The 113,586-nt window shown below is 53.9% G+C and overlaps 4 protein-coding genes and 1 long non-coding RNA gene across 20 annotated transcripts; 2 read left to right on the top strand and 3 right to left on the bottom strand.

The window, feature by feature from the left end:
- The first annotated feature begins 4,501 nt into the window (after window positions 1-4,501).
- KIFC3 (kinesin family member C3) lies at window positions 4,502-42,442 on the top strand. 8 transcript variants are annotated; one of them, XM_072826932.1, is made up of 21 exons: window positions 4,502-4,613; window positions 8,683-8,887; window positions 11,763-11,905; window positions 16,623-16,746; window positions 19,726-19,928; window positions 30,084-30,149; window positions 30,647-30,790; window positions 30,935-31,174; window positions 31,614-31,787; window positions 32,416-32,563; window positions 32,657-32,787; window positions 34,068-34,179; window positions 35,449-35,630; window positions 36,568-36,672; window positions 38,248-38,378; window positions 38,916-39,039; window positions 39,235-39,364; window positions 39,462-39,691; window positions 39,907-40,041; window positions 40,846-40,954; window positions 41,752-42,442. In XM_072826932.1, the coding sequence occupies exons 2-21, from the start codon at window positions 8,722-8,724 to the stop codon at window positions 41,775-41,777; spliced, it is 2,823 nt and encodes a 940-aa protein (XP_072683033.1). In that variant the 5' UTR covers window positions 4,502-4,613; window positions 8,683-8,721; the 3' UTR covers window positions 41,778-42,442. The 8 variants fall into 8 exon arrangements, with proteins under 8 accessions (XP_072683033.1, XP_072683040.1, XP_072683036.1 ...); XM_072826935.1 differs by lacking the exon at window positions 8,683-8,887 and adding an exon at window positions 8,937-8,994 and having other exon boundaries at window positions 4,538-4,613; XM_072826931.1 differs by lacking the exon at window positions 4,502-4,613 and adding an exon at window positions 41,543-41,571 and having other exon boundaries at window positions 8,707-8,887.
- Window positions 42,443-43,315: 873 nt separating this feature from the next.
- KATNB1 (katanin regulatory subunit B1) lies at window positions 43,316-63,997 on the bottom strand. 6 transcript variants are annotated; one of them, XM_072826953.1, is made up of 20 exons: window positions 63,974-63,997; window positions 62,397-62,695; window positions 58,097-58,227; window positions 54,975-55,092; window positions 49,495-49,595; window positions 49,075-49,116; window positions 48,411-48,494; window positions 48,080-48,210; window positions 47,590-47,661; window positions 47,271-47,421; window positions 46,959-47,149; window positions 46,712-46,842; window positions 46,242-46,292; window positions 45,254-45,321; window positions 45,024-45,143; window positions 44,783-44,932; window positions 44,457-44,533; window positions 44,302-44,376; window positions 43,950-44,066; window positions 43,316-43,720 (listed from the first exon to the last, which is right to left on the bottom strand). In XM_072826953.1, exons 2-20 carry the CDS (start codon window positions 62,434-62,436, stop codon window positions 43,588-43,590), a joined length of 1,983 nt encoding a protein of 660 aa, XP_072683054.1. In that variant the 5' UTR covers window positions 62,437-62,695; window positions 63,974-63,997; the 3' UTR covers window positions 43,316-43,587. The 6 variants fall into 6 exon arrangements, with proteins under 6 accessions (XP_072683054.1, XP_072683053.1, XP_072683056.1 ...); XM_072826952.1 differs by lacking the exon at window positions 63,974-63,997 and adding an exon at window positions 63,891-63,973; XM_072826955.1 differs by lacking the exon at window positions 63,974-63,997 and adding an exon at window positions 63,836-63,971 and having other exon boundaries at window positions 48,080-48,195.
- LOC140633831 (uncharacterized) lies at window positions 63,940-66,646 on the top strand. The gene is made up of 2 exons (XR_012031422.1): window positions 63,940-64,950; window positions 65,112-66,646. It is a non-coding gene; the product is annotated as an uncharacterized lncRNA (long non-coding RNA).
- A 451-nt stretch (window positions 66,647-67,097) lies between these two features.
- Window positions 67,098-83,891, bottom strand: DRC7 (dynein regulatory complex subunit 7). Of its 4 annotated transcripts, none has more exons than XM_072826943.1 (19): window positions 83,781-83,891; window positions 82,662-82,708; window positions 82,307-82,529; window positions 81,807-81,981; window positions 81,390-81,515; window positions 80,425-80,583; window positions 78,136-78,294; window positions 76,984-77,202; window positions 75,817-75,945; window positions 73,706-73,778; window positions 72,401-72,529; window positions 72,084-72,212; window positions 70,920-71,140; window positions 70,084-70,299; window positions 69,436-69,546; window positions 69,241-69,351; window positions 68,181-68,375; window positions 67,451-67,590; window positions 67,098-67,358 (listed from the first exon to the last, which is right to left on the bottom strand). In XM_072826943.1, exons 3-19 carry the CDS (start codon window positions 82,492-82,494, stop codon window positions 67,265-67,267), a joined length of 2,574 nt encoding a protein of 857 aa, XP_072683044.1. In that variant the 5' UTR covers window positions 82,495-82,529; window positions 82,662-82,708; window positions 83,781-83,891; the 3' UTR covers window positions 67,098-67,264. The 4 variants fall into 4 exon arrangements, with proteins under 4 accessions (XP_072683044.1, XP_072683041.1, XP_072683042.1 ...); XM_072826940.1 differs by having other exon boundaries at window positions 80,425-80,619; XM_072826941.1 differs by having other exon boundaries at window positions 80,425-80,619; window positions 83,766-83,869.
- A 3,127-nt stretch (window positions 83,892-87,018) lies between these two features.
- On the bottom strand, window positions 87,019-111,051 carry ADGRG3 (adhesion G protein-coupled receptor G3). Its single transcript, XM_072826956.1, has 12 exons — window positions 110,895-111,051; window positions 107,126-107,300; window positions 100,383-100,518; window positions 98,764-98,910; window positions 97,807-97,941; window positions 97,217-97,256; window positions 96,962-97,062; window positions 96,715-96,827; window positions 94,387-94,667; window positions 94,100-94,193; window positions 92,697-92,980; window positions 87,019-90,197 (listed from the first exon to the last, which is right to left on the bottom strand). Exons 1-12 carry the CDS (start codon window positions 110,953-110,955, stop codon window positions 90,085-90,087), a joined length of 1,680 nt encoding a protein of 559 aa, XP_072683057.1. The 5' UTR covers window positions 110,956-111,051; the 3' UTR covers window positions 87,019-90,084.
- Window positions 111,052-113,586: the final 2,535 nt, after the last annotated feature.

The raw sequence follows: 113,586 nt of genomic DNA on the forward strand, positions 1-113,586 counted from the left end.
GGAGTGCTAGGAGAGTTATCTGCCAAATTCTTTCTCAGGTCATGAAGAGGTTTCAGGTTTCCCTCACCTGAGAGCCTGGGGAGGCACCGAGGGGTCCAATCTCCCTGGCAAAGGCAGAAAGGTAGTCACTGTCTGGAGATTTTAGGGCAAGGTGGTTTTACTGAGGGGAGGGTTGCTTGGTTCCCTGCAGGGACCTTTGTGAATAGGAGGACTGTTGCCCTTGTTAATAGAGCTCTTAGAAAGAAGGCAGGCCCCCCTCTGGGCAGGGATGGGGAAGGCCCAGAGGGAGCTGGAAGGCAGAGGAGAGAGAAAGGTATCATTTGTTCATTTATCTGTTGAACCCCTGGTGCTTAGAAAAGCTTACTGTGGAGCAGAGAAAGACAGGAGCTTAACCAAGAAGCCAAGGGTTCCGTCTGAGACCCCACCCCTTCATGTCCATGAGGGGCGTGGTTTCCTGAAAACTGGCAGGTGGGAGCAGAGCCAGTGCCCACCCCCACCCCTCCCACCTCCGCCTACAATCAGAGATTTAGTTGCCAAGTCCTGCAGCTGGGAGTCAAACTCAAGCTTGTAGGGCTGAGTTCAGAATCCTGCCTGTTCCCTCCATGGGACCCTCCCCAGCTCTTTCTGCGATGTCCATAATGAACCATTTCAGGAGTATTGGAATATGTGGATTCAAAACAGTGGCTAATTGAGTCAGGATTACTTAGTATTCAACTTCTTCCCCCAGAATGTTGTTCTTCAACTTCAAGAAACTGTTAACCCAGAATCGTGCGAGAATATGTGTGTGTGTATATATATATACACACACACACACACAACTGCAGGGTGCTCCTTACTGACCACATTGAAATAATTATTTAAGGATCTATTTCTTACCTTCTTTTGATAAGAATTATCATTAACTTACACAAGAAGAAAGTCTGTTTAGGAGTGCCTGGGTGGTTCAGTCAGTTAAGCGCCTGCCTTCTGCTCAGTTCATGACCTTGGGGTCCTGGGATCAAGCCCTAGTCAGGCTCCCTGCTCAGCGAGGAGTCTGCTTCTCCCTCTCCCTCCACCCCTCCCCACCGCTCATGCTCTCTCTTTATCTCTTTCAAATAAATAAATCTTTAAAAAGAGAGAGAGAGAGAGAAGAAAGTCTGTTTGGATATGCTTTAATATACCTGTTCTTCCCCTCTGAATTATACATGATCTATTTATTTAGTCAATGGAAATTTATATGATACTGGGCACTTGCGGAGGATTTCCTTGTGATCAAGTCAGAAAAGTGCCCTGCCCTCCAAGAGCTATTGCTATAGACAGGAGAGGCCATTACAATCCAGTGTGGGGGTGGGGGCGGGGGGGGGGGCGCGGGGAGGGGGTGCTGGGGGAGATGGTGCCTGGGAGGGTCAAGGAGCATGACTTCTAAGCTTGAAGGACTTGTAAAGCAAGAGCAGAAGTCAGCCAGGGAGAGGTGGGTGGAGGCATGTGGGAGTGGGGGAAGGAGAGAGGCTTTTCCCGGGTGGAGAGAACAGTATTGCAAAGGCCTGGAGGTGATCAGATCTTAAGTTAAATAATTAAAACTGGAAAATCATATAAATCTTATGTGGTGCTTTACTCTAGGTTACTGTGAGAATCAGATCAAACATAATCCATGTTATTCCCCCCTCTTTCCTCCCCTTTGGGCAGTAGACCTCTTGGGCCCCAGGCTACCTCTCAGGTGGACACCTGAAAGTGAAGGGGTTTCAGGCTCTTTGAACACCCACTTGGGGGACAGGGTGGATATGGATACGGAGCTGCAGTGTTCTGGCCACTGTGTCTTGTGTAGCCCTCCCTATGTTTTGGTATTTCTGCCAGGAGGTGGGCAGAATGTCAAGACCAAAGGTTAACCCAAGAGTCCTCATTTATTGATTCAGGACCTCAGTGTTGGGATGGCCAGGTTTCTGGCAAATCTCTAATTTCCCTGTGGCCAGGAGGCAGTTGCTAGCCTCCATATAAAACCATCAGTGGATTTTCTAGGAGAGAAATGACCTTGAAGTCATTAGTATGTAGTTCCTGGTAACACTGTACATTCTCAAGCTAAATTCCAGCAATCATAAAGCAATTTGCTTTTACATTCAAGTCAGATTTTTGCAATAATCTCAAAAATGTCTCCATCTAATACCTCAATTTTCTTTTTTCTTTATTAGTGCTTTGATCTTAATAAACGCTTGCATCTGATATCTGAAACTCATTACATGTTAGTACTATCTGTGTGTACTATGTGTACATACACATATACCCATTGGGCTCATATCTCAGCTCTGTCACATTCTCAGTTTATGAATGAACTGTGGGAGGCTCAGTTTCCTCTCCAGAAAACTGGGGATATAATGGTGTCCACCTCATTGGGTGTTTAGGGTTAAATGGGATCTTGTTTATAAAGAGCTTAGTACAGTGCCTGGCACAGTGTTAACTTTGTATAAATGGTAGCTATTATGTGCATACAAAAAAAAAAGGACTACTAAAATGTTGGCAGCATTTATCTCGAGAGGGTGGGATTATGGTTACAATGAACATCTATTACTTTTGTAATCACAGAAAACGAACAATAAATGTTATTATTAATTTAAAAATCAGGCTTTGGCTTTGTCGGAAGGAACCTGCAGTTAATGTCACTGTACCAGCCAGCGAGTAAGACAAGGCCTCCAGGTCTATATCAGGCTTTACAGACAAAACAACTTCCCTTAGTCAAATAATAGAGAGATACTTGGTCAGGATTCCAGAGACATTCTGTCCTCATCCAACCCAGCAGTCTCCTTGACCACTCTTGCCTGGGGAGCAGGCAGGGGTTTCAGAGAAGGTAACTCTCAAATTACTACCGCCTTCTCTCCTGTTGGGAGGGTTATCTGGGGTTCTGAGTTGGAAATCAGTAACTCTCCAAGGAATCATTCCAGGAGAGTGACATTTATCTTCTACTGGGCCTTCACTTGGGTGTCTCAGTTAGAAAATAAAACACACATTAGCCCACTCCCAGTAGGGGGATTGTGAGTGTCCTGTTCTGGTGTCCAGAACAATCTGAGGCCCAAGACCTTGGCTCTGTTTCCGTGGAGATTCTTGACTGCCAGCCCAGTGCCTGGGCAGCAACAGGAGACGCAACCCTCATTGATCTGCATGTCCCCCCTCCCCACCCCATCCCCTCCTTGCACCTCTTGGGCCACCTGCGAAGTAGGAAAGAGCCAAGTGCCCACCCTTCTCCGATTATCTGTGGAACCATCGGCCTGCACTGGGCTGGTTTCTGAGCTTCTTTCCTCCTCTTTCTGAACCCTGGAGGGGACTATGACTGGAATAAAATGCCGCCTCTGTTTGGGAGACAAAGAACAGAGTGGCTCCTCTGGATCAGCTGTCTCTCCTTGGCTGCCCAGCTCCCTGGCCTCCCCTGTGCCTCTTCTGAGACGTCCCATAAGGAAGGACTTCTGGGCTACACTAGCAGCTGCTGCCTGCTCCTGAGTGGTTGCACTCTGGACATATTTTCACTGGAGAGCTTAAAGGAATATTTTACCATAAAAAATCCTAAACTCTGGGAGATGTTAAAATGGGCCATGTTAAAATGTGGCCATGGCTGAGGAGGCAACCTGGCCTGTGTAGAGCTAGTGAGAGCATATGTGTGTGTGTGTGTGTGTGTGTGTAAAAATGAATGATAACGTGTGACACGCATGGTATGTTGCATGCTACCTGGAGTGAGAGAGCGTTTGAGTGAACGCGTGGACTTGGGTTTACAAGGATGTGTATACTACAGTGTGAGAGAACGAGGCATAGAGCATGTGAGAAAATGTGTGTGAGGGAGAGCAAATGTACGTGTGCAGTAAGGAGCACGCGAACCATTGCACGTGAGCCATTGCACTAGAACCATTGGCGGGAAGCACGTATGAGAGTCTGAGCACCGGATGATCATGTGAGTGCTTGTGTAAAGGGTGTGAGACTGTGGAGGTGAATCCGGGTACCACCCAGAGTGTGTGAGAGCATGTGTGTCAGAAAGTCAGAAAGCGTGCTAGTTTGTAAGTGTGAAGGACAGCACGGGAGAAGTGTGCATGTGAAGGGTGACGAGTGTGTGCGAAAGTTCCGTGCTAGGGTTAGCAGATGCACATGTTGGAGTGTAAGTTGAAGTGTAAAAGCACGTGTGTGAGAACGGAACGTGTTCGTGTGTGCGGACTAGAGCACGTGTGAAGGCATGTGTGAGGGACGTGTGTCCTGGCTTGCGAGAGTCTGTACTCGAGAGCGCGAGCACGTACGGCGCTGCGTGTGCACTAGTGGGAGTGCGCGCCCGTGTGCAAGGCGTGTGCCGGGCGTGCGCCCCGGGGCCCAGCGGGAACCCCCGGGCGGGGAGGCCTCGGGTCAGCGGCCCCGCGGGTGAGCAGGGGGCGCGCGCGGGAGGGTGCGCGGGAGCGCGCGCGCCGCCGACCCCGCCCGGCCGGAGCCGGTTGCCATGGGAACGCGCCGCGGCCCGAGTTAATCATTTCCTGTGGAAAGTGTGCGGGAGGGGCGGGAGCGGGGCGGGCCGAGGAGGCGGCGGCGTGGAGCTGCCTCCCGCCGGCGGGCCGGGCCGGGCCGAGCCCCGGGCTCTGCGGCGACGCCGGGATCCTGCCTCCGCCAGGCCGGTGAGTCGGGCGGGGGGACCCGGGACCCGGGCGGGCGGGGGAGGCGGGCTGGGCTCTCGGGGGTCCGCCCTGCCCGGGTGCCGGCCCCGCGTCCGGGCCCGCCCTGCCCGCGGGACCCCCCTCGGCTGCCCGGACCGCCGCGGGGCGCGGGGCGCGGGGCGCGGGGCGCGGGGAAGGCCGGGCCGCGGAGAAGCAGCCCCGCGCTCGCCCGCCGCCCCCGCGCCGTCCGGCCGGAGCCGAGGACCTTGCCCCGCCGCACGGCTTGGGGCGGCACGTCCCCCGGGGTCGCAGCAGCCTCGGGAACCCCTTCCGATCTCTTGGGCCCCGGGAGAGCCGGAACCGACCCGGCAGCCGCGTGTCCATCAGGGCCTCCCCCTCCGCTTGCAGAGACCCTCCGCACCCCCAGGGATCCCTTGAAGGCTGCAGTTTCGAGCCCTCCCACCGCGTAGGTTCCCTGGGCAGTGCGCTTCCCCCCTCACAGGGCAGGGGTGGGTAGGCCCGCCCCGAGGCTGAAGGAGGGCCTGGGCCAGTGCCCTCCCGGGCAGAAGGAAATTGAGCCAGTGACAGCGGCAGCGGGGGGAGGGGGACCCCAGGGGGGAGGGTGAGCCAGAGGCCACCTCCTTCAACCCCCTGTTGTGAGTTAGAGGAGAACTCTGGCGCAGTGAAGGGCCTGGCCCTGGGAGGTTTTAAAGAGGAAGCTGAAATTCTCAAGTATGCCCCCAACCCCCAGCATATCTGTCTCAAGGTTGTGGGTCTTGGCTGTCCCGGACCTTTCACCCTCCCCTGGCCCAGGCCGATGGAGCACCTCTCCTTGCCCAGGCGCACTTCCTATGCCCTTGATAAAGTAGCTATCTCCTTGGTTGGGAAAGTCATTTGCAAGGAATGCAGCCTCCAAATGGGGCCTTGTATTTGCAGTGACTGGACTTTAGGGACATAGGGTGATAAGTTCTGCTATTCTTAGGGGAGCAGAGGTTTTGAGGGCCGCGTTGTCCTGGAAGACCCAGGAGGTGTGACTGTGTGCAGGGGAGAGCCTAGCTCCGGTCCAACCTCCCTGACCTCCTCTCCCAGGGGGACTAAGCCCTCCTCAGAAGCAGTATCTGGGCAGTTGTCAAATCTTGTCCCTCAATCATTGCAATATCCCTGGTCTGGGGGAGAGAGCGGGGGTGGGGGGGGGCTGCAGCTATGGCTGTGGCGTAGACAAAGAGGGGCAAATCTGTCCCCCTTGCCAGGCCAGCCCCTCTGCATTCACACACCACTGGAAGGAGGGAGATCCCTGAAAAATAAAAAATTTGAGTTCCTTTTATATGCCATCATTGTTCTGGACACTTTATATATGCATTGTCTAATTCTTACGCCAACCCTTTAATGTGGAGTTCTCCCTTTTTTCAGATGGGGATAATGAGGCACAGAGAGGCAAAGTAATTTTCCCAAGGTCACACTCCAGTAAGTGGCAGAGCTGGGTCGGAACCAGCTTTTGGTTATAGCCACTCCACTACATGTCCCCTTTGTCCCACCCCGTGAGTCCTATGTTGGTAGAAGCCTCAGCCTTGGACTTATTTGAGTCCTGAATACTTTTGACTTTCCCACCCTCCTGGCTACTAAATTCAGCTGCTTTTTCCTCTTCAGGATCTTGCACACACCCTTCCTCTTTCTTCCTGCTATCTTCCTGGCTGCCTCTCCGACTTCCCTTCCAGAAAGCCGCAGGAGTATTGTCTCCTCCGGTCCCTGTCTCTCGGACTTAGCTGATCTCCTTAACAGTCTTCTCCCTCAAATGTGGAATCCACCTTTAATGCCCATCTCACTTTTCCAGGAGCTTGGTATGCAGGTGGAACCTGGTTCTCTCCCTCTTTGCCCCGTTAGGCCAGCTGGTCTTTGGGGTTGGCATGTGTCCAGCTCTGTGTCAAGCAACCTGGAGAAAAGGGCATCTGGCTGTTCCCCCAGCCTCCCTCTGTTCCACACTGGTCCATCTTCGTTCCTCAGTGGAGCTGGCCCTCGTATTTGGATTAGCTTTCTCCTCGTCCTTTGGCCCACAGTCCAGTAGCACTGTACCCAGAAGTGTCCTCTGAGCTGTCTTCCTCAGTCAGGGAAGGCAGAGAGCACGACTCCCTAGCCAGTAAGCCTGGCATCCATCCAGGGCTCAGCTCCGTGAACTTTGGTCACCAGATCTTCTGCTACCCATCCCTGCACTCTGACTTCTTTTGCCTCTCCATGCTTCAATCATTCCTGGCCCTGTCGACCCAGCAAGCTCAGATCTCTCCTATTCTACACACCACATCCTCTCAATTCAGCCTCCCCTCCTTATCCTGGCCAAACTTCCCCACAGAGAAGGAAGCATTGGCTTCCTTTCACCCTACCCACCTCTTGGGCCTACTCAGCTCTCTCCTCTGCCCGGCTCCATTAATGTGCTCGCTCCCTTTCAGAGCCTCCAGGACTTTCTTCTAGTTTGACCTCTCCACGGCATTGTTCACTGGGAACTGACCATCCTCTCCTTCCTACTTGCCATCCAGTCAGAGGTGCAGAGGACTCTGCACCTGCCTAGTGTTGTTGCCACCTATGACTGTCCTCCCAACGTTCCTTACCACCCAGAGTGAGCTCTATCCTTGGTTACTTTTGGTGATTATATCCTTGTCTGTGGCATTGGGACCCTCCCCGCTCTGAGTCTCCAGACCTGTTCTTTTCCAAGCTTCAGTTCTTTTCCAAGCGTTCAGGGAACGCTTATTTCAGGGCATTCACCTATCAAGGCATTGCCAGGGGTTTGGTGTGGGTGTTGTTCCAGCTCCAGGCTGGTTGGTATAGGGCTGCACAGATGAATGTGCACGCACACGCACCTGCCATGGAGAGCCATAGAGAGTCGGGGGGATTGGACACTGTTCGAATAGGTAATCTCTACTGTCTGGTGGAAAGCAATCTGCAACCCAGGTAGCACCATTAGGAAGTTCTTGGGTGCCTCAAAGTCCATTTTAAAGCCAAAAGCAAATTCCACATTGCCTCTCTGAGCTGACTTGGCTGCTTCTGTTAATAGCATCACTGTCTGAGTCTGGGACTGTAGCTTGGTACTTAAATGCCCTCACAGCTGCTTTACACATGATAGGTGTTCAATAAAGATGTGTGTAAGGAATACTTAAAGTCTGTTCTATTCATCTGCTCAGTTCATGAGAAACCTACGCAGCTTGCTTTCTTTCTTTCTTTCTTTTTTTAAATATTTGTTTCATTATTTTAGAGAGCACAAGCAAGAGGGGCAGAGGGAGAGGGAAAGAGAATCTCAAGCAGGCTCTGTGCTGAGCATAGGGCCCCATGCGGGGTTTGGTCTCATGACCCTGAGATCATGACACAACCAAGAGTCAGAGGCTTAACCCACCACACGAGGCAGGGGTGTTCTATCCAGGCCAGTGCTCCCCACCCCCAACTTCATTCTCCCATACCACCTGGTGCCTCCCTGCATCCTGTTCTGATTGTGAAGGTTTGTTGAAGTGCTTACCTCCCTCCTGACAGGGAGCTTTGAGGCCCTATCTCTCCTGATCAAAGAGGACCCCTGGCAGGTGCCTGGCACAAAATAGACACTGGATAAATAATTATTAAATGAAGAAGCAATGAATCTTTGTATCTTACTGCCTGCCAAGTTGTAGGCACAGAGTGAAGGCTAGTTGAATAGAATGAGTGGACTTTAAGAGAATTTGATCTATATAAGCCACTGTGTCACTGGCCACAGTCAGGCCCCGTCTGATTAGAGTTGCTGTCGACCTGTGCGTCCTGTGTGTGGGGCTGTGACCTGGCGCATCTTCAGGCTGCCAGGCTTCCAGCCGAGGGGCTGAGATGGGAGGTCTCCGCAGGGTGCAGCTGACACACCGGGTGGTCTCTTCACCCACTTCTGAGCTTCTCTACTTGGGAAAAAGCCCCCTGAAATGGTGAGGGGCTGTGTTGGATCGCGCAAGGCCAAGGATCGCTGCGGGGGGCGGGGGGCTGCCGCTGCGGGTATAGTGACCCTGTTGCAGGCGGCGGGCTCCCTCCGAGCTGCCACCCAGGTGTCGTCGGTCGCCGGCTCAGCCTCGCCTCCCCGTTCTGTCCGCAGGCCGCCCGGCGCCCCGAGGAGGCCGCTGAGCCCCGGGCCATGGTCCCGTCTCGCCGGCCGTGGAACCTGGGAGCCACGCCCTCGCTGCGCGGCCTGTGGAGAGTGGGCCGGGCCCGCGCGCCCGAGCCGGGGATGGCTCGCCCCGCCCCCGCCGGCCCGGCCGCCCGCCCTTTCCCATACACCGGCCCGGGGAGGTTGAGAACTGGTGAGTCCGCATTTTTAAAATGCCTCTTTATTTCCCTTCCTTCCTCCAGATAGCAGCGATGGGGCCGGGCTCTCTCGCAAGTTCCTAGGCTCGGTCAGGGCTGTCAGGTAATTACAGGGTGCCGGCAGCCCGCGGGCCGGCCGAGTGGGAGTCGGGGCGCCAATCTCGCCGGCGCTCCTGCCCGGCGCTCCTGCCCGGCGTCCTGCCCGGCGTCCTGCCGGGTGCTCCTGCCCCGCGACCTGCCCCGCGTCCTGCCCGGTGCTCCTGCCCCGCGACCTGCCCCGCGTCCTGCCCGGTGCTCCTGCCCCGCGACCTGCCCCGCGCTCCTGCCCCGCGTCCTGCCCGGTGCTCCTGCCCCGCGCTCCTGCCCCGCGCTCCTGCCCGGCGTCCTGCCCCGCGCTCCTGCCCGGCGTCCTGCCCCGCGACCTGCCCGGCGTCCTGCCCCGCGCTTCTGCCCCGAGTCCTGCCCCGCGACCTGCCCGGCGTCCCGCCCCGCGCTCTTGCCCCGCGCTCCTGCCCCGCGCTCCTGCCCGGCGTCCTGCCCCGCGCTCTTGCCCCGCGCTCCTGCCCCGCGCTCCTGCCCCGCGCTCCTGCCTGGCGTCCTGCCCCGCGCTCTTGCCCCGCGCTCCTGCTGGTGGAGAGACGTCCCGGGCGCCGAGTTAGACCCCGGCGCGGCCGCCGAGCGGGGGGCGGGCGGGGGCGCGTCCTTGGTCCCCCGCCCAGCTCGCAGTCTCGCTCCGGTTTGTGCCCGCAGCTGGTAAACAAGGTAGGTGAAGTGGCTGCCCCGGTGCCCCGTGCGGCGCGGACACCTGATCGCGGCGGGTCAGACCGCTGGGGGCGCGAGGAGGAGCCGCGGCGCCGGCAGAGTGTGGGTGCCCTGAGCCGGGTTTCAGGTGCTATGTGGGGCGGCTCCCGCAGGGTGGCCCACAGCAGGTGGGGGCAGTGAAGGAGCCCGCCTGGGATGCTGTCAACACCAGCTCTCCTTTCTGGGTCGCGTCCCCTGGTGCCTCACAGGCCAATAAGTGAGCGGCACCTCTGATTTGCCTGTGGGCTGGGTTGTCGTTGGGTCTGGGCAGTTGCCCCACGACTGCCTCCTGAGGTGAGCTTGGGCAAATCTATCTGGAAGTGTGGAGGGAGAGAGGGTCTTCAGTCCAGATGTCATCAGACGCTTGCTGTCTGTTGTTCCTGACCTAGAGAAAGAGGTTTAGATTACCAGCCTGTCTGAGCTAGCAGAGTTCCTCTGGCTATCAGATCCAAGCCCCCCTGGTACACAGAAGGGGAAACTGAGGCCTAGAAAGGGTACACAGCAGACTCCTGTTCCGTCTCCTCTCCCACCACATTTGTGCCACTGGTGGGCACCAGAGTGATACCCTCCAAAGTGTCTCTGCAGGGGACAGTGAGGCTGGGGATGGCACTGGGGGCCTCTGGGAAAAGCATAGGCTTTTGGGTCAGGTAGCCTGAGTCATCTGGAGGGGGATGAAGACGGTCTCTACTCCACATGGTTGTCCTAAGGATTACATATGTAATATGAATGAGTATTACTTTTCTGGTTAAACAAAAAAAACAAGACAAAGAAAAAAAAAACAAGCAGAAGACAAAATATGTTCCCTTGGAAAACTAGAAAAAATAAAAAAATAAAACCCAGAAAAGTATAAAAAAGAAAATAAAAATCACCTATAAGCTTGTTAGTGAACATCTTATGTAGTTCCTTCCGATCTTGTATATGTGGGCATGCATATTGGTCTATTAAATGAGTATCATGAAGATTATATGACCATACAGGCTTATCTGCTTTTAAAATTTAAGACAAAGGTCAAATGAAATCGTGTGAAATGCTAAGCAGAGTGCCTAACAGTGAGTAGGGCTTCAGCCAGCTTGTCACTCCTAGCCCCTCAGCCCCCACCCCGACTCTTGCCTCTGTCTTGGGAGGTATAGGCAGAGGGTGAGTTAGCCCATGGGATTGCAGGACTGGCTCAGTGTGACCCTGGGCACGGTTTTAACCCTCCCCGGTCGTGGTCCTAATGGCCTGCACTTATGGCCAGTTTCTGTGTGCCTGGTGGAGAGTGAGCATTTTAGGTGTGTCATTCCATGTAACCCTCAGCACAGTACTATGAGCTTGGTTCCTTATCCCCATGTTATTGATAAAGGAAACTGAGGAACAGGCAGGGCAGTAAGCACTTGGCCGGCTGCTGGCACTCAGGATACTGTCACACCCCCATGAGGCTGTACTCATTCCCATCCCATGCTACCCTGCAGGCTGTGGTGGGGGTTGAAGTGGGTGCATGGGATGTCCATACCATGATCACCTCTCTCCCCTGTCCAGTGAGGGAGGCAGTGGGTCAGAGGCTCGAGGGGATGCACTTTAGCTGGTGCTGAATATGCTTTTGGAGGCTGCTGGGACCAGGCCACCCAGCATGGCGTTGGTCTTTATGAAGTCAGGGGAGAAATTGCCACCTAGAGGCGGCCTTGGTAATAAAGCCACAGCCCTGGGGTGCTCCTCCTGTGAAGTTTAGTGCAGCCAGGTTGGCATCGGCTTCCCTTTGCTACTCTCTGGAGAGGGAGTTCATGAGCAAGTGTCAGCCCAAAAGCCACTGTGGAGGGTGGGGAACACATGTACCCCAGAAGCTTCCGGTGCCTTCCCAAAGGGAAGCTCGGGGTGGCTTTTGGGAAGAAGGGAGCACAGCTCCTGCCTGGTGCCAGGCCTTCCCTCCGAGTAGGTCAGGCATGTGAGGGCGTGTGAGTCCCTCCTGGCCGCGCCCGGGCTGGCCCAGCATGTGGGGAAGCGGAGCTTTGCCACGGCCCTAGTCAGTGGTCCTGGCCACCAGCCTTCAGCCAGGGGCCTAGCATCTTACCTGCATTCTCTGTCCTGGAACAGGGCGTGGAAAAGACACCCCGATCAGCAGTGACGAGGACTCCGGAGCCCGAAGTGCAGCTCGCCCAGCCCTAGCTCAGTGTCGAGCCCTCAGTGTGGACTGGGCCGGCCCTGGGAGCCCCCACAGGCTCTACCTGACCGTACAGGTAAGCACTGGGGCCTTCAGAAAGGTGAGGGGCCGAGCCAGGCCGGTGCACCTTACTTAGCCCTCTGAGCTGCTGCAGCTGGGTCACTGGCAGGCTCTCTGGGGAAGGAGCACGGAGAGAGAGCCGGGGACCTGCCTTGTGCCTCTTTGCTAAGCTCCTCATGGCACATCTGCCCTGAGCCTGTGTGGATGGAGCAATTTGCTTTATTAGGTTATCTCCGGGAAAATCTCACAGGAGATGACAGAGACTTTTCAGCCACACCCTGGCTGAGGTGTTAAAGTCAGAAATGTGGGACCTTCACTGAGAGGCTATTAGGAAAACAGGTTTGGGGTAGCTGTTAATCCCCACTCACACTCAAGCATGTTTGTCCATGGGGCAATATTTGTATTTCCTATTTAATGTGGGAATCCAAAGCTAGACAGAGGGTTTTGCTAAAACTTTGATTCTTTCCTCTTGCAGTTATCACTAAATGACTTTCTAAAGACAAATTTACGTATATTTGTGCATTTGGTCATAGAATACATAATGTTAGTAACAATAACTATGATTTATTGAACGTGGATGTTGTACCAGGCACTGGTGCCATGTGTTATATATCTCACCTCAGTGCTCAACAATCTCAAGCCACAGTAACTGTTTTATTTGAGATGTATGCGTGAAGTAATGGAGGCTCAGAGAGGTCAAGTCACGTGCTACTGATCACACAGCAAGCCGGGATCTGCAGAGCTAAACACGACAAGCTTTCTAACATGGTGTAAAGAATCGCTCGGGCATGGAACAGTGTCTGGACACTGAACGCCTCCTATATCCCTATATCTTTAAGAAATCCACAAGAGTTAGGTGTTTATGTATTTGTCCTATGTAACCACTGAATTATATTTATACAATTTTGTTATTTATTGGTACATACTGTTTTGTGACTAGCTCTTTCCCTCAACTTAAATCTTGATTTCTTTATGCATGTCAATATACAGAGATCTACCTCATTCCTTTAAACTGCTACAAAATCATCTACTTTGGGGTTTACCATAAATCATCTAACTGGTCCCCTATTATTTCTGATTGCAATGAGCTCCTTGAATAGCTATGCATCCACTCAGCTATGGCTTGGAGCAATGTTAGGGCGCTGTACTTTTTAATGGATACATTTGTTAACATATTTATGGGCCCGGTGCTAGCCCATAACAAAGCAGAGATATAGAGCTGATATTCTGGCCGAGGTGCCAGAGAATAATCAAATGATCACAAAAGTGTGAAGGCAAAGTGGGCAAGGACATTGACACAATGACGTGGGATGAAGGACCAGAGTTATTTGGGACTGTTGCGAAGGCTCCTGCCCAAAAAAGATTGTACACGACAGGCTTACTTTGAAGGGACATGAGCAAACGGGGGGCAGGATGGAGTGCAGGAAACCCAGGTTCCCTTTGAGGGTATATCCTCCCTCATGCAGTTGAACGTTCTGGGCCCAGGCGGCATGGGGCCCCGAGTCCCGAGTCCAATCTGAACATGGCCCAGGGCTTCGTGTTGCTTCAGGGCCAGTCTTGGGCTCCAAGGCTTTTCTCGGTGCTTCTTGTGTGGTTCATGTGCAAACTGAACCAAACGGTCCTTCTTTTATCTTAGGATTTGCAAGAAAAGCAGGTCTGGTGTGGGAACAGTTAAAGAAACTGGAGAACCCATTTTTTTCCCTCTGCCTTGAGCCCTGGGTAGTTAACTTGGGAGGTGGTCAGAAACCGGCTGCCTTGAGTTGGGCGGTGGCTCTGTTCTTGCATTTTGATTATGGGGTGTTGGGTTGTGGTTGCTGCTGAGTCCTGGGGTCAGCAGATCTGCTGAGAATCTCTGAGAAGCTCCTGTCAGCAAGCAGTTTCCATGTTCGTGTCCTCCTGGGCCTTCATGAAGTTCCATTATGTTTCTAGGTGCTTCGAGGTGAGGGACGTGGGGGCTGAAGGAGGGACCCAGGCACTGTGGGGTGGCATAGTAGGCTTAGTGAACCTCCTCCCTGCCCCAGCCTCCCAAGTGTTAAAACCTGAGATGCTCCCTTGGGAAGTGCTGCAGAAATTCCCAGCCCCCCCCTCCCCGCCCTGGGGGCCCGGCTGCCCTTCCTGTGGCTTGGCCAACAGGCCAGAAATAGCATAACCTTTGCTCCGGTCGGCAATTGGAAACTTCCAGCTGCTGCCATTGCTGCCACCGCTGACAAGCCTGCTCGTGATGGTGTGGCAGTTGGTCAGAGGGTGGGGACAAAATAAAGTTGTTGGGGGGGGGGGTTGTTTCCTACATGTGAGACCTGGTGCTTGCCACCCTCCCTTCTCAAGCAGAATGTGAAGTCAAGAGAGAGAGGGAGTCAGAGATGGTGAACAATGAGGCTGCTGGTATGGCTTTTCTGTTGGGTTTGGGGTTACAAAAGTAAAAAAACAACAAGAAGGAGGAGTACAGAAATAATATAATGCTAATGGCTACCCGATATTGAGCTCTTTCTGTGCGCCAGACGCTTTGAGAACTTTGCACAAGTTCCCGAAGTTACCGTCCACACCAGCTGCATCAGGTGGCCATTATCATTTCTATTTTAAGAATGGGGAAAAAGGGCAGCACAGGTGGCTCAGCCTTCAGCCCAGGGCGTGATCCTGGAGACCCTGGATTGAGTCCCACGTCAGGCTCCCTGCATGGAGCCTGCTTTTCCCTCTGCCTCTCTCTCTCTCTCTCTCTCTCTCTCTCTCTCTCTCTGTGTGTCTCTCATGAATAAATAAATAAAATCTTAAAAAAAAAAAAAAGAATGGGTAAAAATGAAGCTTCAGGGAAGAAAGGTAACTCACCCAGAGCCACACAGCTCACACAAGGCATAGCCAAGGCTTCACACCCAGCCCTTTCTGACTCTACACTCAGAGCATTCTTTTATTTATTTTTTAATTTTAATTTAATTTTATTTAAATCCAATTAAGCATCATACAGTATATTATTAGTTTCAGAGGTAGAGTTCCCTGATTCATCAGGAACTGTGTGTAACATCCAGTGCTCATTAGATCACATGCCCTCCTTAATGCCCATCACCCAGTTACCCCATCCCCTCACCCCCCTCCCCTCCAGCAACCCTCCGTTTGTTTCCCAGAGTTAAAAGTCTCTCATGGTTTGTCTCCCTCTCTGATTTCATCTTATTTTATTTTTCTCTCCCTTTCTGTATGCTCCTCTGTTTTGTTTCTTAAATTCCACATGAGTGAAATCATATGATAATTGTCTTTCTCTGATCGACTTATCTCCCTTAGCATAATACCCTCTAGTTCTATCCATGTTGTTGCAAATGGCAAGATTTCATGTTTTTTGATGGCAGAGTAGTATTCCATTGTATATATATATCCCACAACTTCTTTATCCCTTCATCTGTTGATGGGCATCTGGGCTCTTTCCATATTTTGGCTGTTGTGGACATTCCTGCTATAAGCATTGGGGTGCAGGTGCCCCTTCAGATCGATATGTTTGGAACCTTTGGGTAAATACTCAGTAGTGCAATTGCTGGGTGGTAGAGTAGTTCTATTTTGAACTTCTTGAGGAACCTTCATTCTATTTTCCAGAGTGGCTGTACCAGCTTGCATTCCCACCAACAGTGTAAGGGAGTTTGCCTCTCTCAGAGTATTTGTCTTTTGTTTCAAATACAGGAGGCAAAAATGTGTCTGTAGGGGTGCCTGCCTGGCTCAGTCAGAAGAGCATGTGACTCTGGATCTCAGGGTCAGTAGTTGGAGCCCCATGTTGGGTGTAGAGATTACTTAAATAAATAAAACTTAAAAATTAAAAAAAAATGTCTATAATCCCCCTTCCCAGATTATTTTTTGTTGACCATAAAAAACAAAACAGAACACTGTAGATGGTTATAAGGCTGAAAATGCAATGCCAAGGAAAGGTTCAAAATGAAATATGAAGACTCCTTTCCCTATTTCCCACATTCTCATAGTCCGGTTTCATTTTTCCTCGCCTAAAAGTTTGAATGATGCACGTTCTCCTAACTGCTGCATCACCTCACCTCCCAGAGGAGGCCTGTTTTATTTCTCTTATTGTCAAGTGGAATTGCACTATACATGTGGTTCTGTGGCTTGCTTTGTATGTCTTTCTATGTGAGCTGCAGGTGATTTTCCCTGGGTGACTCTTTCTGTCCTTCCCCGACCCTCCCTGCCTGTCTGCTGGTCTGTTCTACCTCAGCCCCTGGTTTCTCTGTGACCAGGACATGGGGGTCAGGGGTGTAGCCTTCCCCTGGTTGTATGGATCTGTGTGCCCCGCCCTTGGCAGTTCTGAGCTGGTGCCATCTGTCGGTGGGGGCAGTCGACATCATGGGGGGAGTTACCCTGAGATTGCCATGTGCCCGGTGGGGCTGGACAGCCCTGTGAATGGTGGGACCTAAAGCAGGCAGCCCACTGCACAGGTGGCTCCAACCCCACAGAGTCTGCAGGGACAGCCCAGTGAGCTTCATGTGAGACCTTCTAGGTGCCCAAGAACTTTCTTCCCTGGTGCAGATGCCTGGCTGCTAATGGGGGCCAAGAAGACGCACTGCTGCTGTCTTGTGGGCACATTTCTTCCAGACCCCATGCCTTATTGTCCTCACCCACTCACACAGCGAGGGACGGATCCCTGGGCCCAGGGGGCTCACCAGCTTCAGGAGCACAGGATCCTTAGCCTCAAGGGGGTCCTTCCCCACTGCAGTCCCCTTCACGTGAGGATTCTGGTTGTGTCTTGGCAGCAAGCCCTGCTGGACAAGAGTCAGGGGACGAAGGAAGAGAAGCTCTCGAAGAGGCAGGCGCCGGCCCCCAGGCGGGCCCGGGAGGCCCACGAAGCCGGTGGCAGCATGAATGTAGAGAAAACAGGTAAAGGAGGTCTGCCCGCCAACCTGGAACGGCCCTTGCTAAAGCTGGCCCTGGAGGGGAGGCTGCTGTGGCATTTGAGCTGTCCTCACACACCGTCTCTTCCCCTGCAGGTGGCCCAGCCGAGTCCTGGCCACCTCGACATGGAACTCGGGGACCCCAGGCTGCCCATCCCTACTCCAGGGGTTCCCCCTTCCTGGTGATCAGAGGCTGTGGCCCTTGTGGGTTGCGGTTGAATTTTGCTGCTTTTTGTCTTTTCTCCAGTGCCTGCCAAAAGCAGGCCAAGGGTGGCAGCCTCAAAGATGCCACGACCTGTAGAGAGAGGCCTGAACCCCTCCCGTTTATCTGTGGATCCATCAGGGACCCAGAAGCTCTAGGATAGGACCTCACTCTGCTGCCCCAAGGCTGGGAGAGTGGAGTTGGTGGCTCCATTCTTCTCTGTCCAGGATGACTGGTTCTGGAAGATTCTATGGGCCCCCTGCGTGGGGTTCCCTAGCGGGAAGCCCGAGCCCCAGCAGTAGTTGAGAAAAGGCAGCCTCAAGGAACCCAAGGGGATGGCCAAGAACACTGGAAGAAGAAGCAGCTGGTCTTTGCTTGTTTGCTTCCTCCCATCACCAGGGGTTGATTTATGTTTGTGATCTTGCTGTGTGGTGAAGGAGCTACTGCGTCCTCTGGGGCTGTCCCAGAGCTGCAGTCTTCTGGCTGGCATTGGGGGGCAGGTGCCAGGGGCTGGCCGAAGTGTGGGCACATAGGCCATAGGCAGGGGTGCACCGGCCAGCCAGTCAGATCGGCTCTCCTACTTTGTGGAGAAGAGAGAGACCAGCTCCTGTCATGAGTGAGACGGAGTCTGGTTAGTGGGGCCGGGGTGCCTGAGCCTGAGTGCCCTGAGGGGCAGGGTGCAGGCAGGGTCTCTGAGGCACCATCCCTTGAGAACTTGTGCTGACTTGCCTACTACGAGGCATGCTGCCTCCTCAGCGCCAAGGCCCATTCGGTCCCTCGTCCTCACGTGCGCCTCTGGTCTCACCTGTCCCTCCTCCTTTGACCTTCCTTATTGGCTTCTTCAAGGACTCTTCTCCCTTAGCAAGTGCTCAAGTGCTCTCCAGGCCCCGTTTCAGCTCCCCTGGCTGGGCTCCTGTGCTGAGGTCAGGATGAACCCCTGTGTGGGCTCCAGGGTGTCTCAGAACCTTTTCCATGTCCTAGATGAGAAAAACTATTCCATGTCTCATCCTAGCCCTGTAGCCTCTTGGGTGACATTCATGGATTCCAGGCTCCTTTTACACAGTTGCCTCTTAGGGCAAGGACCAGTGTCCCCATTTCACAAAGGAGGACCCCAAGGGCCCCACCCTCCTGTCTCTTAAATGGCAGAACTAGCTCCGGGGACCTGGAGTCTAGTATGCTCCCCACCACACCGTGGCAGGCTGCAAAGGGCTGAGGGCCATGCTGGTCACATGCTGCTCATGGCAGCCCCGTGTGCAGGCCTGGAAGCATCCATCTGACCTCACTCTCTCTAGAACAGATAGCAAAAGCTTGGCCCACTGTGTGTGATGCGCATGCTGTGTCACATGCAGGCCACATGGCCAGGGCCCCTAGCCAGCCGGCGATGTACTGGCTCCAGCTCCCTGGAGCATCTCGAGTCGCAGCTATTCCAAGGGATTGGGAGAAAGGGAAAAGCCAGCCTGTCTGTGCTTTGCCTGCTCTCTCGAGAGCCGGACCTGAGACTTCTCAGGGTCTCCCCTGCTGCGGACAGGGCTGAGTGAGATACCCCACCCAGCCCGGAAGCTATATTTTGGCTTCTCAGAAGTCTCAGTGAGCACACTTGCTGTGTCCTGGTGGGTCGAAGTTGCCAGTAGGGTGTGTGACTTCAGGTGCAGAGTCTGGGAGCCCCCAGGAGTCCTGCCTCACAGCTGTGCCTCTGAGATGCAGTGTGGGGGCACCCAGAAGCCCGGCTGCCCTCAGAGTGGAGGCTTGGAGCTAGCAGGTGCTGCTTGTCACACTAAATTCTTGGATGCTACTTTCTGCCTCCTGGGGCTTTGGCCAGGTCTCCGTTTGGGTGACCTGGGGGGAGAGGCAAATCTCCTGCCCTTACACCCTCCCCTCTGCCCATGCCCACACACCCCAGCTCCTCACCAGCTCTGCTACTGCAGAGATGGTGACCATTCTCAGTGTCCTCCAAGCAAGCTATGACAAGCATCCCAGTCCCTATCAGCGGGTCATGGCCCTTGATTCTGTGTCTTTGTCCTTCCGTCCGTCTGTCTGTTTCTCTCCTGCTCCTGGTGACAGGACAGTGGAAGGCCGAGGGAGGAGGAGGACTCTGGCTGAGGCACCGCCCCCCCTGGTATTTATCACTTCCTCATGCCTGTGTGGTCCCTGTGCTCAGTGCAGGTGTCGGCCCTGGAGCGGGCCTGGCTGTGTTCCTGCTCACGTGCTGTGTCCGTCCCCATGTGTCCTGGTCTGCCTGTCCCTTGCATACGCACACCCTCCCCTCGCCCCTCCTCTGTGTACAGGTGACCACTCCCTGTGGAGGTCAGGGGACAGGCTGGGGAGCCTCTGCGCCTCTCTTCTGTACTCTAGAGGGGGTTTGGGGTTTAAAGAAATCATATTCTCCCAAGAATAGTGTTTTCTGGGGAGAGGACCCCAGACTCTTAATCATCTGTTGCCAGAAGCCATGTCTTTCTCAGCTATGATTTGTTGTGGCCTGGTCACGGAGAGGGGATTGCCCATCAGACTTAGGACACATGCTTTGAGGGGGTATAGGGTGAAAGTTGCTTTCCTAAGTCCCGACCAGGTGATTCTGACCCCAGAAGCTCCCCCTGGAGCCCCGCCCCCTGGCTAACCCGTGCTGCTGCTGCCCCCAGCTCTTGTCCCATCAGCTTGCATCCCCTTCCCCCCTCCCGATGGTCTGGCCTGCCATGACGAGCCCCCTCTCCGGAGCCGGGGTGGATCCTCTGCTGTCCTGCTGATTGGCCACTACTTTGCTCATAGGTGGGCGGCTCTTTGGCAGCGGGAGGTGCTCGAGCCTGGGGGGGCCGCCAGGTGTGGCCCCCATGGTGCATAGGATGGTGGAGGCCATGTCCCAGCTGCAGGAGGAGAAAGCTCGGCTACAGGAGGAGCTGGCAGCCCTTCAGGAGAGGCTGGCCCTCCAAGACAGTGACCAGCAAGCCACATCCACCCAGCTGCAGAACCAGGTACTGGGGAGGATGGGATGGGCAGAGGCTGCTGCCTACTGTGGAGCAGGTTGGAGGACACTGCTTGGGGCCCTGGGAACCAACCCACCAGGCCATCTGGCTTAATGGATGGACAGATTGAGTCTCTTCCCTTGGCTCAGGAATGCATGAGAGGGCAAGGTGGCAAGAGTCAGAGGCTTGGGTCTTCCGTCCTACTCATCCTCGTGCCCCAATCCCCGTGGTTCCCAGGGGCCAGGACCTATTTCTCCGGAAGTAATAGACTGTGTGTGTAGAATGGGAGTGAAGCGGGAAGGTACGGGATGCTTCTAGGATGCTTCTAGCCTTAAGGCTAGTACTGAGGGCACCCCATCTTATTCAGTGCCCTGGACTGGGCTGTCCAGGTAGACAAAACTGACTACGGAGGTCACCCCAGGGAAAACCAGTAGGAAAGGAGAGGCTGTATGACTGCATGTGGGAGGAAGAGCTCTCAGATCTCTGGAAGCCAGGGAGAGCCTCAGGTTTACACTGGCCAACAAGGACATGTGCAGACTGTGCTGCATGCCCCCTGGGGCTGACCACGGGCCCTCCTTCCTCCGCTGCATGTGGGCCTGAGGCCCCTGTCTGGTCCCATACCTGTAGTCAGTGTTGTCTTTTGTGTCTGTCTGACCTTCCCTACTTCCCCAAAGTCCCCCACCCTGTCTGTATATCATCTCTGCCTCAGATTCCTGCCCTCAGCTCAGGGCCCAGGGCTCTCTGCTTTTTGAAAAGCCTGCCTTCTGGTTGGGCTAAATTCTTTCTCTGGTTACTCAGCACGTGGAGCTCCTCCTGCTCGGGGGAGCTTCACTGAATACGATGACCTGTTCTCAGTTCCAGAAAGCAGTAGATTATTTTTATGCATTTAAAAAATATTTTATTTATTTGAGAGAGAGAAAGAGAGAGGGAGAGAGCATGAGCAGGGGGGGAGGGACAGAGGGAGAGGGAGAAGCAGACTCCCCACTGAGCAGGGAGCCCAATATGGGGCTGGATCCCAGGAGCCTGCGATCATGATCTGAGCTGAAGGTAGACACTTAACCGAGCTACCCAGCCACCCTACTTTTGTGCATTTTGTAAATGTAGCATTTTTTTTCTAGCTTACAGGTGTGTCCTCTTCTCAAGAACTATGTGTACTGACCACCTGCCCCTTGCTGAGTTAGGTGGGCCTCCTTGGGGGGTTGTGTTCCTAGTGCCCTGTGTCTCCCTCTGATACACTGACCACATTATTTGTTGCCTCTGCCTCCCTATCGGGCTCCTGTAGGCCCGGTGACATACTAACTTTGTCACTCTTGCCTCCTGCAGTGCCCACCTGCCTCCCTCTCTCAGACTTGCTGGGTACCTGGTATGTACTGGGCACCAGGCCAGCCCCTGGGGACGTCCAGGTGGGCAGGCATGCCCTGGCCGATGGGGGTTGTGGTCTAGGGTAGGACAGACTTTTGTTACATACACCCATGTTAAGTTAGAAGAGTAACAAGGGCTCTGCAGGTGGGCACACACACAGGGCATGAGGGCTTGTACCAGAGGCCTTTGTCAAGGACATCAGGACCTGTCAGGGAGGTTGGGACAGCCTCCTTGATAAAGAGGTGCTAGAGCTAAGGTCAGGCACCAAGCAGAGGAAGTAGGTTCTGAGTTGAGAGAATAGTCTGTGCAAAGGGACTGTGGCAGGAGGAGCAAGATGAGTATAGGGGCAGAACCAAGGTTTGGGTAGCCCTGTGGGGCTGGGACTGGTCCAGGGCTCAGCCTGCAGGACATGCTTGGTCCATGGCAAGAGCTTATCAGCAGCTCTTCTTTCCCTGACCTTCTCTAGTTTAGGCTGTCCTGGCACTCCATTTTTTGAAAAAGTTTTTTTTTTTTAATTTTTTTAAGAGCTTTACTGAAGTATATTTCACATACCATAAAATTCACCCCTTTAAGGTATTTAAGGCATACAATTTAAAGTTCTTAAGTAGATTAAGACAGGGATATAACTACCACCACCATCAAATTTCAGGACATTTTCATCACCCTAAAAAGGCCTATTTAGTTACTCCCATTTCCCCTACCGCTACAACCCCTGGCAACTAGGGATCTACTTTCTGTTTGTATGGTTTGCCTTTCCTGAGCATTTCATAGAAGTGAAATCATAACAATACGTGGCCTTTTGTGACTTTGAACAAATTAAAAAAATTTTTTATTTCATTTTTTAAAAGGATTTTTATCTATTCATTTGAGAGACAGAGGGTGAACAGGAGCTGGGAGAGGGGCAGAGGGAGAAGCAGGCTCCCTGCTGAGCAGGGAGCCCGACACACAGGGCTCTATCCCGGGACCCTGGGATCATGACATGAGCTGAAGGCAGACTCTTAACCTTTTAGGTGTCTTTATGCCCTGGCTTTCCATACATTCCCAGCCCCTGTCCTCTCCCATCCCCGGCTCCCCTGGAGATTGGGAGAATTCAGCATGGTTCCTCATCTTTGCTCGTGTATTAACTTGGACCTTCTCACTCCTCAGAAGTTTTCTTTTCTGAAAATTTCAGAGGATGCACCTGAAGCTCTAGGTCTTTGGGCTGCTCTTCGGAGGGTCCAACACATGGGCCAGGAGCTGGGCTCAAATCCTGACTTTGGGCACTACTCAATTAGCTGTGTGACCTTGGGCTCGTTAATTACCACACTGCACCTCAGTTTCTTCATCTGTCGAATGGACATCATAGCACCTGGTGAGATGAACCCATAGCGTTGGTATTGATGCCACCCCCACTGTCTTTACTGGGAAGAGTTTTGGGATTTGGAATCACATAAATAGGATTCTAGCCCTGGTGGGGCTGCGCCCTAGCTGTGCAGCTGTAGGCAGTCACTGGCTCCCTGAGCCTTTGTTACCATTCTCTGGGTGGGGGCTGATACATGTCGCGTGGTTATTAGATCAGTCATGAGACTGGGCGGAAAAATGGATGGCCAACCATTAAGTGCCATGCCCTGTGAGGTATCGCTTCTGTGTGCTCAGCTCTCCCGTTGGCCTCACTGTGGTGTGACCTGGATCGACCTGCCTGCTCTTCTAAGTGTTGCTCACCCAAGAAAAGAAATGGGGGCCGCTCTGCCTCACGCTTATGGTGCCTTGTTCCCAGCCTTGTCCAGACTTGCCTTCTGACGAGGTGGATGCTTTTCTGTGTTGCTCCTCCTGAAAGGCACTGTAGTCCCGGTAGTTGAGTTTAAGGGCCCTGTGGGGGTCCCCCAGACCTGAATTTCCATCCGACGTCCACTACTTAGTGGTCCAGTGACCCTGAGCAAGTTGCTTACCTAAGGAAGCTTAATCTCTTGGGAGTCTCAATTTTTCTTTCTGGAAAGTAGGTAAAATACTCGTATCTACCTCACAGAATTGGGGGGTTCAGAGTGATGATCTGAGGGAGTCCTGGTGCCCTGCTGGCAAAGCTGACTCAGTAAATGGGGCTGCCATTATCCAGGCTGGGACCTGGGCTTGTGGGGGGCTGCAGGAGTCTTTTGAGGCTTACCTACTGAGCACGCCGTGCTCCTTACGGGGAGCACTCTAGCTGTCCTAGGCCACGGAAGTCACTGGTCTTGGTCTGGCAACCAAACTGTGGCTGTCACTGGTCTGGATTACCCTCCCCAACGTTGGCAGCAGCCCCCAGCCACATCCTGGTGGCCTCAAGCTCCCCTCTCCTTTTGTGGATGTCCCTGGAGCAATGAATGGCCTCCATACCCCCCCGGGATCCTGCCACTGTGACATGTGCCCACGCTGCACTCCCCCTTTATTGCCCTGGGACCTCAAGATAGAACCTTAAAATTTTATGCTCAGAGACCACAGGCTCACAGACTAGACTGAGCCGTCAAATGTGTCTTGTTTGCCTGCTTTGTTTCTTCCTTTTAACCATTAAAAGAATTGTGATAGAACACACATACCATAAACTTGACTATCTCAGCCATTTTGAAGTGTATAGTTCAGTGGTATGACGTATATTCACACTGTTGTGCAACCATCACCACCATCCATCCCTGGAACTCTTTTCATCTTACAAACCTGAAACTGTTCCCATTAAATATTAATTTCCCCACTCCCCACTCCTCTCCCCCAGCCCCTGCCAACCCGCATTCTACTCTGTCTCTATGAATTTTGCTATTCTCGGCATTTCATTTAAGTGGAATCATAATGTTTGTCTTTTTGTGACTGGCTTATTTCACCTAGCATGAACCTTTCCAGGTTCAACCATGGTGTTACAAACAGCAGGATTTCCTTCTTTGTCCATCCAAGTCCTTTGCCCATCCTGAATTGGTTTTTTTGTGGTTGAGTTGTAGGAGCTTTTTTCTATATTCTGAGTATTAATCCCATATCAATATATGATTGGCAGGTAGTTTCTCCTATTCCGTGAGTCACCTTTCTACTCTATTGATGGTGTCTTTTGATGCACAAAAAAGTTTTATTTTTATGAAGTCTAGCTTACCTATTTTGTTTTTTGTTGCCTGTGTTATTGGTGTGCCATCCAAGAAAGCACTGCCAAATCCAGGGCCATGAGGGTTTCCCTGTACGTTTTCTTCTAAGATTTTTATAGTTTAGTTTTTATGTTTAGGTCTTTGATCTATTTTGGTTAATTTTGTCTGTGGTGTAAGGCAAGGGTCTAAATTTGTTCTTTTGCATGTGGATGTCCAGTTTCCCAGCATTGTCTTTTAAAAAGACTGTCCTTTCCACATTGAATGTCTGGGCCCCCTTGTCAAAAATCAATGTGAAGGTATTTCTGGGTGGTCTATTCTATTCCATTGGTCTCTATGTCTTAAAGACATGCCAGTACTTCATTACTTTCTTTGCTATAGTTTTGTAGGAACTTTTGAAATCAGGAAATGTAAGACCTCCAACTTTCTCTTCTTTTACAAGTATGTTTTGGCTATTTGGGGTCCTTTAAGATTTCATTTGAATTTTAGGATGTTTTTTTCTATTTCTGCAAAAAAATATCTTTGGAATTTTGTTGGGGATTGCATTGAGTCTGATGCTCACTTTCGGTAATATTGACATCTTAACAATATGCCAATCCATGAATGTGGGATGTCCTTTTTTTTTAAGACTTTTATTTATTTGAGACAGACAGAATGAGCAGGGAGAGGGACAGAGAGAGAGGGAAAAGGAGGCTCCCCAATGAGCAGGCAGCTGACATGGGGCCTGATCCCAGGACCCCAGGATCATGACCTGAGCTGAAGGAAGACACTTAATTGAGCCACCAGATGCCCCAACGATGTCTTTTTATTTATGAGCATCTTCTTTGAGTCTAGCAACATTTTTTACTTTTCATGGTACACATCTTTTGCCTCTTTAAATTTACTTCTTTTTTATTTTTTTCTGATGCTATTATAAATTAAATTATTTTCTAAATTTCCTTTTTGGATCATTCATTGTTAGTGTGTAGAAGCACAACTGATTTTTTTTTTTAAAGATTTTATTTATTTATTCATGAGAGACACAGAGAGAGAGGCAGAGACACAGGCAGAGGGAGAAGCAGGCTCCACACAGGAAGCCCGATGCAGGGCCTTGATCCTGGGACTTGATCCTGGGACTCCAGGATCACGCCCTGGGCTGAAGGCAAGCACTAAACTGCTGAGCCACCCAGGCGTCCCACAACCGATTTTTTTTTTTTTTTTTAAGATTTAATTTATTTATTTGAGAGAGACGGTGTGTGGAAAGGAGCAGAAGAAGATGGAGAGGGACAAGCAGATTTCATGCTGAGCACAGAGCCTGATGTAGGACTCAATCTCATGACCCTGAGATCATGACCTGAGCAAGAACCAAGAGTTGGCCACTTGACTGAGCCACCCAGGTGCCCTGAAGAACCACGATTTTTATATGTTGATTTTGTATCCCATGACTTTACTGTGTTTATTTGTTTATTTCTTCTAATTGGTCTGTTTTTTTACTAATCAGATTATTTGTCAATTTTTAAACCCTAGTTAAGGTCACATAAAAAATCTGGACTTCCCATTTTGTCAGAAAATATTGGAAGATGTGGCATCTCTGGGCTGCCATTCCATGGGGTACCTACTTCCTGGAATCTCATAGCAGCTCCTACCTCTGGCAGAAATGGGCATCCTTCCTCTGGTGCCCCAGTGGTGCCCCAGCCTCCAGCACATTTCCTGCCCCATGCCCTGCCTGACAGCCTCACTCAGAGACCCTGCTCTACCTGGCCCCTCGTGCATTCAGCATTCTTTCTACATGTGTTTGTTGAGTACCTGCTATGTACCAGCCAGTGTCCTAGGCACCCACACAAGAGACAAATATCTCTGCCTTCAGGAGCCTTCATTCTAACAATAGAACTCATTAAGTGCTTTACATATATTATCTCATTTAATCTCACTTAATCCTCCAGACATCCTCCTAGGGGTAGCCTCATTATCCCAATGAGGAAAGCAAGAGGCGTGGTGAAGTTGAGACTTTTCCATGGTTATCTAGGGGGTAGGGTAATATCTGTATTAGAAAGTTGGGCAGTCTAGCCTGAGAACCCATGTTCTCAACTGCCCCTCAGTGGCCGAAGGACTCGAACGGAAAACTTGGCAGTGGGCAGGGCAGGGTGGATGGGGCCAGACGGGCACAGTCAGTGCTCATGTAGCCAGGCATCAAATGTCTGCAAGGGGACATGTGTTGGGGATGCGATGGGGTGCTTCTGAGAGCTGCCCTCTGGCCTCTGGTTCCTTGAGGTGTCCTGGATTCCAGGACCTTGTGCTTTTTCAGCTCAGCAATGCCTTGGTCTTGCCATTGGGAGAGCCCCCTTTTTCTCAGAGGACAGCTGGTGATCAGGAGCCAGGCTTGGTGGGAGGTGGGAAGGTAGTCAGCAGGCTGTCTCCTCCGATGGGAGCAGACAGCCGAGAACACCCACCTGTGCAGGGCAGCCCCACCCTCTGCTGAGCCAGCTTCTGCTGAGAGATGTAAATGCAGGTTTGTGTCAGACAGGCTCCAGCTCCGCACTCCCACAGCGGCCCTCTGCATCGGCCCATGACCCAATTTTTTCTGGCTGACAAGGAGCCTGGGCCTGGGGAGGGATGTTGCACAATCCCAGCCCCTTCCTCGGCCCTGGGGTTGACATCAGCAGCCTGCCAGGCGCCTGCTTCTCCTTTGGCCTGGCTCTTTGCACTCACAGGTGTGCATGTTGCTCCTCTGCTGTTACTTCAAGTGTTTATTGAGTACCTCCTGTGTGCTGGGCACCTGCTGGGGCTGGGGCTTCTGAGGAGTAATAGAGAAGGTCCCTCCCCACTTTGCCTCCAATTGCAAGCACCACTGCTGACTCAAAGCTGGGGCGGATGTGTAAAGGGTAGCTGCAGGGACTCTTTCCCTCAGAAGGCCTTGATCTCTGGTCCAGTTTATCCCCAGCACCCCACTCTCTGCTCTCACCACTCCCCTCACTCTTTTTTTTTTTTTTTATAAAGATTTTATTTATTCATGAGAGACACACAGGCAGAGACATAGAGGAAGAAGCAGGTTCCATGTAGGGACCCTGATGCGGGATTCAATCCCGGGACCCCAGGATCATGACCTAGCCAAAGGCAGACATTCAACCACTGAGCCACCCAGGCACCCTGCTTTCACCACTCCTGAAGCAGAGCCTTCTGGGTGGAGGGCAGCCGTCCTGCTCCTGAGCAGCACACGTTCTCAGCCCCCAATGTAGCTGGCCTGCCGGGCGCAGTCCCCACACACCAAGGAGTGACTTGTGCCTGACTGGTCACCCTGCAGTGTTGGTGGCCTGTGTCCCCCATGCTGTCTGAGACAAGCCAGGAGATGACTGATAACTCTGACAAAAGGAGTCTTTTATAGCCTCTTCCTGAACCACCCCCCAGCCCATGCCCCTAACATGCTCCATTTTGCAACCACCTCCTATTGGGGCACCTCTCAGAGATTCCAGGCAAAGCCCAGGAGCACCCAGAGTTCTGATTGTGATGCAAGAAGGGAACAGGAGGGATCCCTGGGTGGCTCAGTGGTTTAGCGCCTGCCTTTGGCCCAGGGCGCGATCCTGGAGACCTGAGATCGAGTCCCACGTCGGGCTCCCGGTGCATGGAGCCTGCTTCTCCCTCTGCCTGTGTCTCTCTCTCTCTCTCTGTGACTATCATAAATAAATAAAAATTAAAAAAAAAAAAAAAAGAAGGGAACAGGAGCCTGGGCTGCAGGCAGCTGGTGCGCAGGTATCCTGACCCCCTGAGGAAGGCTGAAAAACTAACAGGGTTTTCATTGCATGTGGGGCTGAGCACCAGTGGCATTGGGGGCAAGCGAGGTCAGAGCACACCCAGCCCGGGGCTGAGGGAGCAGCCTGTCTAGGACACCTGTTCAGTGCAAGTGGCTCTTCCCGGGGTGATTTCCAAAGAAAGGAGGGGGGCAGGGGCATGCCAACCTTTCAAAAGGAGGTAGAACCACCTATTTCAAGATGGGGGGAATGTGAGAGGAATACGTTTTTGGAGGCTTAAAAATTGCTGAAAAGCATGAAGAATTTATCAGGCATAAGTCCACGGTCCAGAGACCTCTACTTTTTGGTGTTGCATTCACGATTTTGCTTTTGGATTTTGATTTCACTATGTTGAGGGGCCTTCCTCCAGGTCACTTAAAACTTCTGACAAACACAACTGTAATGACTCCCCAGGAGTACGTGTGTGCATTTGCTGTAACTCACCTAACCGTTCCCCTAACGCTGGGTATTCCGGTCACTCCCAGTTGCATGACTAGGAAATGAAAGGCTACCTTCTGTGAGCTGTCCCTTGCTCTGCTCTAAGGCCAGAGGAACTGAGTGCTGCTCATGCCAGGCTCTCAACAGAAGGGGGCCTGGGGTGGGCAGAGAAGTGGCACAGGCCTGGTCTGTTGGTCCATTTCCTCCCCTCACCAACTCAGAGGAGCAGAGGCCTCCTCCTGCTCTGGGAGACTGAGCTCTAAGCTGTGACACTCCCCCCCCCCCCCCCCCCCCGCCCATACTGCCACAGACCATTGATGACATCTCAGCCATGTAAAATGGGGAGATTTGACACACCCCAACACCCCCACAGCTGTCCTTTCTTGAAAGGACAGAAGTCTGGAGACATGGGCCTGTGTGCTCCCAGCCACGGCCTGCAGGGAGGGCGCTGAGCTTGTCTTCTCAGGGTGGACGCTGGGCATCCAGTCCTGTGCTGCCCCTCACCTGCCTTCCTACTGGTCTGGCCTCTGCAGGCAGCAGACTTTGTTGCTGTTGCTTCCTAATAAGACCCAATGCTTCGTGGCCTGCTTGGGTCAAACCCACCTCCTAGGTCCCCACAGAGAGAGTCTGACTCTCACTGGGCTTTCTCAAGGTGATGTACAGTCAGGTACGGTCATCACAGAATGTTCTGTGACAAAACCCCTAAATATGCACTGATGACATTGGTGCCAAAGTCTTCGGTTGCATTTTGGGTTATTTCCCAAGAGGTTCCTGGAGGGGGGCTGGTGCAGAATTGGGGTCTGGAGTCTGCAGGGAGGGTGGCCAGCTGGAGGACAACTCTAGGGGAGGGTTGTTACCCTGGGATGTACACTCTCAGAACTGGCATCCTGGTGGCTTCCTCTGGCTCTGGCTGAGCCAAGCCACCCTTGCTTCCTGATGGGGTGCACACACCCTTCTCTGATGGTCCCAGCTGTCCAGCAAGGCAGACAGGGACCTGGGGGGTGGGGGGACACAGGTCCAAGACATGCCCTGGTTGCTGGTAGACCTGTCTCTATAGGCAGACTTGCCAGGCACCACTGGAATGGAAAAATCTAGGTTCTGGGCAAGGACCAATCAGGTTTCATTGTGTCTGGAGTTTATACAATTTGGGAGCCCTTTATGAAAAGGGAATATAAAATTACAAGTATGTAGACACAGGCTGTGGCAAGGGACTGTGCAAGGTGGGGGTCCTGAAGGTCAGCCTCCTGAGTCTGCCAGGGAGCTGCCTCTGGTGTGGGCACAGAGTGGTATAGAGGTCACCTCTGCTGTGCTTGCTCCCCAGACTTTGCTGAGAGCGGGACTACCTGGGTCTTGTGGTAGGAGAGGGTGCTGAAGGCCGTTGGGACAGGGCAGGTGTCTCTCACCCAGAGTCCTGGGTGTGCCCTGATGCTTGAACTGAGGGAGCATGCGGGGCTGAGAAATGAGGCCTGAGCGTGGGCCAGAAGTGAGGAACAAGGCTCACCGTGACTGTGGCTTTGTGCTGGCAGGTGGAAAACCTGAAGGAGAAGCTCATTAGCCAGGCCCAGGAAGTGAGCCGCCTTCGATCAGAGCTGGTGAGGCTCCACACTGCCATCCTAAGGTGGGGGCTGCAGGGGGGCTGGCCTGGCCTTGTGCAGACTGACCCTTCCATTTGAGGTGTGGGACCCCATCCCTCCAGAGCCCTCGAGTCCAGCCCAGCAGATGCCATTGGGCCTGAGAGATGCTCCCCAAATACTTGTCACCACTCACTAGGCCTTCAGAGGTCGTGTGACCCCCAAAGGGAGGGAGGTTAATTCTCATCTGCCGATGTAAAACAGGAGTGTGAACTCTGTGTATAAATATGACTTTCTTGTTACTTTCACACTCGGGAAAATAGCATGAGAGGGGCGGGTAAGGCCATCCCCCCGGCTCCCCTTCCTTCCTCTGTCTTCTCCTTATGTCCCCCTTGAGCTGTCTCCCCTCCCTCTCCTGCTTCTCTCTCCTCTGCGCTGGTGCCCCCTCGGCCTCCCTGCTCTCTGCTCCCGGGGCCTGGCCTTGCCACATGCATGCCCTGTGCTCTGGCTCCGTGCAGGGAGGCACGGACCTGGAGAAGCACCGGGATCTCCTGGTAGTGGAGAATGAGCGGCTGAGGCAGGAGATGCGGCGCTTCGAGGCCGAGTTACAAGAGCTACGGGCAAAGCCGGTGGCCCCCTGCGCGGGCTGCGAACACAGCCAGGTGAGCACAGAGCCACCTGCTCCCAGAGGGCTCGGTCCCTAACGGTGACCCCGGCTCCTCTCCTTGCAGGGAGCCCTGCATGCTGGTCCCCCCCCCATCTGTTACACACTTGTCCCCACCCCGCTCCCAACCACCTGTCTGCAGGAGAGTGCCCAGCTCCGGGACAAGCTGTCACAGCTACAGCTGGAGGTGGCGGAGAACAAGGGCATGCTGTCGGAGCTGAACCTGGAGGTGCAGCAGAAGACCGACCGGCTGGCCGAGGTCGAGCTGCGGCTCAAGGACTGCCTGGCCGAGAAGGCACAGGAAGAGGAGCGGCTGAGCCGGCGCCTGCGAGACAGCCACGAGACCATCGCCAGCCTGCGGGCCCAGTCGCCACCCATCAAGGTGAGCCTCTGGCGCTGGTGGCCACGTGCAATGTCCTTGCTTTCTTGGCTGCACCCCAGTCTTACCCCTTCCCCCTCTTGCTGTCCAGGGCCAGACATGTAGTAGGCATCTGGCAGCCGAGGCTCAAGGCGCCCACACGTGCCAGGCATGCCTGTGGTACATGGCAAGATTCTGCTGTCGTCTTTGCCCTTCCTGTCTGTTCTGTGCCCAGGCTGGGGTCACAGCCAGGCTCTTGGGCTTACTGAGATGAGAGGATGCCCGGAGGCCCTGCAGCATCCTGTAAAGCCAGGACCTTGAAGTTCCTCTAGTTTTTTCTGGGGGCTTTTGGTGGGATGTCCTTGAGGGTCCTCTCCCAAGGCCAGCTGCGTCTCAGGGCCCCCCCGGGGGTGAGGTCGAGGCACCTGCACCTTCAGGCGCCCATCCCTCCTCCCCCTCACAGTACGTCATCAAGACCGTGGAGGTGGAGTCATCCAAGACCAAGCAGGCCCTCAGCGAGTCCCAGGCCCGGAACCAGCACCTGCAGGAGCAGGTGGCCATGCAGAGGCAGGTGCTGAAGGAGATGGAGCAGCAGCTGCAGAGCTCTCACCAGCTGACGGCGCAGCTCCGGGCGCAGGTGCGCAGGCTGCCAGGGCACACGCACGGGGCTGTGGGAGAGCATGCACACGCGGTGGGAAAGCCAGAGGTGGGCCTGCAGCACAGCGCGGCGGTTCAGTACTGGGGGGCCCATGGAGCTGGGTTCCAGCCCCCCCACCCTGCTCTCCCTGTTGGCTGTGTGACCAGCGCCAAGTTTTATCTACGCCTCTGTTTCCTCGTCCATAAAATGATGTGCTCATAGAAGCTACCTCCCTGTGGAACTCAGAATAGTTGCCAAGAGTCCTTGCCTGCAGGCCGGGCACACAGGCTCTTGGAAAGGGGCCTTGGTCACTATTATGACATAATATGCTCTGCTGGGGCCTGTGGCTTGTGTATGTGTTATGTGTCAGGACCCAGGCTGGTGCTGGGGCTAATGCAACAAAGTAGCTGCATGGAGCTCACAGAACTTTCCAGGAGTGAGATGGCCTCTCCTGTGTGTGTGTGTGTGTGTGTGTGTGTGTGTGTGTGTGTGTGAGACTGTATGTGTGCATGTGGAGGTGGATGCTGTTTGCTCCTGTACATGTGTGGGGTAAGGCATAGGGCTTCTTTCTGGCACCCACCCCACTCCCTCCTGAGCCCCACGTTGAGCTTCTGGCCTTGGCCGTCAGATCGCCATGTACGAGTCAGAGCTGGAGCGGGCACATGGGCAGATGCTGGAGGAGATGCAGTCCCTGGAGGAGGACAAGAACCGGGCCATTGAGGAGGCCTTTGCCAGAGCCCAGGTGGAGATGAAGGCCGTGCATGAGAACCTGGCAGGTGAGCCAGCCAACTGGGCCCTTGCCCGCACCCCCCCACCCCCTCACTGCGGCCCCCCACCCTATCCACCTTACACCTCTTATGTCCCCAAAGGTGTCCGGACCAACCTGCTAACCCTCCAGCCGGCGCTGCGGACCCTCACCAATGACTACAATGGGCTCAAGCGGCAGGTGCGCGGCTTCCCTCTGCTCCTGCAGGAGGCTCTCAAGAGTGTCAAGGCCGAGGTGAGGGCAGCTGGAGGCTGAGGGGATGGGGGTGGCTTGGAGGGACCCTGGAGCCCAGGGTGCCATTCCAAAATGCAACAAAGCCTCCAGACAACGGCTCTCCTCCCCCCTCACACAGACTGAAAAACGACTGGTCAGGGCAGGTATTTTGGTATTTGTCTTATTATGACTCTTTATTTTTTATTTTTTTAGAGAGGGAAGTGGGGCAAGCAGGGGCAGAGGGAGAATCTCCAGCAGGCTCCACACCCAGTGCAGAGCCCAACCGGGGGTTCGATCTTACAACTCTAATGTCATGACCTGAGCCGAAATCAAGAGCCAGACACTTAATTGACTGAGCCACCCAGGCACCCTTATTATGACTCTTTAAATCAAGCATGTAACGTATATCCTCATATCTCAAACATGCTACATATATTCTTACATCTGTTTTAATTTCTTTAAGCTGTGCTTGTACAGTATGAGAATAGCCAGCGTCTCTTAAGTGCCTCCTACGTGCCAAGCCTATTATAGCTGTCAGCTCCTTGAATTGCTACGGCAGCCCTGCAGGGTAGAGACTGATATATTTTGGGAATAGCAAATAGTTTTTTTTCTGTAAAAAAGAAAATTATGTCATTAATACATGGACATGGTAGAAAGTTCAAGCCGTGCAGAAGGCAACAGCTGAAAACGAAGGGCCCCTCTCTGCTGCCCTGGCCCACATTCCCCACACGGATGTCAGATGCCCTCACCCCAGGCGTTCTGAGCTCGTGAACCCGGTGGACGTATCCATGTGCATTGCATATACACACTTCCCTTCTACCCAACAAAGGGGAAGAGATGCATGCATGCTCTGCATTTTGCTTCTGTCCCCTATGAAGCATAACTTGGAGATCTTTACCTACTAGGTCCCACAGATCCACAAGCCAGATGGTGTTATTCCCATTTTACAGATGAGAAAAATGAAACTCAAGGACTGAGCTGAGCTGATTGCCTTAGTTCCCCCAGCTGCTCAGGGGTAGGGCTGGAATTTGGGTCCAGCTGAATCCTATTGGTCAAGTCAGGTGCCAGTCCCGTGGAGTGAGGGTGGAGCGCTGTTTGCTTATTAGTAGGGCAACCTTGAGCTGTCAGCTCTTTGAGGCTCAGTTTATTCCTCTGTGAAATGGGCCCGGCAGCAGTACCTACCCACAGGGGCTGTTGGAAAAAGGCAACATGTGGCAGCGCCCATGGGCTGGAGCGGTGAGCAGCTGGGGGCAGGGCTGGGGGGGTAGGCAGTGTTGGACAGTGCTGTGCATCTTCCACAGATCGGCCAGGCCATTGAGGAGGTTAACAGCAACAACCAGGAGCTCCTGCGTAAGTACCGCCGGGAGCTGCAGCTGCGCAAGAAGTGCCACAACGAGCTCGTGCGGCTGAAAGGTGACTGCCAGGAGGGCTGGGGGTGTCCGGCATAGAGGTCCCAACCTGGCTTGGGTCCTGCCCTTCCCCCCAAACCGTCACCACTTCTTAGAATGAACTGTGGCCTGTGGCTGGGGGGCTACTATAGTTCCCTCCCCATAGGTAAGGAAACCCCAAGGCAGAGAAGTCAGGGAACCTACTCACACCCGCATGGTTAGTAAGCAGTCCACCCTGGATCTGGACTTGGATCTGCCCGACTCTGAAGCCCTCACCCTAGTGCCTGTGGCAGGCTACCCCCAGACCTCGGGGGGCCCAGGTCGAGTAGTGGAGCACTGGGTGGTGGGTGGCTGCAATGCCACTTGTTCTGACTGAGGGCCTGGTCGAGCTTGAGACGGCCTGTTCACACTGCACAAAGGACTAAGGGGTGCTTGCCCTGTGCCTGGGGCTGTTCCAGGCCCTGACAAGTGGCCATGAGCCTATGGATGCTGTCGCTGCCCTCACAGGGCTCACTGCAGCTGGGGGAGCAGATGGTGATCATGAATCACCCAGAGAACCCCAACACTGCCCCTGTTACCAGGGCTGGGGAGGGGCTCTAAGAGCCCCTTGGTGTCTGACAGGGCTGTTGCAGGGCTTCCTGGAGGAGGCAAAGGCACAGCTGAGGCCTGGATAGTGAGCTGGAGTGGACAGGTGAAGGGGAAGGTAGGGACATGCTGGATGTAGTGGGGAGTTGTTCTTCCTTCCAGGAGCACTGAGATATCACTGAAGGGCTACCGCAGGGAGAGGGCACAATCAGATCTATGCCCCCCGGCACCCCAGGGCTGCCTGTTGCCTGTGCCCATTCCGTGTACCGGTCGTCCACCTACTGTTGGGTTCTGTTTTCCCATCTGATTGCCAAGCTCTGTTCAGGCATCCATGGAGCCCTTGAATGACGGAACAAGTCCCTTGGCTTACTGGGACCCATGCCCCTCATTATATAGAGGGACACGGAAGTCCAGAGATATAGTGTCCATTTGGTGTCCTACCCAGACTGGATGCAGTGCCTGAGCCCCACAACTGACCTTTCCTCCTGGTCCCCAATGTGAAAGTCCCACTCTCAGCTGGTTTGCCCAGGAAGAAGGTGTACTAGTACATTAATTCATGATAGTGTGAGTGATAATAGCATTGTGGGTGGCCTTGCTTAGAAGGCTAGGGGTGTCTGAGCCACTAGCCTGCTCAGGACACCAAAGGACCCCCGTGGTAAGGCCATCTGATCTTGACCCAGCTTGTACCCTTCTCCCTGACACAATCCAGGGAACATCCGGGTAATTGCTCGTGTCCGGCCAGTCACCAAAGAGGATGGGGAAGGGCCTGATGCGACCAATGCTGTGACCTTTGATGCCGATGACGACTCCATCATCCACCTGCTGCACAAAGGAAAGCCTGTATCCTTTGAGCTGGACAAGGTCTTCTCCCCACGTGCCTCACAGCAGGATGTGAGTATGGCCCTATGGGGAAAGGGACAACAGTGGAGAGCGGGGAGACACACAGGGAGAGATGATGGGGGCATGGACAGAAAGAAATGTAAGAGTTAGGGAGACCGGATGGAGAAACCTGGGGTGCTGGGATGCCTTGTTCCTTTCACTGGAGGAGAGAAGGCGGGGGGGAGCTAAGACCGAGGCTGAGAAGCTCTGCAGGGAGGAGATTCAAGGATAGCCTATAGCACCCACATGGTCCTCCCACACCTACAGCCATGCCCACTCTTGGCCTCTCCCATCCACATGCCCATGCCCACCCACAGAGCCCCTCCCACCCATGCAGCCCTTCCTCCTACACTCACAGCCCCGCCCACCCACCTGACCCTGGGGGGCTTTGCTTCTCCAGCTGGAGTTCCTTCCCACAGGTCTTCCCTAGGACTCCCCCCACCCGCTGCCCCCAGCCCCCGGCCTTGTGAGAGCCATGTGGTGTCAGCTGAGTTCTTGTCTCATCTCTGCCAGGGCTGACCGGCCAGGCCTGTCCTGCCTGTACCCTCCTATCCTGCACTTGGCTTTACCTTTGCCCCATCCTCTGTCTGCTGGCAGGTAGACCGGCTACAGGAGGCGCCAGGCACATGCTGACCTCTGCCTTCATTTTGCTGAGCCCTCCTTTAGTGTGGGAGAAGCCAGAGGTGTGGGCCTCTGAGCTCCAAGGCTGGGCAGCCCTTCCTCGGGTGCTGGCGGGCCGGGGGCACTGCCCTAGCTTCCCTTCAGTCTTGGCAGCCCGATTGCCCATTGATGTCTGTTGTGACTTATTAGTCATACATTCTTCCCCAGTGAGCCACTGCCCAGTAACAACACGCGCTGTATTACTGAAGGAGAGAAGGGTTGGGGAGGCGGCTGGACTTGGAGCTGGTGGGGAGCCCAGGGGGGCTCACAGTCTACATCCCCTCCCCAGGTGTTCCAGGAGGTGCAAGCCCTCATCACCTCCTGCATCGATGGCTTCAACGTCTGCATCTTTGCCTATGGCCAGACGGGTGCCGGCAAGACGTACACGATGGAGGTGGGTACTGGCTGCGAGTGAGGACCACCCCTTTGATGCCCTTTTGCTTTCGGGTTTTGTGCAGTACAGGAGCAGAGCTGGGAGTTATCTGTGTTAGCCCCAGAGGGCCACCTTGCCCAGGTGGACCTGTGATGGTCCCAGTGGATGTGGGGAGGGGCAGGTATGCAGCCAACAAACTCCGGCATCAGAGGAATTTCCACCCGAGGTCAGAGCCTAGGGCAGACCACCTGTATGTCTCTCAAGATGGGCTTTCATGTCTCCCACACGCATTTATTGGGCTCCTGCTGTACATCTGCCCTGTGCTGGGCCCTGGGGTATTAGGATGAACGAGGGCAGTCTCTGCTCCCGGGGCCAGGGCAGGGCTGTTTCCCCCTGCTTGTGCCCAAGCCTTCTGGGTGTGGTGCGGCAGGACATGGGAGCATTGAGAGAAGACCGATAAAAATGGAAGGTAGCCCTGGGACTGTCTTTGGTTTGTTAGCATTTCTCTGGCTCTTGAGGGGTTGCTGTGGGCTTCTCTGGGAAAGGGTGAGGACAGGTGTCTCAGTGTCTGGACAGGGCAGTGAGAAGACTGGACAGGTACCTTTTGAGGAGGCTGCCATGGTGCCTCTTTCTTCCCAGTCTGGACCCTAGTTCTGGGATTGAGGAGACTGATTATTGGGGGGCAGGCCAAGTAAGGTGGGGGGCACGGGGTCAGGTGGCTCCTAACTGTGCCTTGGGTGCTCAGAGTGGGGGTGACCCCCGGGAGCAACAGTACCTGCTGCAACAGTATCCGCTGAGGCCCATGTACATTGGGCACCATTCTGGGTGCCGGGCACGCTGTGACCACAGAGCGTCTGCCTCCCGGAGCCAGCCCGCCACTGGGGAGACTGCCGTGCCCACAGCAAATCAGGCCGTGTCCTGTCAGGCGCCAGGGAGAAAACTTAAAGCTGAATATGAGGAATTAGGCATTTGGGTGGAAGAGAAGGCCCCTGCCCAAGGAAGTGACACTGGAGCCATGGGGATGTGTGGGGAGGAGCATTCCAGGCACCGGGATCAGCAGGGCTGAGTCCCCAGGGCTGGAGCGTGCTAGGGGCTCTGAGGCCTGGCAAGGAGGCCTGAGCAACAGGTGGAGGGCGTGGGAGGTGATACTTAAGGGGAGGCGACGGCTCAGGTGAGGACTCCAGATTTCTTTCCAGAAGGGCTGGCCAGCCCATCCAGCCCCAGAGCACTCGTGGCTCTGCCTGTGTCTCCCTTCTACTACCCACAGAGCCCTGCTCATGGTCCCCGTCCCCCGACATGAGCCACCCTCCGGGTGGTGGCAGGGAAATCATAGATTCCCAGTACCCCCTCCCAGGGGCCCCCCCAGGACCAGGTATGCACCTGGCACTCAGCAGCCCTCGTGTGCCGGCCTGCGCCAGGTGCTTCACCCAGTGCTCTGCTTTAAGTCTCAGGCTAGTCTGGGCAGGGCAGTGCCATGGAACAGTGGGGAAACAGGCCCCAGAAGGTGACGTTGCTTGCAGCTAGTGGAGGGTGTTTGGGGGCAGCCCAGCAGGCAGAGGAGAGGCCTGGTTCACTGGGCCTTGCTTCTGCCCTCAGGGGACCCCTGAGAACCCCGGCATCAACCAGCGGGCCCTGCAGCTGCTCTTCTCCGAGGTGCAGGAGAAGGCGTCCGACTGGGAGTACACCATCACTGTCAGCGCGGCCGAGATCTACAACGAGGTCCTCAGGTGGGAGGCCCTGGCACGGGGCACAGGCCTCCGGGTGGTTCGTGGTCCTCAGGGCCGTGCAGAGCCATGTGGGATGCAGATCGGAGTCGGGGCTATGGTCCTGCCTCAGCCCCGCGGCAGGGTGGTCCCAGGCCCCTGCCCCACACCAGCAGGTGTCAGGGAGAAGGATGTCCAGACCAGACGGAGGTGCTCCTCTTGCCTCTGTGTCTACTCATTGTCCCTGTAGGCTGCACCAGGTGGTGATAAATGAGCATGGGGATTTGGGGGGGCCCCGCCCACAAGAGCTCAGTGCACCGTTAGGGCAGGAGTGGCGCCATAAGACTTTGGGGGAACACTCAGTCTCTGCCGCTCAGCAGACTGTCAGGGAGGGGCTGGAGGAGAGAGGGGTTTAGCCCAGTGGTTAAGGAAGGCTGCCTGAAGGTGCGATGGGGTGGGGGAGCGATCCAGGTGTGCGGGGGTGTTCCAGGTGGAGGGGGAGCAGGGTGCAGTGCAAGCAGAGGTGGGAGGAGGGAGTGACCATCCAGCCTGTCCCTGCAGGGACCTGCTGGGGCAGGAGCCCCAGGAGAAGCTGGAGATCCGTCTGTGCCCCGACGGCAGCGGGCAGCTGTACGTGCCAGGGCTGACCGAGTTCCAGGTGCAGAGCGTGGCGGATATCAACAAGGTGCAAGGCCGGGGTGCCTGGGGAGGTTCAGGAAGCGCTGGGGAGACCCAGTCCACCGGCAGAGCCCAGCTGGCACGGGACTCGCATGGGCAAGTCCCACGCCCGGGGGACCCCTCACAGGGGTACTTGGGGATAGGGTGGCGGCAGAGATCTCACTCCAAACCCTGTGCTCCTGTCCTCCCCGCTCGCTGCCAGGTGTTTGAGTTTGGCCACACTAACCGCACCACAGAGTTCACCAACCTGAATGAGCACAGCTCCCGCTCGCACGCCCTGCTCATCGTGACAGTGCGCGGGGTGGACTGCAGCACTGGCCTGCGCACCACAGGTGAGTGAGGGCCATGGGCGGCCTGGCTGGAGGACCCCTGGCACCACCCCCACGGGGGCCGCCTTGACCTGCCCGCCTCCTCTCTGCCCCCCTGCAGGGAAACTGAACCTGGTGGACCTGGCGGGCTCGGAGCGCGTGGGCAAGTCGGGGGCTGAGGGCAGCCGCCTGCGGGAGGCACAGCACATCAACAAGTCGCTGTCGGCTCTGGGGGACGTCATTGCGGCCCTGCGCTCCCGCCAGGGCCATGTGCCCTTCCGCAACTCCAAGCTTACCTACCTGCTGCAGGACTCGCTCAGTGGGGACAGCAAGACCCTCATGGTGGTGCAGGTGAGGACCTCTGGTGAGCTGCAGGCTGGGAGGGCTCGGCCAGCAGCACGACCGGAGACCCCCTTCCTCTGCGGCCCAGGCTCCCCAGGCTGTGTGGGGAAGGGACCCTTGTCCTCCCTCAGCAGCTCCAAAGTCAGTGAGCATGCTGCCCCTCCCAATTCTGGGGGTGGGGGAGGAGGCCTGCTGGCCGGGGTGTGAGCTCTTGTGTCCCATAGGTGTCCCCTGTGGAGAAGAACACCAGTGAGACTCTGTACTCCCTGAAGTTCGCTGAGAGGGTGCGCTCTGTGGAGCTGGGCCCTGGGTCCCGCAGGGCAGAGCTCGGGTCCTGGTCTAGCCAGGAGCATCTGGAGGTATAGGGACTGTCGTGGGCAGGAAGGAGGGCCTGGGATGGGGGACAGACTGGGGTGGTGGGGAAGGGAGGATGCCAGAAGGGGCTGGCGCCAGAACTTGAACCCAAGAGCCTCACTATTTTAGATATTTGTTTATTTAAGGAGGGGTGGGGGAGAGAGTGTGGGCACAGGAGCGAGGAGGTGGCAGGGAGTGGGGGAAAGGGAGCAGCAGACTAGCCCTGAGTGGGGAGCCTGACTCGGGCCTTGGTCCCAGGACCCCAGGATTATGACCTAAACTGAAGGCAGGGATCCCTGGTGTCTCAGTGGTTAAACACCTGCCTTCAGCCCCGGGCGTGACCCTGGAGTCCTGGGATCAAGTCCCGCGTCAGGCTCCCTGCACGGAGCCCGCTTCTCCCTCTGCCTGTGTCTCTGCCTCTCTCTCTGTCTCTCATGAATAAGTAAATAAAATGTTACAAACAAACCGCAGGCAGATGCTTAGCAGGCAGATGCTTAACTGGCTGAGCCACCAGGTGCCCCTGCCAGGGGCTTCTCTCATCTAAACACTTCTTAGCCTCAGAGCGCCCTGTGGTGGTCCTCAGCTGGCTGGGGGGCGGGCGGGTTGCAGGCTGGCACGCAGGTGCTCAGTAGTAGCTCAGGGCCCTTTAACATCCATTATCTCAGCTAATTCCTTCAGTAACAAGGTGGGGCTCACCTCGTCATACCCATTTTGCAGGAGGTTGGGGAGGGGAACGCAGGGGTGGAGCACGGTGAAGGGGGGAGCCAGGGCAGCATGGCCCCTGCCCACCTGCTCACCCCTGCCCACAGTGGGAGCCAGCTTGCCAGACCCCACAGCCCTCAGCACGGGCACACTCAGCCCCTGGCTCTGGGACCAACAGCCGCCCAGGCTCTATCCGGAGGAAGCTGCAGCCCTTGGGTAAGCCCTTGGGGAAGGGGCCACTGTGGGGTTGGGGGTGGGGGTGAGCCTCCTTACAGGTGGATAGCCACCAGACTGCCCTTGCCTGAATGGACTTTTCCTTTTTTTTGTTTTGTTTTGAAGTTTATAGAAGTCCTCCAGAACCTGTTATACAAATTTTTCTGGCCCTGGGAAGTAGTCAGTCAGGAAGTAGTCAGGACAGGACACTGCTAGGCCCATTTTACAGATGGATAGTCAAAGGCCCTTTGGAGAGGCGGTAGCATAAGGGGAACCCAGACCTCGGGGCTCCTAGCAGGGCTGCTGATTTGAGGCCCAGGAGGCAATTCTCTGAGGCTGGCCTCAAGACACCCCTGCCCTGGGCCTGGATTCCTGGGGAGGGAGGGTGAAGGGCAGGGCCCACCCATGTCCCAGGTGAGGAGTGAGCCCAGCCACAGGCCTGGCATCCAGAACCCCAGCCCTCTGAGTGGCCCCACACTCACAGAGGGGCCTGGCAAGGGCTGGAGTCCAAGGAGGTAGGGGCCACAGGGTCCCGGGGAGTCCCAGCCCCAGGCAAGCCCACCAGTGAGACACCTGTTGCTTTGATTTCAGCCTGACGGCTGGGGCTGCAGAGTCTCCAGGTGAGTGTGGGGCCAGGGGCCCGGGCCCGCCTGCCCGCCTGCCTTGGGTTGCAGGGCTGTGCCGGGGAGAGGGCTGCTCAGGGCGGGCCTGTCCTGCTGCTGCCTGCTGTCTGTGCTTCTCCCTGGCTCCCTCCCGATCGCGTGCACAGAGGCTGACGAAGCCTTTTCCCGCTCCCGCAGGGAAGTCCAGGCCGGTGCCTGTGTGACGGACGCATCCACCCTGCCAAACCGGGGACTGGATCCACCTGCTGTAGCACCAAGAGCCCAGGAGGCGAAGGCCAGAGTGGAGGCATCTCTTCTGCCTCGTATCCACTCAGAAATGAGAAAACATGTTCCAAAGGAAATGGTGTCTCTCGGCAGTGGGTGTGGGTGCAAAAGGCCCGGGCTGGAAGGGCAGAGATGGCCCACTCTGCCTGGCAGGCCCGGGCCGTCAGCAGATCCTCGTGGGGAGGGCAGGAGTGTGGGAGGCTGGGCCTCTGGCCTGGGCCAACTCGCTCCAGCCTGCAGGGCCTGTCTGTAACGGGTGGGCTGAAGAGCCCCCAGCAGGCCCAGGAGCCGTGAATCTGGGCAGTCGGTGGGCACGCTGGGGCAGCCCTGGCCCCCTTCCCCTCCGAGGCAGGCCCCGAGTGGGTACGTGTATAGTGTGACTAGGTGTACATAGGAGTGTGGCCCTCCCTGCCGAGGGCTGGGCTGTATTTATGGCTGGTGGGAGGCCAGTGGGTGGGGATCCTGCTGCTCCCCTCATCTGCCTGGCACCAGGCTCTCGCCTTGCTCACTGGCCTCTTGACATTTTCCTCCTCTGAAATCCTATTTAAGAACTTTTGGAAGCTTAGCCATTTTTACTTATTAAAATAAAAACCTTTTTACACAACGATAGTCTGAGAGTTGGGTCTCTTGAGCTCCTGGTCAGATCACAGGGACAAGCCCAGGGACAGCTCCCTGCTGCTGGCTGGTCACCCACAGCCCTCTTGAGATCTCGTGAAGGCCACGACTGAGAGGATCTAGTGCCCCTGGCCACGCTCATCACATGGACCCACCCAGCAACACGCTATCCTGTCTGTACGTGGGAAACTTGGGCTCTTCAGAGGCTTGAGCACCATAGCCAGCAGGGCTGGGCTGGCCCCTTAAGGGAACTGGCTAGGGGTGGGTACCACCCTCTTCCCGGTGCTACAAGACTGCCCTCCCCAACCCCATGGGGGTTGTGCTGGCCTCCACCTGGTCTGGCCTCGGCCTCAGCAGGGAATGTGCACAGGGGCTCAGTGGGGCCCTCTCTCCAACTAGGGCTGCCACAGGAGCAGAAGGGGTCAGCGCTGGGGGATCCTCCTGGGAGGAGGGCCACTGCCCTTCCAGCCCTGTCCCAGGAGGCCTCCTGGAGGCGTTGGGGAGGGTGGTGGGCTCAGTGGTGGCCAAGCCTGTGAGGCTTGGGGTCCTGGCACCTGGAAGCATACAGCTGTCGGCTGGCCCCTGAGGCATCCGCAGGACAGCTGGGAGCGTGGCTGAGATGGAGGGGATGGGCTGGTGGGGCCCACCCCTCTCCTGTCTCCCTTAGCCTTGGAAGAGGGGGGTGCCTCCGCTCCTCCCCCAGCGTGCTCTGCACTGGCCCCTTCCGGCAGGCCGGGCACTCTGCTGCCCCCAGCTGGCCACACTGCCTCTTGGCTCAGAGGGGCCAAGACAGGCCAGTCCTGGGCCTGAGCGAGCTGAGCTGCGTGGCCAGAGAATTCCCCTCCAGGCAAAGAAACCAGGGAATAGTTACAAATTTAATAAAATTGACCTTATAAATTACACCAGCAGCCCCAGGGCGCTCTTTGCTGCCCCAGGAAGCGGGAGTTGGCAAAGCTGGGCAGCCGCTGCTGGGGAGAAGTTGTCTGAGAGCTCGGGGGCTGTGCAGGTGGCTGGTGGGCCAGCGCTGCCGCCTCCAGGGTGGCCACAGGGCTGCAGCGGGGGCTGGGCAGAGGCTCCTGGGCCCAGGAGCGCACAGGGGACAGGATTAGGGGCTGAGGCCAGGCCGAAAGCTCCTCAGTCCAAACTGGCCATGAGTAGGTGCAGCTCTCGGAAGGCGCTGCCATGACGGCCACTCAAACTTGACTTGCTCTTGACGAGGCCACTGATGCTCTTGAGCTGCTTGTAGCAGAGCCGGCACTTGTGTAGCCTGTGGGCAGAGAAGTAGTGCACGAAGGGCTAGGCCCTTTCCTGCTGAACTACTCCCGCCCTCCTCTGGGAGGCTGGCCGAGGCCCAGGGTACAGGACCCACCCAGGCCAGGCCACGGACAAGCCCAGGCACAACCTCCTCTGTGGGCTATTCCAGCAGAGCCATCAGCAAGCAGGCTGGGCCCCCAGACCTGTGTACCCCAACATTCACACCCCACCTGGCCCCTCACCTCTCCTCCCGGCTGATGTCTACACCCACAGAGGGGGGTGCTGCTAAGATGTCAGTGATCAGGGGCAGAAACCGCTGCAGGATCAGCTTCAGGGAGGTGCAGCCGGTCTGGACATAGCTTCAGAGGCAGATGGACAGAGCCACAGAGAGAAAGATGGAGAGCAGGGTACACAAAGACAGAGGGGGTAGGCAGGGGGCCAGGGGCAGCACAGGCCTGTGTGCACCATGGCTTCCCACCTGCAGGGGACAGCACTGCTACACACCCACCTCCCAGGGGCACTGGCCTTGGGGGGTCCTTCCCATTGTCCCTCCCCGTCCCTGTGGTAAGGCAGGTATGGCTTCCCTACATGTACCTCTCATACTTGCTCTGCAGAAGTTTCTCGATCTGCGGCAAGACCGTGGTGCACAGATCCAGCTTCCACAGGGAGCTGAGGAGAGGACCAGGGACAGGTACCCTCAGCACCTGGCTCCACTCACTCGACCCGCTCCGCCCACCACGCCTACTTACGCTTTCTGGTTGACAATGTTAAGGAGGTCCACGACCACGGACAGGTCATTGATGGCCACAGCTGAGTCCACTGACGTCTATGCAAACAGAGCACCTGTCAGAGGGGCCTGGAGCCCCTGCCCGGGGAGTGGCGTCATGATGGGCTTTGTTGTGGGGTGTTAACAAGACTGTAGCTAAAATGATGGGTGAGGCCAGGTCCGTAAAGAAGCGCTCAATAAATGATGACGATGATGGCATGAAATCAGCCAGAGTGGTGACAGGGGCCCCTCTGCCCTTGTGCAGCCGCTGTCTGGGGTCAGCCCAAAGCCTGGGGGAAAAGTGCTTGCCTTGATGTCACCCGTGGTCCACACAGCCCGCACGGTGTCCAGGTTCTTGTGGCGGCTGGTAAGTACCACACACATGGTGTCATGGCCTTTGCGGATCTGTGACATGGCGTCCTCGTCGACCAGCTCCACCTGCTGGGGGATCTTCACGGCCTGCGTAGGACGAGTGCCCAGGTGCCAACGGTGACGTTCTGTCCTTGCCCCACAGGCTTCCACCCTGCCCCGGGGCTGGGCCCCCACTCACGGGCAGGAAGTCAGACGCCTTTAGCCCGATGGGCTCATTCCGGGTAGCTGGGATGATGGCAGGCTCAGCCTTGGGCGCAGGAGTGGAAGTGACAGCCGGGGGCCGGAGCAGGACCTCGAGCTGTTGGGGCTGGAGCTCAGTGGGTGGCCAGCCTGAGGCCCCCTCTCCGCCCACCCTGGCACGGAGGGCCCCTCTCCCAGCCCTACCATGCCCTCTCCACCCAGACATACATTTGGCACCGGGAACTGCGAGTCCGTGGCTGGGCTGGGCTTTGCCACCTCCTTGGCTGTGGCCATGTCTGGAGGCAAAAGGGAAAGATCTTTGGGTCGGGTCAGGCCAGAGGGACTGGCTGGGGAAGAAGGCGGGGCTTATGGTGGGCCTCTGGGCTGCATCTGTTAACTGGGGGGATGAAGCAGGAGCCAATGGGGCAACTGGGGAAGGAGACAGCAGCAGTGTGTATGTGGGGGGAGAGGTGGGGAGACTCCTGGGGAGGCTTGAGGGTGGGGGCTAGATGTTCCCTCCCTTTCTCCACCCACTCACCCACAAATCTGGCAGAAAGCAGGTGTCAAGCACTGCCTGCAGATGGGAGCCAGGGAGCTCCCAGGAGTGGCCTGGCCCCTCACTGGGAATGGAGTGTGTGTGCTGGGGTGGGCTGGCAGTGAGTGCATGGTGAGCAGGAAGCACAGGAAACCCCACGTGCAGGGGGAATGAGAAGATGGCCCATTGAAGAGGAAGCCAGGTGAAGGGGAGGGCTGGTCTGTGGGACAAGGGTGCCCCACCCCGGCTTCTTCTCCAATCAGAAAGCAGATCATGTTTTCTCCCAGCAGCAAAACCCAAATCCCCAGCTAGGGCCTGGCTTCCTGCTCCCAGACCCCAGGGAGCCCTGCCCCTCTGCCTCCACCCCCTCCCCACCTGTGGCTCTCCCCAGCTCCTCCCTCTCCTACAGGCCCTCAGCAGCTCTCTCTCACCAGCCCCGCCCTTGCCTCCACGGTGCTGTCCCATCTACAGACAGTCCCATCTACAGTCCCATCTGGCTGCCTCCTGCCCTCCTCACTAGGGTGCAGGCTCCTGAGGACAGCACCTGCCTGCCTTGCTCATGCACCAGAATCTAGGGTGGAGCCCAGCGCACAGTAGGTGCTTTTAGGTGAGCATAGGAAAAAGATCTGGTGGGAGAGAGGCTGGAGCTGGTGCCCCCAGGAGGCCAGGCTCTGTACTCACCGTCCTCAGGGGGTGCTGGGAAGGGCTCACTTCTTCGGGGTGGTGTCCGACCTGCAGAGGCAAAGAGGGCTGGGGACTCTCCCGTTGGCCAGCCCGGGGTCCTGCCTGAGCCTTAAGGGCCAGGCTGGCCTGGGACACGGGGGACGGGAGGTGGCTCTCTGGTACACACACAGCTGCAGACTCGTGACCCTGTTCCCGGTCCCAGGAACCCTCAGGTCTGCCCCCTCCCATCTACTTGCCCCCATGGGGCCTGCCTTTGCTCAGGGCGGGCTGCCAGGCCTCTTCTGGGGCCTTGAGGACCTGGGAACGGAGCCGGGGCCCAGGTGTGAGCTGGGAACCCAGCGTCGGAAACAGAGCGACATTGACACTGTCCCCGACAGTGACACTGTCACTGACATTGACACCGTCTGTCTCTATGCACAGATGGGACGTTCGGCTAGGTGGGTGGGGGGGCGGGGGGCAGGCCTCACTGATGCTGTTCTTGGGCTGGAAGATCTCGTTGTACTCCTCGGTGTTCTGGATCTCGGCCCGAGACTCCCGCTCGTCCCGGTCGTCCTCGCTGCTGGGGCTTCGGCGCTCACTCTCTGAATTCTGTTTCACCCTGTGGGGCAGGGCCAAGGCAACGGGAGGCCAGCCCAGTGAGCTGCAGCTGGGCTCCCCCAAAACCTCCCCAGTGCCAGCCTGCCTCCCGAGCCCTCTGGGCCCTGAGCACCCCACCTCTGAGGCTTGTTGCAGGCTGTGCTGGGCCGTTCATAGATGCGCCGAAGAGGGGCACTGGGGTGGGCTGGCTGCTGTGCCAGGGGCCGGCTGTCCTGCACAGGGTCCTGGGCCACCGTGCCTGTCCTGGTGACCCGTGTCAGGTCCACCACATAAGAGGAGACGTTGCTCTGGGAGAAGGCCACGCCTATCTGCAGGAAGTGGCGGAGCTGGGGTGTGGGTGCGCAGGACCCCAGCAGGGCTCAGGGAGAAGCAGGGGCCTGAGGGGAGGCAGTGAGCAGCCAGGGGAAGGGCAGGTGGCAGCTCTCTCACCAGCTGGTCGTTGCAGACAGCCAGGTCAGCCACCTTGCCCCAGCTGACTAGGACGACGTCAAAGCAGCGCTCAGGCTCCCAGCCGTAGACGCGCAGTGAGTCCTGGCAGCCACTGTATAGGCAACAGCCATCGGGGTTGAAGAGGACGCTCCTGGGTAGGCGAGAGTGGGGGGTGGGTCTCAAGAAATCCGGGAAGGCTGTAGGGAGCCCCGGAAAGAGGGAGCAGGAGCGGTGATGGGAACGGCTCACCCCTGCCCCATACCTACATCCAACCACCTTGGGAGGAGGGCTCAGACCCACCACCCAGCTGCCTGCATACCTGACAGGCCCTGGTTCTCCTTCGATGCAGCTCACCACCTGGAACTTCTCCAGATCCCAGAACCGGATGGTCCTGCAAAGGCAGCCAGGCTATATTGGGTAGCCGGTGTCCCCATCCAACCCCCATGCAGGCCCACAGCCCAGGAAGCCCGTTTCTCTGCAAACAGCTGTCCCCCTGGGTTGTGGCCACTAAGAGCAATGCCTGGGATTGCGTGGCAGGTGGAGGGATTTGGCAGGTGGGAGGTTAGCATGGACTTTGGATCTGGATATGCCATGACAACCCAGGACACTGGGGCCGGGGAACCAGGGTTGGGGGAGAGATGGGATCAGGGCCTCATCCTGGCTTGGCCGGAAGTCAGGTCAGTCTACAGAGCATCATCAGGCATAGGACACCTCAGGGCAGAGACAGACTGGGACAGACACACACAGAGGACACAGGTGTGAGATGGCAGTCATGGGTGACAAGCCTTGTTCCCCCTCCTTTTCCTCACCTGTCAGAGCTGCCAGAAGCCAGGAGGTACTCATTGGGGTGAAACTCCACCACATTGACAGGCCCTGTGTGGCCAGGGAACTCGGACATCATCTTGCCAGCAGTCAGATCCCAGAGCTGGGACGGGGCGGGCTGGAGGTCAGGACCAGGCCTGGGATCTCGGCTGCCCACTCTCCCTCTACTCCCACCCCTGCTCTTTATCTGCAAGCTGCCTTCCCATCTGATAGGCCTGGGATATGTGAGCCTGATCAGGAAGGAGGTGCAGATCCAGGCTGAGTGTACTCAGCAGGCCCCAGTCCCCAGCCCCAGGCCCTGGTCAGGCCAGGAGTTACCTTCACTGTGTGGTCGTCTGCAGCCGATGCCAACCACTTCCCATCAGGGCTGAACCGGAGGCATCGCACAGCTTGGCTGTGTCCCTGAGAAGACGACAGGGTGCTGGGCTCACTGGAGGGGCCTGGGCCCGATGGGCTGCCCGCCTCCCCACCCTGCTCCACCGGGCCCTTGACCAGCAGGTGAGGCGGAGCCAGACAGCTGTGTGCAGGAGAGGTCGGGGGGACACCTCCACCAGCAGTCACGACTCCGCGGGAAATCCAGATTTCTTGGTCATACAGTTTGGGGAACAACGTATCTTATGCCTCTTTTTTGGAGAGTTAGGTGTCCTGCCTTAATGTCAAGGGTCTAAAAACCAACCAAATTATTCAACTCAGTGCTTCCAAACACCTGTGAACAAGAACCCTCTTCACCTCCCACACCACCAGAGCGTGGAGTGCAGTTTGGTAAACATGGTTCTGGGAGGATTTGTGGAAAGTGGGGGATCCCCCTGCCCCCCATAGCACTCTTGCTCTGCTCTAGATCCTCGTATCTCACTTGGACTCTTATTTCTCACATTCTCCCCTATGGGGGAAAGCATCCCTTTCCAGCTCCTGCCAAGGTCTGGGTACCGCCCCATGCTCCAACGCTGCTCACAGCATGACCCACCAAGGGTGCCTTCCTTACCCGGTATCGGAAGACACAGCCTTTCCTCCTGATGTCCCAGAGCTGTGGGGGAGGAGCAGAGGAGCCGTCAGGCCAGGTCACAGCCAAGGTGGGCTCAGGCTGCAGAGGCCTCACCAAGCTCTGTCCGGGAGTCCAGGTCAGAGGGTGGTACGTGGACACGAGCAAAGAGGGGTTCTGGGCACCCCCAGGTCATTACTCCCCCAAATGACAGGGATCCGGAAACTACTCACAAAAGCTGGGCATTCTGAGTGGAAATGTCTGGCGAACGTTTCCACATCCCCTCCCTTGGAGGCTGGAGATTCCGCCAGAGAGAGGGAGGACCCTCCCACGGTGTCCAGAGGCCACCTCCACAGGCCAGACACACAGCCCGGAGCCCCCGGGCGGCCCAGCGGGGAGACATGGGGCAGGGCCGAGCCTCACCTTGATGTTTGTGTCCTGTGAACCCGAGGCTACAAACTCGCCATATGGGTGGAAGTCCAGGCTGCAGATGTTGGCTTTGTGGCCCATAAGCGTGCGAAGAACTAGCAAGGAAGAGAGGAGACAGGGGTGTGAGGGGCAAGCCAGACGCCTGGCCGAGGAGGGAACGCTGTGTTCACTCGTGCGTGTGCTTCCAAGCAACTGCACAGAAAACCACAACAGCAAATTGAGCAGAGCCCTACCACCCCAACTACTGACCTTCCTCTTTTTCTCCCGAGAGAGGACAGCCATTTCTGTCAGTACCCAAGCCCCCTGTAGCTTGCGCTCTCACAAGGGCACTGCCCCCAAGCCAGCAGGGCTGGAAAGCTACTGCACTCCGTTTGTGGACAGACACACAGCACATGTTCTGCCGACATCCTCAGAGCTGAGACAGGAGGGATGTGGGAGAGGTCCGTGCTGGGGGACAAGCTGCTTGGTTGAAAAGAGAAACCCAGGAAGGCTTTTTGGAGGAGGTGGTAGTTGAGTGGGCCGTCAGTGGGTGAAGGGTGAGGGAGGATATTAGGCATAAGGAAATGGCAGGCAAAGGCCCCAAGGAGGGCAAATGGAGGCCACGCCTGGAGTCGCCGTGGTGCTCACAGCAGCACCTTCTTCTCCCCTCCATCCAAGGGATCTTGAGGATGGCTGTGAGGATGGAAGGTGCTGTGCAAACCAAGAGAACACACAGGGGACATGATTGGGCCCAGTCACCTCCTGCTGCCCTGGGAAACCTCAGCTCCCATCCTTCAAAGTTTTGCTTGCAGCTCTGTGGCCAGGCCCAGCCCAGTCCAGCCTGGCCCAGGCAAAGCCTGTGTTTCTATCTTGGAGTATTCCCTGGTACCACTCAAATTTGCCTCTTCTCTCTGGCCTCAATTCACTTTTTAAAACATTTACAATTCCGCTGTCTGAACGAACCTGATCGTCCCACATGTGCAGGGGCCAAGGGGTGTGGGAATCCAGCCATCCTTAGGTTTGAGCCAAGGTGAAACAGTTGCCTTGTGAGGTAATGAGCTCCCCATTAGAGGAGGTGTTCAAGCAGACTCCAAATGTAATGCTTTTGGGACGAGAGAGCTGAGCTCCAAGCCCTGAGTGACTTAAACTCTATTGGATGATTGTCTCTATCTCCAAGGTTCAGGTCCAGGGCTCTGGAGCCAGACAGAACTGGGAGCAGTGTTGGTTCTGCTCTTTGCTTGCTATGTGACCCTGGGCAACCCCCTACCCTCTCTGAGCCTCATAATGGGCCACAATCAGAGTTAAGAAAACGGACATCAAGTGCTTAGCACGGATGTGCACACAGGAAGTGCTCAGTGAACACCAGCTACAGTGATTCCTGCTCTAACTCCTTTCTGTCCTGAGAAAGAAAGGTTCACCTTAGTGAACCTTCTCTCCTCTGGTCTCAGAGCACATGTCCTGGTTCTCTGTCTTCTGGCACCAGTGGTGACCATTACCCAGTGCCATGGCCATCTGAGTGCCTCCGTCGTCCCCAGGATGTCTGCTGAGCGCTTCCGGTGTGCCGAGAACAGCCTGAATGACTTCAGCACATTCGCTCCCCCACCCCCAAACACCACCAGGAGGTGGGCGACAGCCTGAGGCTCAGAGGATGAAGCAGCTTGCCTCAGGCCGATAGGCAGGCACAGAGCCAGAATTCAAAGCGGGCATCGGAGTCTCAGAGTCTCGGAGTTTCAAGAAGCATGCTTTACCATGTGACCCTTTACCTGAGTCAAGGGAGCTCCTCTGTCTGGGCTCCGAAGACAGAGCCAGACACACCTAAGGGTAGGATCAAATCAGCTGCTCTGGCCATTACCCGCCTCGAGACAAAGTGCCTACCTCTGCCCACGGCCCACCACATCCACCCCTCCGACCTGGTGCCACTCCGCAGCAGGCCCTGTCCACTGCCGAGCTGGGACTGAGCCACCATTACATCCTTCACAGAGTGAGACAGGCGCCAACCACACCAGGACCTCAGCAGCTCCTCCCCACTCTCTGGGGCCGGCATACGCCCTCGGGGCCCAGGCACTGCTTTGCGGGCCAAGTCGGGGCCCAGAGGGCGCAGACGCAGGCTGGTTCCTGCCCCAGCCCACCGGGCTTCCCCGATCCTGCCCTGCCCCGATGGGACATGGCAGGCTCCACCCCTGTGTGGACCAGACTCATGAAACACAGGCTGCCTCCCCGTGGCATGGCGGGGCCGACCCACCCCTACCCTCTGGCTGTGTGGTGGAAAGCAGGCAGGACCACATTCTTCCGGCGTGACTTCTGCCCCTGCTCCTCTGTCCCAGGAGTGCTCTTGGAAGCCTCCTGCTGTGGGACTCAGTCAGAGGATCCGGGGTGGCAGGCATCCTGGGTCTGCCGTCTGCCCTGCATGGGGACCTCCAAGCCCTCCCAGCTGAGTAGCTGTTCAACCTCTGCCTGAGTCGGGATGGGCTGCCTCTCAGGGCAATGCACGTGACCATCAGGTGGCCCTTTCAGAAGTCCCTCCGCAAGGGGTGCCGATCTGCCTGTCACCCTCACTCACACTGTGGTGTGGGTGGCGGCCTGAGGTCTCAGCTCTTCCCACCAAGGCTGCAGAGGGCAGGTTTCTGATCCATCACCGAACCCCAAAATGGGAGAGGGAACAGCACTGGGATGAGAGTCTGGATGCCAGGATTTGAGTCCCAGGCTCTGCCACCCCTGCCACGGGGTCTTTATCAAGCTTGGGGACCCACCTTGGGCCCCAGTTTGGCTGTGTGTCAAATAAGGGGGACCTGCCGATCCAGGTCTGCATCAGAGTCATCTGGAAAGCCAGATTTGGGGCCTCCACCAGTACTAAGTCAGGCTCTCTGCTTGTAATGAGCTCCCGGTGGAGCAGCCGACCCTGAGAGTCTAGGACCCAGGAACTCTAGAGGTCTTTGGTTCTCATTCTGCGCCCACCTCAAGGAACTCCTCACATTTCTCTTATGTATGAAGGAGCCCTGGCTGGGAAAGCATGGCACCCTTGGCTTCTCTCTTCTGTCCCTTGCTCCTCAGTGAATGGTGAATGGCTGGTGCTGTCCACTGGGCTTCAGATGCAGGCAAGGACTTCCCAGGAAGCCAGCTGCCTTCTGCCGGAGCCGGCTTTCTCAGCTGGAGCCCAGCCAGCTGGGCGGCGTGCTCCTCCCTGGCCCCTTGAGTCCAGCAACAGCCAAACACAGCGTGCCCCGGCTCTGGCACGTGGCCAGGTAGCAGGAACACGTGCTGAGATGCTAAGCCTGTGGCCCGGTTTGTTATCTCACAGGCTCTGTCTCACACATGCAGCCCATCACCAGGTGGGCGAGGATCATCCGAGAAGCCCAGGGGCAACATCTCTCTTGGGGACCACCTACGCAAGAAGAGCCCCGTCCTTGAGCAGAGAGAACCCAGCCACTGGGCCTGTGCGGCTGATGGCTGCTGTCCTGCTACAGAGGTAGAACACAAGCGCAGGAGAGGCCCAGAGACCTCTGAGTCTCAAACAGGCAAAGGGGCTCTTTTCCGGAAAAAGCAGCGGGGGGGCCTCCTGCCTGGCATGCTGGAAGGTCCAGGCTAGATGCTGGCAAAAAGCAGTGAGCAAAGAGGTTTACTAGGACCTCTCAGTGCTGCTCTGCATAGTGTTCCGAAAAAAACGTTGAATTAGCTGTCAACATTTAGAAATGGTGGTGGGGGTGGGGGGTGGATTCCACTGAAATTTCCAGATTCTCAGCTTCTCTTGAAAAATTTGTATGGCTGGCAACACTGGGCCCACACTGCAATGTGGCTGTACCCAGAGAGGCTGAGAGGTAGCGTCCCCTTTTCAGGAAGGTGAGGCTCCCCACGTGGCCCAGAACCAAAGACGCAAGTTTACTTGCCAAAAGAACCCAGCAAGGATCTAGCATACGACCAAGAACCATCACTACAAAACCCCAGGACTCCAGGACAAAGGGCCTACAAGCTTGCAGAGAGACAGGAGAGGCAGGTCCCAGGAGGTGACAGCAGGGACCTCCTGATGGCTGCCAAAGAGGAGCCTAACTTGCAACACAGCTGCACCCACAAACTTCTGAGGGAAAACGATTTCTGATCTAGACTTCTACAAACTCTAAAAAATAGATTTAAAAAAAAAAAGGATGAGGGTAGAATAGAGTCATTTCCAGCCACGGATAGCCTCTAAAACTGTGCCTGTCACGCATGCTTTACGCATGCTTTCTCAGCCAGCTATGAAAGAACAAGCTCTGGCAAAAAAGAGACAGAAGACTGAGAGAGATGATAATGCGGACTCTGGCACAGCAGAGAGACGGGGAGAGTTCCCCGAAGACAAGGCGGCCCCAAGGTGACCACCAGGTTGCAGGCCCCAGGTACTCCCCCACCATGGGGACCCAGGGGACCGAGGCTCTGATGAGAAGAGACGCCTCCTTCATGGGATGGCTTTGAGAGTAGCTCAAGGAGGAGGCTTACTCTTCTGGCAGAGAATTTGGGGATGAATTAGTAACAAAAATGTATAACACATACAGGTGAGAAAAGGACAATTATTAACTCCAGAATGATAATATTCTGTGGCTGTGAATAATATCTCTGTGGTCCTGGTACTACAAACCCTGACTCTTTACATGGTGAAATTAGGAGAACAGTGGGGCAATGCTGGAAGTGACCGCGGGGGAGGGGGGACAGCTTTAGGAGAGCTCACTTCTTTTTAAGATTTTATTTTTGTAAGTAATCTCTACATCCAACATGAGGTTCAAACGGACAACCTCAAGGTCAAGAGACACGTGCTCCACCAGCTGAGCCAGCCAGGCATCCTTAAGAGAGCTAACTTGTCTTGTACGAGAGGGAGGCAGCAAGAGACGTACACAAGAGACAGGAATTGACATAATACCATGTCACTTAGAAAAGCAGAGGTAGCAAGACACCGGGTAGAAGAACAGAAGGCCGAGGCCTCTGCAGAATGGGAAGGAGTAGGGTGAAGGCTTCTCCTTTCCATTGCAGTTATTTGTAGAATAGAATGTAGTTATTCCATTTGACTTTTTAAACTAAAATAACTTCTACAAAGATGAAAACTGAATGAAACAAAGTTCAAGGAGACAGAGGATCTGGCTGCCCTAGCCCCCATTCCCGTGGGCGATGGTTACTGAGGCTAAGAGGCGGCCGCTCCACGTCAGGGCACACACCCTAGTTCTCCCCACAGGCCTCCTAGCTTGTTTACATGTTCCACGTGGCCCCTGGTGGCACCTGCTGTTCTTTCAGGTTCTGAATCTACACCCACCCACCCATCCATAGTGGACCATCTGGAAATTTCCTGCTGCCTCCCGGGTGTCGGCATGCAGAGACAGCAGTATATGTCACTGCTGCCAGACTCCTGGGAGTCTCCAGGAGGGAAGTACCCAATGCAGTCAGGACAGGCTTCCTGGAGGAAGCAGCTCAATAGCAGAGCCTGAGACAACACAACCACAGGTGTACATGTGGGGAGGGCGAGCACAGATGCCTACTTTTGGCAGCTTCTAGGTCCCAGACGCGGATGGAGCCTGACTGGGAGCCGGCCACGATGAGCTCCTCTGGGGTGTTGAGGCGGACACTCTCCACTGGGGATGTGTGACCCGTCAGGCTCTGTGGAGAGAGGGTGGCAGCTTCAGTGCATTGTGTGGAGAACCCCTCAGCTGCTGCCCCAAATTCTGGCTCCCTGGGAAGAGTATCAGCAAGAGGCTCAAGCAGGGAGGCTACACTCCACGGAGCCACACCTGGGCTTTCCTGCAGACAGGCTGGGCAGCTGCTTCTCTTGGCCTTAGCTTGCAGGACTAGAAGTGGGCCAGACCCCATTTTTGTTCCAACACCTTCCCACTGTCCACTGTGCCCCTGATATGGGCATCATTTGCCAAAACGGCCCTGGGCCCCTTGCGGGGAGCAGCTGACCCTCTAGCCTTGAGTCCAAACCACCACCAACATATGCTCTGCTTCCATCTCCACTCTGCCTGGCCAAGTCCCTCGGTGGGGAACCCTGACAGCACTGAGGCCTAGCTCGTCAATGGCACACAGCTCACCCCTCCTGGTGATGAGCCAGAATCCCTGGGGACTGCCCCAGTGGGGGACCCTGCCATGTTTCTGGGCGGGGAACTGTGGAACCCAGACAGAGCCTGGCAGTGACCTTACTGGGAAAAAACTCTCACCCAACTCAGTGTAGGCCAGAGCTGGAGCAGGGCTGAGGCGGGTTCTGGCCCAGCCCCTTGGAGGGGTGGGAGGTGCTGGCATTTCCAGCTTTCTGGAGAGAAGGGCAGAATCTGAAGTCCATGGCATCTGTCACTCCCCGCACAGCACTGGTCACCCCAAAGCACAGTGGTGACTCCATCATTGTTTGCTAAGACAATGTTTCTGTGGGGCAGTGAAGGGGGGATGGGAAGAGAAACTGCTCCTCAGCACAAATGTCAAAAGGCCAGACGGTCACAAGCAGCTTGTGGGACTCCCAGCCATCACTGGCAGGAGTAGAAATGGGTATAAACTCCACGGAAGGCAACTGGGCAAAATCTGTCCACATTTAGAAATGCACCTCCCCTGCACATCTGCAACTCCATCCCTGGGAGCCGACCCTGCAGGTGTTCAAACACATGGCAAACAAAGTAGACCCAAGGTCATTCGCTGCAGTGAATCTTTTTTCACAAAAGACCCAAAGCCACATAAAGGCCCAACAGAGAAATGGTCAGCTAAGCTGTGGTCACCCATGCTATATTTGGCTATAAAAATGGCTATAAAGGGGGATCCCTGGGTGGCTCAGTGGTTTGGCGCCTACCTTTGGCCCAGGGCGTGATCCTGGAGACCCGGGATCGAGTCCCATGTCAGGCTCCCTGCATGGAGCCTGCTTCTCTCTCTCCCTGTGTCTCTGCGCCCCCCCACCCCCGCCACCTCTCTCTCTCATGAATGAATAAATAAAATCTTTAAAAAAAAATGGCTATAAAATGAACAAGGCGACCATCTGAATATGTAAGATTAAACTCCATGACACTTGTAAGTGGAAAAAGGTAGAGAATGATGTACATAGGATACTGTTTGTGTAAAAAAAAAAAAAAAAAATGGAGGGGGAAGGGAACAGACATACATATTTGCTCACAAATGCAAAAGATCATTCTGGAAAGACACAGGGTCATCAGGAGCTGTGGGCGTCAGGTGAGGAAAGATGGCTTTTCACTGCTTCCTCCATGTCCTTTGGGTACTACAACGACATGAGCTCACACAGGCTTAGAAACACAGGTGAACAGGTCAAGGTGGCCTGTGTGCAGGGGAGCTAGCATGTGCCTAAATCCGAGGGTGAGCACGAGCTTGGTGGCTTTGCAGCACTCAAGAGGCCTGGTACACAGGCTGACTTCAGTATAGAAGGGGGAAGAGAGCAGGGGGTCCCTTCAGGCCCATTTTGGCCAGTGTTTGTTTGTTGGTGTGTTTCCAATCTGTATATGTTACTTTGGCATTTTGGGGGTGGGGGTGAGGGTGGGACATACCAGGACCCTGAAAACAAAGTGAAATAAAGCAAAGCAACTATAATTCTATTCTTCACCTGGGGCCCTGGATCAGAAGAATGTTAATACCCTATGCTGGCAAGGTCACGAGGGAGGAGAGGGCAGGTTCTGGTGCTACTGGAGAGGATGTAAATTGATTTCTAAAGGGCAATCTGGCAATATGTTTTGAAAGCTTTTTAAAAAGTGCACACCCTTAGATAGTGCAACCATCACAGATCTGCTCAAAGATTGGGGTCGATGAAGACATTTACCTCTGTGGCTGAGCAGAGCCAAAACTCTGGAAATGACTTCTCTGCTGGGAACAGGGCATGGCTAAGCCAATTCTAGCTCATGCCTACAGGGATACCATGAAGTTGTCAAAAACCACGGTGTTAGGAGGATATCTGTTGACACCGGAAAATGCCCGCACATGATAAAGATTGCTATCTTTGAAACCCAGGCTACAGAAGAATAAGACAGTGTTCCAAAAATATGTTGTTCTATATTTACGTGGTCCCCACGTGTGCATGTGTGCATGTGTGTGCACATGTGTATATGTGTACAGGTGTGTGGAAGCATATGAATTTCTATCAGCACCTAGAAGGATGTGGACCAAAATACCAACTGCAACAGTCTCTGGATGATGGAAACAGATATAATTCATTTTTGTATTTTTCCTTCCTTTATGTTTTCCTGTTTTGGAAGACAGTTTTTGGCAAGGAATTTGTTGTGTGACCAGGAGAAAAATGCTGTTAAAGAAACAGCTCTTTAATCAGCTTCAACCAGTGCTCTCAAATCCTTTCTGTGCAACCAGACAGGGAATGATTCAAAGTAACCTCCAAGTACAGCTGACAGGTGGGTGGATGGGCCAGTGGGCAAGCCTCAATCTCCAGCCCATGGGCTTATTTTAGCTTTCTTGCATAGGCTCCCTGGAATTCTGTCCACCACCAGGGGACTCACCCATTCCTGAGGGCCAGCCACTGTCCCAGTCATCCTGGGGGCACTGATGCTGTGCTGTGTTCCCCTAGCTTCTGGCTGGGTGCCCCAGGCTCCTCAACCCCTGACCCCACCCTTCCCACAGTCTCCTCCCTGGACCTTTGTCCTGTTTCCCACCATTCAGCGAGGCTCACCATGATGCAGTTGGGTTTGTTGATGGACCACAGGTTGACACGGCAGTCATCTCCACCAGTAGCCAGCAGCCTCCCAGAGGCTTTGCCCAGCACCAGCGAGGACACATTGCTGGCGTGGGCGACAATCTCCTCTACACAAGGAAGGACAGAAGGAGAAGGCAGTCAGAGGGCTAAATGTGGTCATGTGGAGGAGGGCCAGACCCTGCCCAGTACAGCCCCTGGTCCTGGTACCCAAAGTCCAGGTGGAAAGGTCCACCCACTTCAGCTCCCTTTGGTGCCAGACACCCCGACACAACCCCAGGAGCCTGGCTGCTTGGGCAGGCCTTGCACCCAGGCAGGAATGAAACGACTATTTCCCAACTTCAAGTATTCATGTCCCCCCTTCAGGCCTCAAGGTTTGCTCCTCTTTCTGCACATGAACTGGTAATATTATTATGCTCACTCTGCTCAATTTAAAAAATTGACTTGCCCCTTTTGTATTTAGCTCTGTCTGAATAAAGATAATTAAGTAATAAAATCCATAAAGTTATAAGATTGATATATCTATTATACTTTTCCTAGACTACAAAACAAAAAAAACAAAACCAATTATTAAAATGAAAAACACTGACCCAAGCAACCATCTAAGCATCTGCTGCTGCTGCTTGCTATGCACATAAACCCACTCTGGGGAACATGCTTTGAGAACCAGTCAGGTCAACTCTAGACAAGCTGTCTCCAAGTGAGCTCCCCCAGGCCTTCAGCCCACAGTGTCAGAATCACAGACCAGGTTCTGGTCTGAGCTCTGCTTGCTGAAGGCTGTGTGGCCTTAGACCAGTCACTCACCCTCCCTGAGGGCTGGGTTCCTCATCTGGTAAACGGGGATAATAACAGTGCCTGCCTGGTTTACTGAGCTGCCAGGAGCCACTGACAACAGGCTAGAAGCTGTGCTCTGTGGTTCTTCATCTGGCTAAGGCATGGACGGTGGACACTGGGGCCCCTGGCAGGGACAGGAGGATGGGAGGCCAGAGGGCGCCGGCTGAGGGGCCTGGGTGGGAGTGAGGGCTGGTCACAGTGGGCAGCCGTGAGGGCCCTGGCCTGGACTGCTGGGGGGAACCGCGGGGCAGCAGACACCAACCAGAGGGGCTCGTCAGTGCTCCAAAGGGAACAGACATGAGGACCCAGAGGCAGCCCAGGCCTTTAAGCCAGGCCCTCAGTGAGATTCTAGGAATGAGGAGGAGAAAAGACAGGTCTCTTCACACCAGCAAAGGGAAGACCCCAGTGTGCCGACACCTGGAGACAACTGGGAGGCTGGCTTAGGTGACACTGAGAAGGGCCTGCAGTCATTCCGTAGAGAGCCTCCACCCTGCCTGGGGGTCTCCATGGCAAAGGCTTCAAACCTCAGGGTGGTCTGGAAATGGGGCCCAGAAAGGCTGTCTGTCAGGCAGCATGGCTCAGAGGGGCCATCAAAACTTCCCGGGGCCCAGACCCCAGGCTCCATCTCACAGATGATGCCCCACCTCAGGGCCTCGCCCAGCCCCAGCAGAAGGTGAGAGTCTCCTGCAGGCCCAAACATCAGTGGGGGCCTCGGAGACCCCATCACTGAACCCAAGGGAGCTGAGCCCCTCCCTAGTCCTCATCTCAACTATGGAGTCTTCTGTCCTCTGGACACTGTAGGGACAGATACCTGGGGTGCTCTGGGACTCTAGCCGTAGACTCTTGTCTGTTCAACAGCTTCTGTTGGGCCCTAGTGACTGGCCAACTCTGAGAGAGGGCAAACCACCTTCTGCCTGAGCTCTCTGTTCCCAAGCCTTGGGCCCTCTCCCCTTCTCTGAAGGCACTCCCTAACGTGCACTGCCCTCCACTTGTGCCCTACCTATAAGGCCTGAGTGTCTGCCCTGGCTCTCAGTTTTCCCTGGGAAAGTTCTGGCTGGGCCCTACTTCACCAGGCCTCCTTGAGCATATTACTACCCCTCTCTGGGCCTCAGGACTACTGCCCCTGGAGACAGCCTTTAATGCATAATATAAATGTTTCCTGGGTGCTTGCTCTAGGCCCAACATTGGGGAGCCAGTGGGGAAGGACAGTGAGAAGGTTCCTGTGTTCATGCTACAGCCTGATCAGATGGGTCCTGGGACAGGGCATCCAGCTGAAGACCCACAGACATTGGGGTGAGAAGGATTTAGAGGTTGGGCCCTTCTAGTGGGTCTCAGATCACTACCCTCTAAGCAGCCTGCCTGAGGTCTCCAGCCTGACTGAAGCTCCTGGAGGGGTGAGGGACCAGAGGAAGAGGGAGGTACATCTTGGGCCCTAGGAAGCCTTGGCAGGGGTACTGTCCCCAGTGCTCCCCCTCTGGCCTAAAAGACAGCATCCACCAGTGGCCTAGGCCTGGGTACCGAATTTGGGTGCAAACAAATAAAATCCCTCACAGCATCTCTTGGCAGGCTAGGCTGATGGCTGCAGGCCTGCACCAGCTTCCCAAGCTCAATTGGCATAACCTGGGCCCCACGTCCCAGCCATAGCTGGGGATTCGGCCACAGGTGCTGAGGATTTGCACCATTAATGAAAGGTGAAGAGAACAGGCCTGAATGACACAAGCTGGCCTAGCACCTTCTGATCCTTGCTGGACTCAAGCCACAAGGAACCAGGGGTCATTTGGCTTTGGGCTCTTCAGATAGCTTATACTCACAGGGACTGCTATGCACATGAACTTGTCAGTAAAGCCCAACATACCTGATCATATTACCACTTTGTTTGAACACTCTGATGGCTTGACCTTGCCTTTAAGATAAAGCCAAGGCCTCAGAAGGGCTGGGGTCCTGTGGACATATGCCCCTCAAGACCCCAAAAGCCTCATGTGGCACATTCTCTCCACTGCTGTGTGGCAGCTCATGGGCTCCTTTGAGCCCTTCCACCTTGCTGAGCTTCCTGCCCCAGGGCCTTTGTATGTGCTGTTTAGCACTCCCCTACCCCACCTGCCAGCATCTAGTTAACTGAGTCAAACCACATGTCCCAGCTTGGAATCAGACAAGGAGAAATGGAGGGGTGCGGTTATCTGATTTCTGCCTCTTGCAGTCCCTAGGCTCTGAGCCCCATTGCATAGGGACCTCCCTGACTATCTCCCCAGTGCCTGGTTCTATGCTCAGGCAAGACCAGTTATTGAAGGAATACATAACCTCAGTAAATACAAAGCCACTCTGTCCAAAGTGTACCCTCTTTGGGAGCCCATACAGGGTTCTCTCAGAACCCTAGGGCTAAAAAACAGTTTGAAACTATCCAAAGCTCTCATTTTAGATGTGAAAACACTGATGTCCAGCAAAAGATTTTGCCCAGATTCTCACAGTTAAAAAGTGGAGGGGCCTTGCCCAGTGTTTGAAAACAGCTTAGGGACAGCACATAGCAGAAGGTGACCAGTTTGGGCACAACAAATCTATGTTAACCAGTTACCATAGATGTGGTAAGGCAGTTCCCAAAATAAGATATTGAGGACCCTGGGATCCTCAAGATCCTTTCTGGGGGGTCTAAGAGAACAAAACTATTTTCATAGTAACACCAAGATGGTATTCGACTTTTACACACTTCTTTGCTCAAAAGCATAAAGGAGTTTTTTTTTTGGGAAGATACAAAACACGTGATGACACCATCACTAATGGCAGTTGACTGTGGCATTTGATTTGATTGTGTTTTAAAACATCTGATTGTTAATCTCTAACATGTAAATATTGACAACTCCCATGAACAAAAACTTTTTGGGGTCCTCGACAATTTTTAAAACTATAAAGAGGTCCTGAGATCAAAAAGTTTAGAGTTGCTGGTGGAGAATAACGTGAGGGTGGGTGGTGCTGGTGTTCAGTGACATTCCAGAGCCCTGCCAACATCCCTTGGCCTACCCCTCTCCTGCCCCCCAAATGCCCCCATCTCCTGAGGGAAGCCTGACTCCTGAGATGTCTGCAAATGCCGAGAACACCTCTCAGCATCTCTCTCCCCTAGTCCCACGCGTCAGCCTAACTGTACTAAGTGCTTCTTCATGTTCACCACCCTGCTTGGGTCTCACAGCAGCTGTAAAATGAGGGTGTGATTATCTCATTGTATAGACAGGAAATTCACCTCAGAGAGGTTAGGTCACCTATCCAGCGTTACCCAGCTAAGAAGTGCCAAAGTCACGATTTGCATCCTGGTCTATCTTATTCCAAGGCTGGGAGTCTCCCTCTGTGATAAGTACAGGGGACAAATCTTGGGGTCCAGGCCACCCAGCAACAAGCAGCTAACAGGATAAATGGGGTGAGGGGTGGGGGGGAGAAAGAAAGAAAGAAAATCACTTACGTAACTTCCAGGCTGTCTTGGTGACTACAGGAGTGGCCATCCTTCAGTTGGCTGGCACCTGAAGCTCCACGCACTAAATAGACTGCTCTTCTCCTGGGGTGGGGGTGGATCCCCCCCAGATCCGCCAATCAAGTTGGCAGGGAGTTCTCACACATCCAGGCAGAGGGAATGCCTCGTCTCTCAGCCCTGGACAGCCTCGTGGTGTTAGGTCACAGCAGCCACAGCAGCAGTCTGTGTGTGCCCGTCAGGATCCCGGATTATGGAATGTCAGGCTCGAGCCATGTCAGTTCAACCCTGGGCTGGAACACAAACAGAAGCGATGGCTTATTTGAAAACACTTGGTGGGAGTTCAGGAAGCTCTAGGCTTACAGAATGACAGCCACAGCTCTCGGGATCACCAAGACTGCTTCATAAAGAGACACCCACCATAGCCACCAGAGCAAGGAGCTGCACTGCAAATGGGGTGTGAGAATCTGGAGGGGGCACCTCAGACAGGGTGACTCGGAACACAGGGAGAGAAAGGCCCTCCCAGAGGCCAGGATGATGGGATGGGAGGCGGCTCTGTTCCAGGCGGCTGGCTGCCCCAAGTGCAGCGGCCGCCGCCGCAGTGGGGCGGGGAAGACCACATGTCTGCAGTTGAGATAGATTTCTGGGAGTCACTGTTTCGTCTGACGCTATGGGAAGGAGGTGGAGCCAGGGGCCCAGGAGAGGCACTCCACTCCAGAGACAGGCATTTAAGTCTTCTCTGGGGAGAATGTCAAAGGGGGCCCTGAGGGTCCTATCCCTCCGTTTCTCGTGGCAGGGGAGCTATTCGTGGCCCCTGCAATCCCAAGGCCAGTACTGGAACTAGGTCTCCGGTCTGGGCATAGGTCGGTCGGCCTCCTCGACCACAAGGCCGCTTCTTGAGGCCGGCTACCCCCTTCTTCCACGCCTCTTTCCCACGATCCCTCCCTCTCCTCTCCTTCCTCTCGCTCCTGGCTTCCCCAGTTCTACCTCTCTAGTCCTCCGTTCCTTCCCCTTCTCCCAGCCTCCGACGTCCCCCATTCGTGCACATCCTGTGTCCCGGGCCCCTTATCTTGACCCCTGCCTCGCCAGACCCCGTGAATTCCCCTTCCCTTTCTGCTATCAGTACAGCCCATTCATTCACTCTCCTTCCAGGGTCCCTGTTGGTCACTCAGCCCTCTGCGGACCCTCGGCTCCGCTTCCGGCCTACCCGGTCTCCCCCTCCGGCCCCCAGGCCCGTCCCCCGCCCCCGGCCCCGAGGCTGCGGCTGGCCCCTCGGCCTCGCCCGATCCTCCCGCTCCTCTCCGCTCGCGGGGCCCGGCTCCAACTTCCCCCCGCCCGGAGCCCTCTCCGCACAGCCCGGCTCGGCCCCGCCTGGCTCGGCCCAGTCCTAGGCCCGGAGCCCCCCGCCCCTCCTCGCCCCTGGCCCACTCCACCTGCAGCTAAGGCTCCGGAGGCCGAGGCTCCGCTCCCGGCGCGACCCCCACTTGCCTCCATCCCCCGCCCTGATTGGCCGCTGCTTGACAACCGACCCTCACAACAAAACCTCCGGCTCAGAGCCCCGCCCCCCTCACCTCCCGCACCAATCAGCCGCCGCGAGCGCTCCGCCTCCCGCCAGGCCTGGCCAATCGAAGCAGGCGCTCCTGCCGCTCTTCCTGAGTACCCGCCCCTACTCCTGAATTGGACTAATCCCGAGGAAGGAGCACTCGAGAGCCGCCCCTCAGCTTCTAATGAAGCGGCGAAGCCTGTCTTTTCCTTGGTCCCGCCTCCGCCTCAGGTTTTCCCATTCCTCTCCTTTTCCTTCTCTCCCTCTTAGTTCGCGTTTGAAACTATTACGAGACAGCCCTCCGATGTCGGCTGCGCCAATCGCTTCAGCGACCGTCCCAATCTGACCAATAAGCGCCCGCCTTATTGGAAAAAAAAAAACCAGTTCCCAGGTAGCCAATGGGAAGGGGCCGTCGGGAGCCGCGTGAAGCCGCGGACCTTCCATCTTGGAGTGGGGCGAGGCGGGGCGAGGGCTTCGCGCTCCGCCGCAGTTCTGCTTCTTCCGCGTGGTCGGGACTTTGCCCCTCTTCTTTGGCTCCGACGGGAGACCCGCGGGGCGACGGAGCCTGATCGCGGGCCCGAGCTGCCTCCAACTAGAGCTCCGAAGAAGGCCGGCTGCGGTGGACGCTCGGGTGGGGCCGTGACAGCCCGAGCCCGGGCCCTCGCGTGGGGGCGCCGGACCCTCCCGGGGCCCGAAGACCCCGCCCGGCCGTTCCTGGTCGTCCGCCAGCGCTGACTTCGTGCGGCTCAAGGCAGCTCCGTCTCTTGTAACGCCCCCGGCACCCCCAAGTGGGACGGAGACCTGTTCCCGTAGACGGAGAGGAAACGAGGCCCAGGTGGAGGCGCTTGTCACGGCCGCACGACCCAGGAGAGGGGTGTTGGCCTCGACTCCTTGCCTGGGTTTCTGCGCCTGCGCCGGAGAGGGGTGCGCCCCTCGTGATGCGCTTTTCGGGAGTGGGTCGGGGCGAGAGAGGTCCGTGGGAGCTACCGAAAGACCACTGGCTCGGTATAAAGTCCGATCAAACTGTGTTTCCCCTCAACTTTTTATTATTGTGAAAAGCCCCTTAGAGGAAAAATTGTAAAGAATTCTACGACCATGTATATAATAGTTTAATAGTACAACCCAGCACTTGTTAATGCTGCTCCTTATTTGCTTTGCCCATGTAGGTATTTCCTCTGAGCAGTTTGGAAGTTGTAAACATCAAGACGTTTTACCCCCAAACGACACAAAATACTGAGCACGTACCTCTAAGAATGAGGCCCTTGTCCCACACAGCCGTCGTATCCCCGCACCAAAGAAACAGAATTCTCTGACATCCAGATTTCCCGGATCATCCTCAAAAGTTATGTAAAGCTTTCTTTTTTCCCCTAAGAGACAAACAAGATTCACAACACTTGGCTCTTTTAAGCTCATTCTATTTCAATTCCCTATTATTATTATTTTTTTTTAATGGCATTGATCTTTTTGAAGAGATTGATCAGGTCTTTTACCTTGTAGGCTGCCCTATATTAGGATTTCGCCTCACTGTTCCCTGCTAGTGTCGCTTACCTTGTTTCTTTCCCTCTGAATTTTTTGTTAAATGGAAGTTAAAACTTGACTGGGTTCAGGATCAGCATTTTAAAACCCTTTGCATTGAAGTATAATACACGTACCCCAAAGGGCTACTGTACTGTAAGTGTAAAAGTGAGTTTTCACAAACTGAACATGCTCATGTCTAGAAGAATGTTCCCAGCATCCCAGAAGCCCCCATGGTGCTCCCTTACACCCCAAGAGTGATGCCTGTTTTGATACCATCGATTAGTTTGCCTGATTTTTTTTCCATATAAATGGAATCCTGTAACATGTACTTTTTTATATCTGGAATCTTCTGATACTGTATATGAAGAATCTTCTGTGTTATTTCCTATGGTTATAGTTCATTTGTGTTCACCGAGCCTAAGTAGAATTTCATAACCTGTCACTGATATTTTAGGCTAGATCATTCATTCTTTATTGCAGAGAGCTGTCCTGTGCATTGTGGGATGTTTAGCAGCATACCAGATGCCAGTAGCACTCTCATGCTAGTTATGACAACCAAAAATGTCTCAAGACCACAATTTATGTCTCTACTCTACTCCTGATGGGCATTTCGGTCGTTTACAGCTCGGTACTAATATTAATACTGATGCCATGAACATTCTGGTACATGCTTTTTAGTGGACACAATGTGCATCTTGGTTGAGTTGTTCATCGTTCTTGTTCATTGGATGGATGGATGAGTAGATGAATGGGGGTGGTGGGGGTGGAGCAGAACCTAGGAGCAGAATTGTTGAGCTAAAGTTTAGTTTGCCTAGATACCACCAGTTTTCCGAAGTGGTTGTACAGGTTGACCCTTCCACTGGGAAAGCTATTTGAGAGGCCCAGTTGCTTCTCATCCTCCCGACTCCTACTCATTTTATGCATACTAGTAGGTGGCATTTCATATCCCTGATGACTGAAGAATTTATCACTTTCATGTGTTTTGGGTCAGTTTAAAAACTAACATTGAGGGATGCTTGGGTGGCTCAGCGATTGAGCATCTGCCTTCAGCTCAGGCCATGATCCTGGGATCCGGGATCGAGTCCTGCATCAGGCTCCTCACAGGGAACCTGCTTCTCCCTCTGCGCCCCGCCCCCTCTGTCTCTCATGAATAAATAAATAAAATCTTAAAAAAAAAAAAAAACAACTAACACTGAGTGCTTTCTATGTGCCATGTCTGGTCCTCTGCTTTACAAGTCTTAAGACAACAACAATGCCCTCCCATGTCACAGATAGCTCAATAGTGGCTGGTAGGAAGCAGAGCTGGGATGCTGTCCTTTGCAGTCTGATGGGGGAACCCCCGAGTTCTGGAGCTTGCACCTTGGCTTTGCCACTCCTGTCAGCTGGACCACTGTAGCCAGGTTGAGATCTTCCCAGTTGTTTGAAGGTGTCTGTGGGACCATCTGCAGCGGTGCCACAAAGACTCAACATTCCAGTGGAAAGAAGGAGAGAAAATAAATGAGGGAAGTGGCCAAGGTGGGTGGGGTGGGGGTGATCTCCGGCTATAAAGAAGGGAAGGAGAAAAAGTATCCAAGTTTCACTGAAATTTGTGAAACATGAGGCATAAGCGGCAAATGAAAAGTATGTTTATTTACCGGAAAGTCATGAGGAGCAGGAGCAGACTGGGGTGCAGGGAGGTGGTGTGGCAGTGCGGTTGGATGCCCGAGGGGGTGGTCATTTGCTGGGAGTAGGGAGCCTGGTGTCCAGGCTGTGGGGAAGGTTTCTTGCTCTGGTAGCTTTGGCAGAGGCCCCATGAGGGGCATCAAACAAAGACTTTCAGGAACTCCACCAGGCGGGGGTCCTTGTGGAGCTTTTCCTCCAGAGCCAGGTATTTCAGCGGGGCCTGCTCCTTGTGCCTGAGATCAGAGGGAGGAACGGGAGATGGTGAGGGCCCACAAAGCTCTGCCCCAGCCTCCCGAGGGTCCTCTCCAGCTCCCCCGCCACTCACCGGTTGAGCCGCTGCTCCAAGATGCGGATGCGGAACATGGCCTGAGAGCAGTAACTCAGGTACCAGTCTTCGTCCTCGGCCGTCAGGGTCACCTGGTTCTCCTGGTACCACTGCTGCTTCTTCTGCAGCTCCTGGGTCTCCTGCAGGTGCAGGGAGGAGAGAGCAGGGGGGTGGATTAGGGCTGACTCTCAGCCTCATGAGGGCTGGCCCTGCCGCCACCACCCACAGAAGGCAGAGGCGGGGTCCGCAAAATGTCTTGCGTGGGAGTCAGCGGGGACTTTTATAGAGGGATGCCCTGTCCATGAGGAGCAGGGCTCACTGCCAAGACAGACTTGTGAACAAGTTTCCAACATTTTCAGAGCGTGTCAGAAAATGAAGGGCATCGTATACCCCTGGCACACACCATAGAGCATGTCGTGAAGATTAAATGGTGTAATGCATGGAAACTACATGGTATGTAGTGGGAAGAAACGAGACAAGGACTAGGAGTGGTATAATGCACCCCTCTTACATCCACACATCCACCCCATCCACCCCTCCATCCACCCTTCCACCCAATAAACAAGAACGAGGAAGGACAACTCAGTCTTTTGGAAACTCCAAGCACTGATAGACTCTTTCCCTCACTGGTCCCTCACAATTGTATCAGAGATGGTGAGCTGATAGCCCCAGGTCCGTTTTCTGGATGTGGACACCGAGGTTCCCTCCCCTGCCCGGACTCTGGCCACACCTTCTCAAAACGGGCTTGGATGAGGTTGGCCTTGTCGATGAGGCGCTGCTTGAAGTCACTGAGGCACTCTTCCTTGACACACATGGCTTGCCAGCGTGTCAGCTTGTTTCCCGGCGGGAGCTGGGCCAGGAATGGGGCCAGGTAGTCCAGCTGGGCTTCCACCTGCCGCAGGTGCTCCTCATGCATCACGCGCTCCTGTGGGCAGTGTTGGCGGGGCGGGGGGGGGGGGGTCAGCTGGGTCACCTCATCCAGGTGCCTGGCACCTCTGTGACTGAGACATCTGAGAGGAACTATGTGCTGTCCCTCATAGCCAACTCCGTCAAACATGAATTCAGGCAGCTAATGCTCAGCAGATGCTTGCTCAATAAATGGTAATAAATGGTGGTTAGAGTAATGTTAAGTTGAAAACTGCTGGTAACTCCCTTCCTTTCTTACCCAGGGCCTTATGGCCTATATCGGCAGATAGGGGGCCAGTGAGGCTGGGGATGTGGGGGTCAACATCCATTCCTGGGATCTGAAACCCATCTGTCCCTGGGATCTGAAACCCATCCGTCCCTGGGATCTGATGCCCTGTTCTGCCTCACCAACCCCTAACTATTTTTAGAAGCCCTCACTTGGTTGATGTAGGGGATTCAAAAGCTGCCTTGAAACCCCAGCTGGGCCTTGTAGCCTGAGGGTGTAACCCAAATGTCCTGAGCTTTTGTGGCCAGAGGTGGCTCACTGGGGCTGCAGGCCCAGGTCCTGACCTTGGGGAGAGCCCTGAGTGGAGGTGGGTACATGATTTTCCTTCTTTCCCCATGCAGTAGAGGCCTCTACAGCTTGGCCATAGCCCCTGGAGGTGGGGGGAGACCTGGTCTGGATCCTGCATGCTCTTTGGAGTTCATCCTAGAAATGGGCAGCTCCGCAGCAAGGATGACCGCAATGATGTCAATAATGTCATCCCCTATAAAGAGCCTCCGGCAGCCTCCCTAATCATCCTCACCACCTTGGAGGCCTGGTTGTTGTTGGTGGTGGGGGTGTACAGGAAACGCCAGGGCCTGGGCCAGGGAACAAGGCTCACCATGGCCTCCCGATACTCTTTGCTCTTCTCGTTGCGCTTGGTGTCATAGATGGAGATGGCCAGTGTGTGCGCGTCGTCCTCCTCCTCTTGAAGCTTCAGGATCTCCAGCACCTGAATTGGGAAGTAGGGGAGGGCAAGGTTAAGACACTCTCCACTCCTGCCACCTCCTACCTGCCCACGCTCCGATGGGACCACCTCTAGCTCCGACTCCCAGGCCTGATGTCTGGACAACTTCTCCTCATTCCTCAGCTTCATCATGGCCTCGTACTGGTACAGAAGCTTCTTGGTGTGCTCCATGGGCTCCACCTGGGACGACAACAAGCACAGTGACAAGGAGAGGCAGCAGCGGCTAAGGTGGTGGGCAGACTCTGGAGCCAGACTGCTCGGGTTCAAATCTTCCCCCACCATTTTCTAGCTGTGTGACCATAAGCAACTGGCTTAACCTCTCTGAACCTCAGTCTCTTCATCTATAAAAACACAGATAATAAAAGAAGACGAGCTGGAGGCTCAGACTAAGGAATGTGCCAGGAGGGTGAGGATTTCAACGACGGAAGCCGGCTCTGTAGAGGTGGTGGGACCTTCTCCCACTCCAGTGTTGGCCCCAGGGTCTGGGGTCGGCTCTCTCCAGGACTGGGGGGAAGGGTCAGTAAGGACAAGTCTTGGCCTGTTGGGTTGTCTTTCTTGGTGGGAAAGGGGGAAGATTTTCAGAGGAGCGGCAGTGACAAGGGTCCCCAGATGGGAGCTCCTGAGTTTCCCAAGGGGCGGAGATAAAGTTCCCAGCTGGGAGCCATGAGTTAGGGTGCGGGCGACCCAGAGGGAACCACCGCGGCGCCCCAGGCCCACCTCAAAGCTGATACACATGTCGGGCGTCATGATGATCTTGTTGCCCTTGCTGTCCACCTCCGTGCGCCGCAGGAACTCGCGCTTGGAGGCCGTGATGTGGTCGTCCCGGCAGTGGTAGCGCAGCTGGATGCGCTCCTCCTGGATCAGAAATGTGCGCTCGGCCACGTCCTCGTCCGCAGGCTTCTCGGGGTTGCGGGAGAACCGCTCTGTGATTTTCTGGTGGGAAGGGGATTTCTGCGCGTGCCGCCGGGGGCAGAAGTACAGGACGCTCAGGGACCCCGGGCTCTGGGGTCTTGGGGGACCTTCCGTGGAGCAGCCCTTCCTGCCGCCGATGGCTCCCCAGGGCCCCGTGGGTCCTCAGCCGGGCCACCTCAGCCCTGATGCTGCGGCATTTGTTCTCTTCCCGCACAGGGTTCTATTTGCTCACCTCCAGAGATAGGGAGCTCACCACCTCGCCAGGCGCCCTGCTTTATCACTACACATCCCTTCCTGCTGGGAAGAGCTCCTTGGGTAGACAGCCATTAGCCACAGCTGCCAGGTCATTTGCAGGGATGTGGAGGGAAAAGGGCCGATTCAATGTGAGGTGAGCGATACAGGGGTCCTACCTTCGCTCACACACACATCTCAAATAGGTTAGAAAAGACTCCCAAGAACCAAGCCTATGGACACTGGCACAGTAGTATCTGAGAGCCACCGTTCTAGTGTGCACGTATGGCACAGTGGCAGGGGGCACAATCTCTCCCGCTTTATAACCAGGAGGTGCCCCCTCCTGAAGGTGTGGCTCCAGCGCTGCCGCAGAGAGCGGGCGCCCTGTGCCTGCCCCAACGACAGCTCACCACCACTGGCCGCGGGTTTGACTCTGCGCTGTTCAGAGCCAACTTCTTCACCCTGGGCCCAAAATCCACATGGCGGTAGGAGAGGAAGTCAGACCGTCCTCGGTAGTGCTCCGTCATCGAGCTGGGCGTCTCCTCCCGCTTTACCAGGCCGTCCACACGGGCTGTCTCGTAGAACTCCATGACCCGGTCCATCTCGGGTTGCATAGACACGTACGAGTGCGCTGTGGTGGGAGGCGGGGGCCGGGAAGGCAGCGGGGTGAGACCAGGAGCGCTGGCCCCTGGCTTGAGAACCCGGGCCCGGGCCCCAGGGAGAAGGCATGTCCATGGATGCTCGCGGATGAGCAGGACTTATGGAACCAATGCCCCACTGCTGGGTGTTCAGGTTGTTTCTCACCTTTTTGTCATTAGAAACAACACCAGGGTGAACATTCTTTAGTTCTTGCCCAGTATTTGCTCAGGACAAATTCTCAGAGGTAGCACAGCTGGTCGAAAAGCGTATGTATTTTAAAGCTATTATTATTTTGCCCAACTACTTTCTCGAAAAGTTGAGCCAGTTTGCTGTCCTATGAGCAGTGACAGGGAGCAACTCTCTGCTGCTTTGCTTATACACTGGTAGGACCATTTTGTCATCTTCGCAACATGAGGTTTGTAAAACGGCTCCTTCCTTCCTTCCTTCCTTCCTTCCTTCCTTCCTTCCTTCCTTCCTTCCTTCCTTCCTTCCTTCCTTCCTTCCTTTTTCTTTCATTTCAGCCATCAAGTGAGTTTGATCATTTTTAAAGGATATATAATGACACTAGGCTTTTCTTCTCTGTGTCCTTGGTTAGGGCTGTTGATTCTTTCAAGACACATCCTTCCCTCACTTCCCTGCCTCTTGGGCTCATGACCACACCCCTGCCCTCCGCATCGCCCTTGTGGGGGCATTTGTTAGTTTTGTTGCTCTGTGTCCTGACCCCTTAGAAAGGTGGCCTTCAGCATGTGCCTAGCCCTAAGCACAGAATGGGCATGTGGCCCTGGTTTTGACTTTCCTGGAGGGACATTTGTCACATCTTCTGCACTTCCCCTGGCCTCGTGCACATCTGGTTTGCTTAGGGAGGCAGGGGTGGGGGCTTATGTTGCTTGTCATACCCTGGGCTCCCACTGGGACCGACAGCGGGTTCCACTCACCACGCAGAGCCTGGGGATGGCCTGGCTTGAAGTAGTCGATATTCAGACCTGTGCTCTTGTTGATGTGTTTTAGCTCTAGCATATCCTCCCGGTTCTGGTACCACTCCTTTATCTCCAAAGTCTTGGTACCTGCAGGGCACGATCAGTACTTGCCACAGCCAGGCTGGCTCCCCCAGCCTCTGTCCCACCCTTCCCGGCACACAGGTCAGCGGGGGCCCACACGCACAACAAGTGCCTGGCAGGGACGTGCCCAAGGTCACATAGCCCACTGGGGAACCCAGCTCTCCTGCCCTCGCGGCCGGGGCTGCCCGCCTTACACTCCAAGTCCTCGTAGGTGGTGAGGCGGCACACGAGGCCATAGTTGTTGAGATATGGGGCCCACTTCTCCAGCTTGGCCCTCTTGTACTGGATCACCTTCTTCCCACTGGGGCAGCGGGTCTCGAACGCTGCAGACACAGAGTGGGCTGGGGTCCCGCCTCCCCAGATTGGGGCACTAGAGGGCCAACCCCACTCAGCCACTCATCTGGTCACTGTGCTAAACTCCTCCAGGCCCCAAGCCCACTCCAGGGAGACAGAGGGAAGTAGTCACCAGGGTAGCTCCTGCCCTGGAGGAGTTCTCAGCTTTGAGCCTGACCACGGGAGCTGTGCCCTACCACACCACTCACTCGCTGCTGGGCCTCTGCCTGTGCAGGTCTCTCTGCGGGAATCACCATCCCCTCCTGCCCTTACTGGGCTGGCTTCTGATCCCTTAAAACCCTGCTCAGACTCCTCCTCCTCTTGGAAGCCCTTCCTGCCCACCTTCTCCCAGTCCCCAAGCGGGCAGCTGGGCTGGGAACTCCTCCCCTGGTTCCCATGATGCCCTCTCTAGCCCTTCCCACTGTTGGAATACCCTATGCCCTCCGTGTGGGTCTAGGCCTCCCAGACAGGAACCTCAACAGCCAGTAGATGTTGGCGTGGCTCACAAGTGGCCCTTCCCTGCTGCTTTCTCTGCCTACTCCTCCCTGGGGAGCTGCTCCTCCCTGGTCCTGATGCCTCTGCTCCCCTCTGCCATCTGGGTACTATGCTGTTTGGCCTCCTCCTGGCAGGGGGGTGGGGGAGGGCAACAACCACGTCCTGGTCCTCCGTCCTTTATTTTTTTATTATTTATTTTTAAAAATATTTTATTTATTTATTCATGAGAGACACAGACTGAGAGAGAGAGAGAGAGAGAGAGAGAGGCAGAGACACAGGCAGAGGGAGAAGCAGACTCCATGCAGGGAACCTGATGTGGGACTTGATCCCGGGACTCCAGGATCACACCCTGGACCGAAGGCAGGTGCCAAACCGCTGAGCCACCCAGGGATCCCTCTCCTCCGTCCTTTATTATCCACACTCCATCACCTAGCACAGGTTAACCTGGCACCCCTCCCTTCCTCCCCCGTACACCAGACTGGTGTCAGGCCCCCAGCCACAGAGCTGAGTGCATGTGGCGGGAAGTAGATAGAACAGAGACACTGTTCAGAGCAGGGTGCATCAGGGCACAGCAGAAGGCAGGAGAGGTGGAAATGAGGGGCTGGGGCAGCCTTCACTGGCTCCCCCACTAACTGGTCCTGGGGAGGCAAGGAACACAAATGTGCATGTACCTTCTGGGGAGATCTCAATCTGCTCCACCCATGAGGGTGGCATGTCGAAACTCTTATCCTCATCCTCCTTGCCCTGTTGGGAGAGGTGGGGAGGGGGCAGGCTCTGGTCAGGGCTGGGCCTTGGAGCGGAAGCTAGAGGCAGAGCCTCTGTCTTGCCCCCCCCAGGGCCAAGCCACAGTGGCTGCTAGCTCCCCCAGGGGTGCCAAAGGTCAGGGGCAGTTCTGACCTGGCATGACCCCAGGTAAAGAAGAAAAGGAGGCAGCTCAGGAGCCCCTTGACCCACCTGACCAGGATGGTCAACACCTGGTCGGTCGGCATGGGCACCAGGCACAGCCAGATCCTTCCTAAGAGAGGGGCATCTGGAGTCGGGTGGCCCTCCAGCCCACATCAGCTAGGGGTCCTGGGCAAGTAAGTCCCTCAACTGCTCTGAGCCTGCATCCTGTTACCTGGACTCCATGGGAGGATTACATGTAGAATGTATATGAACCACTTGAGACACTGCCTCGCTACTGTCTTACTCTGCCTTTTTGAGCCTTAGATTCCTCATCTGTAAAATAAGGCCTGGTTTACACAAATGGTCCTCAAGCTAGGTAACTACAGAAAGATTTTCCTCCATTTAAAACTGCCCCCAAACACTGGTCACACCTGGTCCCTCGTCATCTTATCTGTCCACGTCTGGAGGCCAGCAGGGGGCGCCTGTGCCCCGAGACATACTGCCAGGGAGGCTGATCTCCAGAGATGACGCCATGCCAAGCTCCTCCTAACACTGGTCTAATTTTACCCCCAAGCAGTCCAAAGGAGGTAGAACAGAGTCACTGTTCAGATCCCAGCCTTGGGAGCCAGACAGTCAGATCTCAGGTTCAAGCCCCAGCTCTGCCACTCACTGGCCATTGACATTTGGGTAAATCACTTTCCCCCACCTCCGTGTCAGTCTTCCCATCTGTAAAACGGGATGATGATAATCATAAATGATAATACTAACACCGGCCTCACCAGGTGGTTGTAAAGACTTGGACAAGTTAGTTAATTCAGGTTAAGCACCTGCTAATTCAAGCTAAGTGCCTGCTGGCACTTAGGGCCATGGCAGTGTTACTGAGTGTAATGGGCTGAATTGTGTCTCCCTAATCATGTCCTAACCCCCCAGGACCTCAGAAGGTGACTATATTTGGAGACAGAATCTTTCAAGAGGTAGTTAAGTTAAAGTGAGGACACTAGGGTGGGCCATAATCCAGTGTGACTGGTGTCCTTGCTTGAGGAGTAGATTAAGACACGTGTACAGAAGGACCACGTGAGGACACATGCCGAGGAGAGGGGCCTCAGAAGAAGCCAACATGCTGACACCTGGATCTTGGACCTCCAGCTTTCAGAACTGGGAGAAAATTAACTTCTTTGGTTTAAGCCCCTTGGTGGGTGGTACTTGTTATGGCAGCTCTAGCCACCTGCTACCCCTAGTACTATTACTGTGGCTGTAACTGATCCCATTCCCCCACCCTCATTTTACATACAGATGATGAGACTGAAACTCTCCATAATTGGGAAGTTTGCCCAGAGTGTCTCAGCCAAGAGTTAAGGACTTTAGGTGCCTGACCCCCCATAGGCCCTCACAGAGGACATGGGAGAAGGGAAGCTGATGCCATGGGGAAGGCCCCTGGCCAATGGAGGGCTGATATGACAGATAAGAAGGGCCTGGAAGCACGTGAGGGGGATCATAGTGGCTATGCAGGAAGGCCTGCAAATGAGGTCAGAGTCTTGTCACCCCTACTGCAGGGGACATGGCTCTTTATAGAAACAGGGCAACCGCTGACCAGGGTGGACTGTATGTGGGACAGGGGACCCAGATGCAGGTCCCAGCCCTTCCCTACCCCACTGGGGGGTCCTGGGTAGGTCAGCGAACCTGTCTGGGTCTTAGTTTGCCCATCTGTAAAATGAGAGCATGGTCCAGGCCCCTCTGCTTTGGAGAACCTATAATTGGTCTATCTGGCCCATCTCCCCCTACCCTAACCCCACTCAATTCACATGCACAAGGTGGGGACGTTGGTCAGGTTGGCCTGAGGCAAGACAGGGTATAAACCCCCCATCCCACCACCCAGCCCCACACTGCTAAGACCCACCAGGTTCTCCACATCGTCATTGTCATTCATCCCATCATCCTCTTCCTCAGTCAAGGACAGGTGAGATTTATCAGTCCCCAAGAGCAGGTACTCCCACCTCACAGGGTCTCCCAGGTCAAAGATCAAGTCCTGATAGGGGAAGGATGAGCTGAGCACATTCCACAGCCAGCGCAACCCCCTCCTGTTCCACAGGGTGGTGGGGAACAGCTGTACCAGTGTAGAGGAGAGGCCTGGCCAGGGTCTCAGAGGGGCAGAAGGTCAGCTCCAGGCAGCCTATGAGAGTCTACACCCCTCCTCCTCATTTCAACAGGGAAACTGAGGCCCACCCCATTGTCCAGTCTCCCTGTGAAAAAATCCTGCTATTGGCCCTGTGAGATTTGGGACTCCCTGGCCTGGGCCCAGCCTGGATGTGAGGTTATCCTGCACTGACAGGGGAGCGTCCCAGGCAGGGTTTGGAGCAGAGGCAAGCCAGAGGATTTTATGGGAGAGGGAGATGGTGGGTTTGAGAAAGGGCTATCGTATGGTTTTTACTCATGCCAGGGAGAGGGAACAAGGCAGGCCAGCGTGGAATTTCACAGAGGAGCAGAGGAGGCAGATGGGAATTTCTTCTCTGTGGAGTGGGGCTCCACCTTCTTTTCATCCAGCCTACCTGAGCTCAGGTGTTCAGCTCAATGAATTTCCATAAACCCAGATCAAGAAATAAAACATTGCCCACACTCCAGAAAGTCCTCTTTGTGTCCAGTTATGACCCTCTCCGAAATGTGCACATGTATTTTTAATGTATATAATGGTACTGAGTTTAATATATGTATGTACACACACACTGACACACATCACATATGTGTACATACATATATAAATATATGGGAATTCACTGAACTGTACACTTAGGATGAGTACACTTTTCTGTCTGTATGTTGCACTTCAATACATTGCTTTTAAAAAATCATTCCTACAAATTAACAATCCACATTTTGTCAGGATACACACATCAAAAGAGAGAAAGTAATCATATTAAAATGGATATTTGTGGACAAAGGAGTGGGCTATGGGGACTCAGCAATGGGAAAAGTCTGGAGCTCTGTGGCAGCCAGCTCGCCCCACAGGGCATCCCCCTCCCCAGCCCCAACTGTGCCCATCACACCCACCCCACCCTGGGCCCAGCACCTTGCAGCCGTTCCAACAGTCCTGCATATTGATCCAGTAGTTCTTATGGTTCCAGAGGCTCTCAATGCCTAGGAAGTGGTCATCCTGGGTGCTGTAGCTGCGTGCCGTGAATGGGTCAATGAAAAAGCTCTCAGGTACCTCACGCTTCCCTGACAGCACCACGACCCAGGAGTGCACCCTTAGGCCATGCAGAGGGTCGATGTTTGCTTTCTCCACCTCCTGCACAGGAAAGCTGGGTGACGATGGGCCAATGGGTGGGAAAGGGGGTGTCAGGGGCCCAAACATCTCTCCAGAGCTGGGGAACCAGCGAGAGAGCTGAGTTCTGGTCCAGAGTACAGCTTTGGGTAGCTGCATGACCTTGAGGACATCACCCCACTTCTGAGCCTGTTTTCTGATCAGTAAAATGGGAGAATCTGAGTTTATCTGTAGTTAAAAAACCGAGCCCTTTGGAGCCCTAGAATATCTGGGATTTACTGGCTTTTCTGTATTGTGATTCTGGATGAGATTTCATCCAAAGAAAGGTAAGGGTGTGTCTCCCTTGTCTGCTTCCCTCTGGAAGAAGGGTGACTGTGTCATGTTTACTGGTACATCTACAGAGCCTGGACCAGAGGAGATGCTCAGTAAATACTACATGGAAGGAAAGGAAGGGGAGGGAGGGAGGAAAACTGTGGGAGGGAGGGAGGGAGGGGGGAGATGAGAGTATGGATAGATGGAAGGAGAACTGGGAGGATGGATGGGACGATGGAGCTGGGAGGATGCAGAGCTGGAAGGATGGGAGGGGAGTGTATGCGGAATGGATGGGAGGATGGAGAGCTGAGAGGAGGGATGGGAGGATGGAGAGCTGGGAGGATGGGGAGTTTGTGCAAGTAGATCTTTAGGGAAAGAGTCTGGAACCAGGAGAACATCAGAGCCAGCGTAGAATGAACGGGTGGCCTCAGGCAGCAGAGCTCTCGACATTAGGAATCCACCACAGAAGCTGGCTGACCACCAGTAAGAGGTCCCCACGAGGCTGGGCAGAGGTGGGGGATGGCAGGGTGTGGCGGAGGGGACGTGGACCGGGGTCGTGAACACATCCCCTCCCAGACCTGTCAGTTGTCAGTTGCTAGCAGCCTCTCCTGGAGAACTGAGTGGGGGCTGAGGGTGCGGACCCACCAGGAGCCGTGCTTCCTCCTCCCTCCGCTGCTTCTCCTCCTGCCCTTTCATCTCCTCCTGCTTCTTCATCTCCTGCTCCTGCTCGAACCTGCTGCTCAGGTCCCTGGGCGGTTTAATGGCGTACTTCTTAGATGGTACCTTTTCTTCCTCCTGAACCATCTGTCACCCAACGAGAGAAGAAGGATCAGCGGCCCTGCATCGCTCACCACTCAGACCAGGAGGTCACATCTGCTCCTGGAGGTACCCACCCCTCCTCACCTCGGGCTCTCAGGCCCCGGAGCAGGAGGCTCCCGCTTCCCTGACTTCAGGGCCTTCAGTAGAATGGGATGGAAATAGTACAAGACTTCTGCCCAGGGCTTGTTCTCGGAACCAAAGACAGGCAACCACCCCCGAGGGGTGCCAGGCACAGCAGAGGTCCGGAGATGTGATCTTCCCCACTCCGTTCCCCATGGCCCTGACTGCCTACCATCTGGATCTGACCGAGATCAGGTGCGTCGTCGGGAGCTGGATTGCCCAGCCTCTGTCATTGGAGGGTTTCACATGCTGACTTAGAGTTTGCTAGGCTAGGAGGGAGAAGAAAGCCTGTGTGTGCATGCATGTGTGAAAGAATGTGTGCTAGGAGGCAAGAAAAGTGTCCAGGACAGAACACCGCAGAGGCTGCAGATGTCACGGGGGCAGCTTGGAGTCAGCCAGGTGGGGCCTCAGCCCCCGAGGTTCCATTTACCAGCCGCGTGGCTTTGTACACATTGCCCCATCTCACTGTTCATCTCTATATACTCGTCTGTAAAATAGGAGTGAAAATACCCACCACACAGCACTATTGTGAGCAGTAACTGAGTCAATGGACATGAAAGTAGTATATAAACCTGAAAATTCTCTTCCTCTGGTGCCTATTATATCATTTTAACTATTAGGATTTGGGCTGAGGTAAGAGCCCCATGTGTGAGCTCACAGGATGGTGGAGCCAAAAGCAATGAGGCTTTTGTTTCATATTTCTGGGGAAGGCGGGCCTGAGTGAGCAAGACTCCCACCTGGTGCCTTCCACCTCTCAAGCACCTGTCTCACAGGTGTGACACAGGTGCATGGGCATCAGGACGCCCCAGGCCCCTGGATCACCTGCCCTGGGCTGTGGACACCCACAGGAGCTTGACTCTAATCAGAGTCCAGTTCACCAACAGCATTGTCTGTCTGCACTGTGGCTATTTCCAAAATGCAAAAAGATACTTTTTGATTCCTAAAATTACGTTTATTTAAGAAAGTTTCTTGGGGCCCTGGGTGGCTCAGTGGATGAACATCTGCCTTTGGCTCAGGTTGTGATCCTGGGGTCCTGGCATCAAATCCCTCTGCCTATGTCTCTGCCTCTCTCTGTCTCTCATGAATAAATAAATAAAATATTAAAAAATAATATTTATTTATTCATGAGAGTCACAGAGACAGAGAGAGAGGCAGAGACACCGGCAGAGGGAGAAGCAGTCTCCATGCAGAGAGTCTGACGTGGGACTCGATCCCAGGTCTCCGGGATCACGCCCTGGGCTGAAGGCGATGCTAAACCACTCAGTCACCCCTAAATATTATTTTTTAAAAGGAGTGTTTCTTATGTCCACAGCAGCCTCTAGCCATTTGGGGCCAGTCAACTGGTAGAAAAACACACCCACCACCTGCCAGAGGAGAGGGTTGGTAACAATTCTTTGCTGTTAAAAAGAGGCCATTTGAGGGACACCTGGATGGCTCAGTTAAGCGTCTGACTCTTGGTTTCAGCTCAGGTCATGATCTCAGAGTCCTGAGTTGGAGCCCTGCATCATCAGGCTTTGTGCTCAGCGGGAGGTCTGCTTCTCTCTCTCCCTCTGCCCCTCCTCTCTCTCTCTCTAATAAATAAAATCTTTTCCTTTTTTAAAAGAGGAGTGTCTTTTGTATTGGAGGGTGGAGGGGAAAAAACAGCAAACAAACTGTCCATTTGTTTTTTCCTTAACTAGAAAGCGGTCAGGTGGATTTTTATCAAATGCGTAGGGTAAATCTGGAGGAGACTAAGAAACCATGCAGCGGTCACAAAACTCAGCCCATGGGGAACAGTAGCTGAAAGTGAGTTACAACAGGGAAAGAGGAGAGTGGGTTGGAGAACTGGGCTGTGTGTGCCTAGATGCCGGGGACAGACCCACAGTGGCTGGAATGAAGGACAGGGCAGCTGGCAGCTGCTCAGGGGTGGCCGGCAGGGCCGGGAGCCACGGGGACGCACTGCGTTAAGGAGGGTGCATCTTGCAGGATGCCTGTGGCAGCCCAAGCTGCACCTACCTCCTTGTGCTTCATGGTGAGCGGACACACGTGCCGAGTCAGGTCCATGTGGCATATGTCCTGCGAGCCGTAGCCGTTGATGCAGTAGGCGTCATAGCCAGCGCCGATGAGCATGGAGCAGAGCAGCGTGCTGAAGTCAAAGCAGTTCCCCTTCTGGTGCTTGAGCACCGTGGTGGAGGAGTATAGGTGCGAGGGCTGGCCACAGAGGGTTGGTCAGCACTGCCGGCACCGCAGCCCCCGACCTGTCCCCCCACTGGCCAGCGGCTGGGCACTAGGGCTAAGGCGCAGGCTGGATCCCCACCCCCGACCTGGGCTCCCCCACTTTGTCAGGTTAGGGAGCCTGCTAAGAATGGGATGGGACCACGGCCCATGTATATAAAGTACAATCCACATTTGCCTATAATTTTAAGTGGCTGTGGACTTCCTGATGGGAAAGACCCCTGGACTATGGAAGCTTCTGGTCTAATGCTCTCTGATTGGTCATTTAATGGTTTTCTTCCAAAGTTCTCACCTTCTCTTCTGATCTTTCCTTCTCTTCCCTTCCTTAGTTCTCCACTGTGTACCTATCCCTTTCTCCCTCGTTCCCTCCATTCTCAGTTGGGAAACAAATTGAACTGAACAGAAGCCCAAAGATGGGGCCGGGGGTCACAGGCAGCGGGGCCCTCCCCCCCTCTCCTTTCCCCATCTCTCATGTCTTGAAAGGAACACTCTGAAGGCAGAAGGAGGCAAAGGAGACAAAGAGGTGGAGCCAGGAGACCAGCCTTGCTGTGTGACCTCAGGCCAGTGGCCATCCTCTCTGAGCCCATTTCCCCACCCCCACTCCCATCCCCTGGGTGGGGTGGTCTCTGAGGGACTCAGATCAGATAGACTATGGGCCGTGGCCTGAACCTCCCTGAGTCTCCTGCTCCCTGGCTTCCCATCCTCAGCCTCATGGGCCAAAGGTTGCAGCCTGGGGTGGCACTTACTGGCTTGAGGGGGTCAGGCAGGGGCACCATGGAGAGGAAGTCTGATACAAACTGGGCACAGCTGTCCCAGTTGTAGAGCTCAGGGTAGGGCATCAGCGTGGGCCGGATGGTTGTGCTCACAAACTTCTGCAAGGGGAGAGACCACAGGCTCCAAGAAGGACTTCCACCAGGGGAGGCCAGCCCTTCCCCAAAGCCAAGGCCCTGTGTGGGGCGCTGGTTATCCGTGGCCCCTTAGATGGGCATGGGTCTCCAGGTCACCACAGGTCCCTGGGGTGAGTCACATGGAGCCTGCTGGGGCATGCTGGCATTTGAGTTTATGCTGTGCCCAGATACAAGCTCTGACCCACAGGCTTTGGCTCACCTCCCTCTGCCCTCTGCCCTCCAGCCTCTGTCCTACCCTCTACCACCCGGCCTTACGGGCACTTCGCACTCGTTCAGTGGGTGCAGGAAGAGGGGCACGCGGTCTGGGCACAGGTGGCTGTACTGACGAGAGAAGTTGTCTGCCACTTGCAGCAGGTGTTCCTCCTTGAGTGTGTTGCTTTGGTAGGAGAGGGGTAGCTTGGAGATGTCGATTGAGTCCTTCGTGAAGGTCCTGTGCCCACAAGACAGGTGGCCCCCTGGCACCTGGGCTGGCACCCTGGCTGGCGCTAGCCCTTCCTCGTGTAATCCTCACAACTGCCCAGAGGGGTATCATTATTATCATGTGCACTTTTAAACAGAGAAGGGAACTGAGGCACAGAGAGGCCGAGTGACTTGCCCCGGGTCACACAGCTCACGAGGGGCAGAGAGGGGACCTGGACGAGGCGGATGGAAAGCAGAGCCCTCACTCGTATCTGCTTCCCTCTGCGTCGGCTCCCACCTCCCAACCCTGGAGCCGCTGTTTCTGTCTGGCCCGAAGCCCCGACCCCGACACGCACAAGGGCTGCTCCGGGACGACGATCTCAATCTCCGACAGCTTCTTCTCCAGGTCTCGGAGCATCTCCTGCGTCATGGGGGCTTCCTCCCTCCGCGCGTCCAGGGGCCTCAGCAGCTTCTCGCCCCGCTCGGCCGCCTCTGCCCGCTCCGTGGCCGCCTCCTCCTCCACTTTCTCCTTCAGGACCTCCATCCCCGGCGGCCTCTGGCTGTCCTGAGCCCGAGTCTCTGTGGGAGGGGTGAACGCACCAAGGGTGGCCCACTTCAGTCACCAGGGTGGCCTGCGTCTCCGGGAGGGGTTGGGGGCGGGAAGCGAGCCCCCCTCAACTTCCCCTCCATCAGGGAGAAAGAAAGTCTTACTTGGTGCCAGCACGTCTGTGACACTTTTCCACCGTTTGCGGATCTCCCTATAAGACAGAGACAGAGCAGGTCGCAGCGTGGAAGCTATTGTCAGGGCTGAGCAGGTGGCCCAAAGTTACTAATGCAGTTTTATTTATTTTACTTATTCAACAGTAGCTTCTCTTCATGGCAAGTGATGCTAATGCCATAGGGATTAGAGAAAAGAGGAAGGAAAGAAAGGTAACATCACCAGGCTTGGAGCCGAGGCACAGAGAAAGGCATGGGCAGGCTGCCACCAGGCACCTGGACAAGTATGTGGGGGGTCACATAGCCTGTGCTCTCTGGGTCAAGCCCTGTGTCAGCCCGCAGGACAGAGGTCGCAGAGAACTTATTGGTGTGGGGAGAAACCCCCACACATTTGGTGACCAGAGGTGGGGGGGGGGGCAAAGTGTCCCTTAGGAGAAGTAAAGGAGAAGCAGAGGAGATAGGGCACCGAATTGAGTTCTTCCCTTACAGACTCTGAGAGGTAGACGCTCCTTTGGTACCCACTTTGCAGATGAGAAAATTGAGACCTAGAGACATTAAGTGCAGTGGCTACAATACAGAGCTAATAAGTAGCAGTCTGGGGTTTGAGCCGTATATTTCTGGCTCTGGAAACCGTACACCTTAGGACCTACCAGGATCTATTTCCCGATAAAGTTGGGAAGCCCTAGAAGGGATGGGGCGGGGGTGGGGTGGGGTGGGGTGGGGGAGAGGTAAGTAAAGAAGGAAGTGGGGAGAAAGCCAAGGTGTCTGTGAGCAGCAGGGGGTTACAACTATGACAGGCACTGAGATGGGCCCCAAGCCCAAGGTCACAGAACACGAGAGGTGGAACTGAGCCAGAACCTGTTATACTAATTTCCCACACCAGGCTGCCCCTTCAGGTACAGCCTGGTTTAGGGAGGCCAGTCCCTGCCCAGAGGACCTCCCCACCCCACAGGCCCTTTTCTGCACCCCTCCCTGGCAGCAACCAGAAACCTACACACACACACACACACACACACACACACAGCTTCCCCAGAAAGATCAGGCCTGAAAGTCCCTCAGCAGAAAAAGCCCTCTTCCCATCACCACCCTACTTCTTACCCCACCACCAGCTACCTCAGGGCCTCTGCTCACTCCTCACCCCTCTGAGGACTGTCTGGGCCATCTGTTAGCCTGTCTCCATGGAAACAGCTTTCCAAGCAGAGTGCAGGGTCTGGGAGAGGAGGCTTCTGGGAAATGCAGTCTTCTGTTGCTGTCTAGATCTGGGCCCAGAAGACAATGTGTGGTAGGTCCCTCAGCAAGTGACAGGCTGGAGCCAGTTTGTGCCAACTTGCAAGAGCTGATTGTTAAAATTTCAGAAATGTTTGCAAGCCAGTTGACAAACAGCCACGATTGCACATTAAATTATAGAAACTTATAAATTTGGACACGTGGTTGGCTCAGTGGTTGAGCATCTGCCTTCAGCTCAGGTCATGATCCCGGGGTCCTGGAATTGAGTCCTGCATTGGGCTCCCCACAGGGAGCCTGCCTCTCCCTCTGCCTATATCTCTGCCTCTCTGTGTCTCTCATGAATAAATAAATTAAATCTTAAAAAAAAAACTTATAAATAGATTATATTAGAAGTGGAGGTAATTAAAACTCATTACTTTTTAATTATTTTACTACATTTCACCAGCATGTATATTCTTGAAGTTATTTCCTACTACTGTATCTGTATAACGGAAATGTTACATAATGATAAGCTACTCTGAATTTCTTCCCACCTTCTCTTCAGTGATGTCATGCCAATCGTTTAAAATTGGCAAATGTTGGGGTGTCTGGGTGGCTTGGTCAGTTAGGGGTCCGACTCTTGATCTCAGCTTGAGTCTTGATCCCAGGGTTGTGAGTTCAAGCCCTAGGTTGGACTCTACACCCAGTGTAGAGCCTACTTAAAAAAAAAAAAAAAAGAAAAGAAAAAAGAAATAAAATTGGCCAATGTTATACGCCAGGACTTTTCCCCCCAGTGAAGCATTTACCAGGCCACCACTGCCTCTACCGCATGCATGGTCTGTGTGGCCCTCATCAAGACAGATGGAAACCAGTGTGGGACCTGGTGTGTCCGCTTATCATGGTAGATAATACCCAACTACCTAAATGAGTCTTGGATTCCAGCCCAGGTTGGGCTTCTGATTTCATCTACGACTCACAAAACAGGGAAAACTCATCCAGAGCCCATGAAAATGGGCTGATTTCATCTACGACTCACAAAACAGGGAAAACTCATAGTGGCCCATGAAAATTAATTTTAATCTTTCAAATTCAGAAGAAAAAATGAATAGACTAATCACAAGTATATAATTATGAGTCCACCTGAATTATATTGGTCTTTGTACCAATGCAGTGAAAAAATATACTTTTACTTTTTTGTTATTGGAGGGAGGGGCCTTGAAAGTTGTAAAGCAGCCCTGTGGGGGAGTGGGGGGGTGGAACGTGTCGGCAGAAACACCATCCTGATAAGGTTGGACATTTGCTGCTCCTGGGGGAGACATAGCAATCACCTCAATTCTCAATAATAAATAATGATTTTAAATTCTGGTGGGAATATTACTCAGTCACGAGAAATAAAGCATGATGGATAAATAAAACCGAGGGAAAGGTCACGGGGCAGTGTGTCCTGCGATTACCTCTGGGGAAGTTGTTTGGGGTGATAGTGAGCAAGGAGCGGGGGAAAGGTAAACAGGTGGCATGTCAGACTGGTCTCACTTCTTTTGTGTATTTATTTATTCCCTTTTATCCCTATACCCAATTCCATTCTCTGACTGTCATAGACACCTATTCTGGGCCATTGTTTTTTTTCCAAAGTGAGCACCATTCTGCATGCTGTTGTTTTTAACTTGTGTACATATTGTGTTAATGCCTCCTCTGTTTCTTATATTTTCACTAAGAACTGTGTTTTCAGATCCATCCATATTGCAGTGTGTCCAAGATAGGGATCCACTCTATTCTCCCAGTGATGGGCCCCCCACCCCCTTTTCTACCAACTCCTTCTTTTCCACTACAGATAACGCCACACATATCATTGGCCGTGTCCCTTCTAGACCTGTAAGAGTGTTCTTCTGGGGCAAAAAAAAACAGGAGGAGGATTGCTAAATGAGCGGCAGCACCCTGTTTTCTCCAGGCCATGAAATGTATAATCTACCCAACTTCCACAATGCCTGAGCCTAGTACCCTCGCCCCTCCCCCAGCCAGCAGTTGACATTATCCAGCTTCCCATCCTACCCTTTGCCAGTTTCATACAGTGAGGTCCCACTGTCATCTTACCATGCAATGCTGTGATCACTGATGATTTTAAATGTGTCTTCATGGGCTAATTTGTTATGTTTAGATATTTCCTTCTCTAAAATGGCCTTTTAAAACCTCAGCCCATTTTTCTCTTTTAAGGAAGTATCCTTGTTTTGATCTGCAGGTTTCTAGATGTTGATCCCTGGTTTCAGGTATTGCAAACACCTTCCCCCGACCCTGTCCCATTCCCGCTAACATTGCCTGTGGTGCCTTCCATGGAACCAAAAACCTTAACTTTGATGTAACTAAACTTACCAGCTTTGGGTCTGTGCTTATGATTTTTTTTGTTTAAGAAGTCTTTCCTTGTCCTTAGCTCACAAATATGTTTAACTGCGTTAACTTTATCATTTTGCCATTCCATTGAGAAACTTTACTGTGTCTGGAGCCCATTTCTGGATGAGGAGTTAGGTAGGGATCATGTTTTATTTTGCTTCACATAATGAGCCAGTTTTCCAATATCATCATCAAACTATCTGTGCCTTATTGGTGATGCCACTATTGTTGTGCCTTAAGTCCCCTCAGTGTGTATAAGTCTACCACTCAGCCCTTTGTTCTGGTCCACTGGTCTTCATGCCTATCCCTGCTCAGACCCCATGTTGGATTTACCACTATGGCCTTGTAATATCTTTACATCTGCAGGTCTGTCTTTCATCAAGGTTGATGCTATTTGATGCTGATATGCCTCCATATGAGAGAGTACATTTTTGGGAAGTCTAAAAAAAATCATTTAAAACTTTTATTGGGGGCAGCCCAGGTGGCTCAGCAGTTTAGCCCAGGGCCTGATCCTGGAGTCCCAGGATTGAGTCCCACATCGGGCTCCCTGCGTGGGGCCTGCTTTCTCTTTCTGCCTGTGTCTCTGCCTCTCTCTCTCTCTCTCTCTCTCTCTGTGTCTCTCATGAATAAATAAATAAAATCTTAAAAAAAAATAAAACCTTTATTCGAACTGAATTGTATTCATAGGTTAATTTGTGAATTAACCTATGAATTTGTCTTTTGATCTTAAGTTATACATCGGGAGCACAGAGCCAGTAAGTCCTCTTATTTCCTGTACATTTATTATAACATAATGAAAAATACAAGGAGTAAAGAAGTTCAGAAACAACGAGACGTGGGGGCATGATGGGGGGCCCTTCTTGTGGCACACAGATGACCACTGCAACCTCAAGCTTCATAAGGCAATGGCCAGAGCTTTGCTCTGGCTCAGTCACTTTTCTGCAGGGCCAGGGGTCCAGACACCAGGCAGCCTTGCAGCCAGGCTTTCCCTGAAGTCTTCATCCATTCTGTGGGGTAGTTACTGCTATACTTTATGGGCTCAGTAGGTGAGGAACTGGCCCAATGCAAGTTGCAGAGGAAGAATGTGGTCCAGACGGGCTGACCTCAGAGTCCATGCTTTTTGTCATGGTGCTGCCAGCAGTAGATTGTTACTAGGTAGAGCGGTGACAGTGGAATCTCATCCATGTGCACTGGGTCTCTGCCATTTTTGCCAGAGCTCCACCTGACCTTAGCACGTGCTCAGCTGGGCACTCGGAGCCACTTTTACAGTAACCCCAGGTAAGGAGGGAGCACAGCCCCTCTGCCCCTGCCTCGCCCTGCGGTAGACAGTCAGTGGAAAAGGAACACGTCCTCACCATTAAACACAATACCACGTCTCCCTCTCCATCTGCATCAGGAACTCCAGCCCATTTGGTGGCTGTAGTTTTGTTGCCCCCACATTCAACCGGGAAAGGTAGAGCCCAGTGTTTCCCTAGAGACTTGGGGATCAGGGCTGAGGCAATAATTCTGGAACCCAGGAAATGCTCTAGGAGGAAGCATGGGCAGCCCAGAGAAGCCCAGCTCTGTGTCAGCCTCGCTTACAGAGTAGCTTTGGGCACGTTGCTGGACGTCTCTGGGCTTCTATGTTCTCCTCCTACGTGGGGTCAGTCCACTTAGCAGGGCTGTAGAAGGAATCTGGAAGGGAGCTTTAACCCTTCGGACCCTCCCATGTCACATACAGGCCTCAAAGGCTTGTGCATCACACAAAGATTCCACCTCATCTTCCTTTAAGCCACAGGGGTTTCTAATTCCTGCTGTGTCAGTACCAGCCTCTTTCCTTTTTGTCACCTCAGTTAATGCTCTCGGGTCAAGGCAAGAACTCAATGATCCCTATTTTATGGATGGGGACACTGAGGCTCAGAGAGGTAAGGTGACATGCTCAGCATCACACAGCCCTAAGTAGCCCTAAGTAGCAGAGCCAGGATTTGAACCCAGGCCTGTCAGACACGGAAGCGGCTATGGAGCACACAGGTTTGTGTTCAGAAACTCTGAGACTGGGCAGCCCCGGTGGCTCAGCGGTTTCGCACCTGCTTTCAGCCCAGGGCGTGATCCTGGAGACCCAGGATTGAGTCCCACATCGGGCTCCCTGTGTGGAGCCTTCTTTTCCCTCTGCCTGTGTCTCTGCCTCTCTCTCACTCTCTCTCAATCTCTCTCTCTCTCTCTCTCTCTCTGTGTCTCTCATGAATAAATAAATAAAATATTTTTAAAAAAAGAAACTCTGAGACTTTGGGGTAAGGAAACCCACCCCTCCAGCGTGAGAAATAGATGCCCATAAAAGTAAGTCCCCAAACCCACCAAGCTTGTCCACAAAAACTGATATAATGTGGCTCGACTGTTGCAATTGTCCACACCCTAGAATTTCTCTTCCAGGAACACAAGGACTTGCATAAAGCAAGGGCCCCTGCCTTCCTGTCTTTCATCTGTTTGCTGGGTGGGAGGAGGGAGGAGGGAGAAGAGAGGGCATGGGGGGGTGTGGGGGATGGTCTGAGAGTAGTGGCTTCTCACTGCTAGCAGGTGCTTCACCTCAGCAAAGCACACTGGCAAGAACAGGGGTGAGTAGGGAAGGTGAGAGGGCCCCAGTGGTTAGGAACTTATGGCTAGAGTTGGGGTATGATGCGTGTGGTGGGGCTGGCCAGGGGACTGCTGTCTTTCTGTCCCCCCCATTCTTTTTTTCTTTCTTTGCGTTGGTTTACCTATTAATTCTCCCTCTCTGTCTCACTCACTCTCTCTCTCTCTCTGTCTCTCTCTCTCTCTTATCTCTGCCTCTTCTGTTTCCTACTGAGGAAACCATCGCAATATTGCAAAACAGAGGCCCGGTCGCTGGAGGTGACACATACCCAAGCTGGGCATCTGAGACACTCCCCTGGCTCAGAATCCTGTCGGGCTGATGTCAAACTCACACATCCATCTATTTAGCCGACAGATATTTATTCAGGGCCTGAACCGCGTCAGGCTCAGCCTGGGCTGAAAACTGGTGAGTGAGGCCGATGATCTGTTGATTAGAGCTCAGATTCTGGGGGGGCGGGGGGGGGGGAACCTGCCCTGTCTCTGCTCAACCCAGCCTGCTGCCCCCCTGCTCTGCCCCTGAGCCCATGAGTGTGCAGAGCCCTGGACCATCTGCCCTCCACCCCATGGTGACAGGACACATCTGGCAGTCAGAGTGGGGAGAGGGCCTGCTTGTGGCATCACACCCGCTACTGAATAAATGGCATTCCCTGAAATTCAGTGTCCACAGATAGCTGGAGGGCTGGCGCCTCCTGAACAGTGGGAGCCCATCCATGAAGACAGGCCCAAAGGTCTCGTCTGCAGCTGCCCCAGTGCCTAAGGGGATGAAGACAGGCAGCCAGAGGTGGGGTTGTGGGAGGGTAGAGGCAAGAGGAGGGGAGGGGAGAGGCTAGGCTCCTTCAGGGGGCTGTGTGAGCAACAGATTCCCCTATTACCGAGCGAGATCAGGAAGGGGCCAATGCCAGAGATAAGCTGCTTTGCTATGAAGGTAGGAGGTAGGGATGGGGGGCATCGCTCTCTGCTACCAGGGGTCTTAGAGTTGTAAGTTATAGACTCCTGCAATCCTGGATTTGTGGACTCTAAGACCCACAGAAGTATCTAGATGGAACCTTTGGGGCTAGGTGGGTCCAACCTGGTCCCCATCTCCTCCCACCCCAGCCCCATCATACAAACATGGAAACTGAAGCCCAGAGGGAACAGGGAGCAGCCTGAGGTCACACAGGGAGTCAGAGCTGAGTCCAGAAGGTAGCGCCAGCTCCCAGCCTGACCATACGGAGGTCTCCTATTCGTGCGACGTGGTGTGGACCTGGTCGACTCGGGCAGTGCCAGAAGAAGAGGACATGGTACCACGGCTTGGAAAGTAGAGCGTGGCAAACCAGCAGAAGATGAAGACACCTGTCAGGAAGGAGAGGGCCTTGATGAGCCTGGGGTTGGACTGCCAGGGGCACTGGGCAGCCTGGCTGGTGGCTCCCAGATGACAAATAGCTCCATTGCAAAAGTTCAAGAACTTATGGAAAAACCGGGTGAAAATAAAACTCACACCTGGAAAAGAACCAAATAGAAATCTTGGAAATGAAAAACGGAGGCCTTGATATCTCATATGCAGACATCTATCACAGCAAGGAAAGAGCAGGGGCGCCCAGGTGGCTCTGTGGTTGAGCATCTGCCTTCCGCTCAGGTTGTGATCCCAGGGTTCTGGGATCGAGTCCTGCATCGGGCTCCCTGCTGGAGCCTGCTTCTCCCTCTGCCTGTGTCTCTGCCTCTCTCTATGTCTCTCATGAATGAATGAATGAATGAATGAATGAATAAATAAATAAATAAATAAATAAATAAATAAAATCTTAAAAAAAACAATAAAAGAAAGGAAAGAGCAGAATAAAGGCGTTTTCAGGCAGCCAGCACTGCCACGGCTCTCCCTGCCACTCAGGGTTATGACAGAAGGCCTGGCAGCAGGAAGAACAGGAAGGTGGGAGGTGTGAAAATTCTAGTAAGTACAGAAATTGATCAAAAAGTCAAAACTCAGTGGGGGCTTAAAAGGAATTTAAAACTACAACTTGAAACAACCGTAAAACTATTGAGAAGCGCTCAAGGGCAACTTAAGTATATGATGGACTGTTTTTTTTTTTTTTAAGATTTTATTTATTTATTCATGAGAGACACACACACACACACAGAGAGAGGGAGAGAGAGAGAGAGAGAGAGAGAGAGGCAGGGACACAGGGAGAGGGAGAAGCAGGCTCCATGCAGGGAGCCCTACGTGGGACTCAATCCCGGGTCTCCAGGATCACGCCCTGAGCTGAAGGCAGGTGCTAAACCAGCTGAGCCACCGGGGCTGCCCTATGATGGACTGTTGGGGGGCACCTGGGTGGCTCAGTTGGTGAAGCATCTGCCTTCGGCTCAGGTCCTGATCCCAGGCTCCTGGGATCGAGCCCCACATTGGGCTCCCTGCTCAGCGGGGAAGTCTGCTTCTCCCTCTGCCTCTCTCCCCTGCTCATGTGAGCACTCTTTCTCTCTCATTCAATCTCTCAAATAAATAAAATAAAATCTTAAAAAAAAAATAAGGGTCGTTGCATTTTGGAAGAGAGAGCTGTATGGAGGCACTCACACTGAGTCGGGATAACTCAGCCGAGTGTTCAGGCTTAACTATTAAGGGTGGCCTCTGGAAGAACAATGGTACAATCTAGTTTCAAGGTGTGTCCCTCTCCAACCCTGGGATGTTCCAGATGTGGACTAATGATTCTCCCCTGGGGAGTATCTCTGTTATTCCTAACACAGTTGATGATACTGAAGGCCTACGGGGTCCCCTACAAGCATTAGCTTGGTTACTCATCATAAAATCTGGTGAGAAAAATACCAACACTGTCCTAGCTTGAAAGATGATTAGGGGGTCCGAGGGCCTTGCTGAGGTGGTAAGTGGAACCAGGGCTCTGGTCTGGGTCTGTCTGTCCCCAGGGCTGCCAAACCATGATGCCACATGTTCTCATGAGGCTCTGGGAGCCAGCCCTTTGTGAGTGCAAGACTTTGAGTCAGAGCACACCTCATCGCTTCCTTCCCAAAGGCTTCTCTTAGGCTGGGATGCTTCTTAAAGCGGCATGCATGATACAGTGTGAGGAGTGAAGAGGAAGGGGGAGCTGTCACTATACCTGGGCACCTGCCCTCTTGTGGAAATATCAGAGGAAGGACGCTGTGGGGGCAGGGGGCAGATGACAGGCTGCCCTCATCATCTGGCCATGATGTCACATGATCCTACCTCCCTGGTCACAGCTGGTTGCACAGAGATGGACACCTGGCCCAAGATGGCCTGATTCGATCCTGGACTCTCCTTTTTTTTTTTTTTTTTTTTAAGATTTTATTTATTTGTTCACAAGAGACAGAGGCAGAGGGAGAAGCAGGCTCCCTGCAGGGAGGCTGATGTGGGATTTGGTGCCAGGACCCTGGGATCAGCCCTGAGTTAAAGGTAGATGGTTATCTGCTGAGCCACCCAGACATCCCTGGACTTTCCTAAGAACAGGGACCAGACTGAATCAGGCCACCCTCCCTAGATAGGGAAGGTCACATCGAATGGCAGAAGCCACTTGGCAGTGTGGGTAGGAAGGGGCCCACAGAGAGAAGGAAGGAGTTTTCACAGAGAGAAGGTGAGTTACCACACGCAGCTCCAGAGAAAGAAAGTATCTGCTGCGGTTTAGATGGCTTTTCCTGACCCTGGTACCAGTTCTAAGAGGTCGGCCAGCCTTCCCGCCTTGGGGTCCTTGGGATAGCCATGGATATTTGAAGTCGGTATCCTTGATTTGAGCCAGCCTGAGTGGAATCCTGTTTTTTGTCCCCTCCCTATCCTCCCGAAACCCCCCCTTGCCAATGAGGAAACCCATCACCTCCCCAGCCCAGGAGCCTCACCTTGCAGGGAGTTGAACAGGGCAAAGACATAGATGGTGGACAGGCCCAGGGGCGTGAGGATGGCCAGCCACCAGGTCACACCCACGAGGCTTGAGAGGCCCAGCACAGTGAGGACGCCCTTCCAGTTCAGCCCCTGCTCCCTGCCCACTGTGGCACTTGGCAGAGTGAAGATCTTCCAGGCCACCAGGCCCAGGACCACAGCGCTGAAGAGGAAGGTGACAAGGAAGTAGCCATGGACAGTGATGTAGAGGGCAGAGAGAGCCGTCTTCTCATGGAACCAGCACCTGGAGGAGGTAGGTGGCCACTGGGACTGGAGAAGTGCCCCTGCCCAGCAAGCCCCAGGCAATCTCCTCTAACTGATATTCTCTGACCAAAAAGACACCTCCCCACCACTGCCACCCACCAGTCCTCCATTCTCTTGGGAAGGGGCTGTCAGGAGGCTCCAGTCTGCCATCTCTTCAGACCAGCGAGTGCAAAGAGGCCAATTTAGCCCCAAAGACACGTTTTGTTTACCCCACATTATGTTGTAAAACATTGAATTAATGACCACCCTTTCAAAAGCGGGAGCTTTGACATCAGCATCTGGATTTCTGCCTTTCTTGTAAAACCATCCACCTGGCAGCTCTGTGGATGTCCTCCTGAGGGACAGTAGATGGGTATGTGACTGCTGGTTTACTGCAGTCCCCACCTGAGCCACCGCGTGCACATATGTTACCTCCCCAGCCCGTGGCCCCTGAGTGTGAGGCTCCGGGGACGGGACGGAGACCCCACCAGCCCCTTTTAGCACAGAGCCACGGGCCTGGGGCTGGCACACTGGGGGAGGCTCAGCTCAGCCCCACGTTTCCTGCACTGCAAGGTGAAAGGCCCAGAAGAGCACATCCATCACCCCCCCCCCATTGTACAGATGAGGAGACTGAGGCCCTGGGAGGGGCTGAGCTAGCCCACACGGCAATTCAGAGGCAGAACCTCACTAGAACTAGGGCTGCCGCTAACGTTGGGCAGGTTGTGTCCTACGCAAGGGCATCTGGCTGAAGGGACACGTGGAACTGAAATCCAGCACCCCCTCCACTTACCAGGCTGAGCCTGCATGGCAGGTTGGTAGAATGGGGGCGGATACCTTTTAAAATTTACCCAAAGGTGCCATATGGGCTGGTGATGGCCCAGGCTAGAGCAAGGCATCCTGCCTCAGCTCACTCTTCCCCTTCTCAGAACCCCTGTCTCCTTGCACTTTCTCCTTCCAGTCCTCAGTTTACCCCTCCAGACCATGAGCTACCTGGAAGATCCTTTGCCTTGACTTCCTCAGTCTCTCTTTCCAGGATTCCCTGTAATCCCCACATCCCGTTGGCCCAGATCTGTGCAGCCAGGGACCTGATGTCACCCCTGCTCCCACAGCCACCACTCACAGTTGCAGTGTGGTACCATTCATCTTGTCGTAGATGGCATAGCGGCCATAGCTGTTGGCACTCCCGGTGCCAATGACGATTAGGGCGGGCAGGCCTGTGCATAATGGCAGGAGGTATGGCATTGCTGGGGCTCCCTTGGCGTGCCCTCCCCCCAAATCCCCTCTGCTGCCCACCCCACAAGCCCTGAGTCTGACTGAGAGAGGGAGCCACCGCTCTGCACTAGGCAGTTCTCACTCCAGTCCGTCCCTGGGCCAGCCATGCTTTCTGCCCATCCACGCTGCACCTACCCCAGCCCACGAGGCTCAGCTTCAGGAAGTAGTGCCCAAAGTAGGTGTTGAAGACCTTGATGACCACCAGGTAGAGGTGGAAGGCTTCTAGGCCCATCCAGGTGAAGGTGCAGAGTAGGAAGTAGTGGAAGATGGCCCCTTGGATCCAGCAGACGGTATCCAAGGGCACACGGTCACGCTCCACGTTGATGAAGAAGGCAAGATTCAGGAGAAACAAGCTGATGCTCAAGGCCACGTGGATCTTGGGGGCATCTTCTGACTTGAACCTCTGCCGGTAGAACCTGGGGTGAGAAGGGCCAATGAGAGGTGGTGGGAGGCCAGGCCGCGGCTTCTCTTGGGGAGGATCTGCACCCTAGCCTCCCTACCCCACCTCTCTGGTCCACCCTTGCCCGCAGCCAGAGTGAGAGTGCCATCAGGTTCAGGCTCAGGAACTCTCTCCTGGGCACTTGCGGGGGGGGGGGGTGGTCGACGTCCTGCTGGCCTCGCCCCTCGACTCCATGCTCTAGCCAAACCATACACCCCGCAAGTCCCTGAATGCATTCTGCTTTTCTGCCCTCTGCTCTCAGTGCCTTCTCCTACTCTGCCGTCAAAACTTCCCCGGGCCTTTCCTTCTAAGGAAGCTGTCTCTGAATGCTACTTCTCCCAGACTGACTTGGAGGTTTCTTGCAGCGCACCATAGCCCCCTCCCATTCCCTCCCCTAGGGCAGGAGGGGGCCCTGTGTGCATTGGTTGAGTGAGAGGATAGACCTGCACCGATGCAGGAGGCTAGGATGTAGTGGGTGAGGCCCAGAGAGGGACGGGGACTCGCTCCCTCTCTGCAGAGATCCCACTCTGCATTCCTGGCATATCAGATCCTGAGGGCTCTCACTGGAGGGATGGGAGCCCAGGGTTCCCAGACAGAAATGTGAGGGATCATGTCCACCTAACCTGAGATTCCCGGGCCCACCCTCGACAGCCCGGGATGATTCCTCCTGGCGCTCCAAGCCCAGCTCACAAGGTCCAGCAGAGCAGCTGGCCGGCAAGTCATGCTCAGCTTGCTGGAGGTGGGGGCTGTGTTCCAGGCCCGGGTTTGGTTGGGGGCAGAAATGACACTGCTCACACTCATAGTTAAGTCTGAGTGGAGGGGTGAGGCAAATGGGGGCTACAGCCCACAGCTGAAAGGTGACAGAGGCAAAGAGACACATGGAGAAGGGTAGTGAGTGGGCCCCAGACTGGGTTGGGAGACCCCAGGGCTGCTCCAATTCAGTCATGGGTCAGAAGGCTGGGGTACAGGGTGGGGTGGGATGTGGGGCTGCTCCGCAGGCTCCTTCAAGTTGACAGTTCCTAGGGGATCCTCAGCCCTGGCCTGGACCCAGAGAGCCTGAGCACAGGCCACAGTGATCTCTGCCTGTCCTGCACCCACTCCTCCACCTGCAAACAGCCTAGGTCTCCCTGAGGACACCCTTTCCGGCTCTCAGCCCTGAAGTTTGGGTGAGGTTGACCCTTTGTGAGCTCAAACCCGAAGCAGGCACATGACCTGGCCTGGCTGATCAGTGTAATTCATCCCTTGACCACAGTAACCTGTCCAGTCATGGGTGCATGGTCCATGTTGGACCAGCAAAACTCAGCTCTCATATACATGGGATAAAATTGCATAGAACCACACACACACACACACACACACACACACACACACACACACAGATGCATGTAAAGAATTGTGGAAGTTGTATTCTAGCTACTAGCACTGTACCAATGTCAAGTTCCTGGTTTTGATGTGATACTACAGTTATATAAAATGTTATCACTGGGAAAAGCTGGATAAAGGAACCAGGGAACTCCATGCAGTATTTTTGTGACTTCCTGTTAGTCTATAATTATTTCAAAATAAAATGTCAAAGAAAAAAGACTTCAATGCTGGAACTTCATATAGAAAATCTGTTGCCTAGACAGCTGAGAAGCTGTGATGCAAGTCCGGGACTCGCCAAGACCCCTGAGTGTGCCGAAGCTGCTTGACGCAGCTGACAAAGGAGGAAGCAGCTGGGAGAAGCAGAGGGAGGGCAAGTCCTGGAGACATCTTGTGAGCCCCTGGACCCAACCATGCCTAAAGTGGGTCCATTATATGAACCACATAGTCCCCATTTTAAGTGAATTTAGTTTCTGCCACTTCTGACTGAAATAGCTCTGACACTTTTCAACCCCCAACCCCATTTTATAGATGAGGAAAATAAGGTTTGGAGACGATATCAGTGTAAATAATGCTGCACAAGCAGGGTGCTTTCTAGCCTGCTCTGCTCTCACCCTTGGGGACAAGAAGGAGATGTGGGGTGGGGGTGGGGAGTCACCCACCTTAGGGCAGCGTAGAGGATGACAGTGGAGGCCAGGAAGATCATAGAGGCTCCACAGCCAGCCCGGGAAATGCGAACGAGGGCTTGCACGGTGGCCTGGTCCAAGATCGGCCTCTGTGGGTGACCCCCCCGAACCGGGACCCCATCAGTTGGAGGCCAGGCCCCACACATCCCAAAGGCCTTGGCCCCTGCCAGGAAATTTTGTTGCCTCCAGAGCTGCTGGGATCAGGGAGGGGGTGGGCTGTTACCAGCAGCAAAGCAAAGAAGGTCAGATGGTTACAGCGGCAGATGGTCCTCTTGGCTCTGAGCTCCGTGGAGCAGCCCGTGGAAGACCAGTGTCCTGTCGACCCTGGAGCGGAAGGGAGGGGAACATGAGACAGTATATGGGAATATGGGGAAGTGGAAGAGACCGGAGAGGAGGGGAACAGAGAGGAAGGAAGGGAGGGGAGGGGCCCCACCAGCAGAGCTCTGCCCCCCAAAGGAGCCCACCCCTCCCTACCTACCTTTAGTCACATCCCAGAATACACAGCTGAGGGCCATGTTCTGAAACCAGAGAAGAGTCAGGGTAGAGGCAAGGGGAGCTTGGGAAAGGGGAGCAGAGAGTGCGGGGAGGAGAAGGGAGAGGACAGCATGCCCCCCACCCTGTCCTGAGTGTGCATTGGGTAGAAAGCAAGGCTCACCCCATAGGCCACACAGGAACATGAAATGCACCATTTGGTGAACCATGGATCCATGTGTGAGACATGCGGACATGGTGTGGGGCTGTGGGTGGGAGGGTTGCATGTCTATGTACTCATGCCTTTAGGAGAGTGTGTAAGTGGGCAGATGTGCAATTCCGTGTGGGTGCTCATGGGTTTGCCAGGTCCTGTGTGCACTTCTGTAAGCGTGAGTGGCAGGGTGTCTGGGGTCAAGTGGATATTTATGCACAGGTGGCATGTGTCCCTGGGCACAACTGTGTGTATAGTCTTAATGGCTTCTTCTGGGTGGATGTGGAAGGATGGGAGGTGCAGAGTCCTTCACATGTCTGCCCATATGCTTGTGGGTGACCACCCGCCTGTCTGCCCCTCAGTAGCTGCCAGGCCTGGGGGCTCACAGTGGGTAGGTGCTGGTGGGAGAAGGTGATCTCCAAAGGCTCAACCAGTGGGCCAACAGGTATATGGCCCAAACTCAAGCCCACCAGGCGATTGTTCAACACGTGGCTGCTGTCCTCCGGGCTGAGCTGGGCCCCCTGTGGAGAGAGATGCAAAGATGGGCTTCAGAAGGGGGTGTCCCAACCCACGCTGTTGGGGTTCTTGGGAACCTCTAGGACCTATGGCCCTTGCCTGGAGAGTAAAGTCTGTGGCTAGGGGAGCAGGGGGCGAAGGGGTCATGGGCAATGGTCTTCCAGCCACTCCCTGTAGTCTCCTGCCTGGGCTGAATCACAGTGGGCCCTACCCTCTGGCCAACTGGTCACAAAGCCATGCACCCAACAGCTCTCTGCCCTCTTAGCTGGAAGAGTGCAGGGCTAGAAGAAAGATGAGTCCAAAATGGAGGGCGGTGGATGCCTGTGGTGGGTGAGCACCTGCTCACACCACACTCATGGTGCACTCTACATACACAAGTGGATCACACACCTCTGAGGATGCATGCCCGGTGCACATTTGCAAGAACAGGGGTACGCTTGCTTGTGTGGACACATCACACAGGAACACACATGATTGCATGTGCAGCAGGAGTATGAAAGAATATGCGTGTTCGTACATGCACAAGGCGCACAAGAGGACCTGAACGCTTGGGATACACATACAAGTCCAAGGACACTGGTGTGTGGGATCCAAAAGTCTGAGTGTATGTGACCAGTGTGAGTCTGCAGCACACAGACTCCCGAGACAGAAGTCTGGGACGACCTCGGGCTGATTTAGAAATGCTCTCCCGGAGGCTCATCACCTCCTCCATCCCCACTGGGACCCACAGCGAAGACTCCAGAGAAGGCAGGCTAGAGCACAGGTCCCTGGTGAACCAAACATGGACCTGCTGAGCTGCCTTAAGCCTCCACCAGGCCTCTTCTCACCTTGAAGAGATTCCCCGGACCGATGTCCAGGATGGTGATGGCCAGCCAGACTTCCGACCTGTTGCCCTGCAGGGATTCAAAGAGGCTCCTGGGCAGCCGGACTCTGTCGGGATGATCATGCTCATCCTCTGTCATCTGCCTTGGAACCTGTAACCACAGACCCCGGAGCTCCCATCTTTACCCCAGGGTTCCAAACCTCAGCACAGCCCTCAACACAGTGTTCTTGCCATTCCCTCACTTGGGAAGGGAAACTGAGGCACTGGGTAGAGAGGCATCACTCTGAGAAGCAGGACACCTTGGGGCATGCTGCAGGCTTGGCTCTGTCCAGGCTGTGAACCCTTGGACAAGCCACAGCCCTCATGGAATGCTCAGTCTTCCTGCTATGGAGAATGGGGCTAAACGGTGCCTGTGCGACCGCCCGTCAGGGTCAGGCTCAAAGTGGGCTGTTGAAGTTCAGTTTGCAAGTACAAGGGAGGGTTGGCTGTGGTGCACATTAGGCCAGCATCCTGCCAGCCCCTGTGCTTACACCGGGCTTTAGGGTCACGTGTCTGGCTTCTGACCTGGGAATAACTGGAAAGAATAAAGCCTGCAGGAAGAGAGACAGTGAGAGCAGAGGCAGAAAATACAAAAGCTTCATGCGGAATGTGATTCCTGCCCAACAACTTCTGTAAAAAGCAAACAATGGTTAAAAGAGTAAAATAAATTTCATGGGTGATGTGTTCATTCTTGACCTCACTGGTTCACTGGGGCTGCAGCCTGGTCCCACCAAGTCCTGCCTCAAGGGCCTCCTATGGGTGCTGGAACAGTAGGAGCTAAGGGTTTGACGCGAGGGACCCAACTTTCTCCTTCCCAGTCTGGACCCCTCTCAAAGGACACGGGGGTGTTCTCTGGGGCCAGCAGGTGACACATGCCGAGGGCTCAGCCGCTTGGGTCACATCAATAAAGGTCTTATCTTTCATGTCCCCTCTTCCAGACAGACCTAGAAGTACCAACTTGCCTGCTACCTGAGCTTCTACCCTCAGCTTCACTCCTTAACAGAGGCTGTACCCTCCCTGCCCCCAGCACTCCTTATCTTGTTTGTTCTCCCCCATAACCTTGAAAGTGGGCAAAACTGTCACCATTTTACAGATGGAGCAACAAAAACTCAGAAAATTTCAGTCATGCACCCAACATCACATTGGCTGGTAAAGGGCAGAGCTGGGATTTGAATCAAGACCCGCATAAATCTAGAGTCTGCCTATTTGGCCCTTTGCTGTATGGTGAAGTGTGCCTTGAGCTGTGGAGCTGTGTTCCCTGGGAGGAAGAGCAGGAGGGAACCTCAGACCGTGGAGAAGCCGTAGAGCTCATCTCAGAGATGACAGCTCTGGGGCCCAGAGAGGGGAAGGGATTTCCTGGAAGACACCTAGTGGGGGGATGGGGAGTCCAGGACTGGAACCCAGATACCCGGACTCTCAATTTGGTGACCTTCTAAGTTATAACAGTCTCATATCCTGGGTCATCTGTCACCAGGATCCACCCATCCAAGCAACACGCTAGCACCCATTAGCTAAGTGACAGAGTGCTATCAAATAGAGGGAAATGGAGCTTGAACTAGCCAACAGAGATAGGGAACGCTTCACCTGGGAAGGCGTCAGAGAGAAGAGCAGGTCTTCTGAGATGTTGGTGTTGACATTCTGGACAGCAGCCTTCAAAAAAGACATATTCACTATGCCCGACTGACTCTCCACCAGATGGTCCTCAAATTTCAGCCAGTACCTGCAAAGGGCCAGGGGTCAGGGGGCAGGTAGGGTCTTGCAGGCTATGTCACCGCCTCACCCGGCCCCCAGCCTGGATGTCAGGAGAAGAGATGTCATGAGCAGCTACCATCAGGCTCTTGGGTTAGGAGGTGTGACCCAGAATATTAAAGGAAGGACCCTGGAATCACTGCAAGAGAAGAAGGGTGTTGTGGGAGCAAGCTGGGCTTGTTCTGAGGGATTCCTGCCAGTGGTCCTTCTGAGTAGTTTATATGTTTATCTTTTTTTGTAACAAAATATATATAACACAAAGTTTAGCATTTTAGCCATTTTAAACTACCCAATGCAGTGGCATTAAATACATTCACAATGTTGTGTGACCACCACCACCATCTAGTTCCAGGACATTCTCATCACCCCAGAAGGAAACCCAATACCCATGAAGCAGTCATCCTTCCTCTTTTCTCCCAGGCCCTGGAAAACACTAATCTATGAATTTGCCTATTCTAGAAGTTTCATATAAATGGAATTATATAGCATCTGGTCTTTATGTCTGGCTTCTTGCACTTTTCACATTCTCAGGATTCATCTATATTGCATAAGCATGTGTGAGTATTCCATTCCTTGTTATGGGTGAATAATATGCTATTGTGTGACTAGACCACATTTTGTGGATACATTTATCCACAGATGGACATTTGGGTCCTTTCCACTTTCTGGCTATTGTGAACAGGGCTGCTTGTACTCAAGTCCAAGGTTTTGCTTGAAGACTTGTTTGGAATCCCTTGGGGTATATACTTAGGAGTGGAATTGCTGGGTCATATGGTCATTCTATGTTTAACTTCTCAAGGAGTTGTTGAACTGCTCTCCACAGCAGCTGTACCAATTGACATTTTCACCACTGATGTTTGAGGGGGCTGATTGCTCCACATCCATGCCAATGCTTGACGTTTTTCATTTTGTCTTTTTTGTTTGTTTTTTAAATTTTTTTATTCATGAGAGACACAGAGAGAGAGAGAGAGAGAGGCAGAGACACAGGCAGAGAGAGAAGCAGGCTCCATGCAGGGAGCCCGACGTGGGACTCGATCCCGGGACTCCAGGATCACGCCCTGGGCTGAAGGCGGCGCTAAACCGCTGAGCCACCCGGGCTGCCCCATTTTGTCTTGTTTTGTTTGCAGTTGTAGCCATCCTAGTGTGAAGTGATATCTCATTGTGGTTTTGATTTGCATTTCCCTAATGACTAATGATGTTGAGTGTCTTTTCATGTACTGATTGGTCTTTACATCTTCTTTATACATTTCTCTAAGTATCTCAAGCTGCAGGGTGATAATTGTGCGGCAGGAGTGCCAACTCACACTTATTGAGTGCTAACTGCATATTGGGAATTTGCCCTTTGAAGGCTGAACTGAACAGCAAATGACTTATGGGAACTGAACTGGTGTTGGAAGGAATAAGCTATGGAGGGCTTGGCAGGGAGACAAAAGGGAGACTTGTATTTTCATATCACTTTTGAACAGTTGCAGCTACCAACAGAAGAAACTCAGAGAAACCACAGAAAAAACATTGTACAATGTAAAGAGTAAACCATGCAAATATGTGCAAATGTGCTCAGGTTGGGCAGGCAGTTAGAACACCAGCCAATCAGAAACAGCCAGATGAGATCGTCAAAATCCATTGATTGAGCTACACAAAGTCTAGCTTTTATTTACCTTTTAAAAATCTAAACAAAGAAGTATTGTGACTTTCATTGTTACCAAATAAGATAGTGAATTATAATTGTATATATATATATATATATATACACATTTAATTGTATTTCTCTCTATATATAGATACATATATATGTATCTATATATGTATCTATGCATTTAAAAATTCTTTGGCCTCACAAAACAACACAATTCACTTTCTTGAGGGAAGATTTGCTGATCTGGTTCTCAGAGCACTTTAAAAAATAATTTTAGGGATCCCTGGGTGGCGCAGCGGTTTGGCGCCTGCCTTTGGCCCAGGGCGCGATCCTGGAGACCCGGGATCGAATCCCACGTCGGGCTCCCGGTGCATGGGGCCTGCTTCTCCCTCTGGCTGTGTCTCTGCCTCTCTCTCTCTCTCTCTGTGAGACTATCATAAATGAATAAAAATTAAAAAAAAATAAAATAAAAAATAATTTTAGTTGTGAAATGTAACACAGCCAAAAAGTCTAAGGCATAGATGTAAAGTTGAATTTTCTTTTTTTTTAAAAGACTTTTTAAAAAAATATTTATTTATTCATGAGAGACACAGAGAGAGAGAGGCAGAGACACAGGCAGAGGGAGAAGCAGGCTCCATGCAGGGAGCCCGATGCGGGACTCGATCCCAGGTTCCCAGGATCACACCCTGGACTGAAGGCAACGCTAAACCGCTGAGCCACTGGGGCTGTCCTGCCCTAAAGCTGAATTTTCAATGACAAAGTTGACACCCATTTCAACATCATCTTCTTTGTCTGATATTAACATAACTATTCAGATATCCTTGGTTCATGTTTGCATGATAAGTGTTTTCCACACCGTCCCTTTTTAAAAAAATTGTAAGTGGTGTGAGGTTCAATAACTCGCCTTCTACCCAGGAGGGGATAACTTGATGTACTCCAGACCTCTGAAATCTCAGAAAATTCCCTGTGGTGATAGGCCCCTGAACTCTTGTGGAGTTTATTTCCTATTGTCTAGTTCACATTTGTTTTCCTAAGGCATCTTAACTACTTGCTACTCTCTGCTCATCAGATCAAATCAACATGTTGTTGCCAATATAATGGACGAGAGTGATGCTCGGTAGTGTCAAGATTAATAAGGTCTCTGTGAACTAAATGATGACAGAGATTATGAGAATTGACAGAGCCCTGAGGAAACTGTGGCAGTATACTGTTGGCCCTGCCAGGTAAAAGTAAAAGCCCTTGAAAATTGGTATAGAGAACAATGTATAAGCCATGCAGCATAACAATTGCTAGGAGTTGTGTTAATTTGTTCGAGGAAACATATTCTTCTGCAACAGCAGCTACAATTGGACTCACCACCTGATTAAGTGTTTGATAGTCCACAGGTATTCTCCACCACCCACCTGACTTCTGGTGAGTTAAATGGAGTTAAGGTAGGCATCACCACCCCTGCAACTCTCAAATCTTCCATGGCGGCATTAAGCCCTACAGTTCTCCCTAGGGATGTACTTTGGTTTCTAGTTTACTATCTTGGTAAGGAGAAGACCATCCAGGAGTTCCCATTTAGCTCATCAATGGAATGCCCTCCCAAAGGCAATTCTATGGAGAAAGCATTCTTTTCACCAAATGGTGCCGAAACAATTAGACATCCAAATGGAAAAATTAACAGTAATAATAATAATATAGTTAGACATTTACCTCATGCTGTGTATAAAAAATTAACTCCAAATGTAACCTAATAATAAGAGCTAAAACCATATACACTTGGGCAGCTCGGGTGGCTCAGCGGTTTAGCGCTGCCTTCAGCCTGGGTGTGATCCTGGAGACCCGGGATCAAGTCCCATGTCGGGCTCCTTGGGTGGAGCCTGCTTCTCCCTCTGCCTGTGTCTCTGCCTGTCTCTGTGTCTCTCATGAATAAATAAATAAAATCTTAAAAATAAATAAAACCACATACACGTATAGAAGAAAACTTAGAAAATTTGTAGCTGGATGAACATTTCTTTGATACGATATCAAACACAAACACATATTTAAATGTGGCTTCCTCAAAATTGTTATTGATCTCCAAACGATGTCATTAAGAAAACAAAGAAATAAGACACACACTGAGAGAAAATATTTGCAAATCATACATCTGATAAAGGACTTGCATTCAGAAAGAATTCTTAAATGTCAGTAACGAGAGGACAAAACCCAATTTAAAAAAAGAGGGAAATATTTGAGTGGTCATTTCACCAAATAAAAGATACAAATGGCTAAGCAGCATGTGAAAAGTTGCTCAACATCACTGGTCATTTGTGAAACACAAACTAAAACCATAGCGAAACATCACTGACACTCATCTGTGGCTATAACCAGAAAGACTGACAATGTTGCAAAAATGTAATAGGACTAAGCTGTACCTTTTTAGATTATATTTTAAACTAAAATATGCGGATGGGAAAGCAAATTATACACTTTAAGGAACTGTTGGGCGTTTATTTATTTATTTATTTATTTATTTATTTATTTATTTTATAAAGCTAAGCATATCGGATATACCAGCAATTCTGTTCCTAGGTATTTACCCCAAAGAAATGAAAACATATGTCTACAAAGATTTGAATTTAAATTTTCACGGCAACATTATTCACAATCAACAAACTAGAAACAATCCAAATTTCCATCAATTGATGAATAAAGAAACAAATGTAGTATGTCTACATGATGGAATATTAATCAGTAATAAAAAACCCAAACTATTGGTACATGCTAACATATGAATATAATTGAAAAACATGGTAAGGGAAGGAAACAAGACTCAAGAGATAGTATGTTGTATGATTCCCTTATAGAAAATACCCAGAGAAAGCAAATCTGTGAAGTAGATAGCAGATCAGTGGTTGACTGCGGCTGGGTATGTGAGGAGGGATTACTTGCAAATGAGCATGAGGGTGCTTTGGAGTCTGATATAAGTGTTTTTAAAGTGATTGTCATAATAGTTGCATGCCCTGCATAATACACAATAAATTATTCAGCTGTACTCTAATGATGTATAGATTGGATGATACATACATTGTACCTTCATAAAGCTTTCAAAATTAATAAAAAGAAATGATATACCACTATAACCTTTCCAGAATGGTGAAAATTAAAACAAATGGTGATACCAAGTGTCTCAAGGATGTGGGGTAACTTGGACTCCCACATGTTGCCAGTGGGAGTGTAAACTGATGCAGCTGCCACAGAAAACTTGGCAATGTTTACTAAAATTCATCGTATGTCTACCTTTGACATCAATTCCATTTCTAGGCATTTACCCAAGAGAAGTGAATGCATATGTTCATGAAAAAACATGTATGGAAATATTCATGGCAGCTTTATTCGTAATAGCCCCTGTTAGAGATGAAATGTTTGTACCCTCCCTGCAAATTCATATGCTGAAATGGGTGGATGACCAGACCTACCTCATGGGGTTGTGAAGACAAAGAAGGTAACTTGGTTAAGTGATAGACTTGGGAACAGAATCCACATCTTCTGACCCCAGAGCCCCTGATTTTTCCAAAATGCTTTTCCCCACCATAAGGCAGCACTAAAAGGAGCTCCCAGAACAGCTTCCCAGAATTAAGAAGCTGCTGAAGGCAACTTCTGGAGGGGACGGCAGTGTTTTTAGGCCACTGAAATTAGGTAGGTCAATCAGATTGCTATCCTAACGCTGAGCCTGAGGACACAGACTTTTCATTTTTTTTTTAACAAACATGTATTGAGTGCCAAATTTTTTTTTAAAGATTTTATCCATTTATTCACAAGAGACATAGAGAGAGAGAGAGGCAGAGACACAGGCAGAGGGAGAAGCAGGCTCCATGTGGGGAGCCCGATGTGGGACCTGATCTCAGGACTCCAGGATCACGCCTTGGACCGAAGGCAGGCACTAAACTGCTGAGCCACCCAGGGATCCCCAACTGAGTGCCAAATTTGAACTTGTTTTGAGTATCTTAGAATTATGGCCAGCCTTGACTGGAGTGGATGGGAGGGGAGAGAGGCAAAAATATTTTTGAAGCTGATTCTTAGAGATGTATTCTACACCCCTTCTTCTCCCTCAACCCAATGTCTCTTAAATTTTTGGCCTCTTGGTTTTATTGATTCTACATCATCTAAATTTCTAATCCATCCTTCCTTTCCTGGTTCACAGTGCTAATTGGTGGTGGTGGTAGTGGTTCAGCCTTGACTCCTACGCAGACCACTCTAGTTGCATCTTACCTGGTCATGCCTCCTCCTGCATCACCATCCTTAAGTCCTTCCCTGAAACCTGAGCAATCTTTCTAAAATGCAAAATTGGCCATGCTCTTCTTCTACTTAAAATACATCCTTGCTCTGCCCCCTTCCATGCTGGTATAGCTTACACGACTCTTCACACTTTGGTTCCTGCTTTTATTTCTAATCTATCTCCTACCCAACCCATCTCCCCATTGTCGCCCCCATCCCCAGGACTTCACCCTTTCACATTTCAGAGCACTGTCGTTATCCCCCAATACTCACTGAAGTTCTGATGCCCTATTCTCTAACATTGTTTGGATCTAACTAGAAAACTCCTATGTAGTCTTTAAAGTCTTTTCGTGGGTTGCTTCCTCTGTGAAGCCTTGATCAGCGTCCCTCCTTTGAGCTAACCTGGCACTTTGTCCACCCTCTTGAGTGATTGCATTCTAGAATCATCATTTGGGCCCGTGTCTGACCCTCCACAGTGGTAGGACAGGGACTGATTGATCTCAGCTTCTCCTGATGAGAAAGATGTCAGTGAATGGACCAGAGGGAATGTGGATATCAAACAACAGGATGGAAAGGTGAGATGAGAGCAGTATTTTCAGGAGCTGGGAGCAGCTGAGAGCTCTGTCCCTTATACCAGCCTCCCTGCCACCCTCAAAGGAACCCCAGATTCCTGCCCTAGCTCAGAGGACCCTCTTACCTTTGCAAGTTTTCCAGGTCACAGTCTTCAGTGTTTGACTGCGTGCACTTCGAAAAGCACTTAGCAGTATTCCCCAGGTGGAAAGATTCATACCGGCCCTTATTGATGAGCCCCAGGCAGACATTTCTCGGTTGCTCAGGTTCTTTCCTCAGTTCCTTCTTAGAATTTTCCATACCTGAAGGGAGGATGCAGAAGGTATGAGTGGGCTGGGTGGGGAGGCAGCAAGGGCAGGGGGTTGGGGGGTAAGATGTTCAGGCTTCAGGGTCTGGTGATGTGGCCTGGAATTCCAGCTCCATCCATAGGTGCACTTGAGCTGGACTCACTCTCACTGGGCCTCGGTTTCCAAGGCAAAAGGAGATATGACCCCCTTATTTCATAGGCTCAGTAGGATACTTTGGGGAAAATATATACAAAGAGCTTGGCACATGGTTCTGTAGATTAAAGGATTCATATTTTAGACCTATTATCCTTTGCTGTCTCCTTCAGGGAGTCTGCTAGGCTTTCCACAGTTGTTCCATATCAGACATTCCAGACCCCTTGCAACTGTGGCCTCATGGTATAATCCTTGGGCATATTCTGTCTCAGTTTGCCTCATTCTCCCACATTCTCATTACAACCCTCACAGGCTACCTTCTGGGGTAGAGGAGAACACAGCAAACTGAGGGCTCCTGGAGCATAGTGACTGAGGAAGATCACCAGCTAGTTGGAGACAGTACCAGGACGACAAACCAGACTGGGGCTTCCCATTCAGTTCCCCTTTCACCTGGTATGCAGGATGGAATGGAAGCTTTGAGTCACTATTACCTGTGTGACCTCAGGCAAGTTACTTAGGCTCTATGATGCTCCATCTTCTCATCAGTCAAATGGGACTAATAATACCTTCCTTGGGAGTTTGGAAAAAGATTGGAGACCACAGACATAAAGGATATAGCTCATAGTAAGTGTTCAAAGAGCCAGTATCATTTACTCCGGGAGGTGAGAATCTCATAGTAAAACTATTTACGTATTTGTGTATTCACATTGGATGTATGCGTATATCCACATAGTTACCTATCTCTCAACAAAATTCCTACATGCACAGTTTTTTTTAAAAACCATACACAAGGACGTAAAATGAAAAGTAAAAGTCCCTGCAGCTCCCAGCTCACACTCCAGAGTTCGCCACCAGTAGCAGCTCACTGCACAACTTTGTGGAACTTATTGATATATAGGCAGGTATTTTGATGTAAATCATTTGAAAATTTACATGAACCTGATCACTTAGCAAGATATCTTGAAGAGCTTTTCACATTAGCACATACTGATCTCTCTCCTCGATACGCTTGCACACTACACCCCTAGGTGTGTGTTGTAATGCTTTTTCAATTGGTCCTCTGTTGGTGGACTTTTAGGACCAGCACTCTTTTATTTTCCTATTTTGAGCAACACTGCTTATGTCAGCTTGTGTTAAGAAATCATACAAAACATTACTATCCTAAGAATTTCTGGATCAAAATGTATGAGTTTTAAAGAGGGTAGATGAAGGGACGCCTGGGTGGTTCAGTCAGTTGAGCATCTTACTCTTGGTTTTGGCTCAGCTCATGATCTCAGGGTCATGAGATCAAGCCCCACATCGAGCCTTAAATTGCATGGGGCTCCATGCTCAGCAGGGAGTCTGCTTGAGATGGTTTCTCTCTACCTCTCTCCCCATGTGCGCATGCTCTCTCTCTCAAATAAATCTTTTTTTAAAAAAGATATTCAGGGGATCCCTGGGTGGCGCAGCGGTTTGGCACCTGCCTTTGGCCCAGGGCGCGATCCTGGAGACCCGGGATCGAATCCCACGTCAGGCTCCCGGTGCATGGAGCCTGCTTCTCCCTCTGCCTATGTCTCTGCCTCTCTCTCTCTCTGTGTGACTATCATAAATAAATAAAAATTAAAAAAAAAATAAAAATAAAAAATAAATAAAAAAGATATTCATGACACTGTTTAATGGAAAGAAGTAAATGCTGGATAAGCATGTATATAATATAATCCATGTTTGCTTTTTAAATGAAGGAGAAAGAAGGAGAGAAAAGAGGGAAGAAGATGGAAAGAAAAAAGAGAGAGGAGGGGATGGCTGGGGAAGTCCTATTCTCTGGATAACCCTAGTGCTCTGTGTGCCCAAGGGGTTACAAGTGGGTGCTGGGTGTAGGTGGCACCCTGACCGGTGTTAGCAGAGCCTCCCTCCCAGTCAGCCGTGAAATTTTGGTGCAGTCCTTTATGTGAAGCTTTTGGAAGGTACAGAAAAGATGATTAAATATCTTTTTTGTGATTATTTTTTGAAGACATTGAAAGCATTTAGCCCAGAGAGAGTCTGACCCGGGCCTGGGTGGGACGGTGTCAGTCCCCACCTGAAGACCTGCACTACCCTCCCCTATCCTGCTCTGCCCCCAAAGCTAACCTTCAGGGAGCCCCTCCATCTAGGTTGGAGTGGGGAGTGGGCTGGAAGTTGGTCCCTGCGCCTCCCTACGGCTCACCGCCAAGGGCCTGCTTCTCTGTGCCCTAGCCACCGCCTCCTCAGCACAGGGTCTGGCACAGCACGGAAGTCCCCATCAGTGTGGACTGAGTGAATGAATCAACAGATGAATGGTGAGTGACCCATAAATGTCCACAAAAGAAGGAGACTTACTTCCATGTGTACGACTCTCAAGGCTCCTCGCACTATTCAAATGGTTGGCGCTTTGCCCCAGCTGGAGCAGCCGCATTACCATAGGGTAAACTCGGTCACTAGGGGGGGATCCCTGAATCCCAACCAGTGTAGTTATGGCTTTTGTGAAGGGCCCAGCATCCCTGGGATGCCTGCTGAGACCAGCGGTGGCCCCTCGGTCATCGAGGTCATGATCTGCCAAGGCTTGCCTGACGGCCTGCTCTGCCATTACCCTCTTTTATGAGCCAAGGACTGAATTTTGCACTTTGCTGAATCTCTCAACATTTGAAGAGAAGATTCTTTGAAGCCCAAAGAGGTTGGTCCAGGCGCCCAAAGCAGCATAGCCCCCTGCTGGGCAGGCACAATCAGGGGGCGGGGGTGGGAGGCTCATGGAATCCAGAGCAAACCAGAAGGAGCACCCAGGGCACTGACATGGGAGCACTCCCACTGCCTGAGGGGGCCACAGGGCTCAAGGAGGGGGAGTGAGAGCTGGCCAGGTGGGCCAGGGGTGGGCTCAGCTTTCCCAGGAGAAATGACAGCCAAGGGCAAGGCCAGGAGTCCTCGTATTGCTCTGGAGAACCATCAGAGCAAGGCTGTGTGCAAGGCTGACCATGGGGGTGGGAGTGGGGGCTCGGGAAACTGGGGGCTGGGAGGCCATTGCTGGGGCAAGGAGAGGGGAGCTAGTGGGGAGGGTTCAGGGTGGAGGGAGCCAGACAAAGGGGAGAGGAAGGACAGTACAAGCCCCAACTGGGCTCAGCCTCCAGAGCATCCTGACCCCCTTCCCCAGACTCTCGGAGGCCACCTGGATAAGAGTGTGTCCAGGGCCCACTGTGTCCCAGAGCCAGGTCTGTCAGGCAGCCACAGCCCAGAGCAGGGGAGTGGGGGAGCTCTGTGGGAAGCACCAGATACCTGAGACCCAGGGCTGATCCGAGTTTATCAGGATGACAGCTAACTCAGAGGACAGGGTGAGAGAAGGTACAGAGGCCATTGAGGTGGACTCCTTGGATGGATATGCTCTAGACACCCCCACCCATACCCCCGTCCCCACCTCTGCCCTTGGGTCTCCCAAGCTCAGGAGAAGAGGACGAGGAACCAGCTGCTCACCTGAGGCCCGGAGCAGGAGGAGCGAGAGAAGCAGGACCCCCAGAGTCCTGGGTGTCACCATCCTTGGCCAGTCTTGCCCTCACTGGCCAGAGTTCTGCGTCTGTGTGTCCTTCTGGTCCCAGGCTCTGTGGTGTGGCCTGCCCCCACCCCCTTTCCCCCCCCCTCCTGTGCAGCGTCAAGCTTCCTGTGGCCTCTTTCTTGGCCTTCCTGCTCTGCCACCAGCCACCATCAGCTGGGTTGTGAAAGGTGAGTGTGGGGAACTGGGCTGTGCTCCTGCCTTACCCTACCCTGTGACAGCCTGCAGAGGGGGCTGCTGAGCCCACCCAGGGATGCTGCTGGGAGCTGTGAAGTTGGGGTCCAACAGCCACAGAGGCCTCCACACCCACGCAGACCCCTGGGGAATGGCAACGAACACAGGCTTTGGAGTCAGACACACCTAGCTCAGACCCTCCTCTCAGAAGCTGGGGGCCTCTCTGATCCTCCATTTCTTCCTCTGTAAAGCAGATACAGCAATAGGGCTGCCAGGCAGGGCCGTGTTGGGGTTTGAGGAGATCCGTACCATGCCAGGCACAATCCTGGCTAGAGGGATGCGGATAGCTCATGCTCCTTCACTTATACCTATGGTTTGAACAAGAGTCGGATCAAGGCCAAGTCTGTTGGGACCATCGGAAGAGAGAAGGCTCAGCTGTGTAGGCCCCAGCCTTCCCCGACCAGGCTAGATAATGGGAGAGGCAGGATGGGGTGTGCAGGAGCATGGGCTTTGGGGTTGGTCAGGCCTGGGCTGACATCTGCCCTGGCCTTCATGGCTGGGTGAGCTTGGGTGAGCTGTCTGCTGCTCTGAGCCTCCCAGACATGCAAAGAACTTATTCTGTGTATGTAGAATTGTCTAGACCACTGGGTGTGGCCATGGCCATTATCTTTTTATGATGGTCAGTACTGTGCAATTACTGTCATATCATCCAACCAGTCACCGGTGGCCCAGACAGGAAGTGAGAGCAGCAGACACACATGGGGAGTGCCACGAGGGAAGGGGAGGGGCTGACCACTCAGGCCCCAGATCTGGTGGCTCTGTGGATAAGGCCAGGGCCTTTGGCATGGTCCCATGGTCACTGCAAGATCAAGGGTAGGAACACCCTGCCAAGAAGACGCATCCTCCCAGCATCCCCTCCCCTCCAGGGCCAGTGCGCCACATGCTCTACCATGGGGGTCTGAGGACCCACCCAGCCTCTTCCTCCCACACAGTGTCCAGGCAGGAATCAGTCCCCTTCTGGGCCCCCTGGACCTGGAGAGTGTTGGGAAGAGGATGTCAGCGGCGTCACTCCTGGGACGGGGGTGGCAGGTGGGAATCTGGCACGGTGTCCCAGACACTTCCTCTGCAGGGAAGACTTGGGGCCAGATGGGAAGCACGGCCCGTTCCCCCTCCCTCCCAGCGGCAGCCAGGTGAGGCGAGATGGCAGACAAGGGCTTTGGGAACTGCCACTGGCTGGCACTATCGCTGCAGACCCATGCTAGTACCAGGGCCCTCAAAGGGGCTCATGGGGGCCTGTGTGTGAAGAAGGGCCCAGAAGGAGGCACCCAGAGTGTCCAGCATACCTGGAAAAACAGGACAGGGGGCGGCGGGCTGGCAAAGTGGCCAAGATAGCTGGACAGGGCCAGGGGGAGGGCCACCCCTCCTAGGCCCCATCGGGGCTGGGGGCTGGCCTGGAGCCATGGACAGAGCCCCGGGACCTCCAAATCCCAGCACACAGGGAACTATAATTTCCCTTTCTGCCACCTCCTCTCACCACTGATTTGTCCCCGTGGCTCCGGGTGGGCTTCTGTCTCTAGGGACAAGGCCTCCGGGCTTCTGGCCAGGCCCAGCCCACATTTGCCCTTCTGGCCTCTTCAGTGCGTTTCCCACACCAGAGCAACGTCCCCACACGCAAACCTGGTTGTGTCCTGAGAAGAGCGGTCCTGCTGTCTGAGGCCCCACGGCCCGCTGAAGAGCATGAGAAGAGCCGTCGAGGGGCCTGTCCAGCACCTGTCCCGAGAAGGTGGGATCCGACCCGAGACCCCTCTCCCTGCTACCTGAGCCAGCCTCAAACACAAAACCTAAAATGCAAGAGCTCTCCAAAGTGGGAGAATGTGTTTGAAGGGAGTGCTCTCTGCCGGGCGGGGGGCAGCAGGGAGCTGGGTCCTTTCCTTCCCTCCCTGAGGATGGGAGGACGTGCCCCCAGGTCTAGCCAAGGTGTGGCGCTCCAGGAGACCTTCCTGCAGAGACTGAGAGGCCTGTGAGGAGGGAGCTGGCTCTGACCCCCTACCCAATCTGCCCAAGCAGGGCACTGGGGGCCAGGCTTGCCTCTGTCCTCAGGACTCGCAGAAAGTGGAGGCAGAAGCCAATGGGACAGAGGAGCAGAGAGCATTGGAAGAGAAGCCGGGCACAGGGAGGCGCCGCGTGCCGAGGTCCCCGCAGGTCTCCGGATCCCACAGTCACCCATCAGAGGGCACTGCCAGTCTACTCTCCATGGCTAAGGTGGCCTTGCACCCATCCTGTCCATTTCCCCCAGCCCGTCATCCCCCTGGAGCAGCCAGGAGACGAGGGAGGCGGCTGCGCTGGGCAGAAGCTTGGGGTGGACCTGGATGCACACAGCTGGGCTCAGACGCCGCTCCTCTCGCAACCGAGCCGCACAGATCCTCCTTGCCTGAGCCACGG

The sequence above is a fragment of the Canis lupus genome, chromosome 5 (genome assembly GCF_048164855.1).
Source record: "Canis lupus baileyi chromosome 5, mCanLup2.hap1, whole genome shotgun sequence".
Lineage (NCBI taxonomy): Eukaryota > Metazoa > Chordata > Mammalia > Carnivora > Canidae > Canis > Canis lupus.

What these genes read in the sequence shown, in the direction of transcription:
- KIFC3 (XM_072826932.1), top strand. Translation starts at nt 8,722, where the DNA reads ATGGTCCCGTCTCGCCGGCCGTGGAACCTGGGAGCCACGCCCTCGCTG. An exon ending in GGCTCTACCTGACCGTACAG is followed by an intron (nt 11,906 to 16,622) that starts GTAAGCACTGGG and finishes GTGTCTTGGCAG; the next exon opens with CAAGCCCTGCTGGACAAGAG. An exon ending in GCCGCCTTCGATCAGAGCTG is followed by an intron (nt 30,150 to 30,646) that starts GTGAGGCTCCAC and finishes GGCTCCGTGCAG; the next exon opens with GGAGGCACGGACCTGGAGAA.
- KATNB1 (XM_072826953.1), bottom strand. Translation starts at nt 62,436, where the DNA reads ATGGCCACTCCTGTAGTCACCAAGACAGCCTGGAAGTTAC. An exon ending in GGAGAACCAGGGCCTGTCAG is followed by an intron (nt 47,422 to 47,589) that starts GTATGCAGGCAG and finishes TCGCCTACCCAG; the next exon opens with GAGCGTCCTCTTCAACCCCG. An exon ending in CTGTCTGCAACGACCAGCTG is followed by an intron (nt 47,150 to 47,270) that starts GTGAGAGAGCTG and finishes CACTTCCTGCAG; the next exon opens with ATAGGCGTGGCCTTCTCCCA.
- DRC7 (XM_072826940.1), bottom strand. Translation starts at nt 82,494, where the DNA reads ATGGAGGTCCTGAAGGAGAAAGTGGAGGAGGAGGCGGCCACGGAGCGG. An exon ending in TGCCTGACCCCCTCAAGCCA is followed by an intron (nt 80,620 to 81,389) that starts GTAAGTGCCACC and finishes CTCTGTGGCCAG; the next exon opens with CCCTCGCACCTATACTCCTC. An exon ending in ATGACGATGTGGAGAACCTG is followed by an intron (nt 73,779 to 75,816) that starts GTGGGTCTTAGC and finishes CTCTCCCAACAG; the next exon opens with GGCAAGGAGGATGAGGATAA.
- ADGRG3 (XM_072826956.1), bottom strand. Translation starts at nt 110,955, where the DNA reads ATGGTGACACCCAGGACTCTGGGGGTCCTGCTTCTCTCGCTCCTCCTG. An exon ending in GTCCGGGGAATCTCTTCAAG is followed by an intron (nt 97,942 to 98,763) that starts GTGAGAAGAGGC and finishes CTCTCTCCACAG; the next exon opens with GGGGCCCAGCTCAGCCCGGA. An exon ending in AATGGTACCACACTGCAACT is followed by an intron (nt 92,981 to 94,099) that starts GTGAGTGGTGGC and finishes TACCTCCTCCAG; the next exon opens with GTGCTGGTTCCATGAGAAGA.